The sequence below is a fragment of the Ovis canadensis genome, chromosome 1 (genome assembly GCF_042477335.2).
Source record: "Ovis canadensis isolate MfBH-ARS-UI-01 breed Bighorn chromosome 1, ARS-UI_OviCan_v2, whole genome shotgun sequence".
NCBI classification, from domain to species: domain Eukaryota; kingdom Metazoa; phylum Chordata; class Mammalia; order Artiodactyla; family Bovidae; genus Ovis; species Ovis canadensis.
The window spans coordinates 62402643-62503623 of NC_091245.1; the positions used below are offsets into that span (position 1 = coordinate 62402643).

The 100981-nt window shown below is 38.2% G+C and overlaps 2 protein-coding genes across 2 annotated transcripts; one reads left to right on the forward strand and one right to left on the reverse strand.

Annotated features, from left to right (window-relative positions):
• Nucleotides 1-4748: 4748 nt before the first annotated feature.
• SPATA1 (spermatogenesis associated 1) lies at nt 4749-59974 on the forward strand. The gene is given in 13 exon segments (XM_069596456.1): nt 4749-4881; nt 12291-12397; nt 15305-15422; nt 23613-23666; nt 23759-23990; nt 33785-33899; nt 34748-34808; nt 45053-45164; nt 46352-46477; nt 53894-54072; nt 57458-57556; nt 59887-59945; nt 59947-59974. Coding segments are annotated over 13 exon segments (1326 nt in total). The 5' UTR covers nt 4749-4845.
• Nucleotides 59975-60091: 117 nt separating this feature from the next.
• Nucleotides 60092-73041, reverse strand: CTBS (chitobiase). Its single transcript, XM_069596263.1, has 7 exons — nt 72860-73041; nt 71847-71985; nt 71154-71362; nt 68532-68703; nt 66176-66273; nt 65666-65812; nt 60092-61881 (listed from the first exon to the last, which is right to left on the reverse strand). Exons 1-7 carry the CDS (start codon nt 73034-73036, stop codon nt 61690-61692), a joined length of 1134 nt encoding a protein of 377 aa, XP_069452364.1. The 5' UTR covers nt 73037-73041; the 3' UTR covers nt 60092-61689.
• Between the last annotated feature and the right edge of the window lie 27940 nt (nt 73042-100981).

Sequence of the window (100981 nt, forward strand, 5' to 3'; positions counted from 1 at the left end):
GCTTACTTTGCAGAATTGTCTTTCTGAATGAAATTTTATATGTAAAGAGTATGACAAGTATCTCAATAAATGTCTCTTTTCCCTCTTCCCTAGTAGTATTTCAAATTATCTGACCTTTGTGCCTTGTTAATTAATCTCATTCATGCTTTATAGGTTTGTACAGTTAAACAAATATATTTACTCAAAGAACGTTGCATGTTCACAGTAGTTATAAAATACACTTCTAAACTCATAAGAGCCATGAAATGTCAGTGCCAGAAGGGATTTCAGGGAGTATGTAGTCCAATCCTTTCTTCTTAGTTTTTATCTAGTGTCTATCTAATAATTTAATTCAGTATAGGAGAGAAGGAAAAAAGTTCATTTTAAGTTCATTACCATCTGAAGTGATTACGCATAAATGCAGCTTATGAGTCAAAAATCTCTCCTGAACAAGCCATGTTCTTTGAATTTCCACAACAGTTTAAAGTACTTCAAAGACCTTATCAACCTTACAGACATAAAAGTTCATTTTTCAGGTTGTTAAAGACAGGCTTGTTGTAAAAACAGTTTGATTAACCAAGAGAATCCTAAGGCAATGGCACCCCACTCCGGTACTCTTGCCTGGAATATCCCATGGATGGAGGAGCCTGGTGGACTGCAGTCCATGGGGTCACTGAGAGTTGGACACGACTCAGTGACTTCACTTTCCCTTTTCACTTTCATGCATTGGAGAAGGAAATGGCAACCCACTCCAGTGTTCTTGCCTGGAGAATCCCAGGGACGGCGGAGCGTGGTGGGCTGCCGTCTCTGGGGTCGCACAGAGTCGGACACGACTGAAGCAACTTAGCAGCAGTAGCAGCAGCAGCAGAAAGCACAAACAAGAAGTCTATCAAAGCCACAGTTCACTAGGTACTCCTTCCTACTGAGGCCCATTGTGACCTTGAGATCCTTTTCAGTAATTCACTGTTGTGCACCCAAAACCTGTTGATGGGATTTAATATGTAAGATAAAGCAAATTTTCCATTCCTGGTGGGGGTGGGGAGGGATCATAAAGCAAAAGGATGCAATAAATGAAAGATTAGTATACTATTATCATTTGGTTATCCACTGTCTTTTTTAAGTTGGATTGCCATTATTTTGTTCATTAGCTAATTAATAATAGGTAAATAATTTGAAAACCCCAGAAACTATGTTAGGAGTTAACTATGTGAAATGTGATTTGGTTAAGATCAACTGCAAATTCTAAGCATATCTAAAGAAGCTAATGAAGCCTTTGATAGAAAACATTTATTCAAGTTACCTCAAGCAATGAAGAGATAATTGTAAAGATCAACATAGTGTAGTGGAGTAGTGGACACAGTTATCCCATAGAAATTAAAAAAAAAACAAAAACAGACTGTTACATTGATAGGCCAAACTGCGAGCAGATACAAGTTAGGGACCTCAAAGGCAAAAAAAATTTTGACTCCTCTAGAGGTTAGCTATAAACATGAATCACCTATGTGTCTCTTCATTGGCATCTCCCTACCAGTTCAATTAGTCATTGTCTCTAGACTTGATCTCTTTTTCTATTGTGCTTTACAAATAATTACAGCTTTCTCATAACATAGGCTTGCCTCATGAATATGATACTACTTCAGGACTTCCCTTTCTACATTCGTTTTGCTTCAGTATCTACTAATTATATACTTGAATCTTGAGCTCTTCTCCCAGTTCTAATTCCTAAAGGATTCATCGTTTCATATCAGGTCACTTTGTCTCCGGCAGCCAAGATTTGTCTTTAGTATTGATCCAGTCAGATATGACAGAGGAAATTGTAGCTCAACACATGACTTGTTTGCTGTTCCTTTAGAAGGGATATTATAGTAGGACAGGTTACCTTAGGATAATATTAATAGTAAAGCAGGTCTTGATTGCTCTGTCTTGAGTTCAATTAATCAAAAATTAGTTCTGAATTAAAATATCAAATTTTTAATGCACCCACTAAAAATGAAAGTTCTAGTCTCCCAGTTGGCATACTAGTTAATGAATACCCATGTGCTGTATTTATTATAGATTATTACCATTAATTCTTAACTGATAAATTGCCACGTGTGTGTGTGTGTGTATATATATATGTGTGTGTATATATATATATATATATATATATATATATAGTTTAGTCACTAAGTTGTGACCCACTCTTTTGCAATCCTATAGACTGTAACCCGCCAGGCTCCTCTGTCCATCCAATTTCCCAGGCAAGTATACTGGAGTACTGGGTTGCCATTTCCTTCTTTAGGGGATCTTCCCAACCCAGAGATTGAACCTGTGTCTCCTGCATTGCAGGTGGATTCTTTATTGCTGAGCCACAGGGCAAGCCTCATACACCTATAAATGGTATGGACCTAACAGAAGCAGAAGATACTAAGAAAAGGTGGCAACAATACACAGAAGGACCATACAAAAAAGATCTTAATGACCCAGATAACCACGATGGTGTGATCACTCACTGAGAGCCAGACATCCTGGAATGTGATGTTAAGTGGACCTTAGGAAGCATCACTACAAAGTTAGTGGAGGTGATGGAATTCCAGCCGAGTTATTTCAAATCCTAAAAGATGATACTGTGAAACTGCTGCACTCAATATGCCAGCAAATTTGAAAAATTCAACAGTGGCCACAGGACTGGAAATGGTCAGTTTTTATTCCAATCTCAAAGAAAGGCAATGCCAAAGAATGTTCAAACTACCACATAGTTGCACTCATCTCACACACTAGCAAAGTCATGCTCAAAATGCTAAATGCTCCAAGCTAAGCTTCAACAGTACGTGAACTGTGACATTCCAGATGTTCAAGCTGGTTTTGGAAAAGGCAGAGGAACCAGAGATCAAATTGCCAACATCCTTTGGATCATTGAAAAAGCAAGAGAGTTCCAGAAAAACATCTATTTATGCTTTATTGACTACACCAAAGCCTTTGACTGTGTGGGTCACAACAAAATGTGGAAAATTCTTAAAGAGATGACAATACCAGACCACCTTACCTGCCTCCTGAGAAATTTGTATGCAGGTAAGAAACAACAGTTAGAACCATACATGGAACAACAGACTGGTTCCAAGTTGGGAAAGGAATACATCAAGGCTGTATATTGCTACCCTGCTTATTTAACTTATATGCAGAGTGAAAGTGAAAGTTGCTCAGTTGTGTCCGACTCTTTGTGACCCCAAGGACTATGCAGTTCACGGAATTCTCCAGGCCAAAATGCTGGAATGGGTAGCCTTTTCCTTCTCCAGGGGATCTTCCCAACCCAGGGATCATACACCCAGGTCTCCCGCACTGCAGGCGGATTCTTTACTAGCTGAGCCACAAGGGAAGCCCCTATATGCAGAGTACATCATTTGAAATGCGGGGCTTGATGAAGCAAAAGCTGGAATCAAGATTGCCCAGAGAAATATTAATAACCTCAGATATGCAAGTGTTACCACCCTTATGGCAGAAAGTGAAGAGGAACTAAATAGCCTATTGATGAAAGCGAAAGAGGAGAGTGAAAAATCTGGCTTAGGAAAAAAAACAAACAAACTGAGATCATGGCATTCAGTCCCATCACTTCATGGCAAATAGATGGGGAAACGAAACAGTGACAGACTTTATTTTGGGGGGCTCCAAAATCATTGCAGATAGTGACTGAAGCCATGAAATTAAAAGACACTTGCTCCTTGGAAGAAAAGCTATGACAAACCTAGACAGCATATTAAAAAGCAGAGACATTACTTTGCCAACAAAGGTCCATATAGTCAAAGCTTTGTTTTTTCCAGCAGTCATGTATGGATGTGAGAGTTGACCATGAAGAAAGCTGAGGACCAAAGAATTGATGCTTTTGAACTTTGGTGTTAGAGAAGACTTTTCAGAGTCCCTTGGACTGAAAGGAGATCAAACCAGTCAATCCTCAAGGAAATCAGTCCTAACATTCATTGGAAGGACTGATGCTGAAGCTGAAGCTCCAGTACTTTGGCCACCTGACGCAAAGAACTGACTCATTAGAAAAGACCCTGACACTGGGAAAGATTGAAGGCAGGAGGAGAAGGGGATGACAGAGGATGAGATGGTTACATGTCGTCACTGACTCAATGGACATGAGTTTGAGAAAGCTCTGGGAGTTGGTGTTGGACATGAAAGCCTAGTGTGCTGCAGTCCATGGGGTTGCAAAGAGTCAGACACGACTGAGCGACTGAACAGCTGCTGCTACTGCTGCTAAGTTGCATCAGTCGTGTCTGACTCTGTGACCCTATAGACGGCAGCCCACCAGGTTCTGCTGTCCCTGGGATTCTCCAGGCAAAACATTGGAGTGGGTTGCCATTTCCTTCTTCAATGCATGAAAGTGAAAGCGAAATCTCTCAGTCGTGTCCGACTCTTCACGGCAGCCATTTTTATAGTTTTAGTCCTTCTACTTCCAAAGGTGTATTTCTACTTTATGTAAAAAGCTATATATATTTAACCTTAATTTTTGACTGAGAGAAATGAATTATTTAGTAAAAAGAGTTCTAGTCACAAGTCTACTATATTAATAATTTACCACTTTGTTGTATGGGATATATGATTTTCTTTGCATTTACCAGCCCTACTTATCAGTAGTATGTCATTTTAAATTATTATTATAAGATTGCATTCTTATCTAAGTTTTCATTTTGACTCTATTTTAAAGCCTTTTATTTTTCTGTTTACTTTTTGAATGAATCAAAGACCAGAAATGAGTGGAATGCTATAACTTAAGCAAGCCAAACCAAAAATCTGTTATAACCTTTATTAAATATTAAATGAAGAAAAAAATTTTAAAAACGCTACAAAATTCCAACTGATAATTACCCTATTCAGACATTGGTGAATATGTCCCTCAGTCCAACTCGACCTTCTTCATCAGAGGTAAGAGAATCTTTTTGTACTAAAATATAAGAAACACCTACCTACCATTGGTTTTTAAAAGTTTTGATAAAGCAAAAATATGGATTATATAAAGTATTATATACTAACTCCACTGTGAACCCAATTTTCTGTATCCCATTATCTGATTACAGATCTTGTATCTCTAAGGACCCCAATTATACTGGTACCTCCAGTGCATTGACCTTATAATCTTTTTTTGTTTGTTTGTTTCTCTTCTCAGGATACCCTCTCTAGCTGTCTTAAATATCATGGAGCATTCTTGATCATTCTTGCACATAATTTTGACTCATTACTCCCTCTCATTTCATTGTACTCCTTGATAAAACAAAAACCCTGGTTAATCTTCATCTGTTCCTCATGTATACCGACACTGGCACATGGCTGGAGAAAAATATACCAGCATAAAGACTATTCTCACTTCAATGAGCGTGAATCTCAAGTGGAACTTTTTGCTAGGAGGCAACAAGACTACCTCCTACTTATTCTCTGTTCCACTGTTTTAGACAACTATTTCATACCTCCTCAAACTCCAGTACCTTCTTACCATTTTTTTCTTTAAATTAACTCCAAACAAGTTTTCAATCCTGTACTCCACCAAAACCGACTGCCCTGTTCACCTTTACATTACTAAAGCTATTGTTTAATTCTTATTTCACATACGCTTGATCTGTATGTGCACAATAGTTGACACCATTGATCACTCTCTTCCTTGACATAATTCCTTGTTATTCATTCTCAGTCTCCTTTTAAAAAATATTTATATGTTTGGCTGCATCGAGTCTTAGTTGCAGCACATGGGATCTGTACTTTAGGCATGCAGGATCTTCAGTTGCAGCATATGGGATCTGTTTCCCTGACTAGAGATCGAACCTGGGTCCCCTGCATTGGTAGAATAGAGTCTTAGTACTAGACTACCAAGGAAGTCCCTGTTCTGTCTTCTTCTCTTTTAGGTGTTTTTCTTCTTCCTGATCTCTTGATACTGGGGAATTTCAGGGGTCAGCTCTTTGTTCTCTTCTCTGTTTGCACTCATTGTGATCTTTATCCAATCTAGTAGTTTTAAATACCAACATTATGCTACGTATTCACAAATTTATATCCCCATCCCAACCCTCTTTCCCAAATTCCAGACTGATGTTGTCAGCTGCCTACTTGAAATCTCCACTTGGATGACCAATAGACAACAGAAACTCAACATGTTTGAAACAACTATACTTCTCCCTGCAACCCAAACCTGTACTAACCATGACCTTACTCATTTCAGTTTATGGCAAATCCATCCTTTTAATATCTGAGGCCAAATACCTTGGAGTCATACTTAATGCCTTACCAAACTTCACTTCTTGGACACTCAGTTCAGTTCAGTCACTCAGTAATGTCTGACTCTTTGCGACTCCATGGACTGCAGCATGCCAGGCCTCCCTGTCCATCACCGACTCCTGGAGTTTACTCAAACTCATGTCCATTGTCAGTGATGCCATCCAACCATCTTATCCTCTGTCATCCCCTTCTCCTCCTGCCTTCAATCTTTCCCAGCATCAGAGTCTTTTCAAATGAGTCAGCTCTTCACATCAGGTGGCCAAAATATTGGAGTTTCATCTTCAACATCAGTCCTTCCAATGAATATTCAGGACTGATTTCCTTAGGATGGACTGGTTGGATCTCCTTGCAGTCCAAAGGACTCTGAAGAGTCTTCTCCAACACTGAAGTTCAGCTTTGATTAGACAGACCCTTGCTGGTAAAGTAATGTCTCTGCTTTTTAATATGCTGTCTAGTTTGGTTGTAGCTTTTCTTCCAAGGAGCAAGTGTCTTTTAATTTCATGGCTGCTGTCTCCATCTGCAGTGATTTTGGAGCCCCCCAAAATAAAGTCTCTCACTGTTTCCATTGTTTCCCCATCTATTTGCCATGAAGTGATGGGACCAGATGCCATGATCTTTGTTTTCTGAATGTTGAGTTTTAAGCCAACTTTTTCACTCTCCTCTTTCACTTTCATCAAGAGGCTCTTTAGTTCTTCGCTTGCTGCCATAGAGTGGTGTCATCTGTATATCTGAGGTTATTGATATTTCTCCCAGTTTGTGATTTCAGCTTGTGCTTCTTCAAGCCCAGCATTTCTCATGATGTACTCTGCATATAAGTTAAATTAGCAGGGTGACAATATACAGCCTTGACTGTACCCCTTTCCCGATTTGGAACCAGTCTGTTGTTCCATGTTCAGTTCTAACTGTTGCTTCTTGACCTGCATACGGATTTCTCGAGAGGCAGGTTAGGTGGTCTGGTATTCCCATCTCTTTTAGAATTTTCCAGTTTATTGTGATCCACACAAAGGCTTTGGCATAGTCAATAAAGCAGAAGTAGATGTTTTTCTGGAATTCTCTTACTTTTTCGATGATCCAGCGGATGTTGGCAATTTGATCTCTGGTTCCTCTGCCTTTTCTAAATTCAGCTTGAACATCTGGAAGTTCACAATTCACGTACTGTTGAAGCCTGGCTTGGAGAACTTTGAGCATTACTTTGCTAGCATGTGAGATGAATTTAATCTGAAAGAAAATAGCTGAATCACTTTGCTATATACCTGAAACAGAAAATTATAAATCAACTGTACTTCAATTAAAATAAAAAAGATATGAGAACCAAATGCATATGTTATCCTTGATTGGATTCTAGATTGAAAGAACATTCTAAGGACAGTTGGACAATAGGGGAAATTTGAATATGGACTAGATATCAGTTGACATTAAGGAATTGTTTTCTTAGATGTGTATTTTAATTATTCCATTTAAAACTGAAAATTACTCCCTCTTTTATCCCCCCCCGTTTTTTTGCCCTGCTCTACTAATTATTTTTGACCAGGGATGTTCACTTTCTAATTTTCTATATCACTTACCAGTGTTTTATATTTAATGTTTATTGTCTGTGTCCCTCACAAGGCTGAGACTAGTCTGAGGCAAAGTAGTCAGTTGTCTTTGGTGCAAAACTTAAAGAGGCACCAAAAAAATTAAGTTATTAAAATAAATAATAAAAGATTTCTAAAATGAAAAGTTAATGGAAAAACCAATGATGAACAGGATATCAATATTTTAAATAGAAACAGGATCCAATAATGCTATGCCTAGCCATTTTGGAGCCAGAGGCAAAAGGCAAAATATATATCCCTCTGTATATCTTTTAATGTATTTTTACTTTGTGTATTTATTTATTGTAGAAGAGTTAATTTTATTTTCATTTATTTAAAAAAATTTTTAATCATTGTTGATTTACAATATAGTGTAAGTTTAAGATGGGCTTCCTAGGTGGCTCAGTGTTGAAGAATCTGCCTGACCGTGCAGGAGATGCATGTTTGATCCCTGGGTCAGGAAGAAACCCTGGAGTAGGAAATGGCAAATCACTCCAGTATTCTTGCCTGAGAAATTTTGTGGACAGAGAAACCTGACAGGCCACACAGTCCATGGGGTCCCAAAGAGTTGGACACAACTGAGCAACTGAGCACTCCACAGGTATGTTTTGGGTATGAAAGTGAAAGTCACTCAGCTGTGTCCAACTGTTTTCAACCCCATGTACTATACAGTCCATGGAATTCTCCAGGCCAGAATACTGGAGTGGTTAGCCATTCCTCTCTCCAGGGCATCTTCTGACCCAGGGATGGAACCTAGGTCTCTTGCATTGCAGGCAGATTCTTTACCCTCTGAGTCATCAGGGAAGCCCCAGCACAGCAATTCAGTTATGCATGTGTGTATATATATATTCTTTTCCAGATTCTTCTCCCTAAGAAGTTATACAATATTCAGTATAGCTTCCTGTGCTATTTAATGTATTTTTAAATAGTTTTAATGAGAATATTATTGATGAGTTTACTTCCATTAAAGCCAGGAAAGTAAAATTACAATGAAGTTGAGTTTTGATATAAATAGAATGTTTAACCTTAAAGTAATGTCCTGAGTTTTAATACAGGCTTGCAAAATTTTCAATATTTTTTCAAATATGTTGTTCTGGAAAAAGTTAGCCATTAAGAAACGTATTTTTAAAAAAGCCTGTATATAGCAGTTTGCTTTTTTCTTTTTTTTCTATTCAGGCTATAATAGTACCATTCTACCTTTAAATTTATGATATTTTGTTCATCATGAATTTTCTTCATTGAATAGGTCTTTAAATATTATTTACCTCAATGATTGAGGCTTTGGTGCCACTTTAAATTTTGTACCTGAGGTGAGTGCTTCACTTGCCTCACCCTTCTTGTCCTGATACCTCATTAGAATATCAGCTACATGCAGGCATGGACCTTTGTTTTATTCACTACATACTCATAGTGCCTAGAACAGTACTTCCACATAGTAGGTATGTTTGTTGAATGAATGAATAAATTAAAATTCTCCATAAATTAATTTACTTTACAAAATGTTTCAAAGGCCAGGAAATGTTTTATTATTATAATTACTTTTTCTTTATTTTGCCTCCTCATTCAATTATGGAATGAAAGTATATACAAATACTTTGAATTATAATTCATGAATTGTATAAAAATATTGAAGTAATTACTTGCTTTATGAAAATGGAGTAAAATGTTTAGTTCAAGAAATATTTTTCTACTATAAAATATTGATATATTCATATAAATGATAAGGCCATATTTACTTCAAATTTCTGAAAGTTTTATAAATATTTATTATAGCTTTAATATTTACTATTATAGTATTAGTACATAGTATAGCTTTTAGCTGTTAATAGGATGGTATAACCAGAGAGTAATCTTTTATTTATGTATTTATTTTTAAGAATTAATTTATTTATTTTACTTTACAATATTGTATTGGTTTTGCCATACATTGACTTGAATCTGCCATGAGTATACATGTGATCCCCATCCTGAATCCCCCTCCCACCTCCCTCCCCATCCCATCCCTCTGGGTCATCCCAGTGTACCAGCCCCAAGCACCCTATATCATGCATCAAACCTGGACTGGCGATTCGTTTCACATATGATATTTTACATGTTTCAATGCCATTCTCCCATATCATCCTGCCCTCACCCTCTCCCACAGAGTCCAAAAGACTGTTCAATATATCTGTGTCTCTTTTGCTGTCTTGCATACAAGGTTATTGTTACCTTCTTTCTAAATTGCGTATATATGTGTTAGTATACTGTATTAGTGTTTTTCTTTCGGGCTTACTTCACTCTGTATAATAAGCTCAGTTTCATTCACCTCATTAGAACTGATTCAAATGTATTCTTTTTAATGGCTTAGTAATACTCAATTGTGTATATGTACCACAGCTTTCTTATCCATCCATCTGCTGATGGATATCTAGGTTGCTTCCATGTCCTGGCTATTATAAACAGTGCTGCGATGAACATTGGGGTATATGTGTCTCTTTCGATTCTGGTTTCTTCAGTGCGTATACCCAGCAGTGGGATTGCTGGGTCATATGGCAGTTCTATTTCCAGTTTTTTAAGGAATCTCCACACTGTTCTCCATAGTGGCTGTACTAGTTTGCATTCCCACCAACAGTGTAAGAGGGTTCCCTTTTCTCCACACCCTCTCCATCATTTATTGTTTGTAGACTTTTGGATAGCAGCCATTCTGACTGGCGTGAAATGGTACCTCATTGTGGTTTTGATTTGCATTTCTCTGATAATGATTGATGTTGAGCATCTTTTCATATGTTTGTTCGCCATCTGTATGTCATCTTTGGAGAAATGTCTCTTTAGTTCTTTGGCCCACTTTTTGATTGGGTCTTTTATTTTTCTGGAATTGAGCTGCAGGAGTTGCTTGTATATTTTTGAGATTAATTCTTTGTCTGTTGCTTCGTTTGCTGAGAGTAATCTTTAAATGCCCTGAAATTCAAAATACAGCATATAAGAAACTTCACTATTCAATCTATGCAGACATCTTAAACTGTTAGTTAATATTCTGACATCAAAATATATAGATAATATGCTTGGTCTATCGGAGAAGGCAATGGCATCCCACTCCAGTACTCTTGCCTGGAAAATCCCATAAACGGAGGAGCCTGGTAGGTTGCAGTCCATGGGGTCGCTGAGGGTCAGACACGACTGAGCGACTTCACTTTCACTTTTCACTTTCATGCATTGGAGAAGGAAATGGTAACCCACTCCAGTGTTCTTGCCTGGAGAATCCCAGGGACGGCGGAGCCTGGTGGGCTGCCATCTATGGGGTCGCACAGAGTCGGACACGACTGAAGCAACTTAGCAGCAGCAGCATGCTTGGTCTATAAAAACAACTTGAGCAAATTACTCATTCAACAGCCATTTTCATTTCCTATAAGAATTACTAATATTAATGTGAGGTCTTATTTACTTCAAATTTAAAAAACATTTTTTCAGATACAGACTTCCCTGGTGGTTCAGACGGTAAAGTGTCTGTCTACAATGTGAGAGACCTGGGTTCGATCCCTGGGTTGGGAAGATTCCCTGGAGAAGGAAATGGCAACCCACTCCAGTACTCTTGCCTTGAAAATCTCATGGACAGAGGAGCTTGGTGCAGGATACTGTCCATGGGATCGCAAAGAGTCGGGCGCAACTGAGCGACTTCACTTTTCACTATACTGTAGTGTATAATCATTTAAATGCTTTTGACTTTTAATATGGATGAGTAGCAAACTTTCATTGAAGTAAAAGTCTTTATTTGCTATAACTGTTTTGTAGAAATCTAAATATTCTTCTCAGTGGATGAATTCTAATTGAGGTCATAAAACAATAGAAAAGATGATAGTACATATAAGCACAGACAACATATAAACACAAACAATCTAAGCTTACAGACCTGCCCTATGTGGAAACAACAATTCCTTTTCCATCACTAGTCAGGAATAGGTTCTTCCTCAAATTCTGGTAAACAAAAATATTCCCCAAACCCCTGTATTCCGACTTCAGCAGGTTGGAACTAGCAATCATCACAGCTGTGTTAGGGAGACTATATATATAAGGATTTTATATATATATAGAATAAGGAATATATATATATATATATATATATATATATATATATAGAAGGATTCCATAAAGTCACACAAATTAAACTGTGTAGGTAGAGGTCAGGGAAAGGGGCAATGGTTGGTAATAGGAAATCTGATCTTGGCAACCTAGTGTCCTTATTGCAAGCCACAAATGTTTTGTGTGTCATATATATGTTAAGGAAATCTAGCACCACATCTAGGACATTGTTTCCAAGGGAAAATGTGCTCCAGTGCCTAGTAGCCAACTTAGCGTATTTCAGGCTCTTCATTTTGTTTTTTTTGTATGTGTTTGTTCAGAAGGATACATATATACCTTGTTTATTTCAATGATGTTTATTAAACTCAAATTCTAGAGGATATTAATTGATTTTTCTCACTTAAAAATGATTTTAACTGACTTTATTCTTAATTTATTCAGTTGGTGGAACTTTATGTTTTTTATGTCCCTGAAGGATCATGGAATTATAAGTTAAATACCATTTCAATCGAAGTTGTTAACAAATTCATTTCAGCTGGATTTATAAGGCAAGTATTTTGTAGTCACATTACAATGTGTCTGAAAAAGCAATCTTTTTTTTCTGCAGAGAAAAATGCTTTGTGGAAATTCAAAAATTGTAAGTGAAAAATATCTTGTTCATGTGATGGATCCAGTCCCTGTCTTGATGAATACTATCAATAAATAGTACTATGTAACTGTTAAAAAGTGCCATAGGAACAGATGTCACTTAGCCATAGCACTGCCACCTAGAAAACAGATTATAACTAACCTGTGTAGTAACCAGGCTATACACAAAGAGAATTAAGACCATATTTACCTGAAATTAGAAACCTACTGAAGAGCTGTGAATAGTGGCTAAACCAGTATATCTACAATGACTTTTTCACTGAACTATTTAAAAATAGAAACACAATATATATATATACATATAACATATATATGGGCTTCCCAGGTGGCGCTAGTGGTAAAGAACTCGCCTGCCAATGCAGGAGACGTGAGGCACACGGATTTGATTCCTCAGTCGGGAAGATCCCCTGGAGGAAAGCCAGGCAACCCACTCCAGTATTCATGCCTAGAGAATCGCATGGACAGAAGAGCCTGATGGGCCGTTGTCAACTGGGATGTAAAGAGTTGGATACGACTGAAGCGACTGAGCACGCACATAACATATATATTATTTCACCTTCACAGAAACACACATGATACTATGTGTTCTAATTGCCTATTATTTCTCTCGAGGACACCTCAGTCTTCCTAATCTTCCCCATCATTTTTTTCAAGCACATGAACTTCCTTTGTGTACTGGAACACATTAGACATAGCCCTACCTCAGAACTCTTGTACTTGCTGTTTCTTTTGTCTAAAATGCTCTTTGTGCCTTTACATATGCTATCTCATCTCCTTCATTCATGTCTTTTCTCCACTAGTACTTTTTTGTTTATATTTTCTCTCATCAGAATACTCATCCTTGCCTGCTTTATGTTTCTCTATAGTACTGGGCTTCCCTGGTAGCTCAGCGATAAGGAATCTGCCTGCCAGTGCAGGAGACGTGGGTTTGATCCCTGCATTGGAAAGATTCCCTGGAGAAATAAATGGCAACCCACTCTAGTGTTCTAGCCTGGAGAATCCCATGGACAGAGGAGCCTGGCAGACTGTAGTCCATGCTGTCACAAAGAATCAGATAGGACTGAGTGACTAAACAGCAACAAATAGTACTTAGCAGTGTCTTACGAATTTAATTTTTTCTTACTTACTTTGTTAATTTTTCACTTCCACCATTAGATTGTAAGGTCTATAAGGGCAAAAATATTTGTTTTGTTGATTGCCTTATTCTCAACCCTACAACAATATCTGACACAAACAGGAGCTCAGTATATATTTGTTAATTGAATGAGTTAATTATATAATATTCCCCTAAAAGTCTAGAAAAATAAGGACTCAGAACAAGAGCTTTAAATTTTAGATGTTGAGGAATGAAGTGTTCCCAGTAAGCAAAGGTGTATAGTCTGATGACATTTGATCATCAAAGAAAGTCTTAAGCACTAGCTAACACTGTCAAATTTCCAAAATAAATATCTGTGGCTAAGTCCTTCTTTAAGATACATATAATATTATATAAATATCATTGCATGGTTTTATTTTAATAAAAAAACTGAAGGTAGATTAGAAAAGTGAAATTGAAGGTAGATGAGAAAAGAAAATAAGTCTTTTTTAGTACAGAAAAGACTTTTATAAACTGTACATTTGGATAATTTAAAATTTTAATGATTTTATTGATTAAGTGACTTTTAACCATTTTGTAAAAAAAATATTTACAGCCTTCAAGCCTACAAAGTTCCAAGCAATGTAGAAACACAATATATTAAGCTATATGCTACTGCTAAGTCACTTCAGTCGTGTCCGACTCTGTGCAACCCCATAGACGGCAGCCCACCAGGCTCCCCCGTCCCTGGGATTCTCTAGGCAAGAACACTGGAGTGGGTTGCCATTTCCTTCTCCAATACATGAAAGTGAAAAGTGAAAATGAAGTCGCTCAGTCGTGCCCGACTCTTAGCGACCCCATGGACTGCAGCCTACCAGGTTCCTCCATCCATCAGATTTTCCAGGCAAGAGTACTGGAGTGGGGTGCCATTGCCTTCTCCAATTAAGCTATATATGATCTATTAAATTGGGCTTCCTTGGTGGCTAAATGGTAAAGAATCCGCCTGCTATTGCAGGAGACATGGGTTTGATCCCTGGTCTGGGAAGATCCCATATGCCATAGAGCAACTAAACCTGTGCTCTAGTGGCTGGGAACTGCAACTACTGAAGCCAGGGCACCCTAGAACCCATGCCCCTTAACAAGAGAAGCCACCACAATGAAAAGCCCTAGCACCACAACTACAGAGTAGCTCCTACTCATCACAACTAGAAAAAAGCCCTGTATAGCAACAAAGACCCCAATAAGCAAAGATGTATAGTCTGATAACATTCAATCATCAAAGAAAGTCTTAAGCACTAGCTAACACTGTCAAACTTCCAAAATAAATATCTGTGGCTAAATCCTTCTTTAAGATACATATAATATTATATAAATATCATTGCATGGTTTTATTTTAATAAAAAAACTGAAGGTAGATGAGAAAAGTAAAATTGAAGGTAGATGAGAAAAGAAAATAAGTCTTTTAGTACAGAAAGGACTTTTATAAACTGTAAATTTGGATAATTTAAAATTTTAATGATTTTATTAAGTGACTTTTAACCATTTTGTAAAAAAAATTTACAGCCTTTAAGCCTTCAAAGTTCCAAGCAATGTAGAAACACAATATATTAAGTTATATGTGATCTATTAAATTAGTATTTAGACTTGAGGTAAAAGACTAAAGCTATTGAATCTTTATTATAGCTGAAATCTATTTTATTTTACATTATAAGGCAATGTCATGATATTTCAGAGTATCTCCTCACCTAACTTTACAAGACCTGAGGGAGCATCTCAGTGAGTTCCTTGGTGAAGAAGCTGTTGCAGAGAAATTTTTATTTCTCAAATGCATTGGAAATAATCTAACTGTAGTAAGTTTTATTAATTTTTCATTTTGATTATAGAAAGGCATACCTTAACAAATTTTCTTTCTTAAATGCTTATCAACTCAATTCCTTAATATACTATGCAATATGTAATTTCAATCATAACAAAATGGAAATATCATTTAGCACACAGGTCATCAAGAAAAGATGGACCTTTCTGGTATATTACTGTGCACTAAAATATAGCAGGGCAGCGGCGGGTGGGGGGGTTGGTGTGTAAATTTCCCTGGGGAGAAAAGAAAGACAAATTTTAAATGTGATCATATATTTTAAAATTTAATAGCATTAGAAGCTGTATAAATGAGCATTTGTGGGGAAAAAAATGGATTCTCATTTGTTAGGCCACAACTAGCCTTGTTTGATGTGGAATGGCTCCAATATACTGTGTTTGATGGGGCAGGAATCAACTATTTTCAACTGAACACTCCTATTTGTAGCTTCAGTGGCAGGATTTTCTAAATAGAGAGTTTTCCTAGCTGAAATCTCAGTCCAGCAAACCATGAGATCTCAAAGTTTCTGGTTTCTCTTATTTATATAAGGTTTATTTCTCTAATCAAGATTTTCCCTACTTAAACTCTAAGTAGGCAAGAATCCCTTAGAAGAAATGGAGTAGGCCTCACAGTCAACAAAAGAGTCAGAAATGCAGTAATGCAGTATTTGGGTGCAATCTCAAAAACAGAAGAAAGACCTCTTTGTTTTCAAGGAAAAGCAATATCACAGCAATCCAAGTCTATTCCCCAACCACTAATGCTGAAGGAGCTGAAGTTGGATGGTTCTATGATGACCTAAAAACCTTGTTGAACTAACACCCTCCAATAGATGTCTTTTTCATCATAGGCAACTGGAGTGAAAAAGTAGGAAGTCAAGAGGTACGTAGAGTAACAGGCAAGTTTGGCTTTGGAGTACAAAATGAAGCAGAGCAAAGGCTGACAGAGTTTTGCCAAGAGAACGCACAAGTTATAGCAAACACCGTCTTCCAGCAACACATGAGATGATACTACACATGGACATCCCTAGACAGTCAATACCGAAATCAGATTGATTATGTTCTTTGCAGCCAAAGATGGAGAAGCTCTATACAGTCAGCAAAAACAAGACCGGGAGCTGACTATGGTTCAGATCATGAACTCCTTATTACCAAATTCAGACTGAAATTGAAGAAAGTAGGGAAAACCACTAGAACATTCAGGTATGACCTAAATCAAATCCCTTAGATTATACAATGGAAGTGACAAATGGATTAAAGGGATTAGATCTGAGAGAGTGCCTGAAGAACTATGGGCAGAGGTTCATAATATTGTAAGAAGGTGGTGATCAAAACCATCCCCAAGAAAAAGAAATGCAAAAAGGTAAGTGTTGTCTGAGGAGGCCTTAAGAATAGCTGAGAAAAGAAGAGAAAGGAAAGCAAAAGATAAAAGGAAAGATACCCATCTGAATTCAGAATTCCAAAGAATAGCAAGGATAAGATACGATAAGAAAGACCTCCTACGTGATCAATGTAAAAAAATAGAGGAAAACAATAGGATGGGAAAGACTAGAGCTCTCTTCAAGAAAATTAGAGATACCAAGGGAATATTTCATGCAAAAATGGGCACAATAAAGGACAGAAATTTTATGGACCTAACAGAAGCAGAAGATATTAAAAAGAGGTGGCAAGATTACACAAAATAACTATACAAAAAAAGATCTTAATGACGCAGATAACCATGATGGTGTGATCACTCGCCCAGCGCCAGACATCCTGGAATGTGAAGTCAAGTGGGCCTTAAGAATTACTACAAACAAAGTTAATGGAGGTGATGGAATTTCAGCTGAGTTATTTCAAATCCTAAAAGATGATGCCGTGGAAGTGCTGCATTCAATATACCGGCAAATTTGGAAAATTCAGCACTGGTCACATGACTGGAAAAGGTCAGTTTTCATGTCAATCCCAAAGAAAGGCAATGCCAAAGAATGTTAAAACTACCACATAGTTGCATTCATCTCACATATTAGCAAAGTAATGCTCAAAATGCTCCAAGCTAGGCTTCAACAGTACATGAACCAAGAACTCCCAGATGTTCAAGCTGGATTTAGGAAAGGCAGAGGAACCAGAGGTCAAATTGTCAACATACATTGAATAATAGAAAAAGCAAGAGAATTCCAGAAAAACATCTACTTCTGTTTCACTGACTACGCTAAAGCCTTTGACTGTGTGGATCACAACAAAGTGTGGAAAATTCTGAAAGAGATGGGAATACCAGACCACCTGACCTGCCTCTTGAGAAATCTGTGTGCAGATCCAGAAGCAACAGTTAGAACTGGACATGGAACAACAGACTGGTTCCAAATGGAAAAGGAGTATGTCAAGGCTGTATGTTGTCACCCTGCTTATTTAGCTTATATGTTAAGTACTTCATGTGAAATGCAGGGCTGGATGAAGCACAAGTGGGAATCAAGTTTGCCCAGAGAAATAGCAATAATCTCAGATATACATATAACACCACCCTTATAGCAGAAAGCAAAGAGGAATTAAAGAGCCTCTGATGAAGGTGAAAGAGGAGAGTGAGAAAAAGCTGGCCTAAAACTCAGCATTCAAAAAACGAAGACCATGGCATCCAGTCCATCACTTCATGTCAAGTAGATGGGGAAACAATAGAAATAGTGACGGAATTTATTTTCTTGGACTCCAAAATCATTGCAGATGGTGACTGCAGCCTTGACATTAAAAGTAGTTTGCTTCTTGGAAGAAAAGTTATGACCAACCTAAACTGCATATTTAAAAGCAGAGACATTACTTTGCCAACAAAGGTCCATCTAGTCAAAGCTATGGTTTTTCCAGTAGTCATGTATGGATGTGAGAGTTGGACTATACAGAAAACTGAGCACCAAAGAACTGATACTTTTGAACTGTGTTGTTGGAGAAGACTCTTGAGAGTCCCTTGGGCTGCAAGGGGATCAAACCAGTCAATCCTAAAGGAAATCAGTCCTGAATATTCATTGGAAGGACTGATGATGAAGCTTAAGCTCTAATACTTTGGCCACCTGATGTGAAGAACTGACTCTTTAGAAAAGACTCTAATGCTGGGAAGAGATTGAAGGCAGTAGGAGAAGGGGATGACAGAGGATGAGATGGTTGGATGGATCACCAACGTGATGGACATGAGTTGGAACAAGCTCTGGGAGTTGGTGATGGACATGGAAGCCTGATGTACTGCAGTCCGTGGGGTCACAAAGAGTTGGACAGGACTGAATGACTAAACTGAATTGAAACTGTAAAATGCAGTTTATTTCTATTCTACTCTAGTTTAAACATATTATTATTATGTATTTGCTTATTGGTTATTTGTTTAACTCTGCCTAGACTGTAGCTCCCTGTGAGCAAAGACCTTATTTTATTCACTATTTTATTTACAAATGCCTGACAAGGCTTTTAGCACTTAGGCATTTAAATGTTTATTGAAAAAATTAATAATGAGTAATAATGAAAAAAATAAACATCCCCCCCAAAGTAGTACTGTAGAGGAATTTGCTATTGGAATTCTTGGGCTTATCTACTAGATTTAAACATTTTGGCATAGAGTTCTGTTCCATACACAGAACATTAATTTATTGATCATAAGATTGTTTCCCTTAATCTCGGAAGAAAAAGAATTACTCCCATAAATTTTTGTTCTTTTTCATGATATGTAAAATTACTAAATATCAGCCACAGAATTCTGAATTGGAAACAATCTGACAATAATTAAAATCAAATTCTAAACTGTTTCTAATAACTGTTTGTTTTTTATTTTCAACAAATAGTTATTGATGTTTTTCTCTATACAAAATGAGAGAAAGAAAAGAATTGGACATAGATTTTTCCCTTAAAGAATATTCAGGATACAGGATGCTTGGGGCTGGTGCACTGGGATGACTCAGAGGGATGGTATGGGGAGGGTGGTGGGAGGGGCGTTCAGGAGTGGGAACACATGTACACCCATGGTGGATTCATGCTGATGTATGGCAAAACCAATACAATATTGTAAAGTAAAAAAATAATAATAATAATAAAAAGAATATTCAGTGTAGTGGTGAAAACAAAATACACAAATAATTAAAACAGCATATTCTGTATATTTCGATGATCACAATTTGTTGACAATTTGATCTCTGGTTCCTCTGCCTTTTCTAAATCCAGCTTGAGCATCTGGAAGTTCACGGTTCACATACTATTGAGGCCTGGCTTGGAGAATTTTGAGCATTATTTTGCTAGTGTCTCAGATGAATGCAATTGTGAGGTAGTTTGAGCAACCTGTGGCATTGCCTTTCTTTGGGACTGGAATGAATCTGACCTTTCCCAGTCCTGTGGCCACTGCTGAGTTTTCCAAATTTGCTGGCATATTGAGTGCAGCATTTTCACAGCATCATCTTTTAGGATTTGAAATAGCTCAACTGGAATTCCATCACCTCCACTAGCTTTGTTCATAGTGATGCTTCCTAAGGCCCACTTGACTTTGCATTCCAGGATGTCTGGCTCTAGGTGAGTGATCACACCATTGTGACTATCTGGGCCGTGAAGATCTTTTTTGTATAGTTCTTCTGTATATTCTTGCCACCTCTTTCTAATATCCTCTGCTTCTGTTGGGTCCATACCATTTCTGTCCTTTATTGTGCTCATCTTTGCATGAAATTTTCCCTTGGTGTCTCTAATTTTCTTGAAGAGATCTCTAGTCTTTCCCATTCCTTTGTTTTCCTCTATTTGCATTGATCACTGAAGAAGACTTTCTTATCTCTCCTTGCTATTCTTTGGAACTCTGCATCCAGATGTGTATATCTTTTCTTTTCTCCTTTGCCTTAACTTTTCTTCTTTTCTCAGCTATTTGTAAGGCCTCCTCAGACAACCATTTTGCCTTTTTGCATTTCTTATTCTTGGGGATGGTCTTGATCCCTGCCTCCTGCATAATGTCATGAACCTCCATCCGTAGTTCTTCAGGCTCTCCTTCAGATCTAATCCCTTGAATCTATTTCTCACTTCCACTGTATAATTATAAGGAATTTGATTTAGGTCATACTTGAATGGTCTAGTGGTTTTCCCTACTTTCTTCAATTTCAATCTGAATTTGGCAATAAGGAGTTCATGATCTGAGCCACAACCAGCTCCCGGTCTTGTTTTTGCTGACTGTATAGAGAGCTTCTCCATCTTTGGTTGCAAAGAATATAATCAATCTGATTTCAGTGTTGACCATCTGGTGATGTCCATGTGTAGAGTCTTCTCTTGTGTTGTTGGAAGAGGGTGTTTGTTATGACCAGTGTGTTCTCTTGGCAAAACTCTAGAAGCAAGAGAGTTCCAGAAAAATATCTACTTCTGTTTTATTGACTATGCCAAAGCCTTTGACTGTGTAGATCACAACAAAGTGTGGAAAATTCTTAAAGAGATGGGAATACCAGACCACCTGACTTGCCCCTTGAGAAATCCGTATGCAGGTAGAAATAACAGTTAGAACTGAACATGGAACAACTAACTGGTTCCAAATCGGCAAAGGAGTATGTCAAGGCTGTATATTGTCACCCTGCTTATTTAACTTATATGCAAACTACATCCGGAGAAGGCAATGGCACACCACTCTAGTACTCTTGCCTGGAAAATCCCATGGACAGAGGAGCCTGGTAGGCTGCCGTCTATGGGGTCGCACAGAGTCAAACATGACTGAAGCGACTTAGCAGCAGCAGCAGCAGCAGGGTACATTGTGAGAAATGCTGGGCTAGATGAAGCACAAGCTGAAATCACAAGCTGGGAGAAATATCAATGACCTCAGATATACAAATGACACCACCGTTATGGCTGAAAGCAAAGAGGAACTAAAGAGCCTCTTGATGAAAGTGAAAGAGGAGAGTAAAAAAGTTGGCGTAAAACTCAATACTCAGGAAACTAAGATCATGGCATCTGGTCCCATCACTTCATGGCAAATAGATGGTGAAACAGTGAAAACAGTGACAGGCTCTATTTGGGGGGGTTCCAAAATCACTGCAGATGGTGACTGCAGCCATGAAATTAAAGGACACTTGCTCCTTGAAAGAAAAGTTATGACCTACCTAGACAGCATATTAAAAAGCAGAGACGTTACTTTGCCAACAAAGGTCCATCTAGTCAAAGCTATGGTTTTTCCAGTGGACATATATGGATGTAAGAGTTGGACCATAAAGAAAGCTGAGTGCCAAAGAACTGATGCTTTTGAACTGTGGTGTTGGAGAAGATTCTTGAGAGTCCCTTGGACTGCAAAGAGATCCAACCAGTGCATCCTAAAGGAAAAAAGAAAGAAAGAAAAAGAAAGTGAAGTTGCTCAGTTGTGTCCCACTCTTTGTGACCCCATGACCGTAGCCCACCAGGGTCCTCTGTCCATGGAATTCTTCAGGCAAGAATACTGGAGTGGGTTGTCATTTCCTTATCCAGGGGATCTTCCTAACCCAGGGTTCGAACATGGGCCTCTCCCGCATTGCAGGCAGATGCTGTAACATCTGAGCCACCATGAAAGCCCCAGATCAGTCCTGAATATTCAGTGGAAGAACTGATGCTGCAGCTGACACTCCAATACTTTGGTCACCTGATGCAAAGTGACTCATCTGAAAAGACCCTGAAGCTGGGAAAGATTGAAGGTGGGAGTATAAGGGGACAACAGAGGATGAGATGGTTGGATGGCATCACCGACTCAATGGACATGAGTTTCAGTAAACTCTGGGAGTTGGTGATGGACAGGGAGGTCTGGCATGCTGCAGTCCATGGGGTCACAAAGAGTGGGACACGACTGAGCGACTGAACTGAACTGAACTGATTCTCTGTATTTAGAAGAAAAAGAGACTGCTTCCAGAAAAAGAAGAGGTGAAATGGAAAACTTTAGGAAAGAGGTGATCATCAGTTTGGATTTTGACAGATAAATATTTGATCTTGCAAAAATGTTGGGTGGGAGAAGCTTTCTGAGTAGAGAAAGGAGAATGAGCATGGAAGTGGCTAAGCAGGCAACTACAGAAAAGTGACTGGTTCAGTTTTTACTGGAGCATTGATTGTGTGAAAGGGAATAGTAGACAATTGTAAATGTAGGTTGTTGAAGGTCTTGAATGCCAGATTAATGCATTTGGATTTTTTTTTTCCTGAAACTTTTGTAGTTTTTGAGCAGAAGATAACATGATGAGAGCCTTAAGAAACCAGAGACAGGAACTGTAACCAGGAGTCTTACAGTGGCTATGCAAAGATAAGAGTCTCAGGAACAGGCTGGCTCTCAGATTTCATCTACTACTATTTTCTTCTTGGTTCTACATTTTAGCCACAAAAATCTTCCTGTGGTCCTCACATGAAGCCAAACTCACATCTATTTCATCATCTTTGTACCTGCCTGGAAATCACTTCCCCCGATTTTCAAATAGACTGCTTCTTTTTTTCATAATTCAGTTCTCAGTTCAATTATTGTCTTTTTTTTTTAAACAGGCCTTCCCTGACCACCTAATTTTTAGATATTCTTTCTCTGAATTACTCTCTATTACATCACTCCATTTTATTTTCATAAATCACATATCACCTTAAATCATGTTTATTTTAACATCTGCTCTCCAAGTAGAATATAAGCTACCTGAGAGCAGGGACTTCACATTGTTTACTATCCCCTATAGAACACTACCTGATACATAGTATGCCTTCCATAATTGTTGAATGAATAAACAAGTAACAAATTAACTCTGTGGGTCTAACATTTAGGAAGTAAAGTTTACAAAGTTGGATTCTGGAACTAGATTACCTGGTTTTGCGTCCCAATTTGGAAACTTTCTATTTCTACAATCTTAGGCAAAATACTTAACCTCTCTTTGCCTCATTCTCATCTGTGCCTCATATAGACAATATGTATGCCTATCACGTGGAACTGTGAGGATTAACTGAGCTTTATATGTAAGTGTAAAGCATTTAGAATAGGCCCTGGCACATAGTAAGTCCATGCAAGTGAGAGCCATAATTACTGTTGTTAAATGACATAGAGTTTCAATTATGTTTAGCACACTGACTAGAAGTAGGATATATTCTAACCTTTTCTAGAATCTAGCTTAGTTACCAGCTTTAGTACCAACTGTTTGATGTGATTTTTATATCACAGATATATGCCTTCTGCAAAACAGTGAGGTTGAAGAAAATGCTACAAAAGCTTTAATTATTTTTTCATTTGTTTGTAGGTGAAGACAAAGCAAGAATCAGAACTGAAACTCAAATCATTTGTTCCTCCATATGTGTGTAATTTGACATTTTAAATTTATGCCAATTTTTTATCTTATTGCTTTTTAAACTATAAACTAATTTTTAAATTTCCTGTATGTTTTAGGCTCTTCAACCAGAATTATATTTGCTTCCTATAATGGATCATTTAGGAAATATTTATTCAGCATCAGCAGCAGTTTCTTTAGATGAACAGCAGACTAACAATGGTGTTGCTGAGCCTGACGGAATAATACACAGACCACTTAGTATAACTCCATCAAAGGAAGAACCTGGAACAGATCCTAGTTTTTTAGAAAATGCTTTGAAAGAACTTCTTGACAAGAATCAGGAAGAAGGTGATTTCAACTGGAATGAAGTAGTTATAGTACATTTTAATAGTCAAGTCTGAGCAAACTCTGGGCAAATCTAGCCTTACAAATACAGGCAATATAATAGGAAAGCTCCAATTCAATTTGGGAATTTTTAAAAATAGTTGTACGAGTTGGGAGGAAAAATAAAGACTAATCTAAATAATATGCTAAAATAAAATCAAAATACAACACAAAGTCTACCACCTTTTATAATAGTTTCAGATAAAGTTAAGGCTAAAGGAGAAGGAAAGTGATTGTTACATAAAACCTTATTGTTTTAAGTTCAGAAGTATCTTATCCAGGCAAACAGTATCAGGCCAAAGCAAAATAACTTTAATATTGGGAGACATTTGTATTTCAGACTAAAAATTTTTGTATGATTACACATACCAACTTACTGGTAATTTAGTTCTCAAAAAGTGGTAGGTTTTTAAAAAATCAAAATTAAACTTATATAAATTAAGCTGGTACTGCTGCTAAGTCGCTTCAGTCGTGTCCGACTCTGTGCGACCCCGTAGACAGCAGCCCACCAGGCTTCCCCGTCCCTGGGATTCTCAAGGCAAGAACACTTGAGTGGATTGCCATTTCCTTCTCCAATGCATGAAAGTGAAAAGTGAAAGTGAAGTCGCTCAGTTGTGTCTGACTCCTAGCGACCCCATGGACTGCAGCCTACCAGGCTCCTCCATCCATGGGATTTTCCAGGCAAGAGTACTGGAGTGGGGTGCCATTGCCTTCTCCCAAGCTGGTACTACACTCTAAGAATATATTGAAATAAGTCAGTTGGATTTTTTTTACCTGGTTGCATACAGCAAATAAACTGTGATAGAAAACCAAATATACTAAAAATTTATGAATTAAATGAATCCCCCCTCAATTAATGACAACAGTCTTTACAGCTTCAAAATACACTTATTCTTAATTAGTTGCATTTTTATTCATCTTTGGTTATAACAATTATTGCATTCTGCATTCCAAGTTTATACTATGCCTAGTGATATTCCAAACTTAGCCCCTTCTTGTGTGTGTGTGTGTGTTTGTGTGTGTGTGTGTTTGTGCTTAACCTTAGGTACATTTAACATGGGCTTCCCAAGTGGCACAGTGATAAAGAATCGCCTGCCAATTCAGAAGACACAAGCAACACGGGTTCTATACCTGGATTGGGAAGGCCCCTGGAGGAGGAAATGGCAACCCGCTCTAGTATTCTCGCCTAGAAAATCCCAAGGACAGAGGAGCCTGAGGCTACAGTCCATGGGGTCTCAAAAGAATCAGAAAAGACTGAGCATACACACATTTAATGTGATCAGTGAGAGGCTTTACCTTATTTTTTTTATCTAGGTATATCCCTGCAGTTATATATATGGCTTTCAGTCATGGTATCAATTAGAGGTTAAATGAAAAAACACCTGGGAAAAAAGTTAATTGTGGAATTCCAGTAGTCTTGAAAAGTACAAGATTGAGTAACTAACGAAGTAGGCAATTACCCTACATAAAGTTATGAGTAGTATCATATTTTATACCCTAGGCTACTGGCCAAGTCCCTGAACTATGCTACTTGTACAAAACCCAAAAAAAGTATTTTATTAAGAATATTTAATCATGAATTTTGTGTAATTGTAATTTTTAAATAGTGTTAATTTCTTGGTGCTTCATATCAAAAAAATTAACTATAATTTAACTGAGAGCCTAGTGTATGCCCGTTTTAAAAAGTTCTAGAAACGTCAACAACTATTAAGAAGAAATAAGGATTAACAATAGTTTCACCATCCAGAGATAGCTGTTGTAAAATGAAAGTGAAAATTGCTCAGTTGTGTTTGACTCTTTGCAACCCATGGACTATATATAGTGCATGGAATTCTCCAAGCCAGAATACTGGAGTGGGTAGCTTTTCCCTTCTCCAGGGGATCTTCCCACCCAGGGATCAAACCCAGGTCTCCCACACTGCAGGCAGTTTCTTTACAAGCTGAGCCACAAGGGAAGCCCATAGCTATTAGTATCTGTTAGTATTTTGGTGTATATTCCTGCAATTTTTTTTTAGTTCATATAAATATTTTTTAACTTTTGAAAAATGAGGACACATACAAACTCTTTTAAATCCTCTTTTAGAAAATGTCACAGACATTTCATGCCAATAAATATAGATCTACATCATTATAGAATTCTCTTGTGGTATATTTGTTTATATAACCTTGATTTAATATTCTTACTATTATGAATGGTGCTATAAGCAACATTTTTCTAAATACAATGCTTTTATTCTAAATAAATTCTAAATTTATGCATTCTAAATACATGCATTTATCCTATTATCTTTTTAGAAGTTTAATGGCTGTTTCTCAGGGAATGTGTTTTGTTTGTTTGTTATTCTTATATTCATCTGTTTTCTTTTTTAGATTCTATGTATAGTGAGTGAAGTGAAGTTGCTCAGTCGTGTCCGACTCTTTGCGACCCCATGGACTGTAGCCTACCAGGCTCTGAAGAGCCTCTCAGTCCATGGAATTTTCCAGGCAAGAGTACTGGAGTGGGTTGCCATTTCCTTCTCCAGGGGATCTTCCCAACCCAGAGATCGAACCCAGGTCTCCCGCACTGCAGGCAGACGCTTTACCGTCTGAGCCACCAGGGATGTATAAATGATAACATATAGTATTTGTCTTTCTCTGACTGGCATATTTCACTATGCTTCTTAAAAGAGCTTTCCAACCTTGTGTGCCTCTTTCTGGTGAATCTTCCTCCTTCCCCAATAAAAAGAGTACTCTGATTTTTTTTTTAATTATATATTTTTTGCAGTGCTGAGTCTGTTGCTGTGTGCGGGCTTTCTCTAGTTGCAGTCAGCAGGGGTTACTCTCTAGTCACAGTGCACGGTCTTCTTATTGTGGTGGCTTCTCTTGTTGCAGAGCACTGGCTCTAGGGTGTATGGGCTTCAGTAGTTGTGGCGCACAGGCTTGGATGCCTCGTGGAATGTGAATCTTCCCAGACCAGGGATCGAGCCCATGTCCCCTGCATTGGCTGGTGGATTCCAAACCAGTGACCACCAGGGAAGTCCTACTTGATTTTTTGAGATAATTATTTTCTTACTTTTTTTATAGTTTTATTACAACCTCAATATGTATTCCTCAATAATAATTTAGTTTTGTTCTTTTTGAATTTTATTTATAATCATATTGAAACTTTTTTCTTTTACTTGACATTATAACTGAAAGATTCAACAATGTTGTCATGTATAATACTATTTCATTTCTTTTTACTGTTGTATAATATTTTCTTATATGATCATATCGTGATTTATTTACCTATTCTGCTGACAGACAATTGGTTTCCAATTTGGGGCTATTACAAATATGCTATTTTGTACATTCTTGTACATGAGTCCTAAATGCATATGTGCAAAATGATCTCAAAAAAGTATACCTAGAATTAGCATTGTATGTACACGTTCAACTTTACTAAATAATTTCCATGTGTTTTCCAAAGTGACTGTACCCAATAACAAAAAGTTGTTTCTAAAAGTTGTATCAAAAAGTTCCCGTTGAACCATAATCTTACTGTCAGACTACATTCTGGATAATTTAGTCACCTCTTTCTTCCAAATCTACCTTACCAATTCTCTTTTTCAGTTCAGTTCAGTCGCTCAGTTGTGTCCGACTCTTTGCGACCTCATGAATCGCAGCACACCAGACCTCCCTGTCCATCACCAACTCCCGGAGTTCACTCAGATTCACGTCCATCGAGTCAATGATGCCATCCAGCCATCTCATCCTCTGTCATCCCCTTCTTCTCCTGCCCTCAATCCCTCCCAGCATCAAAGTCTTTTCCAATGAGTCAACTCTTCACATGAGGTGGCTAAAGTACTGGAGTTTCAGCTTTAGATTCCTTCCAAAGAAATCCCAGGGCTGATCTCCTTCACAATGCACTGGTTGGATCTCCTTGCAGTCCAAAGGAATCTCAAGAGTCTTCTCCAACACCACAGTTCAAAAGCATCAATTCTTCAGCACTCAGCCTTCTTCACAGTCCAACTCTCATATCCATACATGACCACTGGAAAAACCATAGCCTTGACTAGACGGACCTTATTTGGCAAAGTAATGTCTCTGCTTTTGAATATGCTATCTAGATTGGTCATAACTTTTCTTCCAAGGAGTAAGCGTCTTTTAATTTCATGGCTGCAGTCACCATCTGCAGTGATTTTGGAGCCCGAAAAAATAAAGTCTGACACTGTTTCCACTGTTTCCCCATCTATTTCCCATGAAGTGATGGGACCGGATGCCATGATCTTCGTTTTCTGAATGTTGAGCTTTAAGCCAACTTTTTCACTCTCCTCTTTCACTTTATCTGCTATTAAACCCTTACACTGAATTTATAATTCCAAATTATTTATTTCTCTTTTCTAGTCATTCTCTTTGCTTAAACATTTCTTCATATTTTTCATGGCCGTTTGGATTTGTCTTCATTCAAGCGTTTTGCCTATTTTATGTTCTCTTAAATATTGACGCATTTTGTCATTGTTGTTCAGTCAGTCGCTCAGTCATATCTGGCTCTTTGCAACTCCATGGACTGCAGAATATCGGGCCTCTCTGTCCTTCACCATCACCCACAGCCTACTCAAACTCATGTCCATTAAGTCAGAGATGCCATCCAACCATCTTATCCTCTGTCATCCCCTTCTCCTGCCTTCAATCTTTCCCGGCATCAGCGTCTTTTCTAATGAGTCAGTTCTTCACATCAGGCAACCAAAGTATTGGAGTTTTTCGGCTTCAGCATCAGTCCTTCCAATGAATATTCAGGACTGATTTCCTTTAGGATTGACTGGTTTGATCTCCTTGCAGTGTAAGGGACTCTCAAGAGTCTTCTTCAGCATCACAGTTCAAAAGCATCAATTCTTTGGCACTCAGTTTTCTTTATGGTCCAACTCTCACATCCATATATGACTACTAGAAAAACCATAGCTTTGACTAGATGGACCTTTGTTGGCAAAGTAATGTCTGTGCTTTTTAATATGCTCTCTAGATTGGTCATAGCTTTTCTTCCAAGGAGCAAGCATCTTTTAATTTCAAGGCTGCAGTTACCATCTGCAGTGATTTTGGAGCCCCCCAAAATAAAGTGTGTCACTGTTTCCACTGTTTCCCCATCTATTTGCCATGAAGTGATGGGACCGGATGCCATGATCTTAGTTTTCTGAATGTTGAGTTTTAAGCCAGCTTTTTCACTCTCCTCTTTCACTTTCATCAAGAGGCTCTTTAGTTCCTCTTTGCTTTCAGCCATAAAAGTGGTATCATCTGCGTATCTGAGGTTATTGATATTTCCCCTGGCAGTCTTGGTTCCAGCTTGTGCTTCATCCAGCCCAGCATTTTCTCATGATGTACTCTGCATGTAAGTTATTATAAGCAGGGTGACAATATGTACAGATATTTTTCCAGCATTTGTGTGTGTGTGTGTGTATGCATGTGTGTATATTTCTATGTAATTCACTCTAGATTTTAGTTTGTGGCTTGTCTTTTTATTCTCTTTATATTCTTTTAAGGAAAGGAATTCTTAAATTTTGTCAGCTGTTTTAACAATTATAGAGATGAGTGTTGACATTTTCAGCTTTGTTTTCTTTTGTGCATTTTGAAGCTCTGTTATGAGATGTGTGCACAATTTAAGATTGTTATGTTTTCTTGAAAAAAATTGACTTCTATGTTATATGTAATGTTTCTCTTTATGTCTGGTAATGGTCTTCAATTTGAAATTCACTTAGTCAGATATTAATATAATCATTCTAGCTTTCTTTTGATTAATTTTTTGATGGTATATCTTTTTCTATTTCACTTTTATCTGACTTTATATTCAAAATGGGTTTCCTGTAAACAACATACATTTATACCTTACTTTTTAATCCAGTTTGACCATCTATACCTTTTATTAATATTAGGCATGTTTAGACCATTTACATTTAATGTAATTACTGATGTGGTTGGTTTTAAATGTACCATTTTATTATTTATTTTCTATTTGTCTCATCTGTTTTCTGTTTCTTCCTTGGCTTTTTTTTTTTTTGATTGAGTAGTTGTTTTTTTTTTAATTCAATTTTATCTCCACCATTGGCTCATTAGTTATTCCTCATTTTAAAAAGCATTTAGTGGTTACTGTAGGTTGATGGTCAGAAAACACCTTTCTTTTTTAAATTTAAATCCATGCCCTATGGCTTATTTTTTTAATAAATAAACTTTTACTTGAACACAGCCATGCCCTTTCATTTACATATTGTCAATGACTGTTTTTGCACTGCAATGATAGAGTTGAACAGTTGTGACAAAGACCATGGTCTACTAGCCTGAAATATTTGCTGTCTGTATCTTTAAGAAGTGTCTCTAGCATGTACATTATATACACTTAAATTTGAAGTATACTTTCAATTATATACAACTTCATATATAGTATAAGAAGCTTACAGTAATATACTTCTATTCCCTCCCTCAAATCTTTTGTGCTGTTGTTATACATCTTACCCCTATGTATGTTACAAACTCCATAATACATTTTTATTGTTTTTGCTCTTACTGTGCATGATCTTTTAAAGAAATTTTTAAAAGGGGGAAATGACTTTTTTAAATTTAGCAGAGAATTTCTTTCCCCTAACCTAGTAGTAGTAGTAAACCAATGCTTTGTATGTTTGTGATCCTGGGCTCAAGATGGCCCTGCCAGCTTTTGCTTCCATTCTTCCTTTAGGCTTTATCTAAGACTAGGAGTGGGAAGATTTCCTATACCCTCCTCAGTAATAAAAATTTACAAGGCTGAAATTGGTGGAAGAGGAGTTACCTATTTTTTCCTCTAGGGTATATGGCTTTTGCAAGTATTCTTCCTCCAGAGCCAGTGGATTTTTGTCCAGTCCCTGTGATGGGAGAGTTTTGTGCTCCTTTCCCATTGGCTTAAGGCTCTTGCTTTTTGTGAGAAAAGAGTGTTAAGAAAGATAGGGTTTCTTATTCACACACATTCATACCTGTGTGTCACAGATGACTCTTTTGGGTCTCCTGCCCTACCCCCAGTCTTTCTTATGAGTGTGTGATACAGGTACATGGAAAGGACCTTGCTATGAATATTGACTACCTTTTGTGTCTGGGGATCCTAGAAATTCCTATCTTAGTAGCCCATATAAGCCTTTAGAATTCCTTAAAATTTTATCTCTTTTGTTTTTTACTTCTTCCTTTATTTTTTTCTTAATATTTATTTATTTTTGGCCATGCTAGGTCTTCATTGCTCTGTGGACTTTTCTCCAGTTATGGCAAGCAGGGGCTACTCTCTAGTGGTGTGTGGGTTTCTCATTGCGGTGGCTTCTCTTGTTGTGGAGCACAGGCTGTAGAGCACAGACAGGTTCAATAGCTGTGATGCATAGGCTTAGTTGCACCATGGTATGAGGGATCCTCCTGGATCAGGGATTAAACTCATGTCTCCTGCATTGGCAGATGGAAAGGAAGCCTCCTTTTTACTTCTTCAAACAATCACAATTACTTCCTCCAATGCTCTGCCAAAAATGAAACATCTTATTTTCTCCTTGGAGGAAATTAGAATCTAATTTCTTATAAACTTAACTCTGATGAGTCCAGTTATTATTTTATAGATTGTGTTTTTCTCCTTGTTGGGCTGGGAGCAGTTTTGTCTTTCTATATCCTCAGCAAAAGTAGATCTGCAGTTCTTCAGTCAAGTTTGTCAGCATTTTCTTTCATGGTTAGTGCTTGCTCTGTATTAAGATGTCTCCTTTAAAAAATCCCTTTTCTACCCTGAGAGCATGGAGATATGGTCCTGTATTATATTACAAATATTTTATGGTTAGCTTTTCGCATTTAGTTCATTAATACACCAGGAATTTATTTTTATGTGTGATGTGAGATGAAGTTCCTTAATTTTTATCATATGTGCACTATCATTTATTGATGATAGTTGTAGTTTCTTAAAATTGTCAGATTGCTCTTTAGTGGTGCTTGAGAATACAAAATATCTGAGCTCTAACATTGTGATATTATCAAAATATAACTGGTAAAAATATGCACAGTATATTTCATTGGTTCTTTAATGAAGAAGAAAAGATGTATTTCTTATTTTTTCATATTAAAATGGATTGTCGTTTCTATTAGTTATCTTTTATTCTTTTACAGCACTACACATCTCTATATTTTTTGACATGCCTCAACTTTATCATGTTTAATCTTTGATTGTTGTTGCCCCCAAGCCAGTACACTTTCTTATTTCTTTCGTTCCATCATTCTTCCAGTTGCTCAGACTTAAAGCTTTGAAAATTTCGTTATTGTAAAATGATAGATTCTTAGTTTAAAGGAAACTTAAAAACCATCTTGAGTGGCCTTCTGCTTATATCTCCTTTCTAGTCTATCTTCTAGACTGCCATCAGCATCATTCTTCTTGTTACAAGTTGGATTATTTATCTTCCTATTTAAAAACCCTTGAAAGAGTCACTGATTAAGCCCCCTTAAAAAGGCATAGAGAACTATTCATACTCTTGACTTCAGATCCGGGTTACAAATGTTGGGCCATGCAGCCCAATTCCAGAAGGCTTTCTTCACATAGATTATGATATGAATGGAGCTTTCAGGCTTTGTTTAATGTGGTAGTTGATCGGTAAAGCATCTGCCTGCAATGCAGGAGACCCAGGTTTGATTCCTGGGTCAGGAAGATCCCCTGGAGAAGGAAATGGCAATCCACTCCAGCACTCTTGCCTGGAAAATCCCATGGATGGAGGAGCCTGGTAGGCTACAGTCCACGGGGTCACAAAGAGTCAGACACGACTGAGCGAGTTCACTTTCACTTTCATTAGTAATAGTACTATTATTATTGCCTGGAAAATTCCATGGACAGAGGAGCCTGGCAGGCTATATATAGTCCATGGGGTGGCAAAGAGTTGAATACAACTAAGCAACTGAGTACACACACACACACACACTATTATTATTATAGTTTGGTGGTAGGAAAGGGAGGAAGAAACACCATGTAGTACAACTGGAGGTACATAGGGATTTAGCTGCAAAATCCTTGTTTGCAAAGCTAAAAAGTTTTGCAGGTAATGGGAAGCCATTTGAAGTTTTTAACAGGAATGGTGTAATTGGATTTCAGTTCCAGAAAAACAATGTGGGAGACAATATGGAAAATAGACTGAGGTGATAAAGACCTGAACTGGGAAATGCTATGGAATGGAAATCAGAACTTGAAGTCTTAAGACTTCTAACGATTGCATACTGTGCAGAAAGTGTTTTCTATGCACTATTACCATTTTAGAGCTAAGGAAACTGAAGTGAGAAATAACTTACCTGAGGTCACACATGCTGTAATAATGCCCGGACGGGAACACTTATATGTTTGTGTATGTAAAATAACAAATGACATATGCTCTGTATTTATACCCCATGCTTCCCAGAAGAGGATCCTCAGAATACTATTTTAAAACATACTTTTGGCAAAAGCTTTTTAGAGATAACTAGATTTGAATAAAACTCAACTTACCTCACCTTGTATATATTGTACATAAAAAAAGAAATCCTACAATAGATGTGTGTCTTTATGGGATTTGTGTTCCTGTTAGGATTGCTTTAATCCAATTTTCCCCAAACTGAATTTACCAAAGAATTCTCCTTTTGTATAAACTAAAGGTTTCATGAAATTCAGTTTGGAAATAATAAAGTTCATGGAGATATTGAAACATGGATAAGAATATATAGTATGTACATATAAAAATTTATTATTTTAGTATTTTCTTAATATTGTAAACTTTCTTTGCTATGGGTGGATATCAGCATCAGCTGGGGGAAAATCTACTCCAAATGAGAATCAGTTCGGAAATAATCAAACTGGAAATCCTGAATTGCCAGGATCACAGGAAGATTCAGATAATGATTATTTTAGCGACAGTAAAAGGTAATTAGTATGAATGTTGATTCTGCATGTCATAATCTATAAGAGTGAGATAGCCAGGGTACTGTCTTAGATTCTTCTAATTAAAACAAGGACCAAGTGAAGTTCATGACATTTTTAACTAAAACCCCCTTGATTCTGATGTTTACTGTTGTATGCTAGTATTTCCCTCCAATATAATGGGGGATAATGTATTGCTTAAATTTATTCTATTGTAATTATTTTGTCATCAGGAGCAACCTAAATGGCAGAAAAGTTTCTGTCCTCATTTTTGTTTCCTAGAATTAATTTTTCTGGCTCTTTTACATTCCTGGCTATGGTAAACTAATCATTATGCTTGTGTTTCACATTGGTATAATTTCAGTCAAAATTATAGTAGTTAAACCACAGCTTTGCATACAGCCTTTTGAAATTAAAGTAAGGAATTTTATAAAAAATTATTCTCAAAATTACTATAAACAAAGTATGTTTATTAAATTTCCAGTTAGTTACCTTGCTATCAACATTGGACTGTAATTTGATTTTAGCTATAATGGACGAGTTTGAGCAAACACTGAAAGATAGAAGACAGGGAAACCTGGTGCACTGCAGTCCATGGGGTCACAAGGAATCAGACACAACTTAGCAACTGAACAACAACATAATGAAATATTATCTTATAATTCATGCTAAACATAGTTTATGTTAATCATTAATGAGTTTGAAAGATAATGTAATAGTTTTCAGATGACTTTAAAATTTTTTAATGTTATATTTGTGTTTATAGAATGTTAACCAATTAAAAACATGAAAAGCTAATATTCATGGAATCATTTTTAATATGACTTTCAATTTTATCATTCCCTTTTAAGTCAGTTTCTTTGGAAAAATGAAGATGATAGAGCTAATATCATTAGAAGAGAGGATAATCAGGTATGATTTCTAAATTTTTCTTAAATGTGATATTGTACCATATTTATACTGAAATTGAAATGAAACTGCAGATTAAAATGCCTAAGTTTTCTACCTAATACATTAGAGACGGGGGAGATAAACTTCAAGAAAATTCAGGAGCCTACCAATTCAGTGAAATTTCTGGGAGTTTTATGGTCTGGGAGATATGTTGAGATATGCCCTTTAAAGTAAAAAACCAGGTATTTGAACCTTGCCCCAGCTACCATTGAAAATGAGTCACTCGATGTAGAGTCATTTGACCTCTTTCGAATTTGGAGATTTATTGCATTCAGATGTGTGGCTCCAATCTTTCCTTTTTTTTTTTTTTTAATTAAGTAATCTAAAAGACTACCAACTTTGGGCAGAAACAGCTCACAAAGTGATCCAAGAGACACAGCAAGCAGTGCTGCCAGTTGTGTGTTAACATTCATCTAGTCCAATGATACTTGATATGTAATAGGTTGGAATGCTGAATGGAGTCTGAGACAAGTCCTGGTAGAAGAATCACAGCTCAGAGCCTTTGCGTTTTGGAATAAAGGCATGCCATCTGCAGCAAATAATTGTTTTGTTGTTGCTGCTGCTGCTGCTGCTAAGTCGCTTCAGTCGTGTCCGACTCTGTGCGACCCCATAGATGGCCTCCTACCAGGCTCCTCTGTCCCTGGGATTCTCCAGGCAAGAACACTGGAGTGGGTTGCCATTTCCTTCTCCAATGCATGAAAGTGAAAAGTAAAAGTGAAGTCGCTCAGTTGTGTCTGACTCTTAAAACATGCTATCTTTACACTTAAAAATAAAATTTTTTCCACCTGGTGGGTACTGAATACTATTTCACTGTGGCCTGAATTTTAATTTCCCAGGTTACCCGTACAGTTGGTTTGATCCTGTTTATATATTTTATGGGCTCCATTTTAATAACTTTTTTGAAAAACTACCTTTTCAAGTATTTGAAGTATATTTCTCTTATTGCAAATCAAGATACTAACTTCTCATTTCTTCTTATTTACATTTATTTGGTATACCTCATCTTCCTCCTCTACTTTTTTCCCCAACTTTTCTGGATTGCATTGTTTTAGGTACCTCTTTATAGACATCATAAAGTTGGGTTTCATTTTGTAAACAGTCTGAAAGTCATTTTCATTTAGTAGATGAATTATCTCCTTTTATGTTATGATGGGATTGATATATTTGACCTCAAATTTGTCATTTTACTTTGCTATAGTTACTATGTGGCTTATTTGTACTTTCCCCCTTCCTCGTATGTAAGAAGGTTGAATCTTATTCTAGTGTTTACCTTCATACTAATATAAATTTTTGCTAGTATTCCTCACCCTCCTTTTTCCTGTTTTAAAATTTATACTTCTTCAAAAATTTCAAATTTTTGATTTGTTACCTCTAAAATTATCCTCTGACTCCTACCTTACATTCAAGGTGATTAAAAAGCCATCCCTCTCTCTTTTCTTCCCTCATATACTTTTAGTTGTATCATTTCTACTTTGCCAAAGAACAGAACATTTATGGGCTGTGCTTCTTGTCTTCTCCTCACCCTTGTTTTAGTCTCAGATCTATAATTAAATACGTTCAACACTTTCTGCCAGTTCTTTTGCACAAGATTTTTCAATCATTTCCTGGCTGGGTTAAGTTCCACTTATTTAAAAACAGCTCCTACATACAATATTCCCTTACTTCTTCCATATTTAAATCTGTCTAGAGCAGGAATAGACAAACAAGGCTCAAAGCCAGTTTAGTGAAGCATGGGACCTAAAAAAAATTTTTTTTAAGTTGGAAAAAGAAGAATTATGACAGATACCATTTGTGGCCTGAAAAACCTAAATTATTTATTCTGAGGCCTTTTACAGAAGAAGTTTGCTCATCCCTGCTTTGAGCCTTGATACTTGAGGGATAGCTCGATTGTCTGTAACATCCTCGGCTTATGCAATTTTTCCTTGAATTTATTTAAATGTTCCCCTATTGATGTCTTATTCTATTTATTACTATTAAGAAGTGTGATGCCAAATTGATTTTATTTTCCTTGTAAATTGGTTTGGGTATTTTCTTCTGGAAGGCCAGAGTATTCTTTTAATGTGTAGTAGTTTTATCAGGCTGTACTTCAGTTGAAATTTCTAGGTCTGGTTTTTATGAGTACCTAATGGCTACAGTGGAGAAGGCAATGACAACCCACTTCAGTACTCTTGCCTGAAAAATCCCATGGATGGAGGAGGCTGGTAGGCTGCAGTCCATGGGGTTGCTAGGAGTTGGACACGACTGAGTGACTTCACTTTCACTTTTCACTTTCATGCATTGGAGAAGGAAATGGGAACTCACTCCAGTATTCTTGCCTGGAGAGTCCCAGGGATGGGGAAGCCTGGTGGGCTGCCATCTATGGGGTTGCACAGAGCCGGACACGACTGAAGCGACTCAGCAGCAGCAGCAGCAGAGGCTCCTTTTAGGGCTTCCCTGGTGACTCAGCTGGTAAAGAATTCACCTGCAATGTGGGAGACCTGGGTTAAATCCCTGGGTTGGGAAGATCCTCTGAAGAAGGGAACAGCTACCCACTCCAGTATTCTGATCTGGAGAATTCCATGGACTGGGGAATACAGTCCGTGGGGTCGCAAAAAGTCAGACATGAGTGAGCAACTTTCACTAGTGGGCCCTTCCAGTATGAAAATCAAGACTTCTTTTATTTCAACAAATTATAGATCTAGAAAACAATATAAATGCAGATCAATTCCATGTTTTTTGTTTTTTGTTTTTTTCAGGGACCCCAGTTTGTGTTTTTTGGTTCTTCTTTACCTTCTATTTCTGTTACTTTCTCTCTGATCAAGTTTACCGTTTCTTTTTTTTTTTTAATTGGAGGCTAATTACTTTACAATATTGTAGTGTTGTTTTTTTTTTTTTTTACCAAACATTGACATAAATCAGCCACAGGCACACATGTTTTCCCATCCAGAACTCCCCTCCCACCTCCCTCCCCACCCCATCCCCCAGGGTCATCCCAGTGCACCAGCCCTGAGCACCCTGTTTCATGCATCGAACCTGGACCAGCGATCCACTTCATATACAATATACACGTATCAGTGCTACCCTCTCAAATCATCCGACCCTCACCTTCTCCCACAGAGTCCAGAAGACTGTTCTTTACATCTGTATCTCTTTTGCTATCTCGCATATAGGGTCATTGTTACCATATTTCTAAATTCCATATATATGCGTTAGTATACTGTATTGGTGTTTTTCTTTCTGACTTACTTCACTCTGTATAATAGGCTCCAGTTTCATCCATCTCATTAGAACTGATTCAAATGCATTCTTTTTAATGGCTGAGTAATATTCCATTGTGTATATGTACCATGGCTTTCTTATCCATTTGTCTGCCATTGGACATCTAGGTTGCTTCCATGTCCTGGCTATTATAAACAGTGCTGTAATGAATACTGGAGTACACGTGTCTCTTTCAATTCTGGTTTCCTTGGTGTGTGTGCCCAGCAGTGGGATTGCTGAGTAGTATGAAAGTTCTATTTCCAGTTTTTTAAAGAATCTCCACACTGTTCTCTATAGTGGCTGTACTAGTTTGCATTCCCACCAACAATGTAAGAAGGTTCCTTTTTCTCCACACCCTCTCCAGCATTTATTGTTTGTAGACTTTTTAATAGCAGCCATTCTGACTGGTGTGAGATGGTACCTCACTGTGGTTTTGATTTGCATTTCTCTGATAATAAATGATGTTGAGCATCTTTTCATGTGTTTGTTAGCCATCTGTATGTCTTCCTTGGAGAAATGTCTGTTTAGTTCTTTGACCCATTTTTTGATTGGGTCATTTATTTTTCTGGAATTGAGCTTCATGAGCTGCATGTATATTTTTGAGATTAATTCTTTGTCAGTTGTTTTGTTTGCTATTATTTTCTCCCATTCTGAAGGCTGTCTTTTCACCTTGCTTATAGTTTCCTTCGTTGTGCAAATGCTTTTAAGTTTAATTAGGTCCCATTGTTTATTTTTGCTTTTATTTTCATTACTCTGGGAGCTGGGTCATAGAGGATCCTGCTGTGATTTATGTTAGAGAATGTTTTGCCTATATTTTCCTCTAGGAGTTTTATAGTTTCTGGTCTTACATTTAGATCTTTAATCCATTTTGAGTTTATTTTTGTATATGGTGTTAGAAAGTGTTCTAGTTTCATTCTTTTACAGGTGGTTGACCAGTTTTCCCAGCACCACTTGTTGAAGAGATTGTCTTTTCTCCATTGTATATTCTTGCCTCCTTTGTCAAAGATAGGTACTGATAGGTGCATGGATTTATCTCTGGGCTTTTTATTTTGTTCCATTGATCTATATATCTGTTTTTTTTTTTTTTTTTTTTTTTGCCAGTACCATACTGTCTTGATGACTGTAGCTTTGTAGTATCATCTGAAGCCAGGCAGGTTGATTCCTCCAATTCCATTCTTCTTTCTCAAGATTGCTTTGGCTATTTGAGGTTTTTTGTATTTCCATACAAATTGTGAAGTTATTTGTTCTAGGTCTCTGAAAAATACTGTTGGTAGCTTGATAGGGATTGCATTAAATCTATAGATTGCTTTGGGTAGTATACTCATTTTCACTATATTGATTCTTCCAATCCGTGAACATGGTATATTTATCTATTTGTGTTATCTTTGATTTCTTTCACCAGTGTTTTACAGTTTTCTATATATAGGTCTTTTGTGTTTTTTTTAGGTAGATTTATTCCTAAGTATTTTATTCTTTTCACTGCAATTATGAATGGAATTGTTTCCTTAATTTCTCTTTCTGTTTTCTCATTGCTAGTGTATAGGAATGCAAGGGATTTCTGTGTGTTGATTTTATATCCTGAAACTTTACTATATTCATTGATTACCTCTAGTAATGTTCTGGTGGAGTCTTTAGGGTTTTCTATGTAGAGGATCATGTCATCTGCAAACAGTGAGAGTTTTACTTCTTATTTTCTAATCTGGATTCCTTTTTTTATTTTTCTTCTCTGATTGCTGTGGCTAAAACTTCCAAAGCTATGTTGAATCATAGTGGTGAGAATGGGCACCCTTGTCTTATTCCTGAATTTAGGGGAAAGGTTTTCAATTTTTCACCATTGAGGAGAATGTTTGCTGTGGGTTTATCATACATGGCTTTTATGTTGAAGTATGTTCCTTCTATTTCTGCTTTCTGGAGGATTTTTATCATAAATGGATGTTGAATTTTGTCAAAGGCTTTCTTTGCATTTATTGAGATAATCATATGGTTTTTATCTTTCAATTTGTTAATGTGGTATATCACATTGATTTGCAGATATTAAAGAATCCTTGCATCCCTGGTATAAAGCCCACTTGGTCATGATGTATGATGTATGATAATATGTTGTTGGATTCTGTTTGCTAGAGTTTTGTTAAGGATTTTTGCATCTATGTTCATCAGTGATATTGGCCTGTAGTTTTCTCTTTTTTTGGGGGGGGGGCATCTTTGTCTGGCTTTGGTATTAGGGTGATGGTGGCCTCATAGAATGAAGTTTACCTTCCTCTGCAATTTTCTGGAAGAGTTTGAGTAGGATAGGTGTTAGTTCTCTAAATTTTTGGTAGAATTCAGCTGTGAAGCCGTCTGATCCTGGGCTTTTGTTTGCTGGAAGATTTCTGATTACAGTTTTGATTTCCATGCTTGTGATGGGTCTGTTAAGATTTTCTATTTCTTCCTGGTTCAGTTTTGGAAGGTTATACTTTTCTAAGAATTTGTCCATTTCTTCCAAGTTACCCATTTTATTGTCATATAGTTGCTGATAGTAGTCTCTTATGATCCTTTGTATTTCTGTGTTGTTTGTTGTGATTTCTCCATTTTCATTTCTAATTTTGCTGATTTGATTCTTCTCCCTTTCTTTCTTGATGAGTCTGGCTAATGGTTTGTCTATTTTATTTATCTTCTCAAAGAACCAACTTTTAGCTTAGTTGATTTTTGCTCTGGTCTCCTTTGTTTCTTTTTCACTTATTTCTGCCCTAATTTTTATGATTTCTTTCCTACTAACCCTGGGGCTCTTCACTTCTTCCTTTTATAGTTGCTTTAGGTGTAGAGTTAGGTTATTTATTTGACTTTTCTCTTGTTTCTTGAGGTAAGCGTGTATTGCTATGAACCTTCCCCTCAGCACTGCTTCTACTGAGTTCCATAGGTTTAGGGTTGTGTGTTTTCATTTTCATTATTTCTATGCATATTTTTATTTCTTCTGTGATTTGTTGGTTATTCAGAAGCATGTTGTTTAGCCTCCATATGTTTGTATTTTTAATTTTTTTTTTCCTGTAGTTGACATCTAATCTTACCAGACTGTGATCAGAAAAGATGCTTGGAATGATTTCAATTTTTTTTTTAATTTACCAAGGCTAGATTTATGGCCCAGGATGTGATCTATTCTGGAGAAGTTTCCATGTGCACTTGAGAAAAAGGTGAAATTCATTGTTCTGGGGTGAAATGTCATAGATATCGATTAGGTCTAACTGGTCCATTGTATTATTTAAAGTTTGTGTTTCCTTGATAATTTTCTGTTTAGTTGATCTATCCATAGGTGTCAGTAGAGTATTAAAGTCTCCCACTATTATTGTGTTACTGTTAATTTCCCCTTTTATACTTGTTAGCATTTGCTTTACATATTGTGGTGCTCCTATGTTGGATGCATATTTATTTATAATTGTTATATCTTCTTCTAGATCAAAGGCTTGACCCTTTGATCATTATGTAGTATCCTTCTTTGTCTCTTTTCATGGCCTTTATGTCAAAGTCTATTTTATCTGATATGAGTATTGCTACTCCTGCTTTCTTTTGGTCTCCATTTGCATGAAATATCTTTTTTCCAGCCCTTCACTTTCAGTCTGTATGTGTCCCTTGTTTTGAGGTGGGTCTCTTGTAGACAGCATATATAGGGGTCTTGTTTTTGTAACCATTCAGCCAGTCTTTGTCTTTTGGTTGGGGCATTCAACCCATTTACATTTAAGGTAATTATTGATAAGTATGATCCCATGCCACTTACTTTGTTGTTTTAGGTTTGAGTTTATACACCTTTTCTGTGTTTCCTGTCTTGAGAAGATCCTTTAGCATTTGTTGAAGAGCTGGTTTGGTGGTGCTGAATTCTCTCAGGTTTTGCTTGTTTGTAAAGCTTTTGATTTCTCCTTCATATTTGAATGAGATCCTTGCTGGGTACTGCTACTGCTACTGCTAAGTCACTTCAGTCATGTCCGATTCTATGTGACCCCATAGACAGCAGCCCACCAGGCTCCCTCATCCCTGGGATTCTCCAGGCAAGAAGACTGGAGTGGGTTGCCATTTCCTTCTCCAATGTATGAAAGTAAAAAGTGAAAGTGAAATCGCTCAGTTGTGTCTGACCCTTAGCAACCCCATGGACTGCAGCCCACCAGGCTCCTCCATCCATGGGATTTTCCAGGCAAGAGTCCTGGAGTGGGGTGCCATTGCCTTCTCCATTGCTGGGTACAGTAATCTGGATTGTAGGTTTTTCTCTTTCATCACTTTAAGTATGTCCTACCAGTCCTTTCTGACCTGAAGAGTTTCTATTGAAAGATCAGCTGTTATCCTTATGGGAATCCCCTTGTGTGTTATTTGTTGTTTTTCCCTTGCTGCTTTTAATATCTGTTCTTTGTGTTTGATCTTCATTAATTTGATTAATATGTGTCTTGGGTGTTTCATCTTGGGTTTATCCTGTTTGGGACTCTCTGGGCTTCTTAGACTTGGGTGGCTATTTCCTTCCCCATTTTAGGGAATTTTTCACTATTATCTCCTCAAGTATTTTCTCATGGCCTTTCTTTTTGTCTTCTTCTTCTGGGACTCCTATGATTTGAATGTTGGGGCATTTGACATTGTCCCAGAGGTCTCTGAGGTTGTCCTCATTTATTTTAAGTCTTTTTCCTTTTTTCCTTTCTGCTTCATTTATTTGCACCATTCTATCTTCCACCTCACTCATCCTATCTTCTGCCTCAGTTATTTTACTGTTGTTTCCCTCCAGAGTGTTTTTGATCTCAGTTATTACATTATTCATTATTGATTAACTCCTTTTTATTTCTTCTAGGTCAAGTTTACCATTTCTTTATGTTTAATTTTCTTTGCTCCTTTTATTTCTGTTCTCTATTATGCTTACTCTATTTTTTTGGTCATATCTGTTCCTGTTTGGATACCTGTTATTCATTTCCAAGACATTTTGTTTTCTTCTTTAATTTCTTTCTTCAGTTTGGTCAATTTCCATTTTACATCTTCCTGGAGTTTTATTTTTCCATTTTTATTCTGGATGTCTAAATTTGTGATTTATGGTCTTCATTAATACCTAAAATGCTTTGAATTCATTTAATACAGTCTATGTTGGGATAGTGTTAATTTTTTCTGCCTCTTGGCTGCTGGTTTTGTTTTGTTTTAATTCTCAATTTTAAGGGTTTTCAAAAAGTAACTTAGCATGAATGTTAGATTATTTTGTAGATGTTGTCTTTGCTAATTTGTGTTGGATTTTTCTGAATCAGTATCAGGTGTTCTTACAGAGGAACAGGGAGTAGTGTTCTGGTGGTTTAGTTTAGCTTGTAGATTAGGAGTGCCCTCTTCTGTTGTTATAATAAAATGCAGTTGTTTATTTTTAAATAAATGGGGCATTTGGGGGAAATAGTCTTTTTTCTTTGTATACTTTCTTACTGATTTAATTCAGCAGAGCTCTTAACTAACTTGACCACCTTTCTTTCTCTTACTACCTTGCTTAACAGAACATCTCTTGCTTCTGAAGCATTTTCCTCTCACCTAGTAACTATGCTGCTGCTGCTGCTAAGTCGCTTCAGTTGTGTCCAACTCTGTACGACCCCATAGATGGCAGCCCACCAGGCTCCCTCGTCCCTGGGATTCTCCAGGCAAGAACACTGGAGTGGGTTGCCATTTCCTTCTCCAATGCATGAAAGTGAAAACTGAAAGTGAAATCGCTCAGTCGTGTCCAACCCTCAGCGACCCCATGGACAGCAGCCTTCCAGGCTCCTCTGTCCATGGGATTTTCCAGGCAAGAGTACTGGAGTGGGTTGCCATTGCCTTTTCCTCCTAGTAACTATGTTTTCCCATAATTACCACCTCTGGTCCTCTACATTTTAAAAGCCCCTTTCTTTTAGCTTCCTCATAGAAAGAGCTCTGATTTACCAGTTCATACCCTATCTCTCAATATTTCTCCACCACATGTAGGACCCTTTCCTTTAAGACTGAATTGTGGTTAATGTTCACTCTGTTATCTGTGTATTGTCTCTCTAATGCATAGTCCCCATCTGACTCTGCTTAGATGTGAGCTCCTAAGCACACACTGCTGGCCTAGGGTGTTTATTTCTCCACTTACATGTAAATTAAAGTATATGTAAATTAGAAGATTCTGTGTCCTAGTTACACTGCAGACATAAGTTATGGGTGATTATATTTGCTTTCTTTTTATAGTAGTTGAAAGCATGTGTGAAGAGATTCTAATTTAGGTGGTTGCCATTATCCTGTGGGAATCTGACCTTATAAGTTAACAAAATAAAATGCAATAAAAATAACAAAACAATAAAACAAAGAAAAAATAATAAAACAAAGTAGGGATAAGGGTTTCTTAATGAAGATAGAAGTAGAAACTATTAAGTTACAGAAGTAAACAGCCTAGTAGAATTGAAAAGAGATCAAGATCTATAAAGTGGTAGTGGCAGAAACATAAACATTGGTAAGGCTTGAGGTAGTTTATCAAAAAAGGATAGAAACACAAAAATTAGGTGAAATGAAGGCAATGTAACACAAATATAGAGGTGATAAAATTTATGAGAATATAATGTATGCTAAAATTTGAAAATGTGCTAGGATGTCCAATTTTCTAAGCAAATATAAATGGTCAAAATTGGCTTAAGAAAAAAAAATTCAATAGCCATCTGAGAAACATTTAAAAGATGTCATAACAAATAATTGAAATCAGAAATCTTGAAAGGAAATCATGCTTAGAAAGGAATATGAATTCCTTTTTTTTTCTTCTTTGTAAATTTTTAGTTTGAAGCTCCTGTGGTATAATGTCCAAGTAATAGTGGAATGGAGAAAATGGAGCACTAGAGAGGGTTTATAGTTACAAAGATAGATTTTGGAGTTCATCACCTTATAAGTAAAAAAAATGCATTACTGTTGGCATTATCAGATGCTTACAAATAGATGAAAAATAATGTGTCATCCTACCAGATCTTGCTGATTTTCATGTTTGCTTACAGCTAGGTAAAACAGAATACATCCCCATACCAGATCTTATTGATTTTCCTTCACTTCCTTGTCAACCTGCTCTTTCTCCAGGAATAACTGATATACCTTTATCACAGATTGAGAGTAAGTATGATGATACTATACGTACAGATGATTCTATGAGGTAAAGTTAAATACTGTTAATGAGGAGTTAATTGTTTAATGTGTACAGTTTTAGTTTGGAAAGATACAGTTTTGGAGATGAAGGGGTGGTGATGCTTGCAAAATATTATGAATGCACATAGTGCCATTAAACTGTACATTTAAATATGATTAAAATGGTAAATTATGTATATTTTACCACACAAAGTTAAATTATTTTAAAGTATATGATTGTTATGTTGATTACTGCATATGTGTGTCACTAGTATTATTTCTACTTTTAAAAAATATATTCAAAAATATACATTTTTCTATGTAAGATTTACGGAGAAGGCAATGGCACCCCACTCCAGTACTCTTGCCTGGAAAATCCCATGGACGGAGGACACTGGTAGGCTGCAATCCATGGGGTTGCTAAGGGTCGGACACGACTGAACGACTTCACTTTCACTTTTCACTTTCATGCAATGGAGAAGGAAATGGCAACCCACTCCAGGGTTCTTGCCTGAAGAGTCCCAGGGACGGGGGAGCCTGGTGGGCTGCTGTCTATGGGGTTGCACAGAGTCGGACACGACTGAAGTGACTTGGCATGGCATGTAAGATTTAAGTACAATAACTTTGGACCCAAGTTAAATTTACTTAAAGAATTAAATCAAGAGATATAACTACACAAGCTTTACCTAGTTTCTATGTGAAGTTGCTCAGTCGTGTCCGACTCTTTGCAACCCCATGGACTGTAGCCTACCAGGCTTCTCTGTCCACGGGATTTTTCAGGCGAGAGTACTGGAGTGGGTTACATTTCCTTCTCCACGGGATCTTCCTGACCCAGAGATCGAACCCAGGTCTCCTGCATTGTAGGCAGACGCTTTACCCTCTGAGCCACCAGGGAGCCTACCTAGTTTTTATACATATATGTATAAATGCAAAAGAAACATACTGTATTGTTTATATATATATATATATATATATATAAATCTCCTATAAATACTGAAATGACTCTTTAGTGTTTTCCACAGAGCAAATCACTATACTACAGGTAGGAAAACAGAGTTTGGGTTAAAATTTATACTTGCTGTTTTAAGCATTTTTTAGTGTTATATTCTATATTTTAGGACTTTACCCATCTTTTAGCTTTTAGGTATTTATGAGTATGGCTTATAATCTATTAGGGGAGAAGATTATTGAACAAATGAAACAAGTAGAGGAAGAAAGAAGATATCTGGAAAGAATTAGAGAAGAACTAATCAAAAAAGCTGAAAGGCTATTGGAACAAGGCAAATTAAAGTGCTATCATGGTAAAATTTATTACATATCCGTTATCTCTATAAAGGAAACTCAAGGTTTACAGAATTTATGCCTGTAAATTATGTGCCTATGATTTATTTTACAGAATAAATCACAAGATGATATTTACTGTTTTACAGTTATAGTTTAAATGGTATACTATTGATATCGATTCACTATAGGAAAGAAGAAATCATTGTTTGACTATTTTATACACTAAATGCAACATGCTTTTTATTAAAATTCAATTATTTTTTATTTTAATTTATTTTTTTATTGAAGGATAACTGCTTTATCTAACTTCATTGTTTTCTGTCAGATCTCAACATCAGTCAGCCATAGGTATACATATATCACCTCCCTTCCCTCCCATCTCCCTCCCCATTTCCCCACCCCCATAGGTTGAGAGCCCCTACTTGAGTTTCCTGAGACCATCCAGGAGTCCAAAGTCAAGTGGACCTTAGAAAGTATCTCTCCAAACAAAGCTAGTGGAGGAGGTGATGGAATTCCAGCTGAGCTATTTCAAATCCTAAAAGATGAGGCTGTGAAAGTGCTGCACTCAATATGCCAGCAAATGTGGAAAACTCAGCAGTGGCCACAGGACTGGAAAAGGTCAGTTTTCATTCCAATCCCTAAGAGAGGAAATGCCAAAGAATGCTCAAACTACCTTACAATTGCACTCATCTCCCACACTAGCAAAGTAATGCTCAAAATTCTCCAAGCTAAACTTCAACAGTGCGTGAACCAAGAACTTCCAGATGTTCAAGCTGGATTTAGAAAAGGCAGAGAAACCAGAGATCAAATTGCCAACATCCATTGGATCATAGAAAAGGCAAGAGAATTCCAGAAAAACATCTACTTCTGCTTCATTGACTGTGGCAAAGCCTTTGACTGTGTGGATCACAACAAACTGTGGAAAATTCTTAGAGATAGGAATACCACCTGACCTGCCTCCTGAGAAATCTGTGTGCAGGTCAATAGTTAGAACTGTACATGGAACAGTGGATTGGTTCCAGATTGGGAAAAGAGTAAGTCAAGGCTGTATATTGACACCCTGCTAATTTAACTTACACACAGAGTATATCATGCAAAATGCTGGGCTGGATGAAGAACAAGCTGGAATCAAGATTGCAGGGAGAAATATCAATAATATTATATATGCAGATGATACCACCCTTATGGCAGAAAGCAAAGAGGAATAAATAGCCGCTTGATGAAAGTGAAAGAGGAAAGTGAAAAAACTGTCTTAAAACTCAACATTCGGAAAACTAAGTTCATGGCATCCAGTCCCATCACTTCATGGCAAATAGATGGGGAAACAATGGAAACAGTGACAGACTATTTGGGGGGGCTCTAAAATCACTGCAGCAGCATTGGCTCAGAGCAGCATTGGCTCAGAGGTTAAAGCATCTGGCTGGAATGCTGGAGACCCAGGTTCGATCCCTGGGTCAGGAAGATCCCCTGGAGAAGGAAATGGCAACCCATTCAAGTACTCTTGCCTGGAGAATCCCATGGAGGGAGGAGCCTGGTAGGCTACAGTCCATGGGGTCACAAAGAGTGGGACATGACTGAGCGACTTCACTTCACTTCAAAATCACTGCAGATGATGACTGCGACCATGAAATTAGACGACGCTTGCTCCTTGGAAGAAAAACTATGTCCAACCTAGACAGCATATTGAAAAGCAGAGACATTACTTTGCCAACAAAGGTCCATCTAGCCAAAGCTATGGTTTTTTCAGTAGTCAGGTATGGATGTGAGAGTTGGACTATAAAGAAAGCTGAGCACCAAAGAATTGATGTTTTTGCACTATGGTGTTGGAGAAGATTCTTGAGAGTCCCTTGGACTGCAAGGAGATCAAACCAGTTAATGCTAAAGGAAGTCAATCCTGAACATTCATTGGAAGGACTGATGCTAAAGCTGAAGCTCCAATACTTTGGCCACCTGATGGGAAGAACTGACTCATTGGAAAAGACCCTGATGCTGGGAAAGATTGAACGCAAGAGGAGAAGGGGACAACAGAGGATGAGATGGTTGGATGGCATCACCAATTCGATGGACATGAGTTTGAGCAAGCTCCAGGAGTTGGTGATGGACAAGGAAGCTTGGCATGCTACAGTCCATGGGGTGGCAAACATTTGGACATGACTGAGTGACTGAACTGAACAGAAAGGCAGTTAATTCCATATATACCTTTTACCCTTTTTATCTTCTAATACAACCGAAAATGTAAGCCTCTCAAATTATTTAACATCTCTCAAATCATCCTATGCTTCCTCCACCTTTTCTCATTTTTCCATTTCTACAAGTTCTAACAAATCTGTTTCTAATTATTGCAAGGAAACTATTTTTCTTACCTCATTTCTCTCATTGATTCACCCATTCATTCAATTTAGCAAAGCAGACAGACAGACATACCAAAAAAATGGAGCATCTAGGGGAGACTAAGGGACTCAAAGAAGGCTTCGAGAGTGATATCTAAGCTGGGATTGAATGATTAGTAGGAAATAACCAGGAACTCTGAAGAAAGGAATAGAAGGAGAAAATAAGATTTAGATGGCAGAGGGAAAAGACTGAAGGCATGGTGCCAAGAGGAGGCACACTTCAGATTCTAGCATGGTGGGTGGTAGTTTAGCTGCTAAGTCGTGTCTGACTCTTGGGACCTCATAAACTGTAGCCTGGCAGGCTCCACTGTCCATGGGACTGTTCCAGCAACAATACTGGAGTGGGTTGCCATTTCCTTCTCCAGGGGATCTTCCTGACCCAAGGACCAAACGGCAAATTCTTTACTGACTGAGCCACCAGGAAAGCTCAGATTCCAGTACATCTACCACTTTTCCTGGAGGCCTTTCTTGATCTCTTCCATTTAATTTAGGTGTTTTTCATCTGTACTCCCATGCATAGAATCTGTAATTCCTTTATCATAGCAGTTATCAGGATGTATCACTACTGCTTAACTTGATCATCATTCCTCCACTGGACCATAAACACTTTGAGGGCAGGGACAAGACTTTGTTGGCTTATTACTATCTCCCCAGCCCCTAGAACAGTGACTAAGTTCAGTAGGCACTTAATAAACACTTATTTAATACATGACTGTTAAAATTAATAAATAAATGTCAGTTTTTAAAAATAATTGAATTTTTAATGCTCTTGCACTGTTGGTGGGAATATAGATCGATACAGCCATTGTGGAAGACGATATGGAGATTCCTTTAAAAACTAGAAATAAAATCACCATATGACCCAGCAATCCCACTCCTAGGCATATGCCCTGAGGAAACCCGGGTTGAAAAATACATGTATCCCATTGTTCATTGCAGCACTATTTACAATAGCTAGAACACCAAAGCAACCTTGATGCCCATCAACAGATGACTGGATAAAGAAGTTGTGGTACATATACACAATGGAATATTACTCAGTCATAGAAAGGAACACATTTGAGTCAGTTCTGACGAGGTAGATGAACTTAGAACCTATTATACAGAGTGAAATGAGTCAGAAAGAGAAAGATAAATATTATATTCTAATGCACACATATGAAATCTATAAAAACGGTTCTGAAGAATTTATTTACAGGACAGCAATGGAGAAACAGACATAGAGAATAGACTTATGGACATGGGGAGAGGGGAGAAGAGGATGAGATGTATGGAAAGAGTAACATGGAAACTTATATTACCATATGTAAAATAAGTAGCCAACAGGAATTTGGGGTATGGCTCTCAGTGAGTGATCACACCATCATGGTTATCTGGGTCATTAAGATCTTTTTTGTATAGTTCTTCTAGGTATTCTTGCCACCTCTTCTTAATATCTTCTGTTTCCATTAGGTCCATATTGTTTCTGTCCCTTATTGTGCCCATCTTTGCATGAAATGTTCCCTTGGTGTCTCTAATTTTCTTGAAGAGATCGCTACTCTTTCCCATTCTGTTGTTTTCTTCTATTTCTTTGCATTGATCACTTAGGAAGGCTTTCTTATCTCTCCTTGCTATTCTTTGGAACTCTGCATTCAGATGGATATATCTTTCCTTTTCTCCATTGCCTTTCCCTTCTCTTCTTTTCTCAATTTGTAAGACCTCCTCAGACAAACATTTTACCTTTCTTTTTCTTGGGAATGGTTTTGATCACTGCCTCCTGTACAATGTTAACAAACCTCTGTTCATAGTTCTTCAGGTGCTTTGTGTATCAGATCTAATCCCTTGAATCTCTCAGTTTACAGCAAAATTATTGCTCTAGTACTAGCTCTGACATGTCAGGAGGTATTTCTGAATGTTTTACCTCATAATATTAAAGTGTTACCCCAGAAGAGGTGGCAATTATTTGGCCATGTTATAGTGAAAAAAAGAGCAATTTTATCAGACAGATTTGAGCAATGAATTAGAAATCACAGGACCAGGACCTGATACCAGAATAATCACTTACTTATACAAGTTATTTCTCCTCTTTGTGCCTCACTCTATCTATTTATAAAATGGGAATTATCACTTACTTTCTATTTCAACAGGAATGTTTCAAGATAAAATCTTTCTATCAGCCATCAAATATTTTGATTGAGCCTACTATGCACCTCAGTTCTCAGCACTGTTTTAAATGCTGAGGATACAGCAATAAACAAGACAAACATGGCCTTGCCTTCAAGGGGTTGGCTCTAATTGGAGGATACAGACAATAAACAAATAGCTGGTGGTCTCATCAGCTACTGATGAGAGCTAAAAGTAAATTCAAAGAGTAAAGAGTGGTGGGGCAGGAGAGATGGTTTAGCTAGGCTTTTCAAGGAAGGCTTCTCTGAGGAGATATCATTAAGGTTTGATTAATAAAATGATAAACATGTGAAGGAGCTTCCCTGGTGGCTCAGTGGTAAAGAATCCACCTGCCACTGCAGGAGACACAGGTTCAATTCTTGGGTTGGGAAGATCTCCTGGAGAAGGTTCAATTCTTGAGTTGGGAAGATCTCCTGGAGAAGAAAATGGCAACCCAACCCCCTCCAGCATTCTTGCCTGGGAAATCCCATGGACAGAGGATCGTGGTGGCCTACAGTCCATGGGATTGCAAAAAGAGTTGGACATGACTTGGCAGCTAAACAACAACAAGCATGTAAAAAGATAGGGGGAAAAGAGTCCAAACAGGAGGAATACTAAAAGTCAAGATATAGAGATAGAAATAAGCTTTCAGAATTAAGGACCTGAACCAAGACCAGTGTGGCTGGAGTGTCATCAGTAAGAAAGAATGTAGAGGGAGAAAATCAAAAGGTCAGGAAGGAACAGGCCAGTTGCAGAAGTAGGATTTTGTTACAAGTAATACGGGAAGACATCAGAGGATTTTTAACCTTTGGATTTAGGTGATTTTTAAAGTATTTTAAAAATGTTTTTGGAGAAGGCAATGGCAACCCACTCCAATACTCTTGGCTGGAAAATCCCATGGAAGGAGGAGCCTGGAAGGCTGCATTCCATGGGGTCGCTAAGAGTTGGGCATGACTGAATGACTTCACTTTCACTTTTCACTTTCATGCATTGGAGAAGGAAATGGCAACCCACTCCAGTGTTCTTGCCTGGAGAATCCTAGGGACGGAGAATCCTAGGGACAGAGACGCCTAGTGGGCTGCCATCTATGAGGTCGCACAGAGTCAGACACGACTGAAGCAACTTAGCAACAGCAGTAGCAGCAAAGATGTTTTAGAAAGATGGAATAGCCTGTAGAGGGGCAAGAATGGAAGAAGAGAGGCCATTAGAACATCACTCATTATCAGAGAAATGCAAATCAAAACCACAATGATGTACCATTTCATACCAGTCAGAATGGCTGTGATCCAAAAGTCTACAAGCAATAAATGATGGAGGGGGTGTGGAGAAAAGGGAACCCTCTTACACTGTTTGTGGGAATGCAAACTAGTACAGCCACTATGGAGAACAGTGTGGAGATTCCTTAAAAAACTGCAGGGCATACACACCAAGGAAACCAGAATGGAAAGAGATACGTGTACCCCAATGTTCATCGCAGCACTGTTTATAATAGCCAGGACACGGAAGCAACCTAGATGACCATCAGCAGATGAATGGATAAGAAAGCTGTGGTACATATACACAATGGAATATTACTCAGCCATTAAAAAGAATACATTTAAATCATTCTAATGAGATGGATGAAACTGGAGCCTATTATACAGAGTAAAGTAAGCAAGAAAGAAAAACACCAATACAGTATACTAAAACATATATATGGAATTTAGAAAGATGGTAACAATAACCCTATATGCGAGAGAGCAAAAGAGACACAGATGTATAGAACAGTCTTTTGGACTCTGTGGGAGAGGGAGAGGGTGGGATGATTTGGGAGAATGGCATTGAAACATGTATAATATCATATAAGAAGCAAATCACCAGTCTAGGTTCGATACAGGATACAGGATGCTTGGGGCTGGTGCACTGGGATGACCCAGAGAGATGGTATGGGGAGGGAGGTGGGAGGGGGGTTCAGGATTGGGAACACGTGTACACCCATGGCAGATTCATGTTGATGTATGGCAAAATCAATATAGTATTGTAAAGTTAAAAAAAAAAGAAATGAAAAAAAAAATAAAACTACATCTTTCAAAAGATGATAGCAGACTGCCTAGGAATGCAGCACTGAAGAAGGGAGAATGTGGGAGATGCGCAAAGGATTTTGGGAGTGGTACCAGTAGAACTTGCTGTAGGGTTACATATAGGGCTGAGATAAATTGTTAAAATCTTGAGTTAAAGGTCCATGTAGTTTTTTATTTTTCTTTAAATCACATTATAATATAGACTTTTAAGGTGTTTTCATGATAATCTTAAAAAAGGAAATATAAGCATTTTCTGATATACTAGCATGCAGTTTGTGTTCCAATTAAGTTTATATTTTGAATCTCATTAGTGTCAAAGTGATTCCTTAAACTGACAGAGTTTAATTTCTAATTTTCTCAACTAGAAGTCATGTTTAAGAAATTCTGCCCTACAGAAGTTTGGGGATATATTGGGAATAATTTTGATAAATGATGAATTAGAATCAACTGATTTCACAAAACAAGTCATTTTGGGGCTGAAAAATAAGGAAAATCTCAAAATATATATTTTGCCTTTTTGTTTGAATTCAAATCAGATTATGGATAAAAGTAATCAAAAATATACACATTTTGTTATAGGTAGTATTTTGAAGAAAGATTTTCTAAAAAAAAGTACAAGTTTGAAGAACTTGATTTTGGTTCCTGGATTTAAGTGTATTTTACTATATTTGTAGGCCTTTTAATTCATAAACATTTTGCTCTTAACTCTAATTTCCTCAGCATATGAGAGAGGAATGATTTGAATTACTCCAGGGTCCTTTCCAGATTGAAAAGTTGAATGAAACTATAGCATTTGTGTTTTTTTGTTGTTGGTAGTTTTGTTTTTTGTTTTTTTTTAAAGCCTGTGGTGTTTGGAAAAAACGGTGCTTTGAAACAAAGAAAGTTACAGCATCATTGGAAGAAGTTTTAACAAAACTTCGAGAAGATTTGGAACTTTACTATAAAAAATTGCTCATGCAACTTGAAGTCAGGGAGATCAAGATGAGACCAAAGAATCTTGCAAACATCACAGACTCTAAGGTACTATTAAATATGTTCAGTTTCTGTTGTGTGTGACTGCTAAGTCACTTCAGTCATGCCTGACTCTTTGCAACCCTATGGACTGCAGCCTGCCAGGCTCCTCTGTCCGTGGGGATTCTCCAGGCAAGAATACTAGAGTGGGTGGCCATTCCCTTCTCCCGGGGATCTTCCCAACCCAGGGATCGAGCCCAGGTCTCTTGCATTGCAGGCAGATTCTATACTGTCTGAGCCTCCAGGAAAGCCCCTGTGCTGTATATTACATCCCTAGAACTCGTAGATCTTATATCTACAAGTTTGTAACTTTTGACCACTGTCACACATTTCTCCCAACCTGCACCTTCTGCTTCCGCCAACCACCAATCTACTCTATGAGTAAAAGTTTACCATTTTAGGTCAATTTAATGTAAAATCCAAATAGTTTTAAATAAAGTTTTCTCCACATTAGCTGATACTTTTTTAAAGCATCATAGAAACTTTTTATGTTACTGTTTTCTCAAGTAGAATATATGATAATGGCCTTTTCATGAAAGCAGCTTAAATTATTTCTTTCCAGATAGTTACACCTCACAAAGAATAGCAAGGAGAGATAAGAAAGCCTTCCTCACTGGTCAGTGCAGAGAAATAAGAGGAAAACAATAGAATAGGAAAGACTAGGGATCTCTTCAAGAAAATTAGAGATACCAAGGGAACAATTCATGCAAAGATGAGTACAATAAAGGACAGAAATGGTATGGACCCATCAGAAGCAGAATATATTAAGAAGAGGTGGCAAGAATACACAGAAGAACTATACAAAAAAGATCTTAATGACCAAGATAGCCATGATGGTGTGATCATTCACCTACAGCCAGACATCCTGGAGTGAGAAGTCAAGTGGGCCTTAAGAAGCATCACTACAAACAAAGCTGGTGGAGGAGGTGATGGAATTCCAGCTGAGCTATTTCAAATCCTAAAAGATGATGCTGTGAAAGTGCTGCACTCAATATGCCAGCAAATTTGGAAAACTCAGCAGTGACCACAGGACTGGAAAAGTCAGTTTTCATTCCAATCCCAAAGAAAGGCAATGCCAAAGAATGCTCAAACTACTGCACAATTACACTCATCTCACACACTAGCAAAGTAATGGTCAAAATTCTCCAAGCTAGGCTTCAACAGTATGTGAACTGAGAATTTCCAGAAAATCCAGTTGAAAATCCAGTTCAAGCTGGATTTAGAAAAGGCAGAGGAACCAGAGATCAAATTGCCAACATCCGCTGGATCAGAGAAAAAGCAAGAGAGTTCCAGAAAAACATCTACTTCTGCTTTATTGACTATACTGTGTGGATCACAACAAAGCAGAAAATTCTTAAAGAGAAGGGAATACCAGACAGACCACCTTACCTGCCTCCTGAGAAATCTGTATGCAGGTCAAGAAGCAAGTTAGAACCAAAGGACTCGTTCCAAATTGGGAAAGGGTACATCAAGGCTGTATACAGTCACCCTGCTTATTTAACATATATACAGATGACATGCAAAATGCCGGGCTGGATGAAGTACAAGCTGGAATCAAGATTGCTGGGAGAAATATCAATAACCTCAGATATGCAGATGACACCACCCTTATGGCAGAAAGCAAAGAGGAACTAAAGAGACTTTTGATGAAGGTGAAAAATGAGAGTGAAAAAGCTGGATTAAAACTCAACAATCAGAAAATTAGGTTCATGGCATCCAGTCCCATCACTTCATGGCAAATAGATGGGGAAACAATGGAAACAGTGACAGCCTTTATTTTCTTGGGCTCCAAAATCACTGCAGACTGTGACTGCAGCCATGAAATTAAAAAACACTTGCTCCTTGGAAGAAAAGCTATGACAAACGTATAGAGCATATTTAAAAGCAGAGACATTACTTTGCCAACAAAGGTCTGTATAATCAGAGATATGGTTTTCCTCTCGTAGTTCAGTTCATAAAGAATCTACCTGCGATGCAGGAGACCTGGGTTTGATTCCTGTGTCAGGAAGATTCCCTGCGGAAGGAAATGGCAACCCACTCCAGTATTCTTGCCTGGAAAATCCCATGGACAGAGGAGCCTGGCAGGCTACATTCCATGGGGTTGCAAGACTTGGACATGACTTAGTGACCAAACCATCTCATGGTTTTTCCAATAGTCATGTATGGATGTGAGAGTTGGACCATGGAGAAGGCTGAGCGCCGAAGAATTGGTGCTTCTGAACTGTCATGTTGATGAAGATTCTTGAGAGTCCCTTGGACTGCAAGGAGATCCAACCAGTCCATCCTAAAGGAAATCAATCCTGAATATTCACTGGAAGGACCGATGATGAAGCTGAAGCTCCAATGCTTTGGCCGCCTGATGGGAAGAACTGACTCACTGGAAAAGGCCCTGATGCTGGGAAAGAGTGACAGCAGAAGGGGACGACAAGGACTAGATGGTTGAATGGCAGCACCAACTTAACAGACATGAGTTTAAACAAGCTCCAGGAGATGGTGACGGACAGGGAAGCCTGGCGTGCAACAGCCCATGGGGTCATAAAGTATCAGACACAACTAACAACTGAACAATGAACAATAACAACTCACAAACTTTTCTGAACAAAAGTAACCAAAAGGTTACTTAAGTAACCTTTACTTAACTAAAACAGGTTTTTCTCATATTAACAGATTTTCTTATAAAATATAATATTTCATTATTAAATATTTTAATGTGATTCTATTATGATTCCACTGATAAACCGTGATGCCAATTTCTGAAGTCTTGCTAAGTATCTTAAACCTAGTATATTCATCTTATAGTAATAGTTGTTGGATTCTATGGTACTAATTTAATGGTAAATTTTACAAATACCTCTTTATTTTTATAATACATGAAAATGGTAGTAGAACATAAAGGAAAGTGACCCCTAAAGCATAAGAAATTAACAACTCAATAATTTAAACAACTCTGGAGAAGGCAATGGCATCCCACTCCAGTACTCTTGCCTGGAAAATCCCATGGATGGAGAAGCCTGGTAGGCTGCAGTCTATGGGGTCGCTAGGAGTCGAACACAACTGAGCAACTCCACTTTCACTTTTCACTTTCATGCATTGGAGAAGGAAATGCCAACCCACTCCAGTGTTCTTGCCTGGAGAATCCCAGGGACCGGGGAGCCTGGTGGGCTGCTGTCTCTGGGGTTGCACAGAGTTGGACACAACTGAAGCAACTTAGCAGCAGCAATTTAAACAGCTCAATAATTTACTGCAAAGCAACAAGCTTATTTTATGGAATAGGTTATTCTCATGATATGCTCTTTTGATATTTGATCCTTTTGTTGTCTATATTGACAAAGAATTAAAAATTTAAAAGGTAGATGTTATACTAAACAAAGACATCTTTATATGTCCCATACAGAATTACCTTATCATCCAGATCACTGAAGTACAACATGCTATTGATCAACTTAAGAGAAAACTGGATACTGACAAAATGAAACTCATAATAGAAATTAAGGTACTTTAAATTTCCCCTAATAAGATTATAACATTTATCTTGAAATAAACTACTTTGGTGTTTTAACTTTGCTTATCAATAGGGTAAAGGTAGTAAGGGCTGTCTTAAAATTGTTACCCTAACAAAAAAGCATGAATGAAAAAAGTACAAGAATAATAATGAAATCCAGTGAAAAGATTCCTAACAAGGCCAAAGCAAAACTTAGTAAAATTTCAGTAAGAAATAAAGTAAAAGAACCTTGTGAATCAGTACCCCATCCACCCATCATGTGCTCAGTCCTGTCCGACTCTTTGTGATCCCATGGACTGTAGCTCGCCAGGCTCCTCTGTCCATGGGATTTTCCAGGCAAGGCTACTGGAGTGGGTTGCCATTTCCTTCTCCAGTGGATCTTCATGACCCAGAGATCAGACCCATGTCTCCTGTCAGAACCAGGAGATATTGCAGGCAGATTCTTTACCTCTTGAGCCATCAGGGAAGCCCATGAATCAGTACAGAGTTTCCATAAAATATTTTTAAAGAAGTAATTTTCATACATTAGCGTCATTCATACCTAAGTCTGACAAACCATTGAGCTCTCTGAGCTCCCATTTAATTTTAATGTTTTCTCCTCTCTTGGGTAATTATCTCATTTACTCTGGTTATTTTCATAGATATATATACAATGTTATATGAGTGCTCTCAGTTCACCTCTTTATCAGAAATAGATTTATGACAGAGAATAATGACCCCTGTCGAGAATTAGCACTGTCCAATACAACTTTCTGTGGTAGTGGAAATGTTTAAGACCTGCACTGTCTGATAAGGTAGCCACTAGCCACATAAGGATGTTGATTGAACACTTGATATATAGATTGTTGTGTGACTGAGGAATTGAATTTTAGATTTAATTTTAGTTACTTTCAGGTTAAATATTTACATGTGGCAAGTGGCTACTCTACTGGACAGCACTGTTCTAGATTCTTCTCACTAGCAGCATTCTCTAGACTAAACTCTGGCTCAGCACTGAGGAGCTTAAAACTACAGGAGAGGAAAAAGGTAAAGGACAATTTTAAACAAACAAAAAAAAGGAGTTATTTGACATCTTTATACAGTATACACTAAAAAAAAAAAAAAGTTCATTCAATGAATGAAAACTCCTGTGTATTCAGAAAAAGGAGAGAAATCAAGCCTAAAACTTGTCCACTTAACGACAGCTGAATGGGTAGAAGACCCATCAAGGCCTTCAATTACAACTTCTTCAATGCCCTTTTCTTCTGGAAAGCATGCACATTAGTTCTTACCATTTTTTGTATATTTTAGCCTAATAATATTACATATAAATGGTTTGAACCCAAATTAGAATTATAGTGAAAAAACAGGAAAGACATGTAAAGAAGAGAACCATGTTTTCAGCTTACAGGCTGCAGGTGAAAAAAATCCTATATTAACCATAGGGCCTAACTGTCACATAGCAGACATTATAAGATACATTATAAGAATTTATGTATCTACACATAAGATTCAGATCTAAGGAACAGAAAACCTTTTTGACTGTTGCAATCATATTCAAATAATATAGCACAGTCTGCTTCTCAAAGTTCGATGTTATATCACCTGGAGATCCTGTTAAAACTAGCAGGATCTGATTCAACAGATCTCTAGGGGAAGCCTGAAAATCTTCAGCACTAACAGACTCCCAGGTGATGCTGATGCTGCTGGTCCACAGATAGTACTCAGAATGGCAAGTTCTGGTAGCAGATGGTCTAAGTTTGAATTCTGGCTGTGCCACTTTCCGGTTTTATACCTTAGCAATTTACTTCTAGGCATTTCAGTTTCTTAAGCTGTAAAATGGGGAGAAATAACAGTATCTGCTGCAATTAAATTTCTGGAAGAATCTAAGGGGTTAATGCACTTAAAAGAGTGCTTACCACACTATTATATTTCTTAAGTACTTGCTCAGTTTCTAAGGTCAGGAAATTAAGTTTTTTTGCAATTTCTTTAGGAGTCAGAGGTTTTTTGCTTTTACCATTTTCTTTACACATTGAGAAGATATTGAAATAAATGAAAGATAAAATTCTTTCTCACTCTAGTTTTTTAGAACCATTTATTTTTATCATGCTTATATACTAATAAGTGAAATTATTTGGTAGCATAACTAGCAGTAGATAAGCATGCTTACTCAAAAGGACTTATGAACTATACATTTACCACAGTAATCCAGTGCAAGCAAAGGCACTGAAAGCAAATGAGAGAAGACATGAAAAAGCTATTTCAAAAATCCTTATTTATATGACAATTATATAATTTTAGAAAAGATGGAAGTTCAGTTTTGAAAGAATTCTTTTTTATAGATGAGAAAACAAGCAATTTCAGACTTACGCACATTGAAAGCTGAACTGGCACAGAAGAAACTTAATACAACTTTTCAATCTCAATTAGGTATGTTAATTTAAAACTTTTATTGGTCAAAATCCAGTGATTAAGACTCCACATTTCCATTACAAGGAGTGCAGGTTCAATCTCTGGTCTAGGAATTAAGATCCCACATGCATTGTGGTATGGCCAAAAATTAATTTTTATTTACTTACTTGAACATATTTATTTAACCGTTGTTCTCCTTGTTTCATATAAATTATATGTGTTACATCTTTTCGCTTTTCTTGTGGCTATTATACAGTGTTTCAGGAAATATAGGTGTAAAAAAGCAAAATGGTGGTTATGGCTATTTTTTTAAGGTTTCAAATGTATTACATTTTATTTTATAGTACTATATTTTATCATCTTCACTTTTAAATAGTCTTAAAATATAATACCTAGTATGACTGTAAAATGAAAAATTATTTATTTTAATAAATATGAGTCTAACTTGCATTCACAGCTATGACAGAGATTAGTACTGAGAATTTAAATCTTTTAAATTTATTTTGAAAATACAAAGACAACAGTAATCAGAAAATACTATGGAAAATGATTGGTTTTACTTTGCCATAAACAATCATGCAAGTAGGAAATGAATTATTCTCATAACAGAAGACTCAACCATCATTTATCCCAATTTGAAGAGAGCAGAATGCACAGGGAAGGCAGGATTTATCTAAATCCAGAGTTTAAGAGTGCAGATTTTTAATCTAAGAATTTATAGGAATTAATATAAATGCAACACAATATTCTAAATTGGCTTGAGAAAGGAAACATAGACCCCTGTACATTTCTTTGCACAAAATTTCTGTTTTAGGAAGAAAACAACAGTTAAGAAACAAATGTCTTTAGATAATCAAAACACAGATATAGAAATTGAAAAAATTTAACTATGCAAACAAAACTAACCAGGATATATAGATGTCCATCAGTGAAGGAATATTAATAATTTGGAAGGGTAAATGACAATGAACAGAACTGGGTTCAACATCAAGTTTTTTGTAAACATTTCAGATATAACCTCAAAAAATTTTAGTTGGTAAATATTAGATATATCTAACCTACTAATTCAAAAATTACTGTTAAGTTACCTTCTTGTATTTTCTAAGTATTTTGATCTTTTATATTCATTTTTCCCCCCTTTGGAGACTTAAGTGAATTTCATTCAAGTGACTCAGAGAACATGAGTGTTATAAGGAATCAGGAAGCAGAAAAATTATTTGCATCAATTTGATGAACCTAAAGACACAAAATTGCAGGTTTAAAATTTATTGAAAAAAGTATAAAACAGATTCCCAGACTAAATTTTTAAAAATCTATCCCTAAGCAATTTCCACTTCAAATTATACATATTTTAAAAACTGTCACTGATTTGTGAGTATATATTTTAATATCATTTATTATCATTCAAAGTTTTAGCATAATAAAATTCTGAAAGCAATTGTTCCCAGCTATAGTATTAAACTTCTTACAGGGGAATATTTGACATGGTAAGTTGACTTGCTTCTTATCTTTACCTTTATGTTGTTGCACACAGAAGATATACATAGGTATTTTTCAATTTCAAACAATCAAAGCATTTCTTTGTTCTTTATCTGTTTTTGAGAATACTAATAACTAAAATATATAAGAACATGAAAAAGGTCTAAATTTTTTAATCTCTTCCAGAAACTAGATAGATTTAAACAGATCATTTTCTAAATCTTCATAGTTTAACAAAAGATGTTCATCTCTGGTCACAGGTTTGGTTTTAAGGCTTTCCACATTTCCTTAGTTTGCTGTTTTGCTATAGCATCTCCAGAGTAGTCAAGGCAGTTTGCATGCCACATGCCAATGCCGAGTAAGTCATGTTTTTGTACATATGATGCCTTTAGAGAAATGCTCTGAGCGTCATCATACCACACTTGATGGAAATGGCCAGCCTGATCCTGTGCAGATAAATTAAAATGTAACTTGAAAACAGTCCGCACAATAAGAGGAAAAAGTGTTTCTTAAATCCAATGATTCAAATAGGATACAAGTGAAATAATAAAACTTTCAGGACACGCATAATATAGGCCATCATTCTATATGTGATAACACTAGAGATTACACAAATGAGCCTCCCAATATATCCTATTTAAAATCCTCCTCATGTCCTAAGATTCCTTCCTTGCTCTGATTTGGTGATTATCAACCAAGATGTGCTGTTCACATCTGAATCATTTGTGAGGACTTTTAAAAACAGATTCCTAGGACCCACACCACATGAAAACCATTGAGTCAAAATCTTCCAGGCCTGGTGCTGTAACATATGTTTGTTTCTTTGTGTTATGTTTTAATGTTCCATTAGGTGATTCTGATACACAGTCAAGATTAAGAAAGATCATTGCTTTTGCCCTCTAAAACCAACTTATACACTTTTTTTTTGCATTCACTTACAGTTCCTGGGAATGTACCTAGTTAGAAGCTTAACAGGTGTCTTTGTTTATGGTGAAACAGATCAAAAGGTAATGGCAATGGATGAAGAAAATATCTCCTTTTCAAGGTCTTACAGAATTGAGTCTAAGAGCTTGTGGGATGGGTGACTTAGGCACACACCTGATTCAGAACTACAAACTAGAAATTGGTCTTATGCTTACTTTCCACCCTTAAAAGTCCTTTTCCCCACTACCACTTGCCTCTATCTAGCACTAACCATAGTCTCTTTTAGAAGGTATATAGCTATGGATAAAGGATAAAAGAAAGAGGAAAGGAGCAGAATTAAGCAAAAGGGTAAAGGAGGGGGAAAAGATAGGAAGTAAAAAATAGAACGATCTGAGATTTAAAATAATTTACTAATTTTTATATACATCTGGGGAACTCTTTAAAGGCAATTCTCAGTGAATATCAGTAATATTGTTATTCATGCTAGCACCATGAGAATTAGAATCATCTCCTAAGATGACTGCTTCAAAGGATAGTAGTCACTTGGTAAATGAATAAGCCATGAATATATAAGTATAGCAGATTCATTACATATAAGTGTATCTCATTCTATATCTTATATCCCATTATTTAAAATGTTTAGAAAAAGGCATACATGCTCTAGTATCAATTGTGATTCAATATTAAAAGGTAACTTGCAAACCTTGTCCCTAAATATAAAAAGATTTATTTTTTTAGTGGAAGAGGCAAAGACATATTGCCCCAAAGACATATCCCTTTGAATTTTATCATCATTCTATTGGGTTGGCCAAAAAGTTCGTTTAGCTTTTTTCCATGCTAGCTTACAAAATCAGAATGAAATTTCTGGCCAACCCAATAGTACTTTGAGTCTTTTTGATATATTAAAATTTTCAAATACCTCAAATAGTGAAGGATCAAAGGATGAAAAACTCGATATATGTAAGTTTGACATATGCCTGGTTAAGGAATATATGCCTCCAAGAATACTGACTGCAAGAGGAAGCTGCTATTGCTGAGACAGCATTAGAAAGCACAGTGATTCTCTTCAATTAAAACAGAAACTTGATTTGCGTTGCTATGGAATTTTACAAAGAATGAAGGAGAACAAGTTGGTTATAGCTAGATGGTTGTCTGAAGTGCCATTAAATGAATGGTTTTTAAGGCTCATCAAGATGTTTCCTCAGTTCTAAAATCTTAAGAATATGTCTTATTATGCATTAAGGAAAAAAATAAGGAATTACAAAAAAACTGTACATCATAGGGTAAACTATTTATTTTAAAATATGTATTTCCAAAGTATATATAATTAGTTAAATAAGCCATTTACCAAACTGATGTCCATGAAAAACTGTTCCCCTGCAAGTTTCTAAGAGTGTTGGGAAACAAGGTTCTATGTTAAACAATTAAATGACTTTATGTACTATGCTGCTGCTGCTAAGTCACTTCAATCATGTCCAACTCTGTGCAACCCCATAGATGGCAGCCCACCGGGCTCCCGCGTCCCTGGGATTCTCCAGGTAAGAACACTGGAGTGGGTTGCCATTTCCTTCTCCAATGCATGAAAGTGAAAACTGAAAGCGAAGTCACTCAGTCATGTCCAACTCTTAGCAATCCCATGGACTACAGCCCACCAGGCTCCTCCGTCCATGGGATTTTCCAGGCAAGAGCATTGGAGTGGGGTGCCATTGCCTTCTCTGTTATGTACTATAGTACATCTCAAACCCTTGAATATTATGTTATACATTATAAATTTTCAAGAGAGACTTTAGTATGTAGTGTTTTCCAGATATATTTGGCTATGGCGTGTGTGTGTATTTGTGTGTGTGTGTGTGTGTGGTTTTTTTTAGTAAATTCTTTTAGAATTTAATTTGACCTTTAAAATTTAAAATTACACAATTTTGAAGGTTACTTTCCAATATTGGCTATATTCCTTGTGCTGTACAATACATCCTTGAGACTATCTTATACCCAACAATTTGTTCCTCCCACTTCCCTACCTCCTATATTGCCCTCTCCCTGCTCTTCCCACTAGTAACCACTCACGTGTATGTATGCGTGTATGTGTGTGTGTGTGTCTATGTATTATTAACAGTTCCCAGAACAAAATTCTATAAATACTGTTTGGTAAAGACAGGATCACAATATTCAGTTCAGTTCAGTTCAGTCGCTCAGTCGTGTCCGACTCTGCAACCCCATGAACCGCAGCACGCCAGGCCTCCCTGTCCATCACCAACTCCTGGAGTCCATCCAAACCCATGTCCATCGAGTCGGTGATGCCATCCAACTATCTCATCCTTCTCCTTAAGGAGGAGAAGGATCACAATATACCCAAGTTTAATTAATAAGTTTATACTTTAGAGTCTAGATTCTAAAGTTTAAAAAGCTCTACACTAAAACTTTCTACATAAATGATATACAGGCAGTACATGTACATCAATTATAATTTATTAAATATGTATATATGTAGTCATTTTTTGTAAATGGGTATCAGACTATCAGAAAATATATATATACATTCTTGCTGGAATTAACATTCATCATATCATTTTAGGGTTCCTTTAATAACATAATCTAAGGCAAATTCAAAGATGATTTGTATTTAAAAATTTATGAGGTATGGAAAAGTTTTTATTATGTTAAAGGTAAACTATGGATAATATAACTTTTTTTATCCCTTCAGTATGGCAATTCCTGTTTATCAAAAACTACCTGACAGAATTATTAGTCATTTACTCTGTTTCCTCAAGTTTCTGTTTGTAATATTTTTCAGCCTCTAATTTTTAATATTGTTTATAGTTTATTTAATATCACAGTTTGAACTGTGCGATAAATTTGGAATGATGCAATTTTCCATTGTAAAGTGCATGATGATGCGTCTCCTAGTCTCAGTCTCATTTCTTCCAATATTACAGCCTCATAAGAATCACGAGGCTGCTTTGAAATGGAGATTTTCAGAGCAAGTAACCTATTTTGGTCCAAAGTCCTTTCAAAAGCCACAGACATCATTTACAGTTGTCAACTCCTAAGAAGATTGTTTGTGCTATACATGTTTTTATTATATCATCTAAAATCTGTTCCACTATTAGCATAACTTGAATTGCTCACAAGGGAAGTCAAGTTCCTGATTACACAGATTCAAACACAAGTCTACTCATGTAAACAGCAGTCTGTATGTTGTATCCTGGAAGAAAACTGACAGAAGAAAACCTTACTATCAAATATGTAATTATGAAAACATGCAATTATGAAAACTAATAAACATTTGTAACTTGTGGATAGTCTTACTTTATAGTGATAATAAGGAGACTGCTGATTTTTATCCCACAGTCTTCCAGAAGTAGAACTATTTACTTGCTTCATAATTGTTTGATAGGTCACTTGACGATGTACAGCATCTCTACAAGGGTATTTTGCAGTGGTACAAACATGATCCTATAAACACAAAAATGTTCATGTTATAGATTATCAATTACGCAAATCTTCAGAGTCAAATCCAAAATTATAAAAAATTATTATACATGAAATATAAACTATAAATAGATAATCTGACTATACAAATTAAAGTTAAATTTTAATATTAAATAGAAATATAGAAATATTCACACACTTGTATGGGATTTAATTATTTATTTAGTCTCAAACTATATTAAAGAAGTTCTCCATAAAGTATATGTATTCTATAGAGAGAAGTTTCTAAACTCTAAATAAAGTAAAGTTTATATAGAGGAAACAAACCAAACTCTAAAAATATAATAGAAAGAGGAAAAAATTATATAAGAAATTATCTGTTCTTACCACTGATAGATTTTGGCAGGTATAATCATAACCATACCAGGGAATACCCATTACAAGTTTCTTAGGGTTAATTCCAATCTTGATGAAGTCATCATATCCTGATCAGATAGGAACAGAACAAGCATATTATTTTTCTCTTCATATATCTACTAATGTGTTCATACAAACTATGTAACCACTCAGAATCCAAGTTTGTAAAAACAGGTACATTTATTCAAGACACTACAGTGTTTCTCTAATATACTATAAAAGTCATCCCTTAAAATCTATAAATTTTGTATCACTTTCTAAGTCATTTGTTTTATAAAATATTTATTTATTTGGCTGCACTGAGTCTTCATTGTGATATGCAGGATCGTTAGTTGTGGCATGTTAGAGAATCTTTTATTTTCGGCATGCAGCTCTTTTAATTGCAGCATGCAAATTAATAGAAAACATTCGAAATAATCAAAATCAAATTGAAGCAAAAAATTCACAAAGTTTATTTTAAGAACACTGGCACATTTCAGGAAAGCATGTTAATTGTGTCTATTAACTACTAAGGCACAGATTTGATATCTTAGATTTTAAAGCTTTAAAAAAGTTGTATAAGTCGAACTTTCTGGCAGGGGTCTCAAAACTGCTTCTTGAATGCACAAGTGTTTCACGTTTTATCAGTATTCTAAAGGAGATCAGTCCTGGGTGTTCATTGGAAGGACTGATACTGAAGCTGAAACTCCAATACTTTGGCCACCTGATGCGAAAAGCTTACTGATTTGAAAAGACCCTGATGCTGGGAAAGATTGAGGGCAGGAGGAGAAGGGGACAACAGAGGATGAGATGGTTGGATGGCATCATCAACTCAATGGACATGGGTTTGGGTAGATTCCAGCAGTTGGTGATGGACAGGGAGGCCTGGTGTGCTGCGGTTCATGGGGTCACAAAGAGTTAGACACGACTGAGAGACTGAACTATAAACATGAATTACAGCTACCCTATCTCACTCGGTAGCAGATAATCTATAGATAGGAAACAGAGAAAAATGAATAAATCCATGGTCCTATCAATTCCTTTCTTACCCATGCTGCAAAATATGTTTTCCCACAAAGACATGTTCCAAGATTAGCTAGGATGAGTTGAGTAATTTGCCGGTTTTCAGAGTCTATTTAAAGTTACCATGTACTGTTCAATATCCAAGAGAGAGATGGAGTATGCATCATTTCACAAACATACTTGATAATGAATCTTTTATTGATATACATAATTATCATATCTTTCATAAATGCAGTTTGCAAACACTGGGTTAAATAATTATTTTGTATTATAACACATTTTTTTCAAATTTTAAATAGGATATGCTTATGATCAAACTAGTCTATTCAGAAAAATTGTTGTTTAGTCACTAAGTCATGTCTAACTCTCTGCGACCCCACTGACTATAGCCCTCCTGGCTCCTCTGTCCATGAGATTTCCTAGGAAAGAATACTGTAGTGGGTTGCCATTTCCTTCTCCAGGGGATCTTCCTGACCCAGGGACTGACCTAGGGTCTCCTACAATGGCAGGTGGATTCTTTAACACTGAGCCACCTGGGAAACCCATCCAGACAATTAGGACATGATAAAATGAGGCCAGGTCCTATGATTTTACCTCTATATGAAATATAAAGGAATTTTTATTTATTATGTAATAGTTAAATCGGTGCCAACTATGCCAGAAAATCTCACTGAAGTCTGAAAGTTAACAACCAATCTTTTATTCAATTGGTTGATGGTATACAAATCAACGCAAACTTCAGAAAGGATAATGCAAAGTCCATGTCATATGAATGACATACCAGAAGTACTCTTAATAGGAATGTAATTATCAATGTAACATGGGTACTAAAAGTAAATGCCAAATAAGGTAAAAACCAATCCTATCAATCATGTACAATAGTTACATTATAGCTACCTTTGCTATTAAATTATTTAACATTGGTTATTTCAACAAAAAAGTTCTGTCAAATTCTAAATAAGCAAACATCTTCTTTGAGTAACTTTCTGAAAAGAGCTGTGACTTGTAGTTAGAACACCTGCTTGAATCCCAACCATACACTACCTAACAGTCATGCAGTCATGAGATCTTAACACCCTTCGTCTCATCTATAATGGGGGGTTAATTTATTATGCCTATCTGACAAGACTTTTAAAAGAAGTAATTGAAAATGTTGAAACTTTTTATAAAATTTAAAGCTCTCAAATTAAGAGGTTTTTATGTTTTAAGAAAGTGTTACAAATGGAAAACATATACAAATGACTTAGAAATACTAAAACATATCTTAATGTTTGAGGTTATAGAATTACTATTACTGATAAATGATCACTTTGTGATTTCTTACCAGTTAGTGTCTGAATATAGGGAGAATTGGCTCCTGCAATACATTGTGAACAGGCCAGACATCGTTCGTCATAAGACATCACAAAGAGAAAGTCACAGGCATCTGCAATTCCGGTATAGTTATAGCACCTTGCACCTACGCAGTTTGGACCCCAAGGTACATCAAAGGTTACCTGTAGAAAAACCATTTTATGTAACATGATCAAATATGCATATTACAGCAGATGTTTTATTGATTATATATTCTCTTGCTTCATATTATCCCCAAAAAGAACCACTTAGGTGTATGAACATAGAGTTTGACATGTACAGAATGAGAACAATTCTAAGAAATGTGTTTTTTGCCTGCATGGACTGACCCAGACATGTGTTTTGGACAATATTTTGGACGTGTATATATATATATATATAGATAGATAGATAGATAGATAGATAGATAGATAATGAACATATATTTGGACCGGGAAATATTTGGACTTGTACAATGACCAGGAGCAGGCACACTGTAGAAGAGGCGTTTCAAACTCAAATGCCTACAGACTGGCAACTCAACTGATTGAAGAAAATGTATGTAATCACAATAGGGTCATGATAGGATCCATAAGCAACTAGAGAGTAAAAAACACACTGAAAGAATTCAAATTTTAAAATTCTTTAAAATATCGTGCAAGTTCATTTTTTCACTCTCTCCTCTTACAAAATGGAAGTATAATAAGGTGATAGAGAAAGTGACTGCCTCTAAGCAGGTAAATTTTAAATTCATTTTGCAAGTCCTTGCCTCTCTTCTGAGCAGTGAGAATATTTTCACTGGGTTTCCTGTCATGGTGAGTCTCATACTGTTTTTAGCAGGTAGTGTTAGTGTGTTAGAAAAGAAATCAAAGACTGATTCTTATGTTGGCTCTCATATAACTAGATTATTTCATTTTAAATATGTGGTCTGTTTTCCAACTATAACAGTGAAAGTGTAGAAAGAATTCTTCAAGAGCCCTTCTAGTTCTTTAATTCTATAAGGACAAATTCTACAATCCTAAATTATCATCTTTTCCCCAAAATTCATTTCTCCTTCCAGGGGCTCTTTTTTTTTTTTTTTCCTGCTCACCGGTTTAAGGACTTTGGGGCTTTTTCTGACTCTCTTTCTCTCTCATCCTATAACTAATCTCACATTTTCTTTCAGGTAGCCTCTCACAATTGTTCTGCCCCTTCCTTTTCATTTATCCACTAATTCAATGAACACTTTCTGAGCATTAGGGTTATGCTGCTACTGCTGCTAAGTCGCTTCAGTCATGTCCGACTCTGTGTGACCCCAGAGACGGAGGCCCACCAGGCTCCCCTGTCCCTGTGATTCTCCAAGCAAGAACACTGGAGCGGGTTGCCATTTCCTTCTCCAGTACATGAAAGTGAAAAGTGAAAGTGAAGTCACTCAGTCGTGTCTGACTCTTAGTGATCCCATGGAGTACAGCCTACCAGGCTCCACCGTCCATGGGATTTTCCAGACAAGACTATTGGAGTGGGTTGCCATTGCCTTCTCTGGTTAGGGTTACACCATCATCCCTATTCAAACCATAAATTCTAAGTTGTTGGATTACTGGGTTAGTCCTTATAAGTCTCCTCTAGACAATTTTACATACTACCATAAATAATCTTCCCCAGATACCTTCTACACACTTTACCCATTACATATAGAATCAAATGCATACTCTTCAGTGTGACATCCTGGATGTTCAGTGTGACAATCTGGCTCAGCTTGACAACCGTACTTCCCACTGACTTACCTAATATGAACTTGACATAGTAGCCCAAATTGTTCTACTTGCCCATGGAAATAGACATTCATACTGCCAAGTCTTTGCTCAGTCTCTTCCTTTTCGTTCTTTCACTATAGTTTAATCAGGACTAGCAAATAAGTTCCCTCGCATTGATTCTACCCTATTAACAAAGCAATCTAGAGAATGAAGGAAAAATTTCTGAGGCCAAAATTTGTGAGAAGAGTATGGTGACCTGCATACCAGGTATTTGCTATTCTTGATCTAAAGTGTACTTGTCTGGAAAACTGAATTCCACACTGACAAACCTTCTTGACTTGCATACAGTCACAGAGATATCAATTTTTATGTTGTCTATTATCTTCCTAGTGCTTCTCAAATTCATGTTGACCAACTAGACCAGAATCACCCACCTATCACTCTTGATAAAAATACAGTTCCTAGAATTAGAGTTTGAGTCTCACTTGGCCATGGGTGCTTCGCAAAGTAATTCAGAGTCTATGGAGCAAGTGAGACACTTCTCCAGAACTATCTCTACTCTTAGGCAAAAGCCGTTTCTATCCTGAACTGATGAAAGCAGGGCCTGGCCAGCTGAGTCCTTCCTCTGCCTTTCTACTGTATCTAACCATGCTGCAAGGCAGGCGGGTGGGGCAGTTCCAGTGTTGTAGCCTTATGTGAATAAAGAACAGGTTTGGCACCTTAAAATTTTATAAAACTCTTTTAGTTAAGAACCTCAAAAGTTCCAGAAAATTTTTTAGGATGTGCTGAAACTCTTTCTACTCAGTAACCTGAGATTCTACCTTAATGAATTTTGAGAGGAAAAACAAGGGGTTTCCAAAAAACAGCAAATGAATTTTCACCTGTGATCCTTCAATTTCACGATGGAAAGAGTCTGTGGTTTCTTTGACTAAAGCAGTTAATGCATAATATTCAGGTGATGAATGAGCAACATCTTGTTCTATGTCTAGATTAATTCCATCCAGATATTGTGTTTTGGCCAGCTTAACTTGTTGAGCTATCCAGGATGCTCTGAAAGTAGCATTAATGATATCCTTTACAGATACATCTCCTATGGAAGAAATATACATCTTTTGTACATACATGCTTTCCACATTTTAATAAAATATATTTCACAAACCCATTCCAAAGAGATCCAAATGTCTTTAAAACATCTCATAATTTTTGAATACTCAGCCTCAAATTTAAGTTTTCCAGATGAAGAAATAATACATCAAAATCACAGAAAATCATGTCACTGATCTTTAAATAACCATTATGAATAATTAGTAATATTCTCAGATTAAAAACAGAGATTGTGGGCTATGGCTAGTTAAAGGTCATCATGCTAATTAGGACTCAATATTTTGCCCAAATCGTATGGTGGTTTACTTGATGCTTTAAAAATATCTCTACCTGAAAAATGAATTAAGCAGTAAGATTAATTTTAGGATGCTAAACATACAAACATGAACATTTTTGGAACCTGGAGATGGCAGATGGCGCGACTACACCTGCCGGTTGGCTAGACCCACCTGGTTGGAGCTGTAACTCACCTCTCAGCACTGCTCTGGCTCCCTTTGCATGAGCATGGCACATGAGTTCTGGGTCATAATTTGAAAAAAGTACCACAGTTGTAATCTGTGACCAGTCATAATGTTTCCAAGTTTTATGTCCAACATCAAATACAAAGACCTGCCAGAACAACAGGAATAAGCACCCTCACTTAAACCAGGAAGAATACCATTCTGACCAGCCAAAGAAACATTACTTAATCATCAATCATATGCCAGGCACTGGCAGACACTGAGAGTACAAGAGTGAATTACATATACGGGTCCCAATTAATTGGTGGCAGAAGAAATTAGCAGGGTCTGGAAAGCAGGGGAGGGTAAGCTAGGAAGAAACAGTGGCAAGCGCCTGGAGGCACAGAGCCTGGTGTTCTGTTTGGCTGACACCTAGAATTTGGAGAAAGACAACAATGAAGAACCAGAGAGAGGTAGTCAGGGTTAAATCATGAAAGGACTTGAAGCCCTTTTGAGAAATTATCCCGAGGGAAAGGATTTTAAGAAAAGAATATACATATTTTAGGTATGATTTGGAAAATTAAAGACCTATTTTTATCCCCCTTCTTGGGTGTCAGGTATAGAAAAGCAGAGTAAGGAGCACCGTTCAGTCTTTCACTGGACGGTGGCAGTGCTGATTCTTTCAAACTCATCCTCATCCTCTTGGAAACCAATGAGTCTTGCTACTTAGGGAGTTATTTCCTTACAAGCCACCTTGTTTGGCTAGAGTACCTCAGGAGAGACACGGCAGGCTGATGCAAGGGGCTTGGATTCAGACCTGGGTTGGAATACTTAACTGTGAGACCTGGGAGGAGTTACTCAACCCCTTTGAGCCCAAATTTCCTCAAGGAAATCCGTGAACAGAAGGGTCCTGCGCGAGCAAATTTAGTTCCGCCCCCCTACCCTCAACACCTCTGTTTCCGGCTCCTTTCTTCTACTGTAAGTCTTTCTGGGGCCCTCTGAGGACCAGACCCGGAGGGTCAGGGGAGAGGGATGCCACTGACCTCGAAGTCGGGGCGATGGGTGATGGGACGGCACAGCGCTGGGACCTTGCACGGGCAGTCCGCCCTCGCCCCGTCGGGCAGCGCCAGCAGCAGCGGCAGCAGCAGCGGAGCGAGTCTGGGCGCCCGGCGGGGCAAGGGAACGAGGCGCCGGCTCCCCGCTAGCTGCAGCCGTGCCATCCTAGCGGCTCACCAGACAACGGTACCTTAGGGTTCCCAGCTGGGGCCTGCTTTATGGAGGGGAGGGGGGAGGCGGGGCGGGGCGGGGTGGGGAGGCTGCGGTCTCCAAGCCCTGGAGATCTGAAGTTTTCAAGCCTCCGGCGCCCTGCAGACCAACTTGGGCAAACTCTGGGAGATGTTGAGCGTGAGGAACAGGGAGGCCTGGCGTGCTGCAGTCCTTGGGGTCGCAGAGTCGGACACGACTGGGCGACCGAACAACAAGCGCCTCGTGAAGGCAGGCTTTAGAAGCAGGAGAGGAGGTTTCCGACTGCCTTCTAACCCCGCTTGGGCTAGGTGTTTGTCTCAAACACACGAATTCCTATCAGCCAGTCAAGCGACCGTGCTTTAGATAAGAGAGGGAGTGGATCTTCGATTTTCTCAGAGCCTCTGGAGACCTCGTCAGACCCCCGGTATCTGGAAAATCTTATGACTTAAAAGGCGGATTTTAGATACAACGATCCAGTTTAGTTTCTCAAAGCCTAGCTGCTATTGCCACAGTATAGGATCTCTTCCTATTAGACTGCTACTGTATTCAAAGGTTGCAGCTTCCTAGAGTTTTTTTAAGAACAAACTATGGTTATTTTTAAGTTGTTGCTTTGAGAGAACCGAAGAACCTAAAATAGCCCCTGGCCAGTATTGGTCCGAGGTCTCAAGTGCTATTTCTCTGGGAAACTTTGTACATGGTATGGGAGTTTAAGAGTAGCATTGTCTTCTTGCCTTAATTTCTGTACTGGGAATTTCAGCAAATAAACTATGATATGAGGAATTCAAAAACAAACAAACAAAAAAAAAGGTGGAAAAAAAAACCAGCATTGCAAACATTATAGTAAAACCAGAGCTGTATTTTTTTAGTGTAAGCGGGAGTCCCCAAAACTACAGTCTGAAGTCTCATCCATGGGGTAGATCCACTGCCCAGGATTTTTTCCTCATTGGGACTCCAGATTGCTGTTAATAAGGGATTTTTCCTAGCACTGTTTAATCTGGAAGTTGGACAGCCCAATTTGGTGATGGATGTACTGTTGTTGTTTTAGTTGCTAGTTTGTGTCCGACTCTTTCTGACACCATAGACTGTAGCCCACCAGGCTTTTCTGTCCATGAGATTTCCCAGAGGATGTGCTGTTACTTTTTCTGTTTCTCTGTTTTCTGTTTCTCTTTTTTAATGACTGTATATTGAAATCGCATTGAATATTCTTCTATTAAAGATGGAAAGTTTATTGTGTGTGACGAGTGGTTTCTTTTGTTAATGAATCCTTCAAAACTTACACAGACATAAAACTATGGCAAAACACACACCGAGCCCAGGCAGCCAGGGCCTTGGTGCTCTGCAGAGCATTGGCTCAAATGTATATCACCTACCATTTTTGTGCCTCTCTTTGGGTCTATGTCATAGTTGTATGTACCTTCCTTGTGGAGTCTAAAACTGTTGGGAACCCTCGAAATGGAGAAGTAGGGTGCCTTGGAAGGGATGACTGTAGTACCTGGTAGGAATGGCCCAAAGATTTTAAAGATATGGGTATCTGTTGAATTAAGATGGTGGTTTCAATATGGACTCTAATTTCACTTCCTTCCATGCCTAAACTCCAGTAAAAACCTGAACCCAAAAGGGCAGGGAGATAACAGCAACATCTTGGAAGCTTGAAAGCACAAATATGAGGCCTAAGTACCCCCAACTCCCGACAGTGTAGGCACCTGAGAAACAACCTAATTCACAGAATCTTCAAAAGTTCTCAGGGAAACAATTTGGGTGTTGCTTCTGGGGCTCCAAAGAGCTCTGGTACCGTAGCTCTTTATTCTCAGTGCAGAAAAGAATTCATCGAGAGGCAAAGTAATAGATAAGAAGTGATTTATTAGAACAAGATGCTGTGATGTTTTCAAGTGGGTGGGCAAGGGGGTGCTACAGTCCCAAGAACTTACTGGACTACAGCTTTATAATCAAAGGAAAGGTAGGGAGGAGAAGATTTTCTTTGTCTTTCCTGAGTAGGTGTCCTGCTTCCATCAGCTCCTCTTCCAGGTTGAGCAGGGGAGTTTTCTCATCCCTAAATAGTCAAGCTGCTGCCGCTGCTGCTGCGTCACTTCAGTCGTATCCGACTCTGCGACCCCAGAGACAACAGCCCACCAGGCTCTCCCTTCCCTGGGATTCTCCACGCAAGAACACTGGAGTGAGTTGCCATTTCCTTCTCCAATGTATGAAAGTGAAAAGGTAAAGTGAAGTCGCTCAGTCGTGGCCAACTCTCAGCGACCCCATGGACTGCAGCCTACCAGGCTCCTCCGTCCATGGGATTTTCCAGGCAAGAGTACTGGAGTGGGTTGCCATTATGGTCCCCAAATTATCATTTGTGTGTATGTGTGCAGAGAACATGTGCAGGGATCATTAATTTACTGAGCTCACTGCGCAGGTCTCATGCCCCCATTGTTTTATTGTTTTGGGGCATGTCTCATGTGTCTGTTGCATGGTTTTGTTGCTAAGCAAGACTGCTTGGTTTTGTGGTTAAGCAAACCTGCTCTCTTGAGTAATCATTAACTTAACAAGGGTCTCCCATATTTTTTCTACTTACAATCCCCTAGTGGCATTAACTGTTTAATCATCTACTTTCTCCTTTCACTCTGTCCCTATCACTGGAACTGCAAGAGGTGCCTCAGAAATTAGAGATGAAGGGGGGATGGAGGTTAGGATGTCAGAAAATGCAGGGAATTAAATGAGAGTCTCTTGAGAAGCAGTTAGATCTATAGATCCTTTCTCTAGCCTTATGTCTGGGCAACTGCCCTTCTCCCACCCAGGATGAAGTTTGGAGGTTTAATTCTCTGGGAGGATGAATTCTTTGGTAGGTGCTTGGGTACCACTAACCCTAAGCCTAATCTAAGAGGGATATAACTAACTTTGTGCCTGACTGAAGATATTAGAAATACCCTGAGATCATCCTTTTGAAATTCAAAGTCAAAAATATCAGTCACCCACTCAGAGCTCCCTCTCTTTTTACTTCTTATCTCTTACTTTTAATCACTGAGAACAAATAAAACAATTAAATAATATAAAACAAACAATAGAAAAAGGAATATGGAGGAAACAAGCATTGTCTGGGGGATACTAAAAAAAAAAAAAAAAAGACACCTCTCAGTAATATCCCCAGAAAGGTAACAGAAGATGAAAACTGCAAAAGGATGCAATTTTTTTTTAAGGGGCATGGGAATAGAGTTCATGAAAATTAGAAAAATCACAGAAATTAGGAAAAAATCAGAATGTCTGAGCAAAGTACAAAAATACTCTTAAAAAAAAAAAAAAGAATATTGAAAGAGTAGTCCAGATGTGAAGAAATCATCAACTCCAAGAATGAAGGACAGGAGTTTTCAGAAGGGCAAGATACAGATCCTATGAGCTTCCAGAGAGAGAGAAAGTCACAAAGTATCAAGAATCAGAAGCTCCTCAGACTTCTCAATAGCAACACAAAGCTCAAAGACAGTGAAACATTGCATTTGAAATTCTGAAGGAAGAGGATTTCTGCTTAAAATTCTGCCAAATTATCAATCAAATGGAAAAGTCATGTAACATTTCAAAATATTGACATATCATGCATTTCAAATGGAGTATCCTAGGCCCTGCACTCAGAATTTCTGCTTCACTGAGTCTGTATGGAGGCCATGAACATGAATTTTGAAACAACAACCCCACGTGATTATAATGTAGGTTGTAGCAAGTAATTTGAGAGTCACTACCATGATTAGTGATTTTATAGACTAAAATAAACCTTTTTTATTTTACATCTCACCCCTATTTCAGAAACCATCTCCATTTAGTAGGAAGACGATATTAATAAGAAATACTTATTATGAGAGTATTTCTTATTATGGGAGTTCACAGTTCTGTTTTGGTTTTGAGGATCTGTGAATAGCTATGAACTCTCTCTCCAGAAAAGAGCATATACATGTTCATACAAATTATGTGAACCTTTTTTAGTTTATCTGTGGACCACTAGGTTGCTCTCGGGTATAAGGCTCAGAAGTGTTTATTCATATTTACATTCCTGGAATGGCATTTGTAATATCTCTTTCCCTGCCACTGTTCACTCAAGCCCATTTTCCAAAACCTCCTCAGTTCAGTTCCTTTCCATTCTCCTTATGCTGCTATCTAGTCACTCTCATTGCTAACTATACATGTGAAAATATTTCATTTTCCTGAACCAAAACTCAAGAGGGATTTCATATGAGTCATGTCACTTGATACCAAGGACAGAAAACTCGACCTCAGCACAAAGTAGGAATTTATTATGTCAAGGAACTAAATGTTTCCGGGGAGATTTTCAGGACCCAGAAATGTTAATCATATCAATAGTTCTCAGTCTCATTCTCCCTTTCTTGGCTCTGCTTTTCTCTGAGTTTGTTCTGTTATCAGGTAGTGCTGGTGGTGGTTTAGTCACTAAGTCGACTAAGTCCGACTCTTGCGACACCAAGGACTGCATCCCGCCAGGCTCCTCTGTCCATGGGATTCTCCAGGCAAGAGTACTGGAGTGGGTTGCTATTTCCTTCTCCAGTTAAAAGTAGATTTTCTCCTTATCGTGGAAAGATAGTTTCCAACTCCACAGGCCTCCTGACATCTCCAGAGCCTCCCCTGACATTTGCAGGCCCCAGGGCAAGGGCACAAATGGAAATCCACGCACATGAAGTCTGATTTCCTTTTCTAGAAATTTTATTTTCCAACAGGAAGTCAAATGAAATGAGGGCAAAACTAAAAGCCTGGAATTCTCAATATAGATTTTCTACAGATCAGGATCTCATTTTTTCCCTACAAAATTAAGGACACTAAATTTTAATTCACAAGTTTCCTAGGAGGATACAATCTGACAGTTCATATCAATATCTTTTGGTAGTGTTAGTAAATGCTTGGCATTCTTGTTGTTAGTAATACAATATTTTTGCATTCTTATTAGTAACACATTTGTCATAGAATATTATAGAGTTAACATTCTGAGAAGATCAAAGAATATTCAAATTTTTATGATGTGCTTGGTGAAAAATTAAAGAAAACATTGCTTAATGTTATCCATAATTTTTGAGAGGGGGCCTATGCCTTAAATTAACAACTTCCATATCAGAATTCACATTATCTCAGTTCAGGTCAGTCACTCAGTCATGTTCGACTCTTTGCAACACGATGGTCTGCAGCACACCAGGCCTCCCTGTCCATCACCAACTTCCGGAGTTTACTCAAACTCATGTCCATTGAGTTTGAGTAAACTCATGTCCATTGAGTTTGAATAAACTCATGTCCATCAGTGATGCCATCCAACCATCTCATCCTCTGATGTCCCCTTCTCTTCCCACTTTCAATCCTTCCCAACATCAGGGTCTCTTCCAGTGAGTCAGTTCTTCATCAGGTGGCCAAAGTATTGGAGTTTCAGCTTCAGCATCAGTCCTTCCAATGAATATTCAGGACCGATTTCCTTTAGGATGGACTGGTTGGATCTCCTTGCAGTCCAAGGGACTCTCAAGGGTCTTCTCCAATATCACAGTTCAAAAGCATCAATTCTTCAGTGCTCAGCTTTCTTTATAGTTCAACTCTCACATCCATATATGACTACTGGAAAAACCATAGCTTTGACTGGATGGACCTTTGTTGGCAAAGTAATGTCTCTGCTTTCTAATATGCTGTCTAGGTTGGTCATAACTTTCCTTCCAAGGAGTAAGCGTCTTTTAATTTCATGGCTGCAGTCACCATCTGCAGTGATTTTGGAGCCTCCCCAAAAATAAAGTCTGCCACTATTTCCATTGTCTCCCCATCTACTTGCCGTGAAGTGATGGGACCAGATGCCATGATCGTAGTTTTCTGAATGCTGAATTTTAAGCCAACTTTTTCACTCTCCTCTTTCACTTTCATCAAGAGGCTCTTTAGTTCTTCTTCACTTTCTGCCATAAGGGTGGTGTCATCTGCATATCTGAGGTTATTGATATTTCTCCCAGCAATCTTGATTCCAACTTGTGCTTCATTCAGCCCAGCATTTCTCATGATGTACTCTGCATATAAGTTAAATTAGTAGGGTGACAATATACAGCCTTGACATACTCCTTTCCCTATTTGGAACCAATCTGTTGTTCCATGGCCAGCTCTAACTGCTGCTTCCTGACCTGCATACAGATTTCTCAGGAGGCAGGTCAGGTGGTCTGGTATTCCCATCTCTTTAAGAATTTTCCACAGTTTGTTGTGATCCACACAGTCAAAGGCTTTGGCATAGTCAATAAAGCAGAAGTAGATGTTTTTCTGGAACTCTTGTTCAGGTTATTTTGGCACACAGAATTTTTTGTTTGCTTGTTTTTAACCACAGTAATTGTGGCTCCCAAACTGATCACAAGAGACTTCATTTACTCTTGTGTTGTCATGACGTGAAGATGTATGAAGCCCCAACTTTGTATGTTAGGGTGACTGCAGTTTTGAATAGTATGAAATGACTAAATTTCTCAGTCATTTGGCTTGAAAACAATACAATTCAAATATTGTAAGAATGAGACTCCTCAGTGAACCCTCCAAGTAAGGAAAATAGTTTGTGTATTTCTAAATGGAAATTGCCTATCGTCAGACCACATCGATGATCTGACATATAATTTGACTTCTATTACACTACTGAGCTGAAATGTCCTTTAGAGCCAGGTGTCTGGGTAAAGAAGTTTAGCTCAGTGGCTTGTGAAACAAAAATGCCCCAATCTAGAGCACTGTTGTAATGTTGCTAGAAATAGCTTTCTTGAAATAGCAGATGGGAAGAAAAAAATGGAAAATTTAAAGCTCAAAGGCTTTTGCCTAAGCAGATTTTGTAACGTTTCTGCCCATATTTCGTTTAAAAGCTGGTTAAAGAAACAGGGGTGGGAATAGAACCACACCATCTGCTTTCACAGGAGGTGCATCCTAGAGTCACACACACGCACAATTCATTTGGCCTGCATTTTAAAACTTTGGGAAATGCCATATTAGAGAGAAAATCCAGATTTCTGGCTTCTCTTACGAAGTGGAACCTTTGGCTACAGTGGGCCTATATTCAACTGGGGGAAAAGCAGGCTGGATTTGAGAATCTGCTCAAGTTGTCTCTTTACACGTTCCCTATGATCTCCCATTCCTTCCCATACTCAACGTCTTACCTGTTCACTTTACCTGCCTCGTGCCACAGGCATGAGATTCCTGCAGTTTATGAAATGAATGCAACAGATCTTTTTTTTTTTTTTTAATGGGCAAATCTGTTAAAGGAAGGGGGAGGGGGGAACCAGTGGCTAGTTTTGCCTAACAGTCCTAAATCTGCTGTTTTTCAACGATCTAACTCCAACTTACTTTTTCCAAATGGCCTAAAGTATGAAACTAAATGTCAGTGTTATTTCAAAGGATGGGCCCTGATGCAGCTCTATAGCAAGCCAGCCATGTGTGACTTTGGGTGAACTCGTTAAGCTCTCTTGGCCAAGAGTGATTGAAGGTCACTAAACGGACTTAATACCTCTTCTGAATACTTCAGAGCTGATACACAGCATAGATTTTAAAAGTACTCCTAATTGTTTATAAAGCGCAAAACGCCCCCTAGCACAAGCTCCTGTTACAGAGTGCCACACCCCACTTTTACAAGTTGGGTTCCTGGAATCAGCTTTAGCTCCGCACTATCCCACCTCCCACACAAGCCCAAGAAGGTTCTCAGGGGAGAAGCTCTGGAAAACCTGCCAAGAAATGCAGCGAAAATGCCCTTAGCTGAAGGGAGGGGAAGGAAGATGCTGGCGGCATTTTTAAGCCCACAGAATGGTATACCAACGCCTAGCTGAAATGACAGTCCCCGCTGCACAGCCAGCGCAAAACCCTGTCACCAGCCTCCATCCAGCTCCAAGCCAAGACCCCAGAAGCCACACCTGAACCTTCCTGTCCACCTCAGACCTGGATTCTGGGCCTCACCCTCCTCCAAGTCTAAATATTCTAAGGCTAAACTTCCAAGGCTAGGATATTCTAAACTTCTAGCCAAGTTGACAAGCTGTTCTCTACCTTGAAAAATACATTTCAGAGTGACTAAATAAATGTATCTATGTACATGAGTGTGTGTGTATGTGTAAGGTTGTAGTTTTTAATGACTGAATATCAAGAAACTGTTGAGATGATTGCGCTTAATTATTATTACAAAGATACTAATGATTTGTTTGGATTTTCTGTTTTTTTATTATTCCATTAAATTTATCTTATATTTATTTCAGCAGAGTCATGCTATTATAATCAAGATTTTTCACATAATTTCTGTTCTTTGAGAATAATAATTTTAAATATTCAAAAATAAGTGCAGTAAGTCATACTCAGAACAGATGAAATATATACACATATATACATATATATGTGCGCACACACACACATATATCCCTGGAGGAAGAAATGGTAACCCACTCCAGTATTCTTGCCTGCAGAATTCCATGAACAGAGGAGCCTGGTGGGCTACAGTGCATACAGTCTCATAGTCAGACACAACTGAAGCGATTTAGTACAAATACATACAAATGTGTATATGTAGAGAGAGAGGTTGTGCTAGTGGTAAAGAACCTGCCCTCCCGTATAGGAGACACGGATTTGATCCCTCGGTCAGGAAGATCCCCTGGAGGAGGTCATGGCAACCCACTCCAATAATTTTGCCTGGAGAATCCCATGGACAGAGGAGCCTAGTGGGCTACCATCCATAAGATCACAAAGAGTAAGACACAACTGAAGTGACATAGCATGCATAACTATATTTTTCAGTTCAGTTCAATTCAGTCTCTCAGTCATGTCCAACTCTTTGTGACACCATGGACTGCAGCACACCAGGCCTCCCTGTCCATCACCAACTCCTGGAGTTTACTCAAACTCATGTCCATTGAGTCAGTGATGCCATCCAACCATCTCATCCTCTGTTGTCCCCTTCTCCTCTTGCGTTCAATCTTTCCCAGCATCAGGGTCTTTTCAAATGAGTCAGTTCTTAGCATCAGGTGGCCAAAGTATTGGAGCATCAGTCCTTCCAATGAATATTCAGGACTGATTTCCTTTAGGGTGGACTGGTTGGATCTCCTTGCAGTCCAAGGGACCCTCAAGAGTCTTCTCCAATACCATGGTTCAAAAGCATCAATTCTGGGGAAAAAAAAAAAAAAAGCATCAATTCTTTGGTGCTCAGCTTTCTTTGTAGTCCAACTCTCACATCTATACATGGCTACTGGAAAAACCATAGCTTTGACTAGATGGACATTTGCTGTCAATGTCTCTGCTTTTTAATATACTGTCTACATTGGTCATAACTTTTCTTCCCAGGAGCAAGCGTCTTTTAATTTCATGGCTGTAGTCACCATCTGCAGTGATTTTGGAGCCCAAGAAAATAAAGTCTGTCACTGTTTTCCCCATCTATTTGCCATGAAGTGATGGGAACAGATGCCATGATCTTAGTTTTCTGAATGTTGAGTTTTAAGCCAATTTTTTCACTCTCCTCTTTCACTTTCATTAAGAGATTCTTTAGCTCTTCTTCAAAATTCTCCAACCCAGGCTTCAACAGTACGTGAACCATGAACTTCCATATGTTCAAACTGGATTTAGAAAAGGCAGAGGAATCAGAGATCAAATTGCCAACATCTGTTGGGTCATCGAAAAAACAAAAGAGTCCAGAAAAACAGCTGCTTCTGCTTTATTGACTATGCCAAAGCCTTTGATTATGTAGATCACAACAAACTGTGGAAAATTCTGAAAGAGATGGGAATACCAGACCACCTGACCTGCCTCTTGAGAAATCTGTATGGGAGATCAGGAAGCAACAGTTAGAACTGGACATGGAACAACAGACTGGTTCCAAATAGGGAAAGGAGTCCATCAAGGCTACATATTGTCACCCTGCTAATATAACTTATATGCAGAGTACATCATGAGAAATGCTGGGCTGAATGAAGCACAAGCTGGAATCAAGATTGCCAGGAGAAATATCAATAACCTCAGATATGCAGATGACACCACCCTTATGGCAGAAAGTGAAGAACTAAAGAGCCTATATTTTTAAAGGTAGATTAAAGCCATTGTTAAATTTTTAAATTATTATTTTTGTTTCTAAACTTTTTATTCTAAAATACTCATTTTATATTAAAAAATAAAAGCAAAATACAAACATTTAAAGAATATAACACTTCTAGAGCATGTTTATGTTCGAAGAAAATTTGAGCAGAAAGTGCTGAGGTCTGCATAACCTCCTTCCCCTACACAAATATCAACATCCTATACCAGAGATACCAGACTGGTACGTTTGTTACAATCACTGAACCTAAGGAACATTAACACATCATTATCACCCAGCTTGCATTAGGGTTTATTCTTGGTGCTATACATTCTATGGGTTTTGGCAATTATAATGACCCACGTCTCCTGCATTGGCAGAGGGATTGTTTACCACTGAGCCACCAGGGCCTTCCCTCAGACTCAGGTTTGATTCCTGGGTCAGGAAGATCCCCTGGAGAAGGAAATGGCAACACACTTCAGTATCCTTCCCTGGGAAATCCCATGGACAGAGGAGCCTGATGGGGTACTGTTGCCAAAGAGTCATATGCGGCTTAGTGACTAAACAACAGCAAGTAAAAAATGAAGTAAGTTTAAAGTCAGTGGTCCAATCATCTGAACTTGGAGGTTAGAGATTCATGTAGAGCACTGCATTCTACTACAGAAACATGATGTGTAAGGATCAATAGTTTCCACCAGATCCTCACCATTGTGGTCTAGATTACTTTATATAAGTACCTTATGCTATAAGTATAAGAAGAAAAGAACATTCTTAATAATATTTTGTGTCTTAGGGATTCTCCTTTTTAAACATCAATAGACATACAAATTCTCTTTATGACTATGAAGAAAATCAAATACTACAAAGCTTATAATAACAAAACACTAATTAAAGCATACGAATTTAAATTTATTTCAAACTCCCTGGATGCCAGTAAAATTGAAAATCATGCAAATTCCTTTTCCATAAACAAAATATTATCAAAAAGATTATCTCAATCCGGCTCTCTCAAAACAGGACAATACTCGAGCTAATTAGAAACAAATATAAATGATTACAGGTCTACTTTGCATCGATTTGGAAAGCTTAGTTTGAAATATTTTTTCTGAAAGGAAATCAGATTTATTTTCCTCATCTTGAAGTCCCTTTGTGATTCTTGGTACTGTGAAATCATTCTTTCTTGTGGACTCAAAGCTATGAGAGAAGTTTGTCTGTTTCACATTTCCTCTCTATTATGTGTTATCAACCTATTTCAAATCCTCACTCTTAGATCATAGTAATGGTCAAGTAAGACAGGGGTGATTCTCAGCCCTATTTTACAGATGATAAAACTAAGATGTATAGATTGACTTGCCCAAAAAACAATTTATTGTAAGAAATAAAGGCAGGGTTCAGTTCCTGGCTATCTGGCCATCTGATTGCAGTAAGTTCTAATAGCTACATCATTCTACCTTCAAACTTACCAGCTGCAACCTCCATTCCAGGCTTTTCTTCCTTAAATTCGCCTAGACTCACCTTTCTAATACTGTAGATTGAAAGAAAAATGCAGAACATAGAGATGTGAATTTAAGTTTTGTTCAGAGTCTTACCAAGGACAATATCCCAGATGACAACCAAAGCTCTGAAAAAATTGCCCCAAAGGCATAGGGGCAAAGCTACTATATACGTAATTTTTTGGCTTGAGGGGACATACAGTCAAGCTTACATGATAAAAGATTACTGCCAGTCACAGGGAACAGATATCTCAGTTAATGATTTCAGGGTTTTTGCATGTATATATGGGAAAGTGCAAAAAATCTGGGCCTATCAAAATTCTTCCTGAAATATATATCTAATTATGGAAGAGGTCTGTCTTGGTTCTTAATTCTTAGGATCAGCAAATGCAGGGGCTAGGGATAATCACTGTAGAACTGGATGTGGGTTAACATTCTTTGTTTTATAATACCCTGAAGCCATTTGTCCTTTTCCTGCTTAAGAGACAGCGTGGACTCCTGAATTAAGTCCAGATTTCTCTGCCTAACTACCAAATTTCTCCATGATCTTACTAATCCAGACTAGCTGATATTTCCCTTTTATCTGCCCTTCTTTCTGGCCAGGTGGTCACCACTTGTTCCACATGTGAGCCTCTGCTTACAAGACTCTCCATTCAGCCTCCTGGCTTCACTGCATTGCATGAATTCACTTCAATTGCATGCATCTTTGCATTCTTTCCTCTTGCTCCACTCAATCAGCAGCACACAATTTGGGAGACGTAAGTGATCTGTAATTATTTCATATGTGTCAGTCTCAGGTCTTCCAAAAGGGAACCAGAGCTTAGAGAGCAATGGTTTCCAAAGTGTGGTTGATGCATCAGCATCACCTGGGAACCAGTTAGAAATGCACATTCTTGGGCCTCATCTTAGATCTACTGAATTGAAACTCAAACTTTAGTGGGCATCAAATTACGTGTAGGACTTGTTAACAAGATCACTGGACCCACACTTAGAATCTCTGATTATATAGGTCCAAGGTGGGGCCAGCAAATTTGCTTTTCTAAAAGGTTCCCAGGTGCAATGAACTGAAAGTTTGTGTCTTTCCAAAAGCGTGTGTTAGTCACTCAGTCATGTCTGAGTCTTTGTGACTCCATGGACTGTGGCCCACCAGGATCCTCGTCCATGGAATTCTCCAGGCAAGAAAACTGGAGTGGGTTGCCATTTCCTTCTCCATCTCTCTCCAGAAAGTCATAAGTTGAATCTTAACCTACAATGAGATATCAGGACTTTTAGGAAGCAATTAGGTCATGAGGGTAGAGCCCTCATGAATGGAATTAGTGCCCTTATAGAAAGGACTACAGAAAACTCTCATTTTCCTTCTGCCATATGAGGACATAATGAGAAGATGGCTCTCTATGAACCAAGAAGTGGGTCCTCAAGACTGCATCTACCAGTGCCTTGATCTTGGATTTTCCAGTCTCCAGAACCATAAGAAATAAATGTTGTTTAAGCAATCCAGGGAGAAGGAAATGGCAACCCACTCCAAAATTCTTGCCTGGAGAGTCCCACGGACAGAGGAACCTGATTGGCTACAGTCTGTCGGGTTGCACAGAGTAGACATGACTGAAGCAGCTTAGCATGCATGCAAGTCATCCAGTCCGTGTAGTTTTTGTGACAGCACACCAAATGGACTTAGGCGCCAGAAGATGCTAATACAGCTAATCTAGGGACCACACTTTGAGAACTACAACTATAGAGCTTAGCTTGTAGCTTGCCTCAGTAGACACTTTTAATTGGAACTTGAGCACTCAGGTGGTTTTTCATCTAAAATCTGATTTATTTTTCAAGGATCAATTATAGTTTGGTGAGATGACACCTCAGGTTTGAATATAGTTGGCATTTCCATGTTTTAAAATCATTTCAGAGACTAGTTGGAGTAAACATCTTAATACAGATGTCAGCCTGGGGGCAGATAGGTTAAAATTGAAATATAAAATAGATAGCAGTGGACCCTGTTCAAAATACGTAACATCTCTTTGCTTATTTAATTTCTAAAACAATTTATGAGATAGATTCAACTACTGTCATCCGTAGTTTATAGACAAAGGGGCATCAGGGATTAACTAATAGATTCATACAGCTGGTAAGGCATGGAGCTAGGATTTGAACTTAGTGTAGCTCCAATATCCACAATATCTGACAATGATGTTGTGCAGTCTCCATCTTACAACTGGGAAGAACAAGGCTCAGGTTGATGAGGTGTCTGGGAACCCCATCCCTCACTACCTTTGAGCAAGATCCATCAGTTTAGATATAGAAACTCAGCATACTGGGGTCATTTTCAGCAACCAGCAGCAACACTAATTTGGTCAATGGTTATTTACATTAGCAATTTTGTAGGTGGTTTTGGGGGAATGGAGAAGACAGTCACCATTAGGGTGGCATAGCCTAGGACACCACCTCAAGAGTTAGCAGCCTGGGCCAGATGGTTTCCTGAATTTCCACCCACAGGCCATCCTGACCACATCCTTGAATAGCAGGTCTCAAAGTCCCACATTGCATCCATCTTCCCTCCTATAGGAAGTGGTGCTCAGCCTTTTCTTGTATGTTCCAGTAAAACAAGCTTATCAGTCCCCTAAATAGCCCATCCTATCTTAAGGACATAATTACACATGGTTTCTCAATCTTGAGCTGAAAATTGTCTACCATTACCCTAATTGGTACCGGTTCTTTCTCTTGGGAAACTCCAGAACAACTGATTCTTTTTTCATATGGTACCCTTTATGTATTTGAAGATTGACAACAAATATTTCCTCCTCCTCTGCATCTCCAAATTTCCTTTTCTACATTAAATTAACCAAGTTCCATCAACTGTTCATATAACATCTTTTTTTTAACCACCCCACCCACAGTTTGTTTTTTTTTTAATGAGATTTAAGGATGTGATACAAAGCTAATCTGTATATTCCAGTTCAGGCAGAATCTGGCCAGTTTTGCATAGAGCAGAAATATTTCCTCCTATGAGCTGGAATGACAAGGCTTTCTGGATGTTAGTGATTTCTTAACTTTCTGGACAGTAGTATCCCTCTTGGCTCACAATATATTCATGGTCAATTAAAACCCCTTGCTATGTCTGTTTAACAAAAAGCATTTTCAACCAGGTGTCCTTTGTCTTTACCCATGCAGTCAATTTGTTCAACTGAGAAAGGACTTCATATTCATCCCTCGAAATTGTATCTTATTTGAGACAGTCCATCCTGAATACAAAGACTCAGAGGCAATGTGTCCTGATGTTCTCCAGTTCAGGAGATTTAGAAAACAAATTGATAATCTGTAAACACAGCTTTTGTCTGCATGCATGGACAACCACTGAAAATGTGTTCACTTCCCAGCTACCAGGTATGGAGACCAACAGAGGCTGAGTGTCCTTGTGTCAACACACCAGAGGTTGCACTGAGAAGCAAGGCGAGGCCGTCTTTGCATGGTCTGTGGATATCTCAGCTTTATGAATTTTTGCTGCAGCCCACATATTGGAGAGACACACACAATATTTCACTTGGCGTCTGTACTCATTTGTTAAGGCTGCCAAAACAAAATACCACAAACCAAGTGGCTTAAACAGCAGAAATTACTTTTCTCATAGTTGTAGAGGCAAGGAGTCTGAAATCAAGCTATTGGCAGGACGGTTCCTGCTGAGGGGCTGTGAGAAAAATATCTCTTCCTGGCCTTTCCTCTTGGCTTACAGGTGATCATCTTTATATTCTAATAGGGTTCTCCCTGGGTGCCAGTCTGTCTCCAAGTGTCCCCATTTTATGAAGACGTCAGTCACATTGGATTAGAACCAAGGCTAATGATTTCATTTTAACCTGATAAGGACTGTCCAAATAAGGTCCCTTTCTGAGGTCTTCAAACTCTGAATATCAAGGAAACACAGTTCAACAATTCAACTCATAACTATACTGATACACCTTACAATGGCCATTTCTACTATGGAGCTCCAGATACAGAATGGGACTCTGCTATACTGTGGTTGGTTTTTAAATATTAGAAATTTTCTTTAATGGTCATACAGACTGTAATGATGGTGATGGTGACCACGTTGGGACTGGTAGTGGTGGTGGCAATTTTACTAAGAAAAACTGCATTTCGGTACTCTGCACACGATAGTATAATGGTGGCCAAAAAAAACTGTGATGCTTCAATACGCTCCACTTGTTTCTATAGCCAGAAACACCTGTTCCCATAAATCAGGACCAGACAAACGACACTTCATTTTGTAGGGGGTTACCGCTTCCTTCCTTAGTGTATTGAACGTGGCCACCACTATGATTCCACTGGTATCAATGCTGGCTTTTCAGAGCTTTTTATTTCAGACAGCATCAAAAGCCCCAGCTTCTATTCCCAGGCCTATGTCTTTACCAGTTACGCAGCCCTGGGGGCTTCACTTGTCCTCACTGCTAGTGAAAGGTAGACAGAAAGAAAAAGTGCATACTGTAGATTATGCCTTAGTCATTCCTGGATTTGCTTTGCAGGAGTTGGCCCCTCTGAAGCTGTTACTTTGGGTAGCTGAAGAAGTCAGGCTGAGGCATCAGCAAGGCCAAGGCCAGGGTTGGGGCAGTAGCCACTTGCCTGCCAACTCTGCCTCTCCATGAGAGTAAGTAGAGGTCCCTTGCTAGTACTGACCCCAAGTGTCCAGGGAGATTTTTAAAGATCACAAGACTTGAGGCAGGCTACTGTACCCATCTCACTACAAGGATGCTTGATCTCTCTCTCAGTGTGTGTTTTCTGTAAATTGATGGTGCCCCCATCAATTATGCTGGATACATCCTGTCAGTGTGTGAGACAGTTTTCATGAGTTCATAGTAATAAATAAAGGACCTTGTTATATTAGCTAAACTAATGTTACTCAGGAAAGTTGATTTTCTCTTAGTATAAAAGTTGGTTTGGGGAATACTGGCAACTCAAGGTTGAAAACATTCATGCTAGCATTCATGACTGAGAAAAACTCTGCATCTTTAGCTATTGTGGATTTGAAATATGATTTTTCTTTTCAGCATCAGAATTCACACATACTATGAATTTTTCCAGTCATTCAAAAAGATAGTTAGATCTTTGTTTTTAATAAAAGACAAAGGAAAGAATACGATTCTGCATTTTTAACAAGCAGTTGTAATAATGATAAGACTTAATCATATTGGTAATGGTAATAGACTTGGCATGTTCTTCCACAATGAAAAAGTTCAGTGACATAATCATGGGCTGTTAGAATGAGACTATTTTTCTCATGTTTTCAACCAGTACATTGGGCTCTATAATAAAAATAGTTTAACTAGAAAAATTGTATTCTAATATTCCCTGTTATGTCTTTATTATGTTAAGAAACAGCAGATATTTTGGGGAGGAGGGTTCAGGATTGGGAACTCATGTACACATGTGGTGGATTCATGTTGATGTATGGCAAAACCAATACAGTATTGTAAAGTAAAATTTAAAAAAAGTAAAAATAAAATTAAACTTAAAAAAATAAAATAAAATGCTTTCAGTGCTTAAAAAATAAAATTTGAAAGCTACCGGGCAACTTAACCTTGAAAAACCATCTTTTATTTTTAAAACCAATTGACATGTTATATTTTATAAACTGAAGGTGTGACCATGTTATTTTGATACATATGTATTATAATATGATTGTCATTGAAGCAGTATTTATGACATTACATCATAATAGCACAATATTGTTATCTATATTCAGTATACTCTGCATTATATCTCAATTGCTTATTACTCATTAAGAGTTTGTATACTTATGTTGATAGGAATGTAAATTTGACAAACCACCTTTTTAACCCTTGGTACTGTTAAAGGGTCTTTCACTCAAATGCCACCTGCCTATCTTTGTTGGACAAAGGTACACTCTCAGCTTCCCCTACCGTGCTGCCCTGGAGGACACGCTTTCACTGCTTGCTTGGCTGCTGCTGTGGTGGGTGCATGTGCTTGGCTGTGGGGGCTGCTGTCAGGGTGGCCACTGCTGCTTCTGTCAGAGCTTGAGATATCACTGCAGCTGCTGCTGCTTTAGCTACTGTTGCAACTACTGCTTTTGCCTCTCTCCTTGCTTTCCAGGGCTTTCATTTTTGAATCCTGAAGCAAACAGGGTAAATTTGAAAAAGACGATAGGACACAAAATCGTTTACAAAAATTCTTCTGACGGTCTGCAAATATTTCTCTGACACAGTTTATGTGTACATATGGGAGTTGTTATTTAGTTGCTCAGTCATGTCTGACTCTCTGCGACCGCATGGACTGCAGCACGCCAGGCTTCCATGTCCTCCACTATCTTCTGGAGTTTGCTCAAATTCATGTCCATTGAGTCATTGATGCCATCTAACCATCTCACCCTCTGTCGCCTCCTTCTCTTTTTGCCTTTGATCTTTCCCAGGATTAGCTCCGGTGGCTCAGACAGTAAAGCGTCTGTCTACAATGCTGGAGACCCGGGTTCTATCCCTGGGTCGGGAAGATCTCCTGGAGAAGAAAATGGCAATCCACTCCAGTACTCTTGCCTAGAGAATCCCATGGACAGAGGAGCCTGGTAGGCTACAGTCCATGGGGTCGCAAAGAGTCGGACATGACTGATAGACTTCACTTTCACTTTCACTTTTCCCAGCATCAAAGTCTTTTCTAATAAGTCAGCTCTTCCCATCAGGTGAGTCTTCCCTGGTAGCTCAAATGGTAAAGCATCTGCCTGCAATGCGGGAGACCCGGGTTCGATCCCTGGGTTGGGAAGATCTCCTGGAGAAGGAAATGGCAACCCACTCCAGTACTCTTGCCTGGAGAATCCCACCAACAGAGGAGCCTGGTAGGCTACAGTCCCTGTGGGTCACAAAGAGTCAGACACGACTGAGCGACTTCTCTTCCACTTCACTTCCACTTCCCATCAGGTGGCCAAAGTATTGGCGCTTCAGCATCAGTTCTTCCAATGAATATGCTGGATGATTTTCTTCAGAACTTACTGGTTTGATCTCCTTGCTGCCCAAGGGACTCTCAAGAGTCTTCTCCACAGTTCAAAAGTATCAATTTTTCAGCGCTCAGCCTTCTTTATGGTGCAACTCTTACATCTGTACATGACTACTGGAAAAACCATAGCTGTGACTATATAAACTTTTGTTGGCAAAGTGATGTCTCTGCTTTTTAATATGCTGTCTAGGTTTGTCATAGCTTTTCTTCCAAGGAGCAAGCATCTTTTAATTTCATGGCTATAGTCACCATCTGCAGTGACAAGCCCAAGAAAATAAAATCTTGTCACTGTTTGCGCTTTTCCCCATATCTGCCATGAAGTGATGGGGCTAGATGTTATGATCTTAGTTTTCTGAATGTTAAGTTTTAAGCCAGGTTTTTCACTCTCCTCTTTCACCCTCATCAAGAGACTCTTTAATTTGTCTTCACTTTCTGCTGTTAGAGTACATATCTGCATATCTGAAATTGCTGACATTTCTCCCAGCAATCTTGATTCCGGCTTGTGATTCATCCAGACTAACATTTTGCATGATGTACTCTGCATAGAAGTTAAATAAACAGGTTGACAATATACAGCCTTGACATATGTGTTGGGGAAGTGGTTGTTTTTAAAACTTTGAGCGTGTTATCCCTTATTTTGAATGAAGACTTACTCCTTGAAAATAATTTACCTGCTATAAGATCAAACCTTAAGAAAACAGCTTATAATTCATGGTTGACCTTTGTTGTTATTTAGTTGCTAAGTTGCGTCTGACTCTTTTGTGATCCCCTAGACTGTAGCCCACCAGTCTCCTCTGTCCATGGGATTTCCCAGGCAAGAATACTGGAGTGGTTGCCATTTCCTTCTCCAGGGGATCTTCCTGACCCAGGGATTGAGCCTTCCTCTCCTGCACTGGCAGGCAGATTTCTCACCACCAAGTCACCAGGGAAGCCCAGTTGCCCTTTACTAGGCAATAAAAATATTTTCTAATGTTATATCATACTGGTTTTGTTTCAAACCAATTTTAAGGTTATTTTTACTACTTGAAAATTCAGAATAAAATAATTTATCCAATTCTGACTTGCAGCTGTTTTTTTTTTTCCTCTTCATATTCCTTTCCAGCATAAGAAAAAAGTTCCATGTGCTCTTCTGGCATGAACAAGAACTAGACAGCAATGGCATTAATTTATATTCCTTCAATCTAATGTCTATTCCCAGCCACAGTTTGCTTTCTTCATCAGGGGAAAATGTGTTCCTTTCAGAATTAGAATTCACTTGAGGAATAAGACCTGTCTTATATTTGGGGGGGGGGCAATGTGAATTTTAATTGGTAGGTCTCTGGTAGAATCTTGGAACTAAGGCAAATAAATAAGAAATATAATATGTTTGGATAAAATAGAAGTCTACACTGCTGTAATTTTAAGTGGAAAAACAGAGACCAATACATCACAGATCAAGTAAAATTTTAAAATATTGTCCTGTTGATAATCAAAAGTGAAGCCTCATTAAATACCATCTAACAAAAACTAACAGAAGCAGAAGATAGTAAGAAGTAAGAAGAGGTAGCAAGAATACACAGAAGAACTATACAAAAAAGATCTTCATGACACAGATAATCACGATGGTGTGATCACTCACACTCACCTAGAGCCAGACATCCAGGAATGTGAAGTCAAGTGGGCCTTAGGAAGTATCACTATGAACAAAGCTAGTGGAGGTGATGGAATTCCAGTTGAGCTCCTTCAAATCCTAAAAGATGATGCTGTGAAAGTGCTGCACTTAATATGCCAGCAAATTTGGAAAACTCAGCAGTGGCCACAGGACTGGAAAAAGTCAGTTTTCATTCCAATCCCAAAGAAAGGCAATGCCAAAGAATGCTCAGACTACCACACAATTGCACTCATCTCACACGCTAGCAAAGTAATGCTCAAAATTCTCCATGCCAGGCTTCAACAGTATGTGAACTGTGAACTTCCAGTTGTTCAAGCTGGATTTAGAGAAGGCAGAGGAACCAGAGATCAAATTGCCAACATCCACTGGATCATGGAAAAAGCAAGAGAGTTCCAGAAAAACATCTACTTCTGCCTTATTGACTATGGCAAAGCCTTTGACTGGGTAGATCACAATAAACTGTGGAAAATTCTGAAAGAGATGGGAATACCAGACCGCTTGACCTGCCTCTTGAGAAACCTGTATGCAGGTCAGGAAGCAACAGTTAGAACTGGCCACGGAACAACAGACTGGTTCCAAATAGGAAAAGGAGTACGTCAAGGCTGTATATTGTCACCCTGCTTATTTAACTTATATGCAGAGTACATCATGAGAAACGCTGGGTTGGAAGAAACACAAGCTGAAATCAAGATTGCCGGGAGAAATATCAATAACCTCAGATATGCAGATGACATCACCTTTATGGCAGAAAGTGAAGAAAAACTAAAGAGCCTCTCAATGAAAGAGGAGAGTGAAAAAGTGGGCTTAAAGCTTAACAGTCAGAAAACAAAGATCATGGCATCTGGTCCCATCACTTCATGGCAAATAGATTGAGAAACAGTGGAATCAGTGGCAGACTTTTATTTTTGGGGGGCTCCAAAATCACTGCAGATGGTGACGGCAGCCATGAAATAAAAAGACACTTACTCCTTGGAAGAAAAGTTATGACCAACCTAGACATTCAGAGAGGGCAATGGCAACCCACTCCAGTACTCTTGCCTGGAAAATCCCATGGACGGAGGAGCCTGGTAGGCTACAGTCTCTGGGGTCGCTGCGAGTTGGACACGACTAAGCGGCTTTGCTTTCACTTTTCACTTTCATGCATTGGAGAAGGAAATGGCAACCCACTCCAGTGTTCTTGCCTGGAAAATCCCAGGGACGGGGGAGCCTGGTGGGCTGCCATCTATGGGGTTGTACAGAGTCGGACACGACTGAAGTAATTTAGCAGCAGCGGCAACAGCAGACATCATATTGAAAAGCAGAGACATTACTTTGCCAACAAAGGTCCATCTAGTCAAGGCTATGGTTTTTCCAGTGGACATGTATGGATGTGAGAGTTGGACTATAAAGAAAGCTGAGCACCGATGAATTGATGCTTTTGAACTGTGGTGTTGGAGAAGACTCTTCAAGGTCCCTTGGACTGGAAGGAGATCCAAGCAGTCCATCCTAAAGGAAATCAGTCCTGAATGTACACTGAAGGACTGATGTTGAAGCTGAATCTCCAATATGATTGCCACTTGATGTGAAGAACTGACTCACTGGAAAAGACCCTGATGCTGGGAAAGATTGAAGGCAGGAGGAGAAGGGGACAACAGAGGATGAGAGGGTTCAATGGCATCACTGACTCGATGGACATGGGTTTGGGTGGACTCTGGGAGTTGGTGATGGATAAGGAGGCCTGGCGTGCTGCAGTCCATGGGGTCTCAAAGAGTCGGACACGACTGAGCGACTGAACTGAACTGAACGAAAACTAAAATAGAATGTGCATGCAAAGTCACTTCTGTTGTGTCTGACTCTTTACGACCCCATGGACTGTAGGCCACCAGGCTCCTCTGTCCATAGGATTTCCAAGGTATGAATACTGGGGTGGGTTGCATGCCCTTCTCCAGGGGATCTTCCCAACCCAGAGACTGAACCTGCACCTCTTGCATCTCCTGCATTGTCAGGCGGGTTCTTTACTACTAGTGGCACCAGGAAATGGAATATAAAGGGAAGCAATTTAAAGAATTCTAAAGGCAAGCAGAGTCATTCTGGAAAGCATTGGAATGGGGGAAAGCATTGAAATGGGGTAAAACAAAGCAATGTAATCATATGCAGAATGATTAGCGTCATTTAGCCCAGATTTATTTGATAGGGTCATTGATTATCTTTATAAGGTTTATCTTACCATGGTGATTATTAGCAGAATTATAGGGTAGGAAATAAGGCCCATTTAAATTATCTAGCAAGTGAATAATAGCCAGATACCCCAAAGCCTCTTTAATATGGATTATTAAAAATGACACTTTCAGTTATTTTTTATCATATTTATATTAATAAGATATAATGATCATTAATAGCAACAGTATAAATAATTATTATGCTATGTTACTATTTACAAAACACTTTAATATAAGTAGATTATGTATATTGTATTTATTGTTGTCACTGTTTGGTTGCTAAGTCGTGTTCAAATTTTTGTGACCCCATATACTATAGCCAGGCAGGCTCTTCCAGCCATGGGATTTCTCAGGCAAGAATCCTGGAATGGGTTGCCATTTCCTTCTCCAGGGGATCTTCTGGATTAAGGGACTGAACCGATGTCTCCTGTATTTGCAGGTGGATTCTTTACCACCGAACTACCAAGGTAGCCAATATAATATATATGTGAGATAATAAACATATACATATATACCTCCTTTTGTTCCTATTCCCTCTAAAGCAGGCAAAATTATCTTTCAAAATTGTAAATCAGATCTTATAATCCATTCCAAGTTAAATCCAAAGTCCTTATCAGGGCCTCTAATGCCCTAGAACTCTGCCTTCTGTCATTGACCTTCAACCTTCATTTGCTAACTCAGGTGGCCTTCTTTCTAGTCTTTGACATCTCAACCTTGTTCTTGCTTCAGAACATCTGAGTTTGCTGTCTGGAACACTCTTATGCAAGCTTCTCATGGCTTTTTCCATCACATGTGTCAAGTCTCTGCTCATCTGTCACCTCCCCAAATCTGTCCTGACCAGCTTCTCTAAACTATTCTTCCTCACTTTCTTACATAGTTTTGTTTTCCTTCAAAGAACTCATCAATCCTAATATTGCATGTTTATTTCTTTACTGCTTCATCTTTCCTATCAAAATGTAAAATCCATGAGAGCAGAGACAATGCTTCTTATTCATCTCTGAATTTCTAGTATTTAGGAATTGTAAGTTCCTCAGTTGTGTCGACTTTGCCACCCCATGGACTATACAGACCATGGAATTCTCTAGGGCAGAATATTGGAGTGGATGGCCGTTTCCTTCTCTAGAGTCTCTTCCCAACCCAGGATTTGAACCCAGGTCTCCCACATTGCAGGCAGATTCTTTACCAGCTTTCTTTCCCCACAAGGGAAGCCCAGGAATACTGGATTGGGGAGCCCATCCCTTCTCCAGCAGATCTTCCCAAGCCAGAAATCGAATTGGGGTCTCCTGCATTGCAGGTGGATTCTTTACCAACTGAGCTATCAGGGAAGGCCCATGTCTAAAACATAAAAGGCACTGATATTAATACATAAATACTGTCTGTATTTCCTTTTCACCTGAGGAATATGGTAGACTAAAGTTCAGTTCCTTGACTTTTGGACAACATTTACTGAGCACTTATGTTCCAGGCACAAAGCTGGACGGTTTATTTTGTTTTTCTTTTTTTTTTTTATGTTCATTATCTTATTTAATCTGTAAACCCTACAATGTAAGTATTCTTATTGTCATTATTATCTCCTATTTTATAGATGAGGAAACTGAACTCAACAAAGTTTAATAATTTGAGCAACACAACTAACAAGAGATAGATAATGTTGGGAAAGGAAATCATGCACATTTTGCGACACTTGTGGACACTCGCATAGCTGCTGAAGAGTGTGACTTGGACCTAAAACATTCCCTTATGTGGGAATGAGAAGCCCTTACAGACTGTGGTGGACGTATAACCCTGTTTGGGAAACACAAAATCTCCATTCTGAATTTGATGTGGACTTCATTCTGCTTCAAGTGTGTGTGTGTGTGTGTGTGTGTGTGTGTGTGCGCGCGCGCGCTCAGTCACTCAGTCATGTCTGACTGGAGAAGGACTTGAATCACTAATCCATCCCTCAGTTCATACCCTAAACACTGACTTGGTTTCTATCCTTTAGAATTAACTAACAGCTAATGTTATCAGTACAGGAAAAGCCATATTTAGTAGAGTGCATATTGGGGCTAGCAGGAAGCTTACAACATTTATTTTAGGTAAACTCTGATCCGTGTCTTACTTATGGGTATTTGGGGGATCTCTTAGAGAATTCTAATGTGTGATAATAAGAGCCTCCATGGCTGCAGAATTCTGTTAATTTATCTCATCATGGCCCATTACAAGAATCCTTGATCAGGTTTTAATAATATAACCTAAATCTAGTTTTACCTGCATTTAATCTTACCTGAAAATTGTTTCTAAATATTATCTAAGGTCTCTCAGGTAGATCTTTGAGTCAGAAGGACCAATTCTAGGTAACTATGTAAAACATCTTTATGGATTCCTGCCTGTTATTCTCATCTATATGTTGTAAAGTCTTCATCATCTATTTTTTAATAGAGAAAAGTAATTAAATTTCTTTATTGCTCTGGTATCACATGATGACTTTCCATTATCAAAGTAAACAAAGATCTTACATAGCCCAAACTTGTATTTAAATATGTTTATTAATTTCATTGACATCCGGCCACGTTCTCTATAGACAGAAGGCTGAAGGGTATGCCTTCTACCCTGTATATGGAAATCAGATGTGGTTGGCCCATCAATTATTTCTGCCATATTTCATATTAAGTGATTTCCTCGTGGGAAAAGAGGATCAAAGAGAATAAGGTCAACTGTTTAACTGAAGGAGAAGAAAATAAAAATTTGTTAATCCTACTATGTGATAAACAACCCATCTTCTTTCGTTATCTCTTTACTATACACTGCAAAAAAAGTGAACCTAGGCTTATTTTACAGATAAGGGCAAGTAACTTGTGCAGGACCATGCATCATTCATTTAATCATTTATTCATTCAACAAGTACAGAGTGCTTACCATGAGCTAGGTGTTTGATAAACAGCAGGTGCTGATTTGGGTGAACAACAGCAGGAAGACATGGGCTGACTGCAGGTTCTTTTCAGTTTTGCTACAGTGAGTCACAGGAATGGAAACTCAGTCTTGAACATTTCAATTTGGAAATGAAGTTTAAAGAAGGCAGTGCCTCTTCAATTGAATGAGTGTGTGTTAAGTGCCTATAGGAAGGAATCAGGGTTCCTTGTTGGAAAAATCATAACCCTAATCTTTGGCCTCATGAGCTATCATTGTTATTTGAAGAATGGAGAATTACCAATAGTGTTAGTGGTAAAGAACCTGCCTGCCAATGCATGAGACATAAGAGACGTGGGTTAGATCCTTGGGTTAGGAAGATCCCCTGCATGAGGACATGGCAACCCATTCCAGTAATCTTGCTTGGAGAATCCCCATGGACAGAGGATCCTGGTGGGCTACAGTCCATAGGATTGCACAGAGTCTGACACAGCTGAAATGACTTAGCATGCAGAAGAGTAGAAACCTAACATACAATATCAATTTAAAAACAAAAAGTAGGGCTGTTCAATTTAGAAGAGGGGATGTTTGATTTTTTGCTGACACTTCATCCCTCCCATGGTTCCTGAGCAGAACATCTCAGACTGTGTAGAACACAGTTTGAAGACCACTGATTAAAACAATATGACATTGATTAAGGAGAGTGCATACTGAGTGCCATGCTCCCTGGGGTACTGATCTGGGGAAGGGACCTGAGAACTCTCATCCTGGGACCCAACCCCCAACCCCCACCCCTGAGTGTAGGCTAGGAGATGACTTGTGTTCACAGTCCTGCTGTCTTTACAACCTTCTCTGGGCAAGGACTGAGTTCCTTGGTCTTGTTTACAGTTGCCCAGTGCACTATCCAATTTGGTCTTTCTGGATGGCGTTTCTGATGGACAAACTTGAGAAATTCTGACAGTCCCTTTGTCATCTGATCATCTCCATCTGACAGGTGGGAGGAAGGTCAGCAAGCACTGGGCAGCATCCATACCCACCTCTGCAGTTCATAGACTGTTTTCTTGACTGTTACATGCAACATGTAGAGAGCCCTCAGAATATAACAGTGTTTGACTTATTTTCAGGGGTCTAAATGTTTCCAGCCTTCCTATTGGTGTGCTAAACTTTCACGGTGGCAGAGAGATTGGATCTGGTCATAGCAGTCCCCTTTGCTGATGGTATAAAAGGGCCTTTGGGCCAGTAACCATCATGTTCCTCAGTTTGGGGAGACAATCTGGAGACAAGATTGTGGGAAATAGCTAATACATTTTTCAGATCAAAATGTTTGAAAGAAAATATAAAGAATATCCTTAGTATTTATGTTTAGTTCATTCTAGCAGTGTGTCTATTCACTCATCCTATAAATGTTTATCCAGTAGCTGTCCGGTGCCAGAGCCTATAATGGGCTAACCTTGGGCTAACTCTCAGAGAGCTAGAGAACAATTCCATGATGTCATACCTGAAGAATTCCAGGTCATTATAGACCTTCACTCACCGTAGAATCCTCCACAATTCCCTACCACTCCAGTTCTACAAAACTATCAGTTCAGTCAGTTCAGTCGCTCAGTCATGTCCAACTCTGCAACCCCGTGAACTGCGGCATGCCAGGCCTCCCTGTCCATCACCAACTCCCAGAGTCCACCCAAACCCACGCCCATTGAGTCGGTGATGCCATCCAACCATCTCATCCTCTGTCATCCCCTTCTCCTCTCCTCCTGCCCTCAATTTTCCCCAGCATCAGGGTCTTTTCCAATGAGTCAGCTCTTCACATCAGGTGGCCAAAGTATTAGAGTTTCAGCTTCAACATCAGTCCTTCCAATGAACACCCAGGACTGATTTCCTTTAGGATGGACTGGTTGGATCTCTTTCCAGTCCAAGGGACCCTCAAGAGTCTTCTCCAACACCACAGTTCAAAAGCATCAATTCATCGGTGCTCAGCTTTCTTTATAGTCCAACTCTCACATCCATTCATGGCCACTGGAAAAACCATAGCCTTGACTAGATGGACTTTTGTTGACAAAGTAATGTCTCTGCTTTTTAATATGCTATCTAGGTTGGTCATAACTTTCCTTCAAGGAGTAAGCCTCTTTTAATTTCATGGCTGCAGTCACCATCTGCAGTGATTTTGGAGCCCAATAAAATAAAGTCAGCTACTGTTTCCACTGTTTCCCCATCTATTTGCCATGACATGATGAGACCAGATGCCATGATCGTAGTTTTCTGAATGTTGAGCTTTAAGCCAACTTTTTCACTCTCCTCTTTCACTTTCATCAAGAGGCCCTCTAGTTTTTCTTCACTTTCTGCCATAAGGGTGATGTCATCTGCATCTCTGAGGTTATTGATATTTCTCCCGGCAATCTTGATTCCAGCTTGTGCTTAATCCAGCCCAGCATTTCTCATGATGTACTCCGCATATAAGTTAAATAAGCCTTTCCTTGACCCTCTCCCTCTCCTTTCCCTGCCCCTCCCCAGCTCCATATTACTGGAAGTCTTGGGCTCCTTCAGAAATGTGACAGTGTGGCTCTGCCTGCACACATAGGACGAGTCTCCTCCAGCTCTGCAGGGATTTAGGGGAAGGGAGCATGGGAACTGAGATGCCAGGCTTTCTGCCCTATGCCTCCAATCAAATCAAATAAATGGACCTGGAA

What these genes read in the sequence shown, in the direction of transcription:
- CTBS (XM_069596263.1), bottom strand. Translation starts at nt 73,036, where the DNA reads ATGGCACGGCTGCAGCTAGCGGGGAGCCGGCGCCTCGTTCCCTTGCCC. An exon ending in AGCCAGAGCAGTGCTGAGAG is followed by an intron (nt 71,363 to 71,846) that starts GTGAGTTACAGC and finishes TTTCTTCCATAG; the next exon opens with GAGATGTATCTGTAAAGGAT. An exon ending in CTCCTTATTATCACTATAAA is followed by an intron (nt 61,882 to 65,665) that starts GTAAGACTATCC and finishes TTATCTGCACAG; the next exon opens with GATCAGGCTGGCCATTTCCA.